This window comes from Physcomitrium patens, chromosome 3, assembly GCF_059467195.1.
Source record: "Physcomitrium patens ecotype Gransden chromosome 3, ASM5946719v1, whole genome shotgun sequence".
Classification (NCBI taxonomy): Eukaryota; Viridiplantae; Streptophyta; class Bryopsida; order Funariales; family Funariaceae; genus Physcomitrium; species Physcomitrium patens.
The window spans coordinates 19,373,510-19,517,688 of record NC_143412.1 but is presented as its reverse complement, the minus strand read 5'-3'; the positions used below and the strand labels follow the sequence as shown (position 1 = coordinate 19,517,688).

The following is a 144,179-nucleotide window of genomic DNA, read 5'->3' as shown; positions in this document are numbered from 1 at the left end:
ATCTTCTCTAGTTAGTTGTAAACCCACCTTCTGTTGTTACATCTTGTAGAAGAAGAAGCAATTTGTCTTCTAAATTCTTATCTGTAGCTTATAAAAATAACTCTAATTTTTTAACCTCCAAAAGGTACTTCTCAGATAATCGAAGTTGTCCAAATTTCTTTTCAAATTCTCTCAGCAACTCATTAGATCCCATATACTTGCTTGGTTGTTGTTCTACGCAATCAAAAAATGTTCTCTTTGATATTCTTTCAGTATCTTCATCAAAATATTTATCATGAAGACTTTCCTCAAACTTGATCCATATATTCTCATGGATTTTTTCATGAAGTTGTCTAATGCTCTCCCTTATCTCTGGTACAACTGCCAAATCAAAGGTTTCAATCATTTTATTCTCAGACACTTAATAGATTTCCATCTTACAAGTATAAATTTTGAAAAAGCCCGTAATGTTCTTACCATCAAATCTTCCAATCTTAATAATTACTCCTCTTAAAGCTTTGGTAGTTCCTTGTCATGTTGCATTTGCAGCTTGTTGATTCATAAACATTTGCATGGCTTTTAAAAAATCTTTAGCAAAATTTTGACTTCCACCACCACTTGTTTCTCTAAATCTAGAATCCACCATCTTGACTTGTAGAGAATTTAATGCCTCAAGGTGCTCTCAGTGGAAGCACCAATAATGTTAGAGAAAAGAGAGTTTGCCTTGAGAAAGCATTGGGCTTTTGGTTGATACTAAATTCTCAATTAATCATAAGATGAAAAATACTCCAAGATTATTTATAATTTTGTTTTTATTCTTTTCCATGATATTGAACATAGTAGCAATAAACATCAAATGTCAAGCCTCTAGTAATATTAAAAGTTATAGTAGTAAATAATAATTCCCGAATCTCTAGTAATAGTAAAAGTCATAGCAATAAATAATAATTACCAGACCTCTAATAATAGTAAAAATTGTAGTAATAAATAATAATTATTGGACCTCCAATAATAGTAAAAGTTGTAGCAATAAATAATAATTACCAAACTTCTAGTAATAGTAAAATCAATTAGTAATTTTCAAATCTTTTGTAATTTCCAAAACCCTTTTTGTGGTAGTAAAATCCTTGTAATACCAAAATTCCTTCAATATTGAATCCCTTTGATGCACTAAACTTTAAAATTTGATAATTCTCAATCCAACTATTAGATTGAGCTCAAATTATTTGAGAAGTAAGGCAGTACCCTTAACTCTTTTATATCCAAATTTCAATTGTCGATTCTTTACAAAACTCTAGATAACACAATTTCAATAGCACGGCCTTTACATGTTGACTTATAAACACCTATATACTAATTTTGTGATTTTTTACAAATCCAACACTCAAATGACATGAAATTTTTTTTGTGTAGCTTTTCAATATTATAACAACACCTTTGATAAGTTTGAGCCAAATTTCATTCAAAAATGCTCAAAAAAAATGGCTCAAAACAGAACCATCAACAATTCGGTTTACTTACTTCCTTAATTTGCAAGCTCTTACTTCAACCAGCTATTTCTTCCTCACTTCAGATCTGATTTCATCATATCTTGCACAATAGTTGAAGTCTTTCAAGTCAACTTTCCAACTCCACCTTCCGATTCTGAAATGCCTTTCTACAACTCTTTGTATGCTTGAAAGACTGATAGTTAGTAAACAATTCTCACCCTAACTTCAAACAACTTTAACTTCTTCATACAAAACTCAAATAACAAACTTTATACACCAAAATTATAGCCCAAAATATAAGCTTTTTAAATCTCTCCTCTAAACCCTCGAATGCTCCCGAAGAAGTGGCCTCTCCTTCGGTTATCTCTCAGACATCGCCTTAAAGCTCATTGGTCATGACCTATAACCAATGAGAATGAAGATCTTCTTATCCTTGCCTTATCTATCCATGTAGATGGCCTAAAGCCACAATACTGTAATATCAATATCCATATCTTTCTACATCTTCCATATTAAATAACCCTAATACTTCTACTTTTACTTATAAAACTTATACAAGTTATTTAAGATTTCTATAAACTATGAAATTCTATAGAAAATAACTCATTATTTTTTAAGGTCATTATTAAATAACATCAATATAATAACCACTATTTTTACACTATGAATAAATTACAATATGACATCGCATGTAATAGCTTGAGTAATAAATTATTCTAAAGATTCTACTTTTGTCATTGTTAATAACAAATCTTTGGCACTATCCTTTAATCCAGATCAAAATTGGTTGATAATGGCCTTGTCGTTCCAGTCCATGTCGCAAGTAAGGTTTTGGAATTTGGCAGCATATATAAGTACTGATCATGATTTTTACCGTAGAGATAAAAGCTTGCTCTCTACTACTTGTTCTCAATCACTTTCTTTGAATGTGGCCATAAACACTTTTAGGAATGAATTCTAATCATGGAGGAGTCGTGAATCTTTTTTTATTAAAGGTGTAAACCAAAAGAGAACATTTTTTGATAGTAGTGCGCCGATGAATCTGGCTTGGATAAATCCATCAAGATATTAGAAAGGGTGCAACCTTAGATAGAGCTTGACTTATTGCAAACATCCTCAAAATTTTGATCTTGTTCCATCAAACTTCTCAGGCATACTAATCCTTGTCCTTGTCATACTTGTAGAAGCAAAACTCCTTGGATTTTGTTGTGACATTCATCTATTAGCTTCTTTCAACTGCACAACTTCTTACTGCAGACTCTCAACTTCTTCCATAGGTGTAGGCATAGTACTTCCATGATTCACATTAAAAATATGTGAGATTTTTACTCTTAGAGTATTGACAAGCTCGTGAAGATCTACCATAGTTGCAAATCTATTCTCACTTCCATTGAAAGTAGCATCCATAATCTTTCTTTCCATAGACAATTCAAACGAATTCTAAAGTTAAATTATAGGAGGGTAATCTACAACCTCTATAAACAAATTCTACAAAGAGGCATAATCCACTCTCTTTAAGGAAAAGATCAATGTTAGAAAATAAATTTTTTTGTTTAAAGGTGGATAGTCTGTAACCTTAAAAATACAACAATAGAAGTAGAATAATCCACTCACTTCTAAAACAACATAGAAATAATATGTTAGCACTATTATCAAATTATCAAGGACATAAATCTCAAAAAAAGAGAATTATCAATACACTCTTCTATCACTAAAGAGAACTAAAAAGTCACTCAAAAGGTGATGTAATATTAAGTAGAATGGCTATTGCCAAAAATAAAAAGATTAGGAAGATCTTGAAATAAGATTAAGACTAGAAAGGCATTGACAAGAGTGAAGAAGGCTTCACTCTTGCCTCCATATATACTATCTAACTAAGAGCTACATAGTGATGTCCTATAGGATCTCCAACATGTGTTGACTTTGCTAGTCATATGTCTTATTTTGCAAGGCAAGTTATCTATGTATGCGCCACATAGTTGGCTTGTTCCACAAGCTACTACACAAAGATAACTTGTTCCAAAGCTATCAATAAATGGTTAGATTTTTGGCTAAGTTTCTAACCTATAAACACATCTCAAGTCAAAATCACATCTATGAAGCTTCTAGAAAGCTTCTCTAGAAGACTTTATAAAATTATTCTATATTTATCTACTTCTATCTAATCATATAAGTAACTATTGAAATAAATGTATATGTTTGTGATACCTTGATAATTTGACAAAAGTACGAACTTATTATTTTTGTCTTGTTTTAGAAGTGAATAGATTACCCCACTTCTATTGTTGTGTTTTGAAGGTCAAAAATTACCTACCTTTAAGAAAACTATTTAATTTTTTAATACCAATTTTTTTCCTTAAAGAGAGCGGATTATTGTTCTTTATAGAAATTTTCATTTTATATTAGAAGTTATAGATTACCTCTTCTAATTTGACTTCTACATTTGTTAAGTTTTTTGAAAGGAAAGGAAAAATCATGTAAATTATACTTGGTAGAAGAAAGAATAGATTTGTAACTATTGTAAATCTTCATGAACTTATCAATATTCTTAGAATGGAAATTTTACGCATCATTAGTGTCAACCATAAAAACACTAATCCTACAAGTATAGAAGAAGTTTAAAATCTACAGGAAGAAGTTGTATAGTTGAAGGAAGCAAGTAGATCAACTTTACAACCAAATCTAAGAAGTTTTGATCCTACAAGTATAATAAGACACATAATATTATACCCTATAAGTTTGATGGAACGAGATTAAATTTTTTAGGATTTTTGCAACAAATTAAGCTCTATTTAAGGTTGTATCTCTTCTAATATCCTAATGAATTTACTTGAGTCGAATTTATAACTATAATTTAATCTCAAAATACTCTTTTTTAATTTGTATTATTAATGGAAAAAGATTCATGGCTCTTTTATAATTTGAATTCATTTCTAGAAGCATTTATGACTATATTTGGAGATAATAATTGAAAAAGTAGCAAAGACTAAGCTCTTATCTTTAAGATATGGATTACAATTGACTACCATATATGCTCCTTAATTTCAAAACTTCACTTGCAATATAAAATAGAATGACAAAGTTCTAATCAATAAATTTTGATATATATTGAATGATAATGTCAAAGATTTGTTATTAAAAATACTAAAAATAAAATCTTCAAAATAATTTATTACTTAAGCCATTATATGTAATAATCAATTATTTGAAAGGCATCAAAAATAAAGACTTGGTTGCAGAAGAACAAGCCAAGTAATGATGGCAGCTCTCAAGTTTTTAGAATCTTATTTATCAAGGCTAAAACCAATAGAAATTGATATGATACATTTTAAACTCTTCATTGAGCAAGAAAAGACTTGACATTGTTAAGAAGGTTTGTACTTATATTGTAGAAAAACTAAGCATACTACTCACCATTATCTAAAGAAGCAATGTAATTACAAAATAAAGAGCACAATTATCAAAGAAGACAATATAACAAAAAATGAGTTTTTTCAACTACAATAAGAATCATGTGATTGTAATCATATGAAACACCTCATAAAGGTCTTATTTTCTCTTTAGATCCCTCACCTTGTTTAATAATATATATCTATTATAAATCTTAAAATCTTAAAATATTTCCATTATTAGATTCAAGAGCCTCATTTTATTTTATAGACAAAGATTTTGTCGAGAAACAAGAAATATTTTTAGTCAAAAAAACTAAATCCCTCCATGTAGAAGTCATAGATGATTGTTCATTGTTTTTTGGAGACATTATTCATGAAACTATTCTTTTAGATGTAGTAATTAAAGATCATAATGTTATAGTAATATTTAATACAATAAAAACTCCTTGCAATCTAATTATTTTAGGATTATTGTAGTTAAAAAATATAATCCTCAGATAGATTGGATTTTTTGTAATCTTAATTTTTCTTATAATTTAATCCAAAATTTTGATAGTGAAGTAGAAATAAATAAGTCTAATATATTCAAATTCTTATTAATAGATATAAGAACTTTCATGCATGCAACAAAAGAAGGGCCATCTTTTGCTATATATGCTGCATTCATTTTTGATGGTGGAAAGATGTTAAGTAGTGTTCTTAGCCAATATTAAGATTTCTACGATGTTTTTGAAAAAAAAATATAAATATTATTTTAAAGCATTGATCCTATGATTATTCAATTAATCTACAAGAAAGAGTTCAACCACCATTCAAACCAATCTACACCTTATTACAAAATAAGTTGATTGTATTAAAAAAATACATTAACAAGAACTTGGCTAATAACTTCATATGTCACTCATAATCTCCAACATGAACTCTTATCTTATTTGTGAAGAAAAAAGATGGATCTTTGTAGATGTGCATAGACTATCGAGGGCATAATAAGATCACTATCAAGAATAAGTATATACTATCTTTGATTTTAAGACTTCTTGACCAACTCAATCAAGCAAAGATGTATACAAAAATAGATCTAAAAGAAGCATACAACTTGGTCTGCATTAAAAAAGAAGATGAATAAAAGAATGTTTTTCAATTAAGTATGGATATTTTAAATATAATGTCATGCATTTTGGAGTTATGAATGCACCAATTACTTTTTAATATCTCATGAATGATGTCTATTGTAAGTTTCTTGATGATTTTGTTATTTGTTATTTAGATAATATTTTAATCTATTCTAAGAATATAAAAGAATATAAACTTCATATTTTTTATGTGTTACAAAAACTTAGAGATAAAAGATTATATACCAAGATGGAAAAATATTCATAGCAAATAGAAGCAAATGATAAGCTCTACTTAGTTACTTTTCATATTATGAAATTTTTAGTAAGTGAAATTATCTACAAAATCCACAATAAAGTGCTTCTTATAATTATGAATTCATTTCAAGAATCGCATCATTATCTAGAAGACGCTTCTAGTCTAATTATTATATACACAAATTACAAGAACCTCAAGTACTTCATATTGGCACATGTTTTGAATCATTGCAAAGGCTATTGGAGTATGTCTTTATGAAGATTTGATTTGAAGATCACCAACAGATCCAAAAAAAATAACAAGGTATATTAGATGCCCTTTTTAGAGATTCTTATCTTATACCAAAAGAAGAAGATGTAGCTTTTGATAAATAAAGAACAATTCCCTTGAAGCTAAAGCATTTTCATCTTTGAGCAATAAAATCAACATTAATTGTTGATTCAATCTTTATCAAGCAAATTCAATCAAATATGTCTTTTGATCCTCTTATTCATGATATCAAGAGTAATTCTTTTAAGTCTCATAATAATTTTAAGTTCAAATTTAAGAATAATTAACTCTATTTTGAGGGACGTTTATATATTTTAGAAAGCAAAGCATAATTATGTATTCTTTAAGTTTGTCATGATTTTTTAGTAGCATGATATTTTGGATATAATAGGACTTTGAAGCTAATATCTAGAGATTTTTGGTGGCCTCAAATGTAGAAGGTAGTCAAAAAATTTGTACAATCATATAATATTTGTTTAAGATCCAAAACTCCTCGTCATCAACTTTATATAGCATTTTCAGCCATTATCTATTTTGAAATAACTATGGCCTTTTATTTCTATGGATTTTATTATGGATCTTTCAATCTTAGGTTCATATGATTCTATATTTTTAATATTAGATTTTTTTATTTATATGGCACATTTTGTACTATATATAGAATCTATCATAAGTGAAGAAATAGCTAAGCTTTTTTTTGACAATATCTATTGTTTTCATAGATTGCTTAAAGATATTATCATGGATAGAGGGATTTAATTCATATGAAGATTTTAGAGAACCCTTTTTAAGATATTAAAAATAGATATAAAGCTTTCTTTGGCTTTTCATCCTCAAATTGATAAGCAAATAAAATGGATGAATTAAGTTTTGAAGTAGTATTTGAGGTGTACCATCAATTATCATTAAGATGATTGAGCAACTCTTTTGCCATTAGCAAAATTTACTTAGAATAATTTGATACATTCTTCTATTTAATAAACACCTATTTTTGCTAATTATGATTATCATCTACAATTTAATACTTTTGACTTTTCAAAAATTGATAATCTTGCAACAAAAGTTTCAACAAATCATTTTTCAAAATTACATATAACATTGAAGGTACAATTAATGGAAGCTCAAGAATAAAAGATCAATGCATATGCCTATCACAAAGAATAACCACAATTCAACGTAGGTGACAATATATGACTACTTCATTACAATATCAAGCCTACTTGTTTTTATGACAAGTTGAACTATTGCAAACTTGGATCTTTTTTTATTAGTGAATAAGTCAATCTTGTTGCTTATTGATTATATCTATTGAAATCTATGAAGATCCATCTTATATTCCATGTGTTTCTTCTTGAACCATATAAGACAATAAATATCTCGAGAAGAAGACAAATGCCATCTTCTCCTATAGAAGTACATAATAATACAGAATTTGAGGTTGAAGAAGTATTAGATTCAAGGAGGCACCAAAATAGATTAAAATATCTTATTTATTAATATGGTATAATATTTTGATTCAACTACTATGTAAAAATAATGCACATATATATCTAATATATAATTTATTATATAATATATTAAAAGCCATATTATTAGATTTTAGTTGATTTCAAAATAAAATTAGATTACAAATTTGAAGTGGTTAATTTAAAGAGACTATTATTGAGGTTGATTTTATATTGATAATAGTTTTACATATTTAGAGCTACCTTTACTAAGCATTCGTGACTCTTGAAAGTTTGTTTTGTTTATTTTATTTGATGTTTATGACATATATTATATAGATCTTGTAAAAAGAAGAATTGAAGAGGAATTTTGGTAGCAAAAAGAGTACTTAAGATATCCATATAGATAAATGGAGATGGATGATAAAAATCTCTATTCATATTGGCCAATATTCATATCTAATAGACTTCAAGGTGATTGCCTAAGCACTTATTAGGGATTAGAATTACTCTTTTGAAACCATTTCAACTTAAGAAGCTAGAATCAAAGAGTTTTGGTTTTTGGCTATGATTTTGGTAAAAAAATTATATGATTTGGAGTTTTTATGAAAGAAATATAGACACTCAAAATAAAGGTATTGATTTTGTATCTACTATCATTATTTTAGACATAATATAGGCACATAAAAAGCAATAAAAGATTAGCAATTAAGATTGAAAAGAAGAATTTTTCAACTATACTTTTTATATTTTTTTTGATGAATTCTATGCTAAATTGAAGGAGTTATAGGAAGTTGAAATCAGCACATGTAATTTAAAAGTAATAAGTGATTCGATTTATTAGTAGTTGTGTTTTGAGCTATATCTTGAGCAATTTGAAAAGATTTTGACTAAAAATCTCAAAAATATGCATTATCATGTTTTTCAACTTTATATACAAATTTTGTGGCATTTGGATTTTGGATTTTTGAGATATAGAAAAAATAGTACTTGGGTGCTTATAAATTAGGGCTTAAAATACCTGCTAGGGTTTCTAAGATATCAGACGATCTATAGTAGATTTATAGTTTATTTTTTTTGTGGTAAAGCTTAATGATAAATTCTACATTATTAAAAAATTTGAGAAAAATTGAATGGTTGAATCAAGAGATATAAATTTCTAAAATCTAGAAAAAAAAAATCCTTTGTAAGAAAAAAGTATTTTAAAAAGTTTTGTTATAATTTAGATATTTTATATAAATTAAAGGAATTTTTGAGATCCAAGACTATATATATATATATATATATATATATATATATGTATTAAAAATAGAAATATAGAGCTATGGCAAAATAATGATATAAAGATGGATTTTTGTTAGAAGATTATGGATTTTCTTTAAGCTTATGGAAAATCAAACTTACTAGCAAATTGGTAGTTATAATTTGGTAAAACAAAAGATATTATGGTATTTTTAGATGTTTTAAAAAGCCTTACGTATAAAGCTTCTTAAATATAAAAGGATTTTATCAATAAAATATATTTTAATACTATTATATTTATTTGGTATTTATAATAAGAATACATTATTTATTAAAACTTATCCAATAAATTAAAGCTAAATTCTCAGCAATTAGATATCTAGTATATTTTTAAATAGAAAATCATGCCATATAACAATGTTGTTGTATTATAAATACTTATAATATATAAAAATTAGTTAAAATATATAATATTTTAATAAATCTAGATGTAAGTTAGAAAAGGTTAATAGATTAAATTAAAAGGAGTTGATATAAGAAACTTTACTTTGTTTTTTTTTTACTTGTTTTGATTTTGGCATTAAAAAAAATATAGGACCTAAATATTTGATATGAAGCCTTAGAAGAAGGTGGAAGCCTAAAGATAAAAATCTAAACTAATAGGATACTAATTGGGAGGGATGAAAGCAAGGCATGGTCGAATGAAGGCAAGAAATGGAGAACTTCATCTCTATTGGTCAAATACCATGTCCAATGTGCTTTGAGGAGGCTACCTATGACCTTAACAAAGATTTCTATAACTTTAAAGAAGGCATTTGGAAATTAAAAGCTAGATTTGTAAAGTTTAGAATTTGAACTACAATTTGTGAACAAAAATTAGAGGATTTGGAGTCATGATAAAGAAGATATAGCCATTTGAAGTTAAGATGTTAATTTAAGAGATACTGTTATTCTTTTACAGATATGAGGAGTTGTACGGCAGTTTTTGAAGATTAGAAGAAGTAATTAGAATAGAAATTTCAAGGCCTACATTTTTCATGAAAATTTTTTTGCTTTTGATGTTTATATGAAGGGGTTATAAGGAGTTGAAGGCAATGCTTCCAAAACAAAGGTAGTAAGTGAGTGATTTTATTTATAACAATAATTGGAGCCATAACATGAGTTTTCAGACGAATTTTTGGCTCATTTTTTTTGGAAAATATTATGTTTTATGTTAAAAAGCTATATATATGAATTTCGTAGCATTTGAGCTTATATTTTGTGAGATATGAAGAAAGTTGTACATAGGTCTATAAAGTTAAGGGTTTAAATTGACTATTAGGATTTTCAAGATATCTCAAGATCCACATCAAATTTATAGTTGAAATTTATTGTAAAAATTAATACAAATATATTAGTACTTCATCTAAAATTTGAATTTGTTTGAAGAGTCGGATTAAGAGATATGAGGTGTTGAAGTTTAGAAAAATTTCCACATAAGGATATATAAGGTTTTAGAGGATTCTATCATATTTTGGATGTTGTTGGTTACTTGAGGCTTATGTATTTGGTGTAATTGGTCAAAAAGGGAAATTTTAAATATAAACTTGGTCTTTCTTATATCAAGACTTGATTGAGTAATTAGTGACAGCGAAAAGCCCAGTGCTTTCTTGAAACAAATTCTTTCTACCCTGACAACGGATATAATATTCATGAACATACATAAGAACCAATAAAGAATTTTGTAAATACAATAAAAAAGGTTGTATTTTTTCATCAATAATATGCATAAAATTTAAGATGAAGAATAAAAAATCTTTTTTTTAAAAGAAATAAGATCTAGAAAAGATATCATTCTACATTCTATTCTTATTTGGTATTTTTGTACATTTGTGGCACTAAGGAGATGGAAAATCAACAACTAATGGATTGAACTCAAGAACTATTACTTATTGACTTATTAACTAAAATATTGTAATTGTCACAACCTTCAAAACAACATAATTGAGATGAAGATCTTCAAGAAAAATACATCTTTCTTTGAATAGATGGCAAGATATAAGGTGTTTGGTATCACGACCTTAGAAGAGACTCTTGATGTTTGGTGATTTTATTAGAGGTCAGAAAAACTCCTCATGTAGTTCCAAATGTTGTATTTGAAGAGATTTATGAAGGCTTCAAAAACAATCAAAAAAGAGAGTGGTCTTCTGGCCTTAATATACAATAGTATGAATGGCTAAGAAGACCTATCAACCATCTTTGAAAAAAACAAATATCAGAGTATGAGGCAAACATAATTTTTCATATCTTAGATTTCAACATATGATGACTATTCTTTATAGAATTTGTCTCTAAAAGAAGAAATAATATCATGAAAAAACATATTTATTCTAATATTTATCAATATGATTAAATAGAAGCATATAAAAGTAAATTTATTTCATAATATTTTCTATACAAGCTTCTTAGAAGGTTTATAGATACTGCTTTGATTTTACATATGTTTGTAGTTGATTGATAAGTTAAAAACTTGGTCAATAAATTAACTATATATTGATAGCTTGTAGAACAAGCTAACTATGTGGTGCACATATAAAAAACTTGCCTTGCAAGTTAAGATATGTGTCTTACAAAGTCAATATGTTTTAGAGGTCCTACATAATACCACCACATAGTTCTTAATTAAGAATATATATAGAAGTAAGAGTGAAGCCTTCTTCACTCTTGTTAATGCCTTTCTAGTCTTTAGTCTTATTTCAAGATTTTTTTGTCTTTTTGTCTTTGGCAATAGTCATTCTAATTTAATATTATATCATTTTTGAGTGATTTTTTAGTCTTTTCAAGTGACATGTGAGTGTATTAACATTTTAATTTTTTGAGGTTTATATTGATAATTTTGGACTTCATCAATATGTAATTACCACTCTTTATAAAACTTGTCTTTAAAAGAAATGATAATGTTATGGATATAACTAATACTTATGAATATTCAAATAGGAAGAGTTAAGTAGAAATTATTAAAAGTAGATAAATTTAATAATATCTTATAGAGAAGCTTTATAGATGTAGATTTGACTTTATTCATATTTATAGATGATTAATAGGTTGAAAACTTAGCCAACAAGTTGGCCACGTGGCACAAATATAGAAAACTTATCTTAAAAGTTAAATATATATTTTTTAAGTTAGGCCATGTTAGAAGTCCTATAAAACATTGTCACATAGCTCTTACTTAGATATTATATATAAAAAAGCAAGAGTGAGGCTTTTTTTTTACTCTTGTCAACTCTTTTATTGTTCTTAGTTTTATTTTAAGAGTCTTTAGTCTTATTATATTTGATAATAGCTATTCTAATTTTAATCTTATACTATTGTCAAGGACATAATCTTTAAAGAACTAAAAGGTCAATAAACTCTTGTGTCACTCAAAAAGATTGAAAGATCATTCAAAGATGATATAGTATTAAACTAGCATGGCTATTGCCAAAGTCAAAAAGTCTTGAAAGTCTTAAAACAAGACTAATGACTAGAAAGGCATTGACAAGAATGAAGAAGGCTTCACTCTTGCCTCCATGTATACTCTTAATTAGGAGATACATGGCAATGTCCTATAGGACCTCCAAAACATGTTGACTTTGTAAGATATGTATCTTAACTTACAAGGCAAGTTTTCTGTATGTCTGCCACATAATTAGCTTGTTCTATAAGCTACCAACATATGGTTAATTTTTTGAGCAAGTTTCTAACTTATTAATCAACTACAAAGATATATAAAGTCAAAACAATATCTATGAAGCTTCTAAAAAGCTTCTCTAAAAAATATTATGAAATAAATTTACTTCTATTTAATCATATAGAAAAATATTGGAATAAATATGTATGCCCATGATAACTATCTTTGAATAAATATATATTCTTTTCTAGTGACTCAAGAGTGTATTGATTCTTTCATTACTTGTAATTCATGTCCTTGATAGCCATTGAGAACTCCAATCTCTAACACATCCATCTTTTCTCTTGTTCATGTATGCTTCTCTGTTCCTATATTTTCAAGTTCTTCTATTCCTTCGTTTACATGTTTTTTTATTTTATATTTTTGATATTTTGTAGTTTTTATATCCTATGATTTTCATGTTTTTTATTTCATTTATTCAATGGTTCTCATGTTTTCTTATTTCCAAATTTGTTTCTACATTCTTTTAATTCTTTAACTTTTCTCTTTCATTGCCAATTAGAAAGCTTTTTTTCTCTTTGTATTATACCTCAGTTGTCTTATATAATAGATAGATTGTTAAAATCGTCATAGTAGCAAATGTATCCTTAATTTATTATATTTTTTAATACAAAATAAGTGCTTATAATCAAGAAAACTACAAATCATATTTTAAAAATATAAACATATTTATATTTATCTATGCTTTGAAAAAAATGATTTTAAAATTATATATGTTTTAAAATAAGAATTAATAAAAGATATTCTAGAAATAACTAATAAAAAATATTAATAAATTATAAAAGTATAATATTTATATAAAACAAAAAATTATAATTATTCATTATTAAATAGTTTATAAATAAATAATAATATATAAAATACATTAAAAATCTATTTATTATAAAAGACAAAAAATATATATAACATAAATTTATGTTATTTTAAAAGAAAAAATAAGTATTTTGAAACATATGTAAATAAAATTGATATATAATATAATTGATAAAAATAAGTTTAAATAAAAAATATATAATTGCTTATAAAATAAATCTAAGTATAAAATAAAATTTTATATTAAAAAATTATTAAATTAAACCATTGATTTACCATTAAAGAATCTTATAAGAATAAATTTTGATTTATAATCTAGATAAAAATAGCATAATAACAAGATTCAATAATATTATTAATATAATAATACATGTGAATAATGACAAGAGTGATGAATAGCAACAACAACAAAAAACAACAATAGCAACAAAGCAATAGATGCTATGAATACTAATATTGCAATTATTATATACTAAATAATAAAAAAATAAAAAACACGTTTTTTTATATATTTTTAAGAATTAGAAATGTTTGTATTAGATTAGGATTTGGAAATTCTAGCTACTAATTTATAATTAGATTTAACTATAATATTATTGTGCCTATTAATCAACTTATTTAATATGAACATTTTAGAAGACATCCATATATAAAACACAATTTGCAAAACAAGAGAAAATGATGATTTTTCAAAGCACTTTGGTTCGACCACAACTAAATTATTTTTATAAACTAAAATAATTGAGAACAATGTTTTAAAGACAATTCAAATTTATTTAATTCCTTAAACAAGCTAAAATCCAAGTAATTTTTTTTTTTTTGTAGTAAAAGAAGTATACTTAATATTTATTTAAAATAATAGAAAAATATTTTGAATTGAAACATTATAATTAACATCTTTAAATTTATATATATATATATATATATATATATACACATATATAATTTATATAATATAAATTACAAATAAAAATCACCTTATTAAAAGTGGTATGAATTGGCTTGGTTTTTGTGTTTAGGATTTGATCTTTTTCAGTACAATGGATTCAGTTCCTGGATAGGATAACTACTCATCCACAAGCTCTAAATTCTCAAACCTTTAACCTCAAAACCCTAAATATGAACTACACCGAGCATAGTGAGGGCTCACTAAGCTGATTTTGACGGAAATCGACGAGGGTTCTAACCTCAGAGCCAGAGAAATTCTCATTGTCACCGAAAGCCGAAGCGTAAGTGTTATTGATTCCTGAGATCTTGCATGTAGCTGCCCTTGCGCATTGCAAGCCTCTTCCATGAAGTAGATGAATCCACCATTGAACCCACAAGGGAAAAGGAAAAACAATGGAATCTTGTATCCACCGATGCAAACCTGCGTGTTAACTTGTTGAATTAGGAGCACTAATCACGATTCGCAACGTCCAATTGCTTCGATAAAAAAAGGCAAGGGGGACACAGCCGACAGGTGGGTCCTCTCTTCAGGAATAAACAGTACCGGTATCATGCATAAAGTTCATGTTTTGCAAGGAACATAGTTGAATGTCTGATATGACGATGTTAGAGGTTTTTTCTCGCAACTGGGTTTGGCGGGTGGTCAGTATTAACCTCGAGGCACATAGCTCCTCATCTGTGACCATTGTGCATTGTGGCCTATAAAGGTCGCTGCAGTCTTGAGACCTTGCAAGTTCACAAAAGCTGGCACTATGGCACCGAAGTCAGCAACGAAAAAAAAAGCAAAAAAGGTAGCTCACTGCCCTTACTTTTTATTATGTGTCAGACCCTCACATCTGAGAGCAATGGAAAGATCCAATTCCTGTTGCAATTTTTTCTTTGAGTTGCCCCTTTCCAGTGGATGTTGAACAGCAATTGCATAGCTAATAACTGACCTAATTTTTAGTCTTGCCGTAAAAGAAAAGAAGCAAAGCCCAGTCAAATGGATTTTGGACCATTCATTTTTGTTGGTTCATGTTCCATTTTGGAGTACATGTGTCTTGTATGACCTTTTGGTTGACATTAGCTCGGTCTGAATGTAATTGTTGGGTACGACATTTGTTACAGAAGCCCCTCACAGAGGAGGAGAAGAAGGCAAAAGCCGACTTCGATGCACTCAAGGTAAACTTCTCTACCTCGTTCACTTTTTACTTCATTTTTTGTGAAGATCTGGTTGCTGCATCCTCTCCATCCTCCATTTTTTTTTGTTTATAAAACATTTCTGTTACGGATTGCATTTACTTCTGTTGCACATGATTCAATGTTTACAAGGAATATTTTGCATACTAGGGCACTCCTCCTAATAAGCTCCACCCAATTAATCACAGGCTGTAGAAATGAGGAAGAAAGCTATAAGGGATCGCAAATCGGCATTCAAGAATGCTATGGTATGTATTTGCGTTTGAGAGGTTACGATAATGTGTTCAGCAATGCATGTGTTTTTGATAACGTCTGCAATCAGAAGTCATATCCATGTCTTCAATCACTGATGATGTTGACCTTCAGATTGACGAGGAGAAACTCTCAGTGAAGAGTATGCTGGAAATTCACAAAAAGTGGAGGAGCATCTTGCGCATTGCCAAGATTAAGGAGCAGCGCGATGACATTGATTGGTTGACTAAGAACCACGTGCGCCAGGTGGGGCTGTGAACAACCTTTTTTGTTACTAATTCGAATGCGTTACCGATAATATAGATTTAGTACTCAACTTACAAGTGAAAGCAGGTCAATAAATATCTTCATAAAAGAGGTAAGATCCCACATGTGTCATGACTATTTTCATGCTGTGACTTTTGCAGATGGAATTGAAGGATCATATAATAGGGTTGTACCGGGAGCAATTATATGAATCGGAAGCACAACGGCGTAGTGCTCAAATTAAGCACTTGTCAATGCTTGATGCTTCGATTGATATCCATTACTTGCGCACTGCGGTGATTCCACTAATCCTCAATTCTTACATCTCTTCGTCAATCTGAAGGTCGACATCATTAGTTATTAACATATTGTCGTGAATCTGAGAGAATAACTACTTCTCAACATCCCTGCTCTTTTTCTTGATTCGATTTTCTTAGTTTCGATACAAATTAATTGCAGTGCAATATTCTGAGATGTTATTGTAGAAGATGGAAGAGGAATTTCAAGAGCAGGTTAAGAACCTGGAGGACTCCTTCATGACCGAGAGGAAGCTCATGACAACAAATTTTTCGAATGAGAAAAAGGTAGTCACAAACGCTTCCACAGCGAATTTCTATGTGAGGAATCTGTTCACTCACATCTGAAGAATCACATGTATTGTATTGGGGTAAATGCAGGAACTCAAAGACGTAATTCTAGCAATGAAAGTTCAAGCTGAAGAATCGATTTATGACAGAAGACAAGTATATGAGGCAACTCGAGAAGAACTCAAGGCGAGTTTGAATTGCTTGTTGTAGTTTGCATTTTTTCGAGATCAACACTAACATCGTGCTTATAAAGAGTTCTCGTCTTTCTTTTGGAGTAATCCTGAATCAAAACAAGTTTATCAGAATTCATAAAAGATTGAACTTGTTTTGATGCAGAACAAAGATATTGAAGAATTTAACATGCTAAAAATCACTCTTGAGCTTGGAGTAGAGGAGATAGAACGGCGGATTGAGCGGACTCATAAGGTCCTAAACAGAACTTTCTATCTTAGAAGTATTGTACATTACAAATCTTTTGAGCAGTTGCGCTTTGGTAAGCAAGGTGTCTGTATGACTTTATAGTAGACTCCAATTCAATAAAAGCTTTTTGTTGTTTCCATGACAAACGGGAACAGTCATACCTAGCTAATACAGAAGCGACAACCATTTCGTTCAAGAATTTGGTTGCCAAGGATATCGTAAAGTCGCACCTCATTGAGCGTCGGATGCGCACTCTCATCAACTTGCATGAAAACATTTCATATTGGCGGGTCCGCATGGTAATTCAAGGGTAGGTGGGTTCACGCTACCCCTAAACTCTGACACCATTTCATGTGAAAATTCAATCGTACGGATGAATAATTTGTTATCATCATTGCTGGAGTGTCGATGGTGATTGTGCGAAATGGCTGGTATGGATAGGAAAGAATTTAATAAGGTGAACCAGAAGATGAAGGACGAAAAAGAATGCTTGCTGAATCACTATACCGCTTTGAAGCGTCTTTTGGGTAGAATTAAACATCATGAGCGTGATAATCTCAAGGTACTCAATCATCACGACATTGTCAAAACTTGCCAGAAGAGATGGGAAGCATCTTAGCTATAATGTGAGCATAAGTATAATAAAGCATGACCCAAATATTGCATTCCACGGCCGTTGACAGATTGTCACTGCAGGAAGTTTCTAGGAATGTTTCAGACGCGAAGAACCATCTGATGGACAAGTTGGTGGTCGCTCAACGGGTTCTTCACTTGGCTAAACGGGCGAACAAAGTAAATCTCAGAACCTTCTCTAAATTTCAAGTCTATATCTGAACGATCTTCTTTAAATGTTGCCTTGAACAATTTCCACCTGTGGTACCTAAATACATTTCTACCAACTTATCATCAAAACAGATTCTAGAGTTAATCAAATGCTGGACCTTTTATGAACACAGCTAAGGGCTTGACAACCATTGGATTTTTTGGTAAGCAGCTTGAAACAGAGCATGAGAAGATCTTTCCATTCGAGCCATTGCATTGTTTTAATATTCCCACAGTACCTGGTCTGGTCCTGGATCGAGAGCTGGCTGAAGACGAGAGTAAGGTCCTGCATTCCTATCCAACTTCATTAACGTCTATCGAGTATTTGCCACAGAGAATTCAGGGCTTAATTTGGTCTCGAGAGGTGGGACGAAATATATCATAAAAACATTGCAAATTCTTCCCAATGTGAATCCAAAATCGTTGATTTATTTGTGTTACCTTGTGTATGCAGCAACCAAAAAGTCGGAGGCAAAAATGTTGGGGCATTCAGTGGCCTTGCTAGTGCCAACCCAGTTTCAAGTCGAGCCAAAACCCCCAGAAGTAATAAATGGCAAGAATCCTTTCCACTGGGGAACGTATGCTCTCGATGAAAACGGCAATGAAGTGGAAGAAAGTCACTATATGGCCAACTTTAACAAACGCTTTAACAAGGTGCAATTGCATAACCATAACTTCATATCGTTCCTATCAGAGGCGCTATCTGATTCAAATCTCCTTTTGAGATTTCAATTCCCGCGGTTTGAACACGAGATGACACATGTTAGTTCTGTTTCTTGACGTTAACTGAACACGAAAATCTGGCCTGGTAATGCTTGGTGAATCTGACATATGACAAGAAAAGTGCAACAGGTTAAGCTTGACTTACTGACCATTCAGACGGAAAGGAATAGACTAAGCGAGGAGAATTCAAAGCTTATTAATGGCTTGCAAAAGTATATGGATAGCCAAATTATGCCCAAGTGACTGAGGAGACAACGGAGTACTTTGGTGGTTAGTTATCTCTTCCCTAATGGCATCATGTATATATATATATATATAATTCTAACTTTATGTGCTTCATGATGACTCAGATCCACCAAATAAGAGTTAACAATGAGAAGATAAATTTGGTGATACTCCATGCTACTTACTGAAGAAAAATTGACTACATTTTGGAGCAGATCATATAGAAGAAACCACAATTGCTTCAACTAACCGCTGCTTCATGGTGTGGATCTCCACCGATGAAGAAGCCGCCATCGAGCTAAAGAAGAATGCTAATGTCTATAGAAGAGCTCCTACTTTAATTTATCTTACAAATCAATTCTTTATAGTCCATACATCATAAAATTCACTTCCTTATTTAATTTCCAATTCCTTGATTTATTTATTTATTTTATTATTATAATTATAGAGAAAAAAATATACATTGATTATTGTTGCATATCTCACACAATTTTTAAAAATATTAAAATCCTTTGTACTCTTCTTGAAGTAAGTGTCAAGGATAAAAACATGATAAACATAAATAAATAAATAAGTGAGATTTCTCTCAAAGAAAGATGACTAAATAGAAATGATTTGATATGTATATTAAGAAAGAAATTGGAATGGTTATTGCCAAAAGCCAAGAAAATTACAGACCCTTGAAACTAGATTGGAAGCAAGAAAGGAGTTGATAAGACTGAAGAAGGCTTCATTCTTGTCTCTATATATACTATCTAATTAGAAAGCTACTATCAAGCTTCATCAAACTAAGTTAAAGCAGCATCTATCAAGCTTTTAGGAAGCTTCCATATCAAATATTATAGAAGCAACTTATTTTTATCTATTTTTATTTACTTCTACCTATTTATATATATAATTATTGGTTTACATGCATATGTCCATGACATTACTCCTTTTCTAGGGATGAGTTCTACGAGGAGTGGTCATCATATGTTGAGGAAATATATGATGCAACGAATTGTATTCGCCACATATTCTAATCTTTGTTCTCTTCAAAGATGATTGATAGGACCTTTCAACAATTGGTAGTGTCCTAGAGTAGGGCGGGAAGACCACCCAATTATTTGATCATTGTTGAGGCCTTCATAACTTCCTTCAAATAAAACATTTGGAATACCATCAGAAGTTGTTCCTACCTCTAGTAAAATCACTAAACATCAGGGGTCCCTTCTAAGGTCTTGATATCAAACACGTTATATTTCACCATCTATTCGAGGAAGAACATGGCATTCTTGAAGATCTTCATCTCAATTGCGTCGTCTTGAAGGTTGAGACAATCGTAATGTCTCGTTCGACAGGTCAACAAACAAAGGTTCTTAAGTCAAATCTATTGGTTGTTGGTTCTCCATTTCCTCAACGTCACAACTACAAAGAAGCTACAAACAAGGATTGAAAGTAGAATGTTATCTTGCTTAGAACTTGTTTCTTTTATAAGGAAGGTTTTCATCTTGATTTTGATGGATGTCGTCAATGAAAAGCCTCCACTGCCTTTGTTACATTTGTAAGATTCTTTACTGGCTCCCATGTGCCAATGGACAAGATATTCTAATTTATTTTGACGCTGCCTTGAATCTAAGAATTCTTTCACTTCAAACTCTTCATTATTGTCCACTTTTATAGAAGGAGGTCGAGTTTATCTTCTTCTTGGTATGTCCACTGTCTTGTATGGTTTAAGAAGAGACACATAGAATATTAGATGGATTTTCATTGATTTAGGTAAATGTAAACGAAATACAACTAGATTCATTTGTGCAGAAATAGAAAATAGTCCAAGCCTTCGATAGTCCAACTTGTCACAAAGATGAGTGGTCTTGATATTGTGACAAAGTAACCATACTTTATTACCCATGTGGAATGGTAGTTATTCCTTTCGATAGACATCTGCATTGACCTTTTGTTGTTCTTGAGCTTCTTTTAACTGTGCCTTCATTGTTGCATGTAGCTCAGACAAATGAATTGCCAAATCTTTTGCAGCATGATTATCAACTATTGAAAAGTCAAAAGTATCAAGTCGTGGATGATAATTATAATTGACAAAGAAAGATGTTTGTTTTGTAGAAGAATGTATCGTGTTATTATAAGCAAACTCTGCCAATGGAAAAAGAGTTGTCCAATCATCTTATTGGTAGTAAATGATACATCTTAAATACTGCCCTAAAACTTGATTAACGCGCTCTATTTGTCCATCAGTTTGAGGATGGAATGTCAAAGATAGTTTTATATCCACTTTTAGAATCTTGAAAAGAATCCGCCAAAATCTTGATACAAATTGAATTCCCTTATCTAATATAATATCCTTGGATAATCCATAATAACAATAGATATTGCCAAGAAAGATCTTAGTTGTTTCTTCACATGTGATAGATTTTGTACATGGTACAAAATATGCCATTTTGGTTAAACGATCTACTATCACAAATATAGAGTCATAAGAACTTGAGATTAGAAGATCTATGATGAAATCCATAGAAACAGAAGACCATGGTTGTTCTCGAATGGATAATGGCTGAAAAAGTCCATAAGATCGATGACAAGGAGTTTTTGATCTCGAGCAAACATCAAAAGATTGTACAAAATCTTTGACTGTTTTCTACATTTAAGGCCACAAAAAGTCCCTAGATATTAGTTCCAAAGTTTTATTGTAGCCAAAATGTCCTCCTGCTACAAAGCTATGACAAGCATGAAGAACACGTAATCGAGCTTCACCTTCTGGAACATATAGGCGTCTCTCAAAATATAGTAGATTCTTCTTGAATAAGTATTATAATTCAAACTTGAAAGTATCATGAGACTTTGAAGGATTTTCCTTAATATCATGAATAAGAGGATCAAAAGACATACTTGATTGAACCTGCTTAATGAAAGTTGAATCAATAGTTAGTGTTGATTTCATTGCTCGAAGATAAAGATGCTCTAGCTTCAAGAGAAATGTCTGTTGTTGATCGAAAGCAGCATCTCTTTCCTTTGGTACAAGGTAAGATCGTCTAGAGAGTGCATCTAACAAACCTTGTTGTTATCGTGGTCGATAAGTGATCTTGAATTCAAATCTTGACAAAGACATATTCCAATGGGCTTGGTGACGATTTAAAACAAGTGTTGACATAAAATATTCAACGTTCTTGTGATCCGTATATACTGTGACTGGGCTAGAGGTACCTTCTAGATAATAGTGCCATTCTTCAAATGAATCCTTGATTGCAAGAAGTTCATTGTCATAAAACTTGTAGTTGATCTCGGCTGCTGAAAATTTTTTGGAATAAAAAGCTATTGGATGAAGTTTATCATTTGTTCCCATTTGTGACAATACGACACCCAAAGCAAAGTCTGATGCATCTGTTTTCATAAAAAATGGCTTAAAAAAATTGATGCGATACAAGATTGGTGCAGAAACAAAAGCTACCTTCAAAGCTTCAAATACTACTTCAACTTCTTGATTCTATTGAAGTTTGTTTTTACAAGTCAAACATGTAAGTGGAGCTGCAACTTGAGAGAAGTCTTAATGAACTTCCAATAGTAGTTAGCAAATCCCAAAATGCATTAGACATCTCTTATCATTTTTGAAATCTTTCAATCTATAATAATTTGAACTTTCTTAGGATCCATCATAAGTCCATCATTTGAAATGATGTATCCTAAGAAGTCGACTTGGGTAGTATAAAATACACACTTTTCTATCTTAGCATAGAGTCTTCCATCTTTTAATTTTTGTAATACATGACGAACATGAAGTTTATGTTCTTCTATGTTCTTAGAATAGATTAAGATATTGTTTGAGTAACAAACAACAAAATCATCTAAAAACTTCTAAAAGACATCATTCATTAAATGTTGGAATGCTGCTGGTGCATTTGTAAGTCCAAAAGGCATGATGTTGTATTCGAAATGTCCATACTTTGTTCAAAATGTAGTCTTCCATTCATCTCTTTCTTTGATGCGTACCAGATTGTATGCTCATCGTAGATCTATTTTTGTATAGATCTTAACTTGATTCAACTGATCAAGAAGTCCAGATATCAAAGGTAGCAAGTATCTATTTTTGATAGTGATTTTGTTGAGTCCTTGATAATCGACACACATCTGCATTGATCCGTCTTTTTTCTTCACAAATAAAATTAGAGCTCTTGCTAGAGATTTGGAATAGCATATGAAGTTCTTAGATAGATTCTCTTCAATATACTCCTTAAATTCAGCCAACTTATTTTAAGATAAATTGAAGATTGATCCAAATGGCGGTTGTGCTCATTCTTGAAGATCAATTGAACAGTTATAAGAACGATGTTTTGAAAGAGTATCCGCATTTTTTTTCTCAAATATATCTTAAAAATCTTGATGTTTGCTTGGAATGCCACTTGAAGTCTTTCTACTAATAGAAACAGGTGTGGCATAAATGACACAAGGTGATCTTTCTTTTGCAGCATGCAAGAAAGCTCTTGCATCTACAAATATAGGTTTAATTATACTAGACTTATGACTTTCTATTTAATTAATTACACTCTTAGTTATACTTTCAGAAAAATCAAGACTACAAGAAGTCTAATCTATTTTAGGATTATATTTTTTTAGCCATGATAAATCTAAAATGATTGGAATAGAAGGAGATCTAATGATATTAAATATTATAAAGCTACTATAACCAATAATTGCTATTTCTATAGGAAGGGTTTCATGGGTAACATCTCGTGAAGACAACGGATGACCATCTATGACTTTTACATAAATATATTTAGTTTTCTTTACTAAAAATATGCTATGTCTTTTAGCAAATTTTTCATCTAAGAAACATGCTGAGGCTCCTGAATCTAGCAAGGCAAAGGCTTTGAGATGTTTATGTCCTAAAATAATATTTATCGTAAAACATGGAGAGGATTCTGAAGAGAGGATAGGACCTTCACTAGGCGTTGTACAAGGTTCCTACCGCACGGTCTCTATTGTAGCTGGACAAATTCGTTTTCTGACATGCTATCTTTTTTTATCACCATACTCCTCATTTTATGGTTGTGTCGCTTCTTTGGACAATGTTGAGCATTATGCTTAGGTTTTCTACAATATAAGTAGAATCCTCGTTGACGATGATGAGTCTTTTCTTGCTTAGTAAGAAATTTGAAACGTACTGCATCAATTTACATATCCTCTACTTCCAAATGTATGTGTTGAAGAGGTGTTGGTATTGCCATTGAATTATAGTAACGTTGAGGTCCACATGTACGGTTCTTAGATCCGAATCCAAAAAGGTGATTGTCATATTTCATAACAAAATCAATTGCTTGAGTGAATGTTTGAGGATCAGGTAAGTTGAGCATTAATTTTTTTTTACCTCATATTGTAATCCATAGAAAAATTGGCTAATAAGTGCAGCATCATCCCACTTGATATCAATTGCAAGTTGTCAAAATTGTGAAGCATATCATGTTACTGATCGATTATTTTGTCGTAAAATACAGATCTTATTGGTTGCAATACGAATTGCATCATATTCTCCATACATGGATCAAAACTCTACCAAAAAAGCCTCTAGATTATCTAATATTGGATCTCATTGTTCAAAAAAAGGTAAAAACTACGATAGTACTGAACCTAAAAGTAGTGTACCAATGAATCTAATTTGCGATCTTGGAGTTGGATAGCTTTGGGATTGAAGTTCAATCGTAAGTTACACTTGATTGATAAATCCTCAAAACTTGGATCTGGTGCCATGAAACTTCTCGGGTAAGGTAATTCTTGGTTCTCCAACACTGGAAGGGCATTCTTCCATAGGAGAAGGGACATGATTTGGTGGAGATATTGAAGCAGCTCCAATCATTTCTATATCTTCACTTCCTGTCAATCTTCTTGCTCTTTATGGTGGTAAACTGAGTTGATGCATCGCAAGCATTAACTCCCTCAATTTCTCTTGTATTTGTATCAATGCATTCTTCATTTCAGTAAGTTTTGCCATGATAACACTTAGAAAAGAAAAGATGTCTAATATTGCTCAAAATAAATAGAAGAGAGGACTTGAGAACAAAGAAAATACTAAAGATAATATCAATTTAAAAGAGGGTGATCCGCAACTTCTAATATGCTTATGTCTTATCAAGAGAAAGGGATAATCCACTTTTAAACAATATTAGACAAAGCTCTGATATTATAAGTGTACTCTTGTCAATCTGTCAAGGATAAGAACATGATAAAAATAAAAAATTAGTACGACTTCTCTCAAAGAAAGATAAAAAAGTAGAAATAACTTGATATATATATTAAGAAAGAAATTAGAATGGCTATTGCCAAAAGTCAAGAAAAGTAGAGCCCTTGAAACTAGACTGGAAGCAAGAAAGGAGTTGACAAGAGTGAAGAAGGCTTCACTCTTATCTCTATGTATACTATCTAACAAAGGACTACATGGCGACATTCTATAGGATCTCTAATATGTGTTGACTTCATAGGACACATGCCTTGACTTACAAGGCAAGTTTTTTTACATGTGAGCCACATAGTTAGCTTGGTCTTCAAGCTAACAACATGTGTGGCACATGGCCAACTTGTTGACCATGTTTCTAATCCAAAAAGTCAATTAAAGACACCTATAAAGTCAAAGCAATATCTATGAAGCTTCTAGAAGGCTTCCATAGCAAATATTATAGAATTAACTTACTTTTATCCACTTTTACTTACTTCTACCTATTTATACATGTAATTATTGGCTTACATGGATATGTCCATGATAATAAGTTGGAATGTGATTTGTTTATTGTTAAAACTAATTTTAAGCCTAAAAATTCAAAGAATAATATTACATAATTACATATTACAATGATATTATATAATTGCAAAAGGAAGATTTAATTATATTGAACTAATTACAAGGATGATTGTGAGTATTTGATTATATGTAACAAAAAGAATTATAAGTCTTATAGAATAAGTGATAAAAAAAATTATATGATAATAGATTTTAATAGAAATTTTTAAGAATATATATATATATATATATATATATAGAGAGAGAGAGAGAGAGAGAGAGGGATGATAAAGCGATTCTATTTTTTATTAAATCAATCTATATCATTGTATTTTTTCAATTTCAATCTCCATTCTGCCTATTGTGTTGTAACTCGACTATATGGTAAAAGATGATAATATGGATCTTATTATAGAAGAGTCAAGTTAAAAGATAAAATAAAAAAATATGGATAAAGGATAAGAAGGTAATAAAACTTTTAGTAGTAATGCTACCTTATTAAAAAAGTAACTTCTACTTACTTTCTAGGGCCATAAATAAAGCAAATCAAAGTAGATTGGAAAAATAAATAATATATGCATCTTTAGGAAAAAGGTAAGAGTAAATTCTAGCAAAAATTCTCCAAAAAAATTAGATATTGATACTTGGAGAGGGCCGGTTATGAACTAGGGTTGAAATCAGACCCTGAGGCACAAAACTAAGCCTCAACGACGATTCTAGGGTTTTTTGGTTGATTAAAGAATAGAATTAGAGAGCAGACTTGATAATGTTTTGATAAGTGTTGGTTTTGGGTGATTTGGATTTGTATTGAATTTATAAGAGCTTTGCAAAGTCAGGGTTTGTTTTGGATGACTTTGGATTTGTGAAATAAAATGAGAGATTTTTTTCAGAGAATTCCATAAGTTTGGCAATAGACCTACAAGTGAAATTTTTCAAATTTGTCGGTTTATATATGTGCAATATATGCTGTAAGTTGAAACTTGATTGAAAAGTTGGATTGAGGATTATTGAGGTTTTAGTGGGTTAGGATCTTGAAAAGTAGAGTTTTAGGCTTAGTGAGGATTTCTAAGATTTCTTGCAATCTATCAATTGGATTGGAATGAAAATTATGTATATGATTAATAGACTTATTTTTCTACATATGTGAGAAATTCATAATCAATTAAATTGCTTGATAAGGAGATATTGGCATTGGAAATTCAACATTCAGATTGGAGAAGGAGGCTGGCCAACATCCGAGCAAATATTAGGATTGATCTTCTTTTTGGTGAGTTTGATCTTCTTTAAAAAAAATTATACTTATTATCAACTTAATTATTAAGACGTGTCCAAATTTTGAGTTGAAATTGATAGTTCATTCATTAATTATTGAGGTTTAAATCTGCTATAGAAATTATTTGGAATTATTTAGGATTTGATTAGGATTTGATTAAGATTTATTTTGGATTTGGTTAGAATTTAATTAGGATTTTTTTAGGATTTTTTTAGGATTTGATTAGAATTTATTTAGGGTTTGGTTAAGATTTATTTAGGATTTATTTAGGATTTGTTTAGGATTTGATTAGGATTTGATTAGGATTTGATTAGGATTTATTTAAGATTTGACTAATATTTATTTAGGATTGATTAAGATTTGGTTAAAATTTGATTAGAAAATGGTTAGGATTTGATTAAGATTTTATTAGGATTTTATTAAGATTTGACTAGGATTTGGTTAGGATTTGGTTAGGATTTAGTTATGATTTGGTTAAGTTTTGATTAAGATTTGATTAGGATTTGATTAGGATTTGGTTACGATTTGGTTATGATTTGATTAGGATTTGGTTATGATTTGATTAGGATTTGGTTAGGATTTGTTTAGGATTTGATTAGGATTTGGTTAAAATTTGCTTAAGATTTGATTAGAATTTGGTTAGGATTTGTTTAAGATTTGACTAAAGTTTGGTTAAAATTTTTTTAAGATTTTATTAGAATTTGGTTAAGATTTGTTATGATTTGATTAGAATATTTTTAGGATTGATTAAGATTTGGTTAGGATTTGACTAGGATTTGATTAAGATTTGATTAGGATTTGGTTAGAATTTGATTAGGGTTTGATTAGGGTTTTATTAGAATTTGGTTAGGATTTGATTAGAATTTATTTAAGATTTAGTTAAGGTTTGACTAAGATTTAATTAAGATTTCTATTTTAATATTTTATTAAGATTTCTATTTTAGTATATTTTTGAATTCCTATATTATTTCTTTTTTATTTTTTTAAAGAATCTTTAGGAATAATTTGTGTTTCTTATATAATTCCTTTGTAATTTTGATTGAATTTGATTGATGTTTGAATTATACTTACTAAAATTTAATTGTAATTTGTTTAAGAATCTATTAGAATTGTTAGGACTTATTTTTGTAATTTTTCTTTTATCTTCCATAGACAAGTACTCAGTTGTCACAGACATACTCATGTAAGCCAATAATTATTTATATAAATAGGTAAAAATAAGTAAAAGTAGATAAAAGTAAGTTAATTCTATAGTATTTGGTATGAAAGCTTCCTAGAAGCTTCATAGACATTGCTTTGACTTTATAGGTATCTTTAATTGATTTTTTGGACTAAAAACGTGGTCAACAAGTTAGCCATGTACCACACATGTTGTTAGCTTGAAGACCAAGCTAACAATGTGACCCACATATAGAAAAACTTGCCTTGTAAATCAAGGCATGTGTCCTACAAAGTCAACACATATTAGAGGTCCTATAGAACATTGCCACGTAGACCTTAGTTAGTTAGTATATATAGAGATAAGAGTGAAGCCTTCTTCACTCTTGTTAACTCCTTTCTTGTTTCCAATCTAGTTTCAAGAGTCTTCATATTTTCTAATCTTTGGCAATAGCCATTCCAGTTTCTCTTTCAATATACATACTTATTTATTTATATTTTTTTAACTTTCTTTGAGTGAAGGCTCACTTATATGAATTTTTTTTTCATTGAGTTCTTATCCTTGACAGATTTACAAGAATACACTTATAATAGCAGAGCTTTATCTTTTCTTGATTAAGAGTAGATTACCCCTTTTTCTTAATAAGACATAAGCATATTAAGAATTGTGGATTACCCTCTTTTAAATTGATATTATTTTTAGTATTTTTTTTATTCTCAAGTCCATTCTTTTACTTGTCTTGAGCAATATTAGACATTTTTTTTTTCTAGGTGTTACTATGGCAGAGCTTGTCAAATTGAAGAGTGCAATGACACAAATGCAAGAACAACTTAGGCAATTAATGCTTGAGATGCATCAACTTAATTCACCAACAGAAGGAGGAATAAGAATAATAAAAAGTGGAGATGTAGAGATGGTCAAAGCTGCCTCAACATCTATATCCCATCATGCCCCTTCTCTCATAGTAGAACACCATTCAAATGCTAGAGAACCAAGAATTGCCTCATCCGAGAAAATTGATGGTACGAGATTAAAGTTTCAAGGATTCATCAATCAAGTACAATTGGCAATCGAACCTCAACCCCAAAGCTATCCAACTCCATGATTACAAGTCAGGTTTATTGAAACACTACTTTTCGATTTTGTACTATCATGGTTTTCATCTTTTTTTGAACGACAAGATCTAATATTAGATAATCTAGAAGCTTTCTTGGTAGAATTTCGATCTATGTATGGAGAACATGATACAGTTCGTGTTGCAACAAATAAGATCTGTATCTTGCAACAACAAAATCGATTTGTAATAACATATGCTTCATAATTTCAACAACTTACAATTGATACCAAGTAGAATGATGTTGCACTCATTAGCCAATTTTTTTATGGATTACAATATGAGTTAAAAAAATTGATGCTCAATTTATCCGATCCTCAAATATTGAGTCAAGCAATTGATTTTGCTGTAAAATGTGACAATCGACTTTTTGAATTTCGATCTGAGAGTCACATAAGTAGGCCTCAATATTATCACAATTCAATGGCAACACCTACGTCTTCGTAATACATATCTTCAAAAATAAAAGATATGCAAATCGATGCAATACGTTTCAAACTTCTTACTAAATAAGAAAAGATTTCTTGTCATCAAGAAGGATTATGTTTATATTGTAGAGAACCAAAATACATTGCTCAACATTGTCGAAAGAAACGATGCAGCCACAAAATGAGGAGTATGGTTGTCAAAGAAGACAATATGACACAAAACGAGTTTGTCCAGCTACAATAGGAACCATGCGACTGGAACCTTGCACAACATCTAATAAAGGTCCTATTCTCTCCTCAAAATCCTCTCCTTGTTTTATATTAAATATTATTTTAGGACCTAAACATTACAAAGCCTCTGTCTTGTTAGATTCAAGAGCCTCAGCATATTTCTTAGATGAAGAATTTACTAAAAGACATAACATATCTTTAGTAAAGAAAACTAAACCTGTTTATGTAGAAGTCATAGATGGTCGTCTATTGTCTTCTGGAGATATTATTCACAAAATTCTTCCTATAGAAGTAATTAATCAATGGTCATAATAGCTTTGTAGTATTTAATATCATTAGATCTCCCTCTAATCCAGTCATTTTAGGTTTATTGTGGTTAGAAAAATACAACCTTCAAATAGATTGGATTTTTTGAACTCTTACTTTCTCTAAAAGTATAACTACCAGTGTAGTTAATCAAGTAGAGAATCATAAGTCATGTCCAATTAAACCCATGTTTATAGGTACAAAAGCTTTCTTACATGCTGCTATGAAAGAATCACGATATATTATTTATGCCACATTTGTTTCTAATGGTGTAAAGACTTCACATGGCATTCCAAGTCAATATGAAGAATTTCAAGATGTATTTGAAAAAAAGAATGCGGATACACTCCTAAAACATCGTTCCTATGATTATTCAATTGACCTTCAAGAAGGAGCACAACCACCAATCAGACCAATTTACAATTTATCATAAAATGAGTTGATTGAATTCAAGGAGTATATTGAAGAAAATCTAGCCAAGAATTTCATACGCCATTCTAAATCTCTGGCAAGAGCTCCAATTCTATTTGTGAAGAAAAAAAATGGATCACTGCAGATGTATGTTGATTATCGAGGACTTAAAAAGATTACCATCAAGAAAAAGTATCTACTACTTTAAATATCTGGACTTCTTGATCAGTTGAATCAAGCTAAGATCTATACACAAATAGATCTTCGGGGAGCATACAATCTAGTATGCATCAAAGAATAAGATAATTGAAAGACTACGTTTTAAACTAGGTATAGACATTTTGAATACAACGTCATGCCTTTTGGACTTATAAATGCACCAGCAGCTTTTCAACATCTAGTGAATGATGTTTTTTGAGAGTTTCTGGACAATTTTGTGGTCTGTTATCTAGATGACAACTTGATCTATTCTAAGAATCCAGAAGAACATGAACTTCATGTTCGTCATGTGTTACAAAAATTAAGAGATGTGGGACTCTATGCCAAGATAGAAAAGTGTGTATTCCATACTACTCAAGTCGATTTCTTAGGTTACATTATTTCAAATGATGGACTTATGATGGATCCTAAGAAAGTTCAAACTATTATAGATTGGAAGATCCCAAAAACGATAAGAGATGTCCAATGCTTTTTGGGATTTTCCAACTAGAATCGAATCTTCATCAAAGACTTCTCTCGAATTACAGCTCTATTTATACGTTTGACTTGCAAAGACAAATTCCAATGGAATCAAGAAGCGAAAGTTACTTTTGAATCTTTGAAGATAGCGTTTGTTTCTGCACCAATCTTGTATCGTGTTGATTTTTCCAAAGTATTCTTTATAGAAACAAATACATCAGACTTTGTTCTAGATGCGATTTTGTCATAAATGTGAACAGATGATAAATTTCATCCAATAGCCTTTCATTCAAGAAAATTCTCAGTAGCAAAAATCAATTATGAGATCCACGACAAAAAACTTCTTGTAATTATGGATTCTTTTCAAGATTGATGTCATTATCTAGAAGGTGCTTCCAGTCCAATCACCATGTATATGGATCACAAGAACCTTGAGTATTTCATGTCAGCACGTTGACGTGTTGTAACACGAGTATACCGTGAAAATATAAAGAAAGGGGACTTTTATTAATATTCAGTTACCTCGAATATTGGAAGCAATGACCAACTCCAGTACAATTACTGAGTGGCCAGGTTCAATCACCCCGTTACAGTTAGCCGGGACATACTGAAATGCTCCGTTCGATTCTAATAATTAGAGTCAGAAGGAAGAAAAAGGACCAATTCATACGACGGGTGAGCCTGGTTCGAAGAGCCAATTGGATCCAATTTCAAGAATCCAATCCGGGTCCTCTTACCCAATAAGAGACCTGAATTGGCCGGGCAACCCAATGCAGTCTAATTACGAGAAAATCCAGGTCTTACTACGGGCCTCAGCCAATCTGACGTGAAGGACCAATTTGATCCAATTACGGGGACATCCGGGTCTTACTACTAGACTCTTAGCCAATATGAGACCTGAATTGGTCGGACGACTCAATGTGGTCCCGATTACGGGGTTTCGATTCTGTTTCAGGCTGTCCTGTTCTCTGTGCCATTTCAAGGAACGTTGTTTTCGGTAAAAAGATCTCTTAAAGGTAAAAATGGAGGAGAAAGCTCTGACGACGAGAGCCAATTTTGGATCAAGCTCTGACGATGGGAGCCAATTTTGGATCAAGCTCTGACAATGGGAGCCAATTCCGGATCCAAGACGGAGGATTGAGGAAATTCAGAATTAACGTTAAGAAATGAGAGGGCGGGGAGAATAAGTTTTTTTGGGGAATTTTTTGAAGAATCAGAGAGCTAGCTTCATGCTTTGGGCGGGAAAAAAAGATAGAGAATTGGATTTTTTCTTTCTTCATAGGATTTTGGGAAGACTGAGGCAATCATTGCTGAAGTCAGTGTTGTAATGGTGAATCGGGATTTTTAATGAAGTGGATTTGATTACTCTTGATTGTTTTGTGAAATCGAGTTACGTCTGTGACGAAGAGTTAAAAGGGTGTCTATAGGATTGAGTATGCAAAGTGAATGAAATTTATTGGATTAATCTAACAAGACAGTCAGTGGATACTAGATCGTGAGTATAAAGCGGTATCAAAGATTAATAGTTTGGGTTGTTCGGGGTTCTCTGTAACATCCAGAGACCTACCGGCTAGGGCAGAAAAGACTTTGATAAGCAATCGAAGGGCATCCGTATAGATTTATGATGTATTCTTGCAGTTGTTTGTATTTCAATAGTCAAAAACCAATAAACTGCTTGAATATTGGCGAATCTCCATACTACCTTCTACAGCCAGACGCCCGACGCGTTCTCGAGCAAGAAAGCATGTAATACGATAAAAGTGGTGAACCTGACGTGAAAGCTTGAGGTAGAAGGTATTGGATTTCGGTTGATTTTATCTTTATTTTATGAAAAACAAAAATAAAAATTTTGAAGGATTTTTGGGAGGAGTTTCTAGTGGGGATTCTTCTAAAGGACAAGGTATGCACATGGATCTGTCTATTGCTAGTATGTTTCAAGCCTTCTCATTATCAATGCAGTAACAGCAAAGCAATGATTGAAAGGAAGCTTTGGCAACCAAAGCATTACAAGCAGTGGTCAATAAAATTAATCAATTTGATGGGAGGAATATTTCAAGGTATTTAAGATGTTATGTTTGTGAAATGGAATTAAATCGGGTTTCTGAGAAGAAAATGGTTGAATTATTTGGACTTGCCACCTTACCGGAGATAAGAGAGCACATTATATCGATTACGGATTGTTATGGGAATTCATGGGAGATTTTTTCACATGCATTGAAAGACGAATATTTCTTGGAAGATGCTGATCGTGTTACTAAGAAGCTGTTTCTAGAATGGATTGAATGGCCTAATAAGAATTTGCAAGCAACAGAGCTACTAAGGGAATTTGAGAGGCAGTACTCTCAATTATCGAAGGTAGAAAAATTGACATTGGAGCCAAACAAAGTTGATCTATTTCTTCAAGCTGCTGATGGAGAATTATAAGGAAAATTAGAACTCCTTCTTGAAGACAAAGAAGAAGATAAACGATTGACAACAAAGTGGAAGAACGTTGAAGATGCAGTGGGGTTGCTTACAAAAAAAGAAAGAAGAAGGATAGGAGCATTATTCAGAAAACAGTACAAGCACCCAAAGCTCCAGTACATACAACACCACCAACAATGCCTATAGTTCAACTTTCGACATCATTATCAAAGAAAGCAGATATGGGGATGGAAGAAATTATACGAAGAATGCGAGATCTTCAAATCAAATTGGCAAGACTTGAAGAGAATACTTCTACAAACAATTCGAAGAATGTTTCAAAACAAGGATATGTACAAAGATGCATTTGGTGTGATGACGCTTCACACACTAGAAAAGATTGCAATGAATTTAATAATATGATACGGCAGGGAATTATTTGCTGGAAAGATGGGAAGATAGCATTGAAAAATAGAGAGGATCTTCTTCAAACCAATTTTGGTAAGGGAGAAATGAGAACATTGGTTCAAGATTACCTAAAAGAGCATGAATCTGTAGCATGAGAAAGTGCAAGTTATGGTGCTAGAGTAGATGATGAAATTGGTGGAAGTACGGAAACTAGTGAGTTTTGAGCTTCTGCCGTTTCTACAATGCAAGAAGGAAAATTACCTCGAGAAGCGTTATTGAGGATTGCAGCTACAATACGAGGTAGAACAGGTTGGGGGGATCCTGTTGAGTCTCTTTCAGTTCATGCATATATTGCTAAGAGCCAACATGAAGCTTAGATGGAAGAAAAGAGACGAGGAAATTTTGATGATACTAGAGAAGGAAATTCTTCTAAGAGGCAAACTCGAGGAGACAAGGCTCGAGAGGCAGCTTCACAAGAATTGCCTGTAAAGGATACCTCAGCATCATTGGGAGAAAAAACAAAGGAGACAAAAGATAAGGACAAATCAATTGCTTATAAGCTACTTTCTGACATTGAAGCGGCAATAAATTTGAAAGGGGTGTTGGAAGAATGTATATTAAATGCTAAGGTGGAATTCACATTGAAAGAAGTCTTGGGAATTGCAAAGAAGGAGTTTCATGATGTTATCATTGACAGCATTAAGCGAAAGAGGCAATTAATGGACGAAACTGGAATGAGTCATGCTATTGATGTAAAAATATATAGAGATGAAGAAGAGGTTGATATTGGTTACAAGCAACCAACAAATGAAAAGAATGGGTATAATCAACAAGTACATTTCGAAGATTCTAGTGATAAGGAAATGGAAACTTTGAATCATTATACTCGAAAGCATTGGGCAAGAGCAAGTACTGAGGTATTGGTGAAAGTAGGAGATATAGAAGAACCAATAGTTGCTTTAATCGACCATGGTTCTGAAATAAATCTCATGTCTAAAGATCTTTATAAGAAGAAAAAATAGCCAATTGATATAGAACATGGATGGGCAATTTGAGCAGCTAATAACACACGGGGCGAATTATATGGAGCTTGTCCAGATGTCAAAATTCGGATTGGAGATGTTGCGACGGAGCAACATTTCTTTGTTCAAGATAAAACGTCTTATCCGTTGATTTTAGGACAACCTTATATTATGGCAACACGGATGGAAACAAAAGTACTTAACGATGGTTCTGCTTATGCAAAGGTACGTAGCGAGGATGGGAGGAAAGCTGTACAATTTCTAACAATACCTCCTAACCATGAACGAAATCGAGATAGGTTGAGGGAGAAACCATTGCCGAAGATTGTTGAAGGATTTAAGGATTTTGGGGAGGTACCACTGTAAAGCGAGATTATGGAGGTACAAAAGAGGAGGTACTCTCGCGAGATGAAGGTGCCTTTGATGCGAGTTTTATTGGTATATTGGAGAATGGAAATATTATGTATAAGAAAGTTGATGATTTTAAAAGAAAAGAAAGAAAAAGATTATATGATATTGAAGGACAATTACGCAAGATAGGTACATTGCAAGATGATGAGAGGATTTTAGGTGTTTATGAAGAAAATGGACTGGAAGATTCATTGGAATTGATTACATCTATTGGGTTAGGGGATAATGATAAGATTTTTGAGATTCATTCGAGAGAGGTTTATACTATGCTTGAATCTTTTCAAGCACCAGAAGTCACAGTAGAGACGAGATATAAAACGGCAGACAAGAAGGTAAAGCCTGTTGCCGGACCATTACCAGAAGATTCTAAAGAACAAATGGGAGAAGCATCAAAAGAAGCAAGTTTAAGAGATCCAATGAGTATTGGACATCAGTTTACTGAAGAGACTTTTGAAGAATTGAAGATTGGTTCTGATGGTTCTTTATTGCCGGAGGAAATTACTTGCTTCAAAAAGATGTTGGCTAAACAAGGTAGATCGTTTGCCTTCAAATCTCATGAAATTGGGTGTGTGGATCCAAATATTATAACACCTATGGTTATCTTCACTGTACCGCATGTACCTTGGAATCTAAGACCGATTCCAGTACCGAGGGCACATTTACCTAAATTGGTGGAACTATTGAAAGAAAAGATAAAGATGAAAATATTAGAACCTTCATTTGCGCCGTATTCTAGTCGATGGTTTACGGTACCTAAGAAGAATGGATCACTGCGATTTATTCAAGATATGCAGCCGGTGAATGCTTTAACTGTCGGGAATGCAGGAATTGGACCTATTGTGGATGAATTTGCTGAGGCGTTTGCTGGAAGGGCGATCTATTCAATGGGTGATTTGTATTCAGGTTATGATCAATTTCAACTTGCCGAAAGAAGTAGAGATATGACAATGATGAGGACACCACTTGGATTGGTTAGAATGTGCACTCTTCCTCAAAGCACGACCAACTCAGTTGCGTATATGATGAATGGGATGAATAAGGTATTGAGAGATTTTATTCCGGAAAAGACTATGCCTTTTCTGGATGATGTTCCTATAAAAGGGTGCAGAGAAGGAGACAAGGATGAAACTTTAGATACGAGGGGGTGTCGCAGATATATTGTTGATCATATACAAGATTGTGAAAAGATTTTAACTCGGCTTGGAGAAGTTCATCTTACATTATCGGGTATGAAGTCCATATTTGGAGTGCGAGAGGTTGTAATTGTTGGACATTTATGTGGATCTTATGGAAGAAAACTAGATCCGACTAAAGTTGATGCAATTGGAAGGATGAAAGAGGATTGTGGTTCTTTAACAGAGGTTCGCAAGTTTTTGGGTGCATGTGTATTTTATCGAATCTGGATCCCTCATTTTGCTCACATAGCGGATCCATTATATGAACTGTTACGCAAGGGTTACCGATTTGAATGGAAAGAAAGGCATATTCAGGCAATGCAAAGATTGAAGAAATTATTGATGTCACCTCCAATATTGAGGAAGGTTGCTTATAAGTGCAAAAGACCAGTGATTCTTACTGTAGACGCTAGTCCAATTGCCGTTGGATGGGCTGTGGGTCAAGATGATTCGAATGGGAGTAGATTTGTAGTTCGATTTGGGGCTAAAGTTTTAAGTATTCGTCAGCGTGCATATTCGCAAGTCAAAAGAGAACTTTGGAGAGTCGTTTCGGCTATGAAAGCTGAAAAGGACTATTTGATTGGGGCAGTAGTAGTAATTGAAACAGATTGCTTGCCACTGCTTGGAATGATTATTAACTGTTCAACGCCAGATATTGCAATGTTGAGATGGATTGCTTATATTAAGTCACTAAATCTAGAATTTAAGCATATCACTGGAAAGGACAATTTAGTAGCAGACATGCTATCTCGAGCAAGATACGAGAGGAAGGACGAAATGGTTGAAGACATTGATGATGTCGGATTGAAATTCTATTCAATATCAAATCTCAACAGAGAAGACAAGCTATTTCTTGAAGAATCTTATGAAGGAGAATTATTGGATATTGGCCATTATTTGAATACCTTGTCTAAGCAGGGGAATTGGTCTACAGAAAAATTCAAACAAATAAGAAAAAAAGCATATGGATTTTTACTTCGAGATGGATTCTTATGGAAGAGACCGAAGAAAGGAATTGGGATGTCACAACGAGTGATAGGCAAAAGGGAAGAAAAACTAAAATTATTAAAGGAGTTTCATGATAGTTTATGGGCAGGGCATAGAGGAATCTGGGCTACTTTTGCTAAACTCAAGGAACGATATTGGTGGAAAAATATGTATCGAGATGTGCTCTCATTTGTAGAGTCATGCAAAATCTGTCAATCGTATTCTAATATCCAACATCGAGATGGTCTTCATCCTACGTATCCTCTGGCTATTCATTTTAAATGGGTTGTTGATTTGGTTATTATGCCGGTTGGGTTATGGCAGATGAGAAATTTGGTTTTAGCTCGTGAAGATTTATCAAATCAAGTAGAAGGAAGAGCATTGAGGACAAAATCTACAGAGGGGATTTGTAGGTTTTTGCTTGAAGATGTCATTTGCCGTTACTGGTGCGTAGGAAAAATCACTGCAGATCGTGGAGAATTAAATGCACAAGAAGCTCGTAAGTTCTATGAAAAATGTGGAGTTAAACTATCACTGACTACTGCTTATAATCCGGAAGGGAATGCAAAAAGCGAACGCGGTCACCCACCGATTGTGAAAGCATTAGTTAAAGCTTGTAATGGGAAAGTTAAAGAGTGGCCACGGCTTTTGTCATTTGCATTATGGGCTGATCGAACAACACATAGTTCGGTGACAGGATATATGCCAGTAGAACTTATGACAGGTCGAAAACCAATTATGCCGATTGAAGAAAAGGTACTTACTTGGAGTATGCTACCATGGGAAGATGGATTGACAAGAGAAGAACTTCTGACTATTAGGATTCGACAATTGGAGCAAAGAACGGAAGATGTCCAGATAGCATTGGAAAGGTTAAAAAGAGCAAGGTTACAAAATAAGGCGCGATTCGATAAGCAACATCGATTGAGACCAAAAGCAATCGAGGATGGTGACTGGGTACTTGTTTATGACAATAGTCTGGATAATCAACATAGTACTTTGCGGAAATTTTCAAAACGTTGGTTTAGACCATATGTTATAACAACTGTTTATGATAATGCGACTTACTCATTACGGGAGTTAGATGGTACAAAATTGAAAATACCAATTGCAGGGAAGCATGTAAAAATATTTAAACGAAGACACGCAGAGATGAATATGGAAGACCTTAATGAAGGTACAGAGATTCCGCAGCAAGAAGATGAAAGTGATTTGGATAATGAAGGTGACAAAGACGAACAGGACAAAGACGTAGGGGATATATTCTGAATCAAACCGCAATTGGGTAAATTGGTGCATACCGGAGGATGCACAGGTTCAGAGGGGGTGGATGTCGTGTTGTAACACGAGTATATAGTGAAAATAAAAAGAAAGGGGAATTTTATTAATATTCAGTTACCTCAAATATTGAGAGCATCGACCAACTCCAGTACAAATACTGAGTGGTCAGGTTCAGTCACTCCGTTACAGTCAGCCGGGGCATACTGAAATGCTCCGTTCGATTCCAATAACGGGAGTCAGCAGGAAGAGAAGGACCAATTCACACGATGGGTTCGAGGAGCCAATTGGATCCAATTTCGATAATCCAATCCGGGTCCTCTTATCCAATATGAGACCTGAATTGGCCGGTCAACCCAATGCAGTCTAATTACGGGAAATCCAGGTCTTACTACGGGTCTTAGCCAATCTGACGCGAGGACCAATTTGACCCAATTACGAGAACATCCAAGTTACTACAGGCATCTTTCCTTATATAAGACCTGAATTGGTCGGGCGACTCAATGTGGTCCCGATTACGGGGTTCGATTCTGTTTCAGGCTGTCCTGTTCTCTGTGCCGTTTCAGGGAACATTGTTTTCGGTAAATGGATTTCTTAAAGATAAAAACGGAGGAGAAAGCTCTGACGGCGAGAGCCAATTTTGAATCCAAGCTTAACGGTGAGAGCCAAGTTCGGATCCAAGCTTGAGGTGGGAGCCAATTCCGGATCTAAGACGGAAGATTGAAGAAATTCAGAGGATAAGGTTAGGGGGGATATAGTTTTGAAAGGGGAGGTTTTTTTTTGGGGGAGAATCAGGGGGGAGCTAGTTTTCAAGCTTTTGCAAGGTTACCAGTTCGGTTTTCATTGGAGGGTTTTGAAGAACAAGGGAATTAGAGAGAGGAGCTTCATGCTTCGGGTCGGGGAAGGAAAGACATAGAATTTGGATTTTCTTCTTCGTAGAGTTTTGGGAAGACTGAGGCAATCGCTGCTGAAGTCAGTGTTGTAATGGTGAATCAGGATTTTTAAATGAAGTGGGTTTGAATACTCTTGACTGTTTTGTAAAATCGAGTTACGTCTGTGATTGAAGGATTAAAAGGGTGTCTATAGGATTGAGTATGCGGAGTGAATGAAATTTATTGGGTTAATCTAACAGGACAGTCAGTGGATACAAGATCGTAAGTACAAAGGGGTATTGAAGATTAACAGTTTGGGTTGTTCGGGGTTCTCTGTAACGTCTAGAGACCTACCGGCTGGGACAAAAAAAAAAAAAAAAAAAGACTTCGACAAGCAGTCGAAGAGCATCCGTATAGATTTACGGTACATTATTGTAGTTGTTTATATTCCAGCAGTCAAAAACTGATAGACTGCTTGACTATCGGCGAATCTCCATACTACCTTCTACAGCCAGACGCCCGGCGCGTTCTCGAGCAGGAAAGCACGTAATACGATAGCGGTATCGAAGATTAGTAGTTTGGATTATTCAGGGTTCTCTGTAACGTCTAGAGACCTACCGGCTGGGACAAAAAGGACTTCGATAAGCAGTCGAAGGGCATCCGTATAGATTTACGGTGTATTCTTGTAATTGTTTGTATTCCAACAGTCAAAAACCGATAAACTGCTTGAATATTGGCGAATCTCCATACTACCTTCTACAGCTAGATGCTTGGCATGTTCTCGAGCAGGAAAGCACATAATACGACACCGGGTCCTCTTACCCAATATGAGACCTGAATTGGTCGGGCAACCCAATGTAATCTAATTACGAGAAAATCCAGGTCTTACTACGGGCCTCAGCCAATCTGACGCGAAATACCAATTTGATCTAATTACGGGGACATCTGGGTCTTACTACTGGACTCTTAGCCAATATGAGACCTGAATTGGTCGGGCGACTCAATGTGATCCCGATTATGGGTCTCGATTCTGTTTCACGCTGTCCTGTTCTCTATGCCGTTTCACGGAACGTTGTGTTTGGTAAAAAGATCTCTTAAAAGTAAAAATGGGGGAGATAGCTCTGGCGGCGAGAGCCAATTTCGGATCCAAGCTCTGACGGTGGGAGCCAATTCCGGATCCAAGACGGAAGATTGAAGAAATTTAGAGGATAAGGTTAGGGGAGAGAATAAGTTTTTTGGGGAGGTTTTTTTTCAGATGGGGGGTTTTTGGATCGAAAAGCTAGCTTCAAGTTCTTTTTCTAGGTCACTAGTTTGGTTACATTAGGGTTTATGGGAGGAGAGCTAGCTTCATGCTTTGGGCGGGGAAAGAAGACAAAGAATTGGGTTTTTTTTTTTCATAGGGTTTTGGGAAGATTGAGGCAATCGTTGCTGAAGTCAGTGTTGTAATGGTGAATCGAAATTTTTAATGAAGTGGGTTTGATTACTCTTGATTGTTTTGTGAAATCGAGTTACGTCTGTGATGAAGAGTTAAAAGGGTGTCTATAGGATTGAGTATGCGAAGTGAATGAAATTTATTGGGTTAATCTAACAAGACAGTTAGTGGATACTAGATCGTGAGTATAAAGCGGTATCGAAGATTAGTAGTTTGGGTTATTCAGGGTTCTCTGTAACGTCTAGAGACCTACCGGCTGAGGCAAAAAGGACTTTGATAAGCAGTCGAAGGGCATCCGTATAGATTTACGGTGTATTCTTGTAGTTGTTTGTATTCCAACAGTCAAAAACCGATAAACTGCTTGAATATTGGCGAATCTCCATACTACCTTCTACAGCCAGACGCTTGGCGTGTTCTCGAGCAGGAAAGCACATAATACGACACCGGGTCCTCTTACCCAATATGAGACCTGAATTGGTCGGGCAACCCAATGCAGTCTAATTACGAGAAAATCCAGGTCTTACTACGGGCCTCAGCCAATCTGACGCGAAGGACCAATTTGATCCAATTTCGGGAACATCTAGGTCTTACTACTGGACTCCTAGCCAATTTGAGACCTGAATTGGTCGGGCGACTCAATGTGGTCCCGATTACGAGGTTTTGATTCTATTTCAGGCTGTCTTGTTCTCTCTGCAATTTCAGGGAATATTATTTTCGGTAAAAGGATCTCTTAAAGGTAAAAATGGAGGAGAAAGCTCTGATGACGAGAGCCAATTTTGGATCAAGCTCTGACGGTGGGAGCCAATTCCGGATCCAAGATGGAAGATTGAGGAAATTCAAAATTAAGGTTAAGAAATGAGAGGGGAGGGGAGAATAAGTTTTTTTGGGGAGTTTTTTGAAGAATCACAGAGTTAGCTTCATGCTTCGGGCGGGAAAAAAAGACAGAGAATTGGGTTTTTTTTTTCTTCATAGGGTTTTGGGAAGACTGAGGCAATCGTTGCTGAAGTTAGTGTTGTAATGGTGAATCAAAATTTTTAATGAAGTGGGTTTGATTATTCTTGATTGTTTTGTGAAATCGAGTTACGTCTATGATGAAGAGTTAAAAGGATGTCTATAGGATTGAGTATGCGGAGTGAATGAAATTTATTGGGTTAATCTAACAAGACAGTCAGTGGATAGTAGATCGTGAGTATAAAGCGGTATCGAAGATTAGTAGTTTGGGTTGTTCGGGGTTCTCTGTAACGTCTAGAGACCTACCGGCTGGGACAAAAAGGACTTCGATAAGCAGTCGAAGGGCATCCGTATAGATTTACGGTGTATTCTTGCAATTGTTTATATTCCAACATTCAAAAACCGATAAACTACTTGAATATTGGCGAATCTCCATACTACCTTCTACAACCAAATGTCCAGCGCGTTCTCAAGCAGGAAAGCACGTAATACGACATTGGGTCCTCTTACCCAATATGAGACTTGAATTGGCTAGGCAACCCAATGCAGTCTAATTACGGGAAAATCCAGATCTTACTACGGGCCTCAGCCAATCTGACGTTGTCGTATGGCGTGATTTTCTATCTGGGAATACACCGGGTATCTAGCTGTAGAGAGTTTAGGTTTCTTTTATATATAATGCCTTAGCTCCCAAAAACAAACTCCTTGCTTTGTATAAAATTTCAAAATATCTTAAAATTCTTCAAAATATATTTCTTCCCGCCAAGGACCTTTTTACATCAGACTCTGAAAATTCATAAAAGCTATTCCAACCGTTCACTTGGTTACAAATTTCTACATAAGCTAGATGCTATACTTAACTTTTACCACAAAAAATTTGAACCGTAAATCTATCACCGATCGTTCGGCATCTAAGAAACCCTAGCAGGTGCACAAAACCCTAACTTACAAGCACCCGAAAACTATTTTCCTTATATCTCTTAAACCCAAGCTCCAAATCACACAAAACTTATAAAGAAAGCTTTATAACAAGGTTACACACAATCTTGGAAATTTTGAGCTAAAACCTCATCAAATTGTCTAAGATATAGCTCAAATCACAAGCACAAGTAATTCGGGCTACTTACTACCCTTAGATATCAAGCGCTGACTTCAACTGCCAATATCTCCTTCATAAAAGCTTGGAATTCGATAAACAGTATGCACAAACTGTAGCCGAAAAAGTGCTCTCTTCAAATCCGGTCGCCGATCCTCAATTGCTGTCCGTACGCGTGCGGTATGCTCAAAAGAGTGACAGTACGTCGAAAACTTACACCTTAACTTTGAGCGCCTATAACTTCTTCATATAAACCCCAAATGACACAAATTTTGCACCAAAACCATATCCAAAAACCTAAACCTTCTGACCCTAGCCTTCAAAATTCGAATGCCGCGAGAAACTAACCCTAATCCCTAATATGGCCTCGGGCAGCCTCCTCAAAGCCCATTGGTCATGATTTTTGACCAATAGGAATGGAGATTTTTATTATTTATCTCCATTCATCCATATTGGTGCCCTAATTACTCCTTTTGCTACCAAAACCCCCTTCTCCATCCCTTTTCTTATAAGATTTTTACAATGAGTCTTTTTGACACCAAATAAAAAATCCAAAAGAAGTTTTCAAAGGTCACCAATGTCTAACAAAGGTGATTCTAATTATTTAGAAGTCACTATGAACTAAACCAATCTTAAAAGCCACTATGAAAAAGAAATCAAAGTTATAAAAATTCTATAGTAACCTTTTTAAACAACCTCTTCTCAAAGTAATAATCAAATTATATCCTACAACCAACTAAAATCTACTAACATGGCTCTTACCATGTTACTTAATAAATTATATATTAAGTACATAATTACATTATTTTCATATAGTAGCCGAACCACAACACGACAACGCGAAGGACCAATTTGATCCAATTACGGGGACATCCGGATCTTACTACTGGACTCTTAGCCAATATGAGACCTGAATTGGTCGGGCGACTCAATGTGGTCCCGATTACGGGGTTTCGATTTTGTTTCAGGTTGTCCTGTTCTCTGTGCCGTTTCAGGGAACATTGTTTTCGGTAAAAAGATCTCTTAAAGGTAAAAATGGGACAGAAAGCTCTGACGACGAGAGCCAATTTCAGATCCAAGCTCTGACGGTGGGAGCCAATTCCGGATCCAAGATGGAGGATTGAAGAAATTCAGAGGATAAGGTTAGAGGAGAGAATAAGTTTTTTGGGGAGGTTTTTTTTTTAGATGGGGGGTTTTTGGATCGAAAAGCTAGCTTCAAGTTCTTTTTCAAGGTCACTAGTTTAGTTTCATTAGGGTTTGTGGGGGGAGAGCTAGCTTCATGCTTCGGGTGGGGAAAGAATACAAAGAATTGGATTTTTTTTCTTCATAGGGTTTTGAGAAGATTGAGGTAATTGTTGCCGAAGTCAATGTTGTAATGGTGAATCGAAATTTTTAATGAAGTGGGTTTGATTACTCTTGATTGTTTTGTGAAATCAAGTTACGTCTGTGATGAAGAGTTAAAAGGGTGTCTATAGGATTGAGTATGCGAAGTGAATGAAATTTATTGGGTTAATCTAACAAGACAGTTAGTGGATACTAGATCGTGAGTATAAAGCGGTATCGAAGATTAGTAGTTTGGGTTATTCAGGGTTCTCTGTAACGTCTAGAGACCTACCGGCTGGGACAAAAAGGACTTCGATAAGCAGTCGAAGGGCATCCGTATAGATTTACGGTGTATTCTTGTAGTTGTTTGTATTCCAACAGTCAAAAACCGATAAACTGCTTGAATATTGGCGAATCTCCATACTACCTTCTACAGCTAGACGTTTGGCGTGTTCTCGAGCAGGAAAGCACATAATACGATACCGGGTCCTTTTACCCAATATGAGACCTGAATTGGTCTGGCAACCCAATGCAGTCTAATTACGAGAAAATCCAGGTCTTACTACGGGCCTCAGCCAATCTGACGCGAAGGACCAATTTGATCCAATTTTGGGAACATCCGGGTCTTACTACTGGAGTCCTAGCCAATTTGAGACCTGAATTGGTCGGGCGACTCAATGTGGTCCCGATTACGGGGTTTCGATTCTGTTTCAGGCTGTCCTGTTCTTTGTGCCATTTTAGGGAACGTTGTTTTCGGTAAAAGGATCTCTTAAAGGTAAAAATGGAGGAGAAAGCTCTGACGACGAGAGCCAATTTCGGATCAAGCTCTGACGGTGGGAGCCAATTCCGGATCCAAGATGGAAGATTGAGGAAATTCAGAATTAAGGTTAAGAAATGAGAGGGGAGGGAGAATAAGTTTTTTTGGGGAGTTTTTTGAAGAATCACAGAGCTAGCTTCATGCTTCGGGCGGGAAAAAAAGACAGAGAATTGGGTTTTTTTTTTCTTCATAGGGTTTTGGGAAGACTGAGGTAATCGTTGCTGAAGTTAGTGTGGTAATGGTGAATCGGGATTTTTAATGAAGTGGATTTGATTACTCTTGATTGTTTTGTGAAATCGAGTTATATCTGTGATGAAGAGTTAAAAGGGTGTCTATAGGATTGAGTATGCGGAGTGAATGAAATTTATTGGGTTAATCTAATAAGACAGTCAGTGGATAGTAGATCGTGAGTATAAAGCGGTATCGAAGATTAGTAGTTTGGGTTGTTCGGGGTTCTCTGTAACGTCTAGAGACCTACAGGCTGAGGCAAAAAGAACTTCGACAAGTAGTCGAAGGGCATCCGTATAGATTTACGGTGTATTCTTGTAGTTGTTTGTATTCCAACAGTCAAAAACCGATAAACTGCTTGAATATTGGCGAATCTCCATACTACCTTCTACAGCCAGACGCCCGGTGCGTTCTCGAGCAGGAAAGCACGTAATACGACAACGCATATTAAATCATTGTCAAGCTCATTGGAACATGTCTTTATCAAGATTCGAGTTCATCATCACTTATTGGCAAGAAAAATAATAAGGTTTGTTTGATGCCTTGTCTAGACGTTCTTATCTTGCACCAAAAGAAGAAGATGCAGCTTTTGAGCAGTAAAGAATGGTTCTCTTGAAGCCAAAGCAATTTCATCTTCGAGCAATAAAATCAACATTGACTGTTGATTTAACTTTTCTCAAGCAAGTCCACTTAAGTATGTCTTCACACCCTCTTGTTCATGATATCAAGAATAATTCTTCTAAATCTCATGATGCCTTTAAATTCGAGTTCAAGAACAACCTATTCTATTTCGAAGGATGCCTATATGTTCCAGAACGAGAAGCACATTTACGTGTTCTTCAAGCTCGTCACGACTTTCGAACAATAGGACATTTTGAATACAATAAAACTTTGAAACCAATGTCCAAGGACTTTTGGTGGCCACAAATGTAGAAAACAGTCAAAGATTTTGTACAATCTTGTGATGTTTACTCGAGATCAAAAACTCCTCGTCATCAACCTTATAAACTATTTCAGCCATTACCCATTCCAGAACAACCATGGTCTTCTGTTTCTATGGATTTCATCATGGATCTTCCAATCTTAGGTTCTTATGACTCTATATTTGTGATAGTAGATCGTTTTACTAAGATGGCATATTTTGTACCATGTACAAAATCTATCACAGGTGAAGAAACAGCTAAGCTCTTTCTTGACAATATCAATTGCTATCATGGATTATCCAAGGATATTATATCAGATAAGGGAACTCAATTTGCATGAAGATTTTGGCAGACTCTTTTCAAGATTCTAAAAGTGGATATAAAACTATCTTTGACATTCCATCCTCAAATTGATGGACAAACGGAGCGTGTTAATCAAGTTTTAGGGTAGTATTTAAGATGTATCATTAACTACCAACAAGATTATTGGACAATTCTTTTGCCATTGACAGAGTTTGCTTACAATAACACGATACATTCTTCTACAAAATAAATACCTTTCTTTGCTAATTATGGTTATCATCCACGACTTGATACTTTTGACTTTTTAAAAGTTGATAATCTTGCTGCAAAAGATTTGGTGATTCATTTGTCATAGCTACATGCAACAATAAAGGCGCAGTTAAAAGAAGCTCAAAAACAACAAAAGGTCAATGCGGATGTCTATCGAAAGGAACAACCACCTTCCACTTGGGTGATAAGGTATGGCTACTTCATCATAATATCAAGAGCATTCATCCTTGTGAGAAGTTGGACTATCAAAGACTTGCACCATTTTCTATTTCTATACAAATCAATCCAATTGCATATCGTTTACATCTATCGGAGTCAATGAAAATCCATCCAATATTCCATGTGTCTCTTCTTGAACCATACAAGACAGTGGACATACCAAGAAGATGACAAGCTCCATCTCCTCCTACAAAAGTGGACAATGATGAAGAGTTTGAAATGGAAGAAGTTTTAGATTCAAGGCGGAGCCGAAATAAATTAGAATATCTTGTCCATTGGCGTAGATATGATATTAGTGAATGCACATGGAAGCCACTAAAGAATCTTGCAAATGCAGCAAAGGTAGTGGAGGCTTTTCATCGATGACATCCATCAAAATCTAGATGAAAAACTTCTTTATAAAAGAAATAAGATCTAGGCAAGATATCATTCTACTTTCAATCCTTGTTTATAGCTTCTTTGTAGTTGTGACACTGAAGAAATGGAGAACCAACAACAAGCAGATTTGACTTAAGAACCTTTGTTTGTTGACCAGTTGGACGGGACATTACAATTGTCACAACCTTCAAGATGATGCAATCAAAATGAAGATCTTTAAGAACGACATGTTTTTTTTTGAATACATGGCGAGATACAACGCGTTTGATATCACAACTTGGAAAAGGTCTCTCGATGTTTGGTGATTTTACTAGAGGTAGAAACAACTCCTGATGGTGTTTCAAATATTCTATTCGAAGGAAGTTATGAAGGCTTCAACAATGATCAAATAACTAGATGGTCTTCTCGCCCCGGTATGGGACACTATCAATGGTTGAGAAGCCCTATCAATCATCTTCAAAGAGAACAAAGATCAGAGTATGTGGCAAATATAATTCGTCGCATCATAGATTTCTTCAACATATAATGACCGCTCCTCGTGAAACTCGTTCCTAAAAAAGGAGGTAATATCACGGACATACTCATGTAAGCCAGTAATTACATATATAAATAGGTAGAAATAAGTAAAAATAGATAAAAGTAAGTTGATTCTATAGTATTTGGTATAAAAGCTTCCTAGAAGCTTCATAGACATTGCTTTGACTTTATAGGTGTCTTTAATTGACTTTTTGGACTAGAAACGTGGTCAACAAGTTGGCCATGTGCCACACATGTTGTTAGCTTGAAGACCAAGCTAACAATGTGGCCTATATGTAGAAAAACTTGCCTTGTAAATTAAGGCATGTGTCCTACAAAGTCAACACATATTAGATGTCCTATAGAACGTTGCCACATAGGCCCTAGTTAGATAGTATATATAGAGACAAGAGTGAAGCCTTCTTCACTCTTGTCAATTCCTTTCTTGTTTCCAGTCTAGTTTAAAGAGTCTTCATGTTTTCTAATCTTTGGCAATAGCCATTCCAGTTTCTCTTTCAATATACATACTTGTTTATTTATTTTGTTACCTTTCTTTGAGTGAAGGCTCACTTGTATGAATTATTTTTTTCATCGAGTTCTTTTCCTTGACATCGATACATTCTTAAGCCAAATGCCATGTAATACAATACCTTTCCTAGTAGTCATCTTTTTTCTTCTCCATTCCTCGCCATCTTTCTTATTTCCTTGTTCTTACCTATTGTCGCCATCTCTTTCATTTTCAGTCCATCCAACTACCATTCTTAATCTCATGTGCAGTTTCAATCCTTAATCCTCCATCCTTGTTTTAGCAATATCATTGCATGGAATTAATAGACTAATCTTATCTTGTACACACTCAACTTGAAGGTCAAGGTGGCTCTGTAAAGCTTTAGAATTTGGATCTTGCAATTGAATTAGATCAAATTCTCAAAAATTCAACTCATAGTGCCTATCAACTCAAAAGAAATATATATATATTTTTTTTTTTCACTCAAGATGATACAAGATAAAGAAAAGTAAATTTTCTATTAAAATATCCAATAAAGAATCATAAATTTCTACTTTTGAATTTTTAAGTGATTCCTATGTAGTACAAAATAAAAAAGTTGGATTCTAAATACTTGTTTAATAATACAAGAATCTGACTATAACGAGGAAGTAAATTATTAAAATAACTTTAAAAATCAATATTGCTCTCTTTTTCTCTCTCAATGGTGGCTCAAAGGAATTAGCTTGCTTATGAATCCAACATGAAACATGTCTAAATTAAACTCACATGCTTCTTTTTTGCAATCTTGTCATACCAATCATATGTCTACTAAACCAATAAAGAATCAACTGAGTATAGACAATAAGTGTTTAAAGAAAATTATTTACTAAAGTTACAAAGAAATATAGTCATAGTCCACTTAAGTGATAATGATGTGTGGAATTAGAGCTATAATGGTGTATACAATCTTGATGCATAAGCCAAGAAGAAAACAAAATTTGCCTTACAAATACAAAGCCTTTGATTAATATCTATTCCATTGCACTTGAATATATATATATATATATATATTTTAACAATTTTTTTTTAAAATATCTCTATCTATTTCATTTCAAATTTAATATGTCATAAGCAAATAAAGAGAATCAAAAGTTAATCATATTTTTTAAGTTTTAAATTTCTTTAAAGAAAATAACTAATTCTATTGATTTTTTTAAATGTATAATTTTTTTAAATGTATATTTGTATAATTTAAAATGAAATTTCTTCCAATATTTGGTCAATACTTAGCATCAATTCTAAAACTTTAAACTTGAAAAAAGATTATAAATATATTGCTTGTTATATAATATCTAACTACATAAAAATTAAGACTAATTTATAATTTTATTTTACCAAAAGTTATTTATTTTTAATGATATATTATAGTATAAATATAAATTTTTATTATTTAATGTATTTTTCTGAATATATTAAATTTTTATATATAAAAGATAAAAATTAGTAAGCTTTTATAATTGGTGAATCATAGATAATCACCATTTTTATACTAAGTCACTTAAAAATTTTAATTCTAAAAGTATACATTTATTTAATAGAAATATTTTTATATATATTTGAAATATATATAAAAATAATTTATAACAAGATTTATAAAAGAAATTAATATATAAAAAATAAAAAAATAAAAAATATTTATTAAATAAATAGATGTAATATGTAAATAATAAAATATAATACTTAGAAAAAAATATATTTTTAAAGTATTAAAAAAATATAAATTATTATAGCCATCAATTTTTTTGATGTATTAAAAAATTAAGTTTCAAAAGATGTATTTAAAAGATAACATAAATAGCATAAAAAATATTATTTTACAAAAAAGTATAATTTTTATAGAGATAAAAAAATATTATAAAAAAATTAATAATCAATAAAAATAAAAATATTATAAAAAATTTAATAAGCATATTATATAAAAATATTAAAAAATTATACATATATATATATATATATATATATATATATATATATTAAATTTTAATTTTAATTTATAGAAATATAAAATCAAATATTGAAGTTACATTGATAAGATTTTTTTTAAAGTACAATCTTATAGATGAGCTTATCTAAAAATGCAACAAGAAAAAATAATCAATAGATGTTTTTATTTTAAAAAGATATAAAATTAATAAATAAAGAAATTTTAAAAATAAATTGTAAATATAAAATAAATAATTAAATTTTTATTATGAAATATTTAAAAATATTGGCATATAAATTTTTAATTACATATATCTATATACATACATATATATATATAATTTATTTATAGAAAATAATATTTGCATAAATCTCAAAAGTTTGAGAAAATATGAATAAATAATTATGTCTAAATTAAAAAAATTTAAAGTTTAAAATCTAATAATATTTTACTTGATTTTTTTTAATGATATGATAATTATCACATAATATAATCTACTTTTATTCTAGTATCTATATTTAAATAATAATATTTTAAACTAAAATAATAAAAAAAATCATTAAAAAATTATTTGATATGGCTATTACATCTTCAATAATATTCTACTTAATTTTAAATTAAGTCTTTATTTGGTTTTTGTAGAATCTGAGTTAGAAAAATTTAAAAGAATTATATATGAAATAATATGTCAATTTTTCTATAAAAGAAAAATCATAATATCAATAAATAATTTTATTTTTTTATATTATCTTATTTTAATCAAAACTTTAGTCATACCTATATTAACTTGTATAATAATAATGTCTCATAATGTAAGAACTGATAATAATAACTATGATTGTTTGCATGTTTGAATGTATGCACATATTTATTTTTTTATAAAATTTTAATTACAATCTTACCTATAACTCATAATATTTCAATAATTCTTCTATGTATTATATGGATATAGTTTTTAGGTTGTGATTCTTTACAAAATATAATTTAATGTAAAACATTAAAATTAAAAATTAAAATCAATATGCTTAAGAGTAAAATACACTAAATATTCAATCAAATTGTATAAAAAATAGAATGTTTATTTTGCTCTCATAAGAAATGAAGCATATACAATAATATCTTTTTACATTAATATCCATTAATTCAACAACATCTATTGCATAATGATGTTTGTTCTCACCAAATTTGTTTCATAGCAGTAACTTGACATTTCTTATATGTAATATCTAATACAAATTTTACAATTTATGAAATTGTATAGCCAAGTATCTAGCAATATAAAGACCTTAATAGAATAATTGAAAGTGTGGCTTTTACTTTGAATGTACTTTGGAGCCAAATGGTGCAACAAAACAAAGATGCTTTGATCTTAAATGCCTTAGTATCTACTTTGTTGACTAAATGTATCTCCTTTGATCCTAAAGTTTTCATGACAAAATCCATTATAAAATGCTTTGATTCTAAATACTATAGTATCTACTTTAAATAGAATAGCTTTAATCTTTAATACCACAATATCTACTTTGTTGAGCAAACACAATTGTCTCAATTCTAAATCTTCTACTATAATATCTATTCTATAATATATAAAGAATTGTCATTGTAATCAAGCATTTAGTGCTATTTGCAAGAAATAAGAGACATATAATTTATCTTTAAGGTCTTTCAATATTATATATTTTAAAAAATATATAACATGAGTAATCCCAAGGAGCTTGATTATAGCATAGATGACAAAAAGCTTCTCTTTTTTTGACACATCAGCTCAAGTTCTACTTCTAAATCTTTATCATCATCTTCAATCTTCCTATTTACAGCACTTGCCAACAATTCATCATTGAACAACTATTCATCTTCCATTAAAGCTTTTGCAATAAGATCAAAAAGAGCTTCAATAGATATTGGGTCATAGACACATAGTCATAGATGCTATCTAAAAGCTCATTATTGATGTCATTTTCATCCTCATTATGTTGAATTTTTTTAAAGCAATTAGTGAACAATCTTGTTTGCTAAAAAAAATGCAATTATTCATATAGGTATAGTAATCCAATCAACTTTTATCCAAAAAATTAATATTAGCTAATCAACTATGTATAATTTTTTTATTTTTTAATTCATCTTTGTCAATTATGTTTTATAAATGAAACCCCTATTACTATTGCTTAAAAGCAAACCTTATGTCAACATTTGTTGGTTGAAGTTTTAATGTTGTATTGAAAAGGAGCAATTCCACCTCAATGTGTGATCAAGGTCTAAATCAATTGTTCTATAGAATAATGCATTCTAAAAAAAACAAAATCTTGAGATTTACAACTATTATTATTATTATTATTATTATTATTACCGTTATTATTTCAAATCTTTAAGCTACTTGCAAAATACAAGCTCAATCATCCACACCTTATTATTACTTTAATAATAAAATCTTAATTATTTATCCAACTTCTTCTTGAAGTAATAGGGCTTTATCAAGTTATCAATGATAAAAACATTCAACTTTTTATTCTGATTTGCATTTTCTATGAATGCAATTGTAACCCAAGTTTTGTCTTTCTTCACCTCCTTGATCAATTCCTATGCAATTGTATAATTAAAAGCCATCCAAAATTAAAGGCATATTTTTCCATATTAAATACATCTTTTAGAATATACTTCAAGATCTTCTCTATTAGGATAGGAAGCTATAAGGCAATAGCTCCCATACTACCTAATTCAATTTCTTCAAATGACTTGAATAATTTGAACAAGAATTGCTTTTAGAAGCAATAAAATCTCTTATTTGATAAATTCAAGAGCCTTCCTTTTCTTGTTAATGTTAAAGTATTCAAAAAGTTGGCATGTTTTTTTTCCTTTATTAGCTCTTCTATCATTACCACTTTACTTGCTTGCTGTTGGAGGATCCAATTTGCTAATATCTTTTCAATCTTAAGGAAGCAATTAATGTATTCTCTCTTATTCAATGTTATACTGGTTGCATGTTCTCAAGGCTCTCATGCTACTTTAAAATGTTGCTAGTTGTAGATTAAGATGGAGCTTTGTAGATTATTCACTTTTAAACCTTAATTAAGGAAAACAAACATTCTATTAGAAATTGTTAGACAAATCTTATGGAAATAGATTCAACAAATTTAAAAAATTCAACACATTTCTTCTAAAGAAATTTTGAACATCCATAATTAGTACAACCACATTTTATCCTCACATAATTAACAAATTAGCCCAAAATTGAAGTCAAAGCCAAAGCTGAAGAAATTCAATCCAAACCCCATACTAAGAATTCTAGACACATTCACAGGATCTATAGACACAAACTACAACTTTTACAACAACTTTTACGTTTTTGTGGACTCTATATGATTGATTGAGATTTGGCGGTCATTCAAACTACTATATTCTCCTATGATTGATTAAAACTATTTGATTGATTGAACTACAATATCAAGCTTTTAAACTCATGTTATTGCTCACCTTCCTATGTTAGCAATTACACGCTTGTATAATGATTGCATGCTTATACAATATATTGCTTCAAATAGACAGAGGTGAGAGAGTGGATGAATAAGTTAAGTGAGTTCCATGTTCTTGTTTCTTTGATTATTATGAACAGAAGTGCAAATCAAGAAGGGGTGGTAGTGGTGGTCCGCATACAGGATACACTGCATTCCTTACTACAATCACCCTGGGTGTTCATTTCAGTAACATGACACCCATCCTTACAATGACATTGGAACATTGATACCTTCAGTAATTTATTTGTCCATGCACTTCCTGTAACTCACATAGTATTATAGAAGTGAAACCAGGAAGTGTTTCTTTTAAAACATCAACCTTAAACCTGAGATTCTACAAGGCGAATAAAACCTGAATTGAAACACGATTCACAGGATCTATTACTTCGGTGGAGTAGAGACTGACTATAAACTCCATTGAGAAGAAAACTGAAAATCAATCCATTATTCTTGCGATAATTGCACTCCATAAAGTCTCACAATAAACTTATAATGCATCCAAAGGCTCGGATTTATATTCCTTCGCACGCAGAAACTCGGAAAACAAAATGGTATCAAGTCCTTATCATAGACTAAATAAGCAAATAAGGAAAAGGAAACATGGTAAAGTTCATTGAGCGGATTGTTATGTAAAGGATTCGACAAACACCCATGAAAGGATACGCAGCTTAAATTGAACCAAACCTGGAAACCTCGTTCAAATGCATTTTATCCAAGCAACCCTTAGGTTTAACGACGTGCTATTCACACTGAGCACAGATATTCTGCGTGCAAAGTCAACTCCCAAACCTCAAATCGGTTACCACCTTCCAAATTGTCCCTAGTGAACTCGTCTACATCCTCGGATTGAATGAACACTTACAGCTTGAAACTCACAGCACTCTCTTAGGAATTCAACGCCGTAACAACTGCATACCCAAAGCAAAGAGCTGTGAATCACAAAAGTTGTAATCACAATACAAAATTCTATTTTCAGTACAGTTATCAGCACATTGTGTAAGCTCTCGGAATTACAAGCACACTGACTCATTCACACTACTTATTTGAATGAACCCAGACAGTTGATTTATGATTTGATCACCTAGGAGACACTAGGAGGTAACATTACATTAGATAGCATTCCACAGGACTTATACATAAGTAAGAAACCATTCCCAACTATAGGAAAGATAATGTGTCTGCTTTTTCTGCGACTTTCAGACAGAAATTTTCGATTTTTTTGATTTGTGATAATGACCATTGGAATTTGCTGGGGACTCCTCACTGGACCTTTTTTTCGACTTCTTAACACTACTCCGCTGCACATCACTATCATTCCCGTTGCTCCCTCTATCTCCTACACTGCAAAGATTATGTTCAGTAAGCACCTCTTGAAATTCTTCCTTCACTGGAGTTCCTCCTTGTAAAATATCGCCTCGGTGTTTTTTCTTCTTCTTCTTCTTCTTCCTGCTGCTATCTGCCGGTTTCATATCCTCATCCTCGTCTTGCACAGCGCCTTCTTCTACCTTAACTACCTTCGCAGGTGTATCTAGTGACGCATGAAGTCCATTAGAAACCACCCCATCTACACTCTTACTCTTCTTCTTTTTCTTCGCAGTTTTCATGGTGTCCGAGTCGCTACCCACAGCAAACTCAGTCTTGATGTCTGAGTGCAACCCTTCCGTGTCCACGTCCATTGCCGCTCCATCCGTACCCTGTTTAAGCTTCTTCTTCTTCCGCTTCTCACTCTTCTGAGATTCTCGGGCACCGTCTACGCCATCAGTTTGCCTCGGAGTGCTTGGCAGCATTTCAGTAACAGCAGGCTTCTCCTCAAAACTCAGTCCTCCGTTGGCCAGCTCTCCTGCCTCTGCACCATCTAACTCATGTCCCAGAAGTGCCTCAAAATTAAAGGTTGTTTGATCTTCTTTCTTCGCCTTCTTCGACTTTTTCTCTTCTCTAGATTTCTTCTTAACGTCTGGAATTTTCTCAACCTGTTCGACATTAAAAAACTTAGAAGTACGCTCTGCAGTTTTCAACTCCACGTCCTCCCTAGCGTTCCCAAAATTTTCCTTTCTCCTCATCAACATCTCCTCTAAAGATTGAGAGACAGCCTCAACGTAACCTTTAGCAATTCCAACCTCCGATGCTGCCTCGCTGGACAAGAAACGGCGGAGCAGCGCCGCAGCTTTTTTTACAGAACATGGTGCAGAAGAGATCTCTGTCCCTTTCACTGGCAACGGACCCGCCATAGCGAGCCTACGTCTTAAAACCTACAAGAGCATAAAAAAAGTAAAACAAAGCAATCCAAGGGTTTAGGGTTTAGAACCCCTGAACCTCAGCATACACATCCTACAAAACCCAGAAGGAACAATGAAACTGACTCAGCAGTTCCAAGGCTTCGAAACTGAGTATCTATGCGCTGTAGCAGTGTCAGGTCTTGAGAGATGAGTCGCCAATTGTGATGCCCTAATCAAAATCTTAGAGAACAAGGTCAAGTACTCAAACACAGAAACTCGTCCAAATTCGCAAACCACGAATCCTCAAAGCCGCTTACTAAGACCTGTACACAAACAAGAGACGAAAGGAATCACCACACTCGCAATGGAGCTGGCCCGTCTTTGTTCCAAGTGGAGAAATTGCAGCCGCAATGTCCAGATCCTTGAAAGACAGCGCGAAACGAGAGAGACGAAGTTCCCATCTTGTCCATCGTGTTCCCATCATACAATAACTGGGACCTCTCTCTGTGTTAGATGAACAGATACTATGAATGAATGAATAAAAACTTAAGTACTCATTCATTATGCTTTCATTCGTCTCGAATATTCAATAAACTTCAAAATGCACAACGCATACTCATAGTTGGGCCTGTCTTCCTCCATGGAAATATAAACAAATTACACATTTTAATTTAGTCATTTTTTAGCCAAAAAAACACTTCAGAAAAATATGTATTTTTTTTATTTTTGGATAGTCCATCATTAGTGGTGAAAATGAAAACGTATACTATAACTTATATATATTTAAACATGTGCATTTTGTAAATATAGTAATTATTAATTTATTTTAAAACTTAATGAGGCATCGGATACATATGTTATGATTTAACTTCTTTTTTTTTAATTTAACTGGAATATTAACGGAGTCATGCATTCAGTGAAAAGCTAATAACATATAAACAAAAAAATATCCAATTCTTATTGTTATCATACCCTTTTTTTTTTATGGAAATCTCTTAACTTTATTTTCAAAATTGATACATTAAATGTTGCAATATTTCTAAACAGTTTAGACTAGAAGGTTTTCATATATACATATGCATGGACTAGGATATATCAAAATTTATATTCAAAAATATATTTATTCAAAAATTTCTAAAACTGTAATATCACTCGAATTTGAAAATTTTGTTGAATAAGTATTTAAAATGTCACAAAAACAAGATAAACAATTAAAATATTATATTTTATATTTTATAATTTAATAAATATCACTGTTTAATTTATTGGATATTAAATTCATTAATTAATCATGCGCAGCATCGATCTCATTGTGTGACATTCAAAACTTCAAAGTATTTTTTTAAATAAAATTTGTAGCCCAATAGTGCCTACCAAGATGCATAGCGTTGGATGGTTTAGTATTTTTCGTGGATGAAAATTTGATAATCCTGTTGAGTCGCCAGGATCATCCACAAGGTTCCAGGCTATGGCGGATTAGGGTTACGACATCTGATGCTTCGAATTGCCAGGGAGGGGGTTTCTGGATGCGTGGCTTGTTGAGCCATTGATTGTCTCCTCGAACCATCAAGGAAGCCCTTGACAACGCATACTTCCATTTCGAAGGTGGTATGCAGGAGTCTACTGAATTTGTATGCTACTCGCACATTTGAAGGCAATCGTTTGAGTAAGGTTTCGGAGAGGGTGCGATGTCTCGGCGATATGATAGTCGGACGACGATCTTCTCTCCGGAGGGTCGTCTGTACCAGGTGGAGTATGCCATGGAGGCAATCAGCAACGCCGGTGCCGCGATCGGGGTGTTGGCCAAAGATGGAGTGGTTCTCGCAGCTGAGAAGCGTGTCACTTCTAAGCTCTTGGCGACGTTGAAATCTACGGAGAAGATGTATAAGATTGACGACCATGTTGCATGTGCTGTTGCGGGTATCATGGCGGACGCTAACATTCTGATTAACACTGCGCGGCTTTCCGCGCAGAGGTATACTCTAGCTTACCAGGAGCCCATGCCGGTGGAGCAGCTGGTTCAGTCGCTGTGCGACACGAAACAGGGGTACACGCAGTTTGGAGGGCTTCGGCCTTTTGGAGTGTCGTTCCTGTTCGCAGGGTATGATAAGAATTTCGGATTTCAGCTGTATATGTCGGATCCGAGTGGTAACTACGGCGGTTGGAAGGCTGGTGCCATCGGAGCGAATAACCAAGCGGCTCAATCGATGCTGAAGCAGGACTATAAGGACGACATGAGCCGGGAGCAGGCGGTGCAATTGGCGCTGAAGGTGTTGAGCAAGACGATGGACAGCACGTCGCTGTCGGCAGAGAAGCTGGAGTTGGCCGAGATCAGTTTGAGTCCGGAGGGCGTGTTCCAATACCAGGTTTGCAGCCCGGAAAATTTGAATAAGCTGCTGTTGAAGTATGGCATCACACAAGCAGCAGAAGAGAGCAATTAACCATTGAATTCATCCTACAGCAGGTCTGCTTGGACAAAACAGCATTGATAGCCTTGAATCCTGATCAGTGTTAGATTTGATCGTAGGTCTTGCGGAATTCACATTTCGATTATGCTTGATGTACATGATTGCTCACAACTAGCTTTCGAGGCTCATTGGACATATTTCAGGGTAACGTTTTATTTTTGTAAAGTGCTACAAGTCAATTTTCTGTTAATCCTAGCAATTCAATATCCGCTCCTGCTAGATTTAAATCTCGAAATTCCTTTGGTTCCGTCAGATGAATTTTTGTAACTCCTGCTTTTCTAGCCTCAGTCTCACTGGTTGTATGGATTTAGGTTTAGTTTTATCTCTTCATAATCCTGTTAGCATGTCTGTTCTGAGCCCCTTCTGTTGGATAGCTCGAAGCCATATATCCGATTCCAAAGATTACACATATTCACAACGCAGCTGGATAACCAACGGATCAAATGGCTTCGGAGTTTGTAGTCACGGCTGCTGGTGATGGCGTCATTGCTTCGTTTTTGTCCGGTCATTGTGTATGAATTTGTTTTATGTCTCGTCTGTTGTGCCAAGTCTAGGCAGATTTCTATTAATGTTGAACACGTAGTAGCAGAAATAGCCGCTCGGTAGCAGCAAATTTTTGGAGTTGACTGCTACGCTATGCTTGTAGTTCATGAAAATGTAGCTGCATATTTAGTGTTGAGTTACAGTGAATTCTAGGAGTTCTATGTGTTGCCTGGTGGTCACATCTGGAACTACATTATTTGAATAATTTCTCTCAACAATGGCAAGTTGGGGACCTGCTACAGACTAAAGGTTTTAATTGAAACTTGGTTTGTCAGTTGTTCACCTTGTGTGGGTTTTGGACCTGTCGACCTGCATTCTCTTAAAAATGTGCATTTCCCTGTGTGGATCTATCCTGCTCTTTGATTGTCATGGTTTGGTATTGACATTAGGATACATGGAACATGTAATGGTGCACATATATGTAGTTTTCCGACTTGCTGGAAGTTGGTATATGCATTTACCAATTGAACCTAACTTCTCTGTGATCTTCTGTTGTAAAGGTAGTGCAGACATGTAGCATGTAAATCTAAGTTAAAATGCAAACGTTGTGTAATTATTGTACGTACTGCCTGCTGACTTACTGAAAAGTGTCTGGCTATTTGCCATGAATTCCACATCAATATGACCTTGTTTGTTTGTATGCATCTTTGTGATGTGAATGGTACCAATCCACTTTGGCCACCACTCAAATGTTAAATGCAAGTGTAGCAGTGGGCCAAGACCTTACACAGGTAGCCCTCAACTGTCATCGAAGTAAAGCATTTGATATGTGTGTGACTACTTGCAGCACAACACCCTCGTCTCTTTCCCAAATAAAATTTTTCCTACTCTTATCAACCAAACATCGATGGAACAATTTTTTTTTTTTTTTTTTTTTTTTTTTTTTTTTTTCTGTTGCTATGATTCAGCCTCCTGGTTACTCAGTCAAGATTTACACAGAATGCTCAGCTTGCACAACTTGATATTTTACAATAGAAAAGCTAGAATCACTCTGCCGCCAAAGACTGGTCATCTAGTAACATGGCGATAAAGGACCATCGAACTCAAAACCCATGTCCCAGTTCGAACGTGGAAATGATGCACTTGTGAGACGGAAACAGAATTCACAACATGAAGTTTTGAGTGGACTTATGAGAAATTGAGCAGGCACGCTCGCACAGTTCAAAACTGGCAAGATAAGGGAATGAATGGGGATGGTGGACAAGGCGACAGTTCCGCCTGGAATCCCAGGGCTCAGAGGGGAGGGGGCTTGTGGGGGCAGTAGTTGAGTTGGGCTGCTGTGTCTGGCATTGAGGCTCTCTTTGGGGCTCTCACAACAACTGGGCTTCCTCGTCCTCCCATGTCCTCATCCTCCTCTTCCTCCTCTGCTTCTTCTTCATCTTCTTCTTCTTCTTCTGCGCTTCCTCCATTTGCTTGCATGCTCACGCGCGGGTGGATCCACCCTCATTGAAGCTTCAGCCTGATCTAAGGTGCCACATCTCTTGTGCATCTACATTTTCCTTCTGTGTTATGTTTAGAATTTCTGTGTGGCTGGGGTTTTGTCTTGGACTGAGATCTTCGATTCGTGGCTACGCCTGTTTTTTCAGCGAGTCCCCCTCTTGCAACAGGAAGAGTAGGCGCGACTGAAATTTTCGATATGGATGCAGATGTGAAGAATATCTATGTGTTTTGGAAGTGTTTATGGTTTAAGGATTTGGACCTTGCAGGAGTTTATTTGGTTTCGTTTTGCGTCTTCGTTTTCAGTAGGTGGTTCGGATCTGGCCTTTGATCGTGGATTTCTTTTGATCAGAGTGGATGGCATCGGTCCCGTAGTTTTTCCCTGTTCTGAATGATGCTTTTTTTTTCGTTAGGTTTTGGAAAGTGGGGATTCTTCTTCTGGAAGGTCTATAGGTCGCGTTGTAGAGGCCCAACAATGGCGCACAAGGCCGACGATGAGTATGACTATCTCTTCAAAGTAGTGTTGATAGGAGACTCAGGCGTCGGAAAGTCTAACCTTCTTTCCAGATTTACACGCAATGAGTTCTGCCTGGAGTCGAAATCCACTATCGGTGTGGAGTTTGCTACTCGTTCCATTCAGGTATTTTCCCGCTCTCTTCGTAATATTTTGAATTCCAATTTATGAGACCGGTTAATTGGTGATGAGAATACGTTTCAAAGATTGCTCGATTTATGATAATGAAGTGAAGGTCCTTAATTTCCTCTTACACTTGGCATAGTGACTTCGAAAGCATTAAAGTGCACTTTAAATAGTGCTGAAGGTTTTCTTATGATATATATACAGATAATCTCACGCAAAATCATCTGTCCACCCATTAATGTCACACAAGTCGATGAAAGCCCTAAGCTACTGCCTCGGTAACCTGGGACAGTAACGAATCAAAGACGTGAAGACAGTCTATTTTCATTTTGGAAAGGTTTTACTGCTCGGTCGTAGCATAATCTCATATAGTAAATGATTATGTCGTGGGTTACAATGATTATTCATCGTAATATTCTTTTAATTTTTAGGATTATATGTACAATCGCGCCCACAAGTCATGTAAATTTCAGCTCGTTTTATTGTGTGATTATTCTCCATTCGTATGTGCGATTTGGATCTGTGCTCCTCGCACGAGATCATCAAATGTTTATGTTCGTGATCAATTGTGCACCATCAGTAATATGGGTTGCGCGGCATAATGTATTTTGCTGTTGACTCTGCTTTGAGTTCCGGCCTTCTGACATGACATTACTTGAGGAAGGTCGTTTTCATGCAACTCAGAATCTTGTAGTTGAAGTAGCAATGCAACCTCATACGTGCTAAAACCTTTGAAGAGCTGCCAAGTTTTCGTTTTGTTCTACTTTTGAGCTCTGTACTCTAACCCCAGCATTAATCTTATATAATATGGTAGTATGGAATCTGTTTCGAACGAGAAACCCTTATTCTGGAGCTTACTGTGTGTGCCAAATACCTAGGTTGATGGGAAGACTATCAAAGCACAAATTTGGGATACAGCAGGGCAGGAAAGGTACAGAGCGATCACGAGTGCTTATTACAGAGGAGCTGTGGGGGCTTTGCTTGTATATGACATCACAAAGCATGTGACTTATGAGAATGTCGAGAGGTGGTTGAAGGAGCTGAGGGATCATGCTGACTCGAACATTGTGATCATGCTGGTGGGCAACAAATCAGACCTCAGGCACCTCAGAGGAGTGTCACTTGATGACGCTCAATCATTTGCAGAGAAAGAAGGTCTATCCTTTATTGAGACATCGGCTTTGGAGTCGACCAATGTTGAGAAGGCATTTCAGAGGATTTTGACAGAGATTTATCGAATTGTGAGCAAGAAAGCGTTGGCATCAGAAGAGAACGCTACTGAAGGCCCTGGACAGGGAACCAACATTGTTCCACTTGACAGCAATTCTCCAGACTTGAAGAAGAAAGGGTGTTGCGGAGATTAGAACCTAAGGGTTCTACTCGTTGATTGTCATTCATCGACAGGGTGTGGATTGACACTTGAAGTTGTCTTATGCAGTGCTTTTTCCTCGCTCTACCGGCTTTGATCCCCATATTGTAGCGATGAGTATTTTTTTTTTTTTGTTGTCAGAAGAAATTGAAGTGTCTTTTATCTTTGGGTAAGGTGCACTAGTTACGATCATCAATGATTGACTCCTTTGTATTAATTGAAGGGTGTCAGTGCGACTATTACATTGATACAGTTAGAAGGGACGTACATTTACCTTTTTTCTAGATTCATAGCGGACTGGCCAAGCGGTTAGTCTCTGCAGCTAAGTCAGCCAGCTGCCATAATTTGAGAGTGTGGAGGTGTCAGATTTGCATTCCGCACGACTCTCAAAATGTTGTGTAGAACATATATTACATTGTTTAACAGGCTGTTTGGCATGGCCCGTCTGGTTTCATACAAGACGTCGTCTATGATCACGAGTTATGTTCTTTCTGTATCTAACAGCCTTTTAAAAAGAGCTCAGGTTATCGATTTTATTTGGTTTCTGCAGAGCGTGTTTGTTGTAGATATGAGAAGCTATCCTTCATTTAAGTCGATATGCATATCAAATTCATTCTGACAACTGGTTTCGACTTTTCTTTTCTTTTCTTTCCTTCGTAGATATTAATAACTGCGTATTTGACAATGTCTTTGCTAATTACGTCATATTTATTCTTTGAAATCAATTCACACAACCAGGGTAAATAAAACAAGAGCTCCATTTGGACATAAATTTGTCTGCATCCAATGTATTAAGTTTTCTTCTTTCTAAACACAGACCAGTGGGAAGCTCTAAATACGCATGAACCACGTCCTTTTTGACTTCAATGTTCTACATTCTGCACAAAGCGTGCTAATTTCCATGATTTCATTTCTTTTTCTCACACCCTTCTTTTCAGCAAAATATTCACTTACGATGTTTTTGTACTCGTGTCATCTTGTTGAAAATCGAATACAAGAACATACACAAAGTATAATGTTGTTTGTCATAAATCAGTTATACCACATATTTTCGGGCCACTTTACAAAATCAGCTGTTATAAAAGCGATTCGCACAATTTTTTTACATTTACTGACACATATCAGCGTAAATAAATAGTCGCTAAAGTTATGAAGACACTTAATCCAATAATATCACACCATAGACCAAAAATTTAAAATAATTAGAAACTATGATGTTACGAAACGAAGATTTGCATGTAAAAATGAAATGCTTTCTTAGTGTTTCAGAAGCCTTCTCTTTTTTCGAGGGGTTGATAAGCAAGAATCCAAGTTTGGTATCGATCGGGTTGTGCTAGTCTCAAGCAAGACTTTCGTATTCGCGAACACAGTCTTCGCGTCATCACTCTGCGCCATCAAAAGTTCGCTAACGTTATTTAGGTGACTAATCGCAGAACCCACCACAGACAAACAGGAGTCGCTCAAAGATAGATCCCTCCCCCTGCAGGTGCCACGTTTGGCGCCGAGGTGGCTTGGTGTGAGGAAAAACACCTAGTTCCCTCACCTTTCCACACAATAGGGTGGAGGGGAGGTGTGGAGGAGAGGTGTGGAGGGGAGGTGGGTGCTGGGTTTGTGTGTATCGGAAGGAAGGCTGTCGTACTGGTTTTGGTCTCCCGGAGATTCTATCGCGGCGGCCATAGCCTCCAATCCTCGATCGCCAGCCCACATGTCCATCGCGTAACCCAAGGTGCGCCCACCTTCAGGGGGGAGTTAGGATCCGTCAACCAGGTCAGCACTTCTTTTCAGGGCCCAGTTTTGTGATACACTTTTTGGTCTTGGGACTCATATGCGCACAAGTTCAGTGCACTGATCATGCAGTTCACAGGATCTGTCAAATTCTAGCGCAGCGCGTAGCAGCCTTCAGAAGATCCCCGTGACATGCACGGAACAATGCGTGTGGAAATCAGCATGCAAATGAACGATAAACAAGGATTTGTTCCGATCAGCGCAATCCTCCGTGGAATGCAACGCAAGTGGTCATTGTGAAGCATATGACAAAATAAAAATGAAAATAAAAGGTTGAATCGTCGTGTAATCCATCCATTCTTCATTTCATTCTTCAATTCATTCATCATTCCCATTCACACCGTATACATTTTACAACTAAAAATCCAAGCGACTGCAGAAACATCGTATACCCATTGTCAATGTTATCCATTACTTCTGCGTGGTTAATGTTTTAAGAAGGTAATCTTTCCTGGCTCTACGAATCCAGCATGGGACAAACTGTTACGGTATTACTAGTCACTCGGTTAGATATGGGAATATCTTATTCTGACTTCAGTTTAAGCTGTAGAGAACTGGGAATGACATTCCAGACCAATTGTAAGCCCAGCCCTCCTGACAAGACGGATCGTTTTTGTCTGTTGTTAGGGGGGAGGGTATCCACGCCAGCAGGGCTATGGATTCAATGAGCCGCCACCAGTGCCTAATAGCCTTTAGATCATCGGAAGACCTTTCATCGCGAAGGGTTCAAATTCCAACTTTCTTAACCAGATTGACTTTTGGGTATGGAGCCGGTGACGGTAAATTCATCCCAGCTGCAATCGACGATCGTGCACTGGACGAAACGAGGTTCGCACCGCGCTACAGTCTACAACAACCCCAAATTCAGCCACGGTGTATGATGATTCAAAACGAATCATAAATCTCACTGCAATCGTAGACCTCGTGGAAAAGAGTTTCACGAATTACGTCTATCATTTTTGACCCACCAACTCTTTCAGAGTAGAGATCTGCCCAAAACGTGCATTGTAGTCGGAAAAGTGTATATCGATTATAACTCGACGGCGAAATAGTTTATTCGTTAATATTTTAGGTGTATGAAGAAGTGATTGGGAGACGGAGGCCTGTGGTGGGCCGTTCCTCATGTTTTCCCAATCGTCACACTACCGATGGGGAGGAGACAACCAAGTGGTGAAGGGAACTGCAGGAGGTAAGTAACGGGTATTGCCGGGTAGCGAGGCCCACCGGAGCATGGCAACTCGCAAATCATGGCTTCCACAATGGTTGGGGTCGGCCCCCAAAAGAGTAACCCTCCGCCATTGCCTGCCTCCCGACCTCCCGCCACGCGCGCCCCACTTTCCTTCCACCGCACCTTACGTGTCTAGCCTCGCTCCCTACATCACCCGATATGGGTATGCATCTAAAGCGCCGATCCACCATTCTTTCCTTCGCCATCGAATTGCGTATTGCACATTACTTCCTGATTACGAATCCTGTGGAGTTGGCTGTCTTTGTACACCAAGTCAGCTATTCGACGATCGTGCATTCGTGTTGTGGGACTCTGGAAACGACCAAGAGAAAAAAAGGTGCTGCTGCGTGCGAAACAGGTTTACGTTTGATGTGAGACCCTTCGGAGCTGGAAGCGAAAATAGGAACTTGCTTCGCCGTGGACTGCCGTTGTTAAAAAAGCGATCGGCCTGCAGTGGGGAGATATTAATATTGCGCGTTGATTGCACTGCGTGGGAAATAGAGTTGCAGAGTTCAAGTAGTGAGAGCGGAGTTTCTTTTTTCAATCCTGTGGGTCTTGGAGTTCTCCTTTATCAACCTGTCTCCGTATTCTTGTTTGAAGTAATCCGGTTTGTGAGCTTCTTGATTGCTGCAAACCCCACATACAGGCGTGGCAAAAAGTTCGTGTGCCAAGAATTGATTCAGGGAAGATTCACGTATCGATCGGTGTAGAAGCTTGGACTTGAGGAAGTTTCAAAGCCATGGCTACTTGCGGTTTGTTCCAGCCACCGATCACAGCAGGAGTTGCCAGCCAAAGTCTTCTGAGGGTACAGAATGCAAGTTCTGCTCCCCTACCGTGTCCAAGCTCCGCTTTGGTCTCTTCGGCTTCTCACCTGAAGATTGCGGCAGCGGCCATGTGCAGCAGCGCCTCCATCAAGAAGCAAGGATGCGGGCACAAAGATATAAATTCTCAATTCTGGAACATGGAGAGCCGACTAGGCCTTCTTGCGAGGACCAATGTTCTGGAGGTGGCGCACCGGTCTGGATCTCCTAATCCTGTGGTGAGATCTCGCATCTTGTCATGCTGATGGCAGATTGAGGAGTTATCATCAGGTTCTGCCGTGACCGAGGGCGTCTCAGGTCGCATGCCATGCACGTTTTCGTAGCGGCACACAGTAGTCGTTGTATTGTACAGTCATGCAACCGTCACAGGAAACATTTGCAAACGAGTTTCCCATATGATATCCATTCAGGATCTCATGCGATGTTTTTGCATGGATTTCTGTCCGTCTTGCTTCAAGTGGAGTGCACCACGTGCGCTTTTCATACCAAGTCCGCTACGAAAAGTTTAAAGGACCGGGCACATCACTCAACAGCCGCAAAGTAACTGATCAATCTTGAAAACAACTTATTCTTAACGTAGAGAGATTCGTATGAAATCTTGAAGGGCCTCCCTCTTGCGATGAGCAGCATAACGGTTGTCGGAGCGGCATTTTACAGATATGTGTCACGTTGGAGGTTTTCTGAAATTCTCCTGTGCAAATAACCCTTGTCATGGCTAGGTGTCCACCGAATGAACAACCTTCAGTCCTGTCGGCACTCATCCTGTTGAGGAATGCACTCATGGGTTCAACGTGATATCCTTAATCGGAATTCAACTCATCGTTTGCAGAAGCAGTATCATGGGATTAAGTAGTGATCAGCTTGTGTCTCGGCTGAAGTATAAATAGGACGATGACAACAAGTGCAACATTCAGAACTGGTTGATGTATGCCATATTTCGATTCATGGTGGAGTGTGCAAGCAGCAGCCCCTAACCATTGTGCACCTCCTGCTGCAGTATGTCGTTTTGTCGCTAGCGGATCTTAAAAGTAGTTTTTTACGCACTCGGGGTTTTGCTTAACAATACATCTTATGTAGTGCTCCCACACAAGGTTGAATTACCGTCATAACGTGCTGACCACCCGCTGGTTCATGGCTTTGCAGACAGCTAGGTTATTCGGTCCATCAATATTCGAGGCTGCTAAGTTAAAGGTTCTTCTGCAAGGAGCTGCCAAGAAACACCCTGAAGAGTTACCAAGGGTGTACACCCTGACACACAGTGATGTCACTTCGAAGATAACCTTAGCCATTTCCCGTGAGATAAATAAGGCACAGGTACATTACTGTCTGCTCATGTATCTCGAGCGTTATTCAATTCTATGATTGAAATCGTGCTGTTCTGGAAATAAACAATTCTTCTTGTACACGTTGGTGACTTTTTACTGTTCCTTCAGAGAGGTTGTGTTAGATGTAAGGTCGTTGATCACAAAGCACTTCAATCATTTTGAGCACCAGTTATGAGATTTTCTTTATTTCCAAGATTTATGCTTAAGATCCATCTCCGTGTTGGGGCAGTTGAAAGGATGGTACAGTAAATTACAGAGAGACGAAGTTGTGGCGGAATGGAGGAAAGTGCAGGGAAAAATGTCACTTCACGTACACTGCCACATAAGCGGCGGTAACGTATTGCACAACTTGATTGCAAACTTGCGCTTCTACATCTTCCGTAAGGAGCTACCGGTGGTTAGTGCTCTGCACTACACTTTGTAACAGTTCGCGACAATCTCATTTTGGTTATGCTTATTTACATTTGAATGCTGCATTATTCGCGATAATCGACAGGGATGGGTATAACAGACGCCCTTTCGGCCTGAACTCATCGGACATATGTGGACTCTGCAGGTTTTGGAAGCATTCAGGCATGGTGATGAAGAACTTTTAAAGGAATACCCAGGTAAATTCCCTCAGCGATTCGCTGCTTACAATGATTCTCCCTCATGTCCCAACCTACCAGAGCTTGCTATTTTGCATGTTGCTACTGGCCAGGTAGAAAAATCATGCTCTAATACCTGAATGAAGATATCCCATGGACATTTAAAGCCACGTGAAGACTCTAAATCCTGAATTCGTTTCAAAGGCGTTCCCCAATTGGTTCCATGCACGAACATAGGTTGTGAATTTTTTCCATCTACAGTCCACCGGTACGAGCTCAGGGGTGTGTGCTATCACATCGAGAGAAACCAGGAATAACATACCTGAATATCTTACCTTAAATAATGCATTCTTGCAGATCTTGATAACTCTTTAGTGTGGGTGTACTTCCACTCCAATGTCAATGAGTACAACCGCCTGGAATGTTGGGGTCCACTTGCTGAGGCTGCAAAGGTGAATTTTACTGTTATTCGATTTAATGTTCAATGTCCTTTTCAATCTTTTTAGACCTTGCGGGATGCATTAATGTTTAGAAACACACTAAGCTCGCCAAAACGAAAAATCCTGCAGGGTGAAGATGAGGCGAAAGAAGTTATACATCATGCTATGGAGGAGATTGAAAAGAAGTGGCCTAAGCAGCTGTGGCCAGGCAAAACCTGCGAAGCGCCCTGTGATTGCTGCTCCCGACATGGGACCTTGATACCAGTACCAAAGACATTCGAGTTGCTTCAAATGCAAGAGGAACAAAAGCGTTCGACATAGCTCCACTGTGGAGCTATTTTCACTCCTATTTTGTCGAACAGCATCATTCCGCAACAATGTGGCAGTGTACCTACGAACCACGACAACGTGAAAAGCCATAGCACAGATATTTGTCGATATTCATCAATGGAGGTGGTAAGGGTGGAGCCTATCCATTTAGATCACCATCGACGGTCAATTTCCACATGGTGGCTTCGATGATTGGACATCTACTAAAAACTGTACATATACAACGACCAACCTGCGCTTCGCTTTAGCGAGGCGGCCACGATAAAAAAGAACTGGGTGGTTAGATTGGCAGTCATACTTTTATCCTTTGTAGTTACTTGTTCGAGGCTCCGAAGTCCTGGAGTCCTGGGTTTCCATTCGTGATGGCCGCTGCGAAATCTGAGATTACACGACAGTGGAGGACAATCATTGTACAAAGTTTAGATACCACTCTATTTCAAGATTGATGGAACTTACAATGTCCACAAGGCATAATTGTGAAACACAAAGACGATTGTTCTACTATGTGATGATTTGATTACTACCATTGTGCATTAAAATCCTTGCTTCATTCTAGACCTACGATGCTATCAATGGGAGTTAACCAATTGTCCAAAGAAGGTGTTCCGTCACAGATCATCAAATGAAATAAAGTGATCCAAGTGAACAGTTGTGGAGTTCGTTTGTGCGATGGATCTAATAACTACTCACGTAACGTTGCATGTGATTCATTTCGTGCATACTACATCGATAAAACCAAATAGAGTAAGGCACTGACCAACGAGTAGTCGAAGGTAGTTCTTTCCCGCGCCTGAAATGTTCTCGAAGGTCTGCAGATTAAAATTTAACTCCCACCATGATCACAACTCTTACATCAAGCACCCGGCGAACCTGAGCAAGCTCGTCATAGAGAAATCACGAAGTAAGTGTACTCTGCTTAACTTCCACTGGTCTGGATACTGATTCAGAGATTTTAGACAACTAATTAAGGGCGACGTGGTATGGATCACATCACTCCTACAACGTTCCTCAGGCACGGCTGATCGTCTTCAAGATTAAGTGAGTTTAAACCCAGTGCGATGACAATCCCTCCGTGCTTCTGCGCAATGAGCTCAATTCGCATAAACTTCTGCGGCATATGTCCCTCTTGGACATGAAATGAGAGAATTATATACGTGGCTGCAGTTCCAAGCTACTCGTCCCCCACGTAGTATCAGTAACGCAAGAGATCTGGGAACATACTCTGCAGGGAACCAAATGCTCAACCCCTTCTGATTATCTCCATTACATTTGCGGTTACATCTCAACTATTGAAATTCGGTGAGAAGTGACTCGCAGCAGCGGTGGCTGTTCCAGCTGCTACCATCTGTTTCAGTGTAAAACTTAGAGGATCTTCACTTACAGGGATTCTAACCAAGTCGCAATTTCAGTACCGATTATTGCCATATCTAGACTATTATGAACGAGAAGTGTGGACCAAGGGCATCACAAATGCATCGTGAACCTGGTCTAAAAATGTAGGGATGGTCCGAAACAACTGAAGCTGCGTGATTCCAACATCTCACAACTCACAAACTAGAGACGCTGCTTTTCTCATCGTGCTAACCAACTCTTACTGTCCCAGTTCAACAAGTCCTGATATCGTCGCACCTTCAGGACGAGCACGTACCCATCCTAGCTTAACCCACACGCCGTGGTGGACAGAGAGACCAGCAAAAACACAACCCCGACCAATCACTACGCTACGAATTGTTACAGATCGCCACAGTCTGGTACTATCCACAGTATCGAGATCTACAAGCCGACTTCTATCCAAAAACTCTGACGATTCAACCCATCGGTGAAGAAGCATGAACAATCAATAGCAAGATCCATTAGAGGCCCACGAGGGTAAGTGACTGTCGAGGGTTCTAGTGGAGATGAGTGCCTGTGCCGCTCAGACGGGCAACAGACCCAAACCAGACGAGAAGACAGGCCACAGAAAAATTGCAGAATTCATGGGTAGAATCAAAAGGGAAGAGAATGCTGATAACAGGCGATGCTGGGGCGGAAATTCATTGGTTCACGAGGATTACCACGATTCTCGCTGGCCAGTCAGATGTCGATCTCAGCCTCTCGAGATTCGGGCACCAGTCGCCGCGCCGGAATGCCACATCAAGCTTTAAAAAACATTCGTGGATGATTCACTCCGTCTTCAAACTTCGCCATCCTACAAATTCTCACCCAGCCCTTGTTTGCATTTTCATGACACAAGCAACTCCGCCATGCTTTACACCAACGCTTGACACCAGATCAATGGGTCTCGTTGCAAGTTCCACACCGACAACATGCGATCAGACTTTCACGCTTTAACTTTCACCGAGAACATGGTTTTTTGTTTTGTATTTTGAGAGGTGGATTATTGGTTGGATACCATGCAGTTTACTTTTTCCTTCACACTACAAGTGCACTTTGAAAATCGGTGGGGTGCAATTGGAAACTGTGCACAAGTTTGTCTCATTCAGGTGACCAACAATCACTTCATTTTGTGAAAAAGGGTGGTGAGTGCTTAATCCTAAACCCAATGGTCTCCACCACATGGTTGATCCAATATGCTTGCTCCATCAAGAAGTCTAACTGACAATGGATTTTGTTTGGAATGATTTTAAATTACTCAACTAAATCAAGTTGCACCAAAAATTATCTTGTATATAGGGTTGGTGGTTCAAAATACCAGTCCTTCTTCATAGATAGCACATAAATGTAACTTTTGTTGTATACAGAAAAAATTAAAATATTAAACAAAACAAGTAAAGATGGATTAAATGTAGGAGAGTATATTTTTTTTTAAAAAGTATATGTAATGTATATTCTATACATTATATTGTTGCATAATATTTATTTACAAAGATTTCATCACTTCTCACAAATATATGATTTGTTGGGAATGTACATATTGTTAGCCAATTGATATAATAGAAGGTATTGGATCTTACAAATAAAATAGAATATTACATTTGTAAAATTAATTAAGGAAACAACATATGTCTTATCCAAACATCACATCTAATTTGGAGGAGAGAGAAGTTAATTTTTTTTCATTCTTTTTTATTTAAGATAAATATTTTTTGTAACCTTTAAAAAAGGAGGAATAAAGATGCCCTCTCTCTATCTTTTTTTATTTAGGTTTTTAAATAATTTTTTTTAAGTATGATAATTTTCAAGTATTCTTTTATGACTTTGAGATTCTAGTTACATAATTGATTTGTAAATTCATCTGAAGATATTTCTGTATTAAATTTTATTTATTATTTAGTCTTTTGAACTATATAAATATGTGTTTACATATTTGACTAACTAACATTTTAGTAATTATATTATAATGAATTGTAGTATAATATATTTTAGAAAACTATAAATTTTCGCAATTTTTAATACTTTAAAACTTTAATTAAAATTAAAGCAATATCATAAATAATATTTATATTTGACTTTTAATTTTTTTTATTTTGTGTGTTTTAAATACGTATTTATTTATTTATTCATTTATGGAAATGAAATCTAAAAAATCTTATTTGATTAAGATCTTTTATAAGTTTTTATAAAGATGTATAATTTTTTTCATTGATATTATCATTAGTGACTATTCTATTTTATCATATCTAATTTACAAAATATATATAATAGTAAAGATATTTAAAAACAATTGAAATTGGAATCTTTTTAATGTTTAATATATTTGAAAATTGCACAATAAATCATAAAAAGAATACACATGTATATAGGAAAATGTTGAAATAACCCACCATATCCTAGGTAATAAAGTCAGTTAGAATGAGAGCTAGAAACAAGGGGGAAGGGAGGGGGGATTTTTGGGGATGGGGATAAAATGAGCATGGATTAAGCAGATAAAGATGAGGGCCATGATTGTAATGATGGTTATGATAGGGTAGATTGATTTAATAAATGGATGGGTCACTTTAATATTTATCCATAAATATATATATATATATATATATATATACTTGTTATTTATTTTCTTATTTATTTATTTACAAATTTTGATAGATTTTTTATATAATTAAAAATAGTTATCATTAAATATTATTTATTAACAATTTAAACGGTTGTCTTTCAATGCTCTAAAAGAATAATATCAATGCATTGTCTTTTTTTATTAGTTTATGCTAAAATAATTCTTTATTTTATTTTAATTTTTTGTTTACCTACATCACTGCAAAATCAGATAATTTTTATATGATTTTCATATCACAAGTATTCTTTTTAAAACCACTTGCTTTACTATATATATATATATATATATATGTATTGTTTTTTTATTTTTTTAATTTATAAATTCATCTTAAATTCCTTCTTGACATTAAAAATATATATATTTTATATACAAATTAAAAACTGGATTAAATCATGTTACATTCAGATCATAACATTTGTTACACATTGATAATTCTTAATGTATTACATGCACACAATGCTAGGACCTATTTGATGTTCAAATATAACAAATATATGTACATTAATTTTTTAAATTTTACACACTGATTCTAAGATCACTTATACTGGAGAACAAGGTAGGAGCACCTTCTAAATAGCAATATCTTTTGTTAGCAAAGTTATAAAATTTAATTTGTTTAAATTTCCTATTTTTAAGAATGTGGAAGTTATCAATAATAAAGGCTCAATTCTAGCGTCAATGATCTATACTTTTTCATTTTAAAAACTGATCTACATGAATACAAGATAAAAACACACACACACACATGTTTTGTAATTTTATTGTTATTATGATATTACTTGATTTTTAAGATCAATCTGTGGCTATCTTATTATAAAAGTAGACAAAGTATCTCCTACGTAATATTAGACAAATAATTAGTTTCGAAATTGGTGTAGGAGATACTTTGTCTACTTTTATATTAGTCTTCGACAACATGAAACTCATCTACAACTTTTCGAATGAATGTGGAGACAAACCGGGACTGAAGCCATAACTCAGTGTCAGACAAATGTGTCAACCAGAATGTCGGCAGCTACGTACCTGGACACAGGGGACTCCGTCGATACAGATATAGATTTGCAGCAAAAAATGAAAAAAAAAAAATAAATAAAATGACGCTATCGCATGAAGACTCAAATCACGTTTCACAAGTATAATATGTTAAAACCCTGTCAGTATTAAAGAAGACATTATCTCTTACAGAATGTTGAAAGATAAATACAGACTATTCCATTTTTTTTGAAGTACTAAGGGATAAAAGACGGATACATGCTCATGATAGCCAGACAACAGGAGAACAGTCTATAGTTACCCTCTCATTTCATTCTACAAAAGCCATGACAAAGATGACAAGAACATGTGAATGTGTGTGTGTGTGTTACTTATATGTACCATTCACAGTATACCCTCACAAAATGACTTTCAGACCGGAGTACAACCACACTAAACTTTCCGACGTCCCCTAAACGTCATTACGTATATAGTTGCTACAAAAAGTTTTTGAGACCTGACGAATTTTAATTCCCACTATGCACATTACAGATGAAGCTCATTCCTTGGGAGCTTGAACGATGCTGACTCATATGTACAAAGTAGTTATAGAAATTCTACAGCAGCGCAACTTCTCTGTTGAAGATCCAACTGAAGCTCCCTGTCTTTGGACCCTTTTTCACCTTCGCTTGAGCGCGTTCATCCAGTCTTCTGATTCGAGGGGGCAGTGAGCACACATACTGTTGCGCAGCCTCGCCTTCACTGGAAAGTCCTTTGACATGAGCAACATCCCACCTCTTCACCAAGTGCTCCATGATGTCCGCGTAATCCCGAGCAGTGTACACGCCCGTTCTTTGAGCCACCAGTGAGAAGTCGTCGAACAGGTGCTCGTTCTCACCATCGTACATCAGATGCGCCGGCATTGATATCTTCTTCCTCATCATGTCGGCAAATGCTAGCATTGCGCCGTCTGGGTCCAGCTCGAACAGCTTCTCAACGATCTTCGTGTAGGCATTCTCGTGCCTCCTTTCGTCTGCGGCAATGATTCCACAAATCGTCGCAAGCTTTCCATCACCATATTCCTTCGCATGACGGGCAGTGTTACCGTGCGAAATGAAAGTTGCCCTCTCCTGGAACGAGGTATACACGAAACCCAGGTAGGGATTGTTCTCTGTCTGGGGATCCTGCAGAGCCAAACAGGCATCAACGTTAAACCCCGAACACCAATGCCAATGCTAGTACAATCCACTTGGCGTTCAACCCCTCCACACATCACACCCCGACCAAAGCAGTAAGTATTCATGGACCCCTTCCAAACTCTCATGCATTCAGTGTGTCCGTGTGTTAGTGTCTCTCTTAGGTCAAGCCTGCTGTGTGGCAAATGTTCTTCGAACTTCCGTACGCAATTTAATTTGCGTAGATACAGTAGCTGGCAGACACATTCAGCGAGCATCATAATTTTTTAGGGTGAAAACATGGCTTCTTACCATCCCAGATCCAATCAAGTACTGAATTGTCTTCTCGATTTGTCTCATGTCCACTCGCCCTGTCAAGTACAAGTACTTGTTCAGCAGGTCTCCGTGACGGTTCTCTTCGGCGGTCCACGCACGAGTCCACACACCCCAAGGAGTCGGGCTGGCGCCCGTTTCGTCCCGGCTTCCATCGAGTGTGTTCAACATTGTCTGGTACGTGGGTAGAGCCTCCTCAGTGATCATGTCGCCAACCAGACACACCAAATAGTCATCAGGCAAGCATGCAGACCTCTCCCGGAGCTCCCGGACCTGGTCCAAGAAATCCTCTGCAGACGGTTCTGGGAGAAAATCCTGTGGCTGCCAGCACTTTTCCACGGGCTTTAAGTAAGGTAGAATAGTCTCAGACGCCCAGCCTTCAAGGGATTTGAATAATTCCAGCTTCTCTGGCGTGATAGAGTGCATAATTTTGGAATGCTTCTCCAATGGTTGCTTACTGACATTAAGTCCCCTGCAACCAAGACAGTGGTATTTACGTAAGAGTTCATCCACTTCATTGAATGTATCTATGAATTTGAGGTCTTTGAAGGAGGCATATAAATCCAGGCCCATCTTCACCCCTATATAAGAGGTGAACCAGTAACGCGGGGACTTAACAATGCCTCTCCAACTGCAGTGGTGTACGCAGTGCCTAAAATAGGTCAGCCCGCCATCCACTCAAAACATCACCTACATAGCATAATGTGCATGACTGAGGAGGCATTAAGCTACAGGAATCCGTTGTGAAGATTCAGGACCTTGTCAATGCATTCTAATTGATTACGGCCCCTTAGAGAATGAAATTGCCGACGTACTAATTGTCCCGGAATTTGAAATCGCGATATGCACAAGAGACATTGCGCGTGCGTGCACGTTCACAAGGGGCCCTTGATGTTGAACAATAATCACTTGTAATGCAAGATGATCTCTAGTTATACCAAATCTCAGCACAAGAACTTCAAGAAACACTGCGTTCGCTTCCGTAGACAATGCCACTGCCGACTTACTTGGATTTTGGAGGAAGTGTCGCAGTCATATACACTTTCAATCCAGCAGCCCTTCGGGTCGAAGTGGACCCGGCATTGCCAGTGCTATGGTTTAAGGCGCTAATTCTGGTCGCGCCTTGGAAAGCTGCAGGCATAGCCATTGCTGGAATGGCTTGTCACTCCGAAGCGACGCGATTGAAATCAGCTAGATTCAACCTGCATATTTTCCATTGCTATGATTCATTACAAACCAGACCTCTCAGAAACCACATAATATAAGTAATAACTCCCGACACTTATCTAGCCTGTACAAAGAAAATAAACAAAAACAAAAAAAATTAACAGGGAACTCAAACACTCGCTCTCATAAGACGCACGAAACTAAATTATCAAATGCCATCTCTCTCTCTCTCTCTCTCTCTCTCTCTCCCCCTGACACAAACATACACTCGTCTGAGACCATATTGAGTAATATCTTCAGAACTAGGAAAAACAGAAAAAGAAAAAAAGAAAAGATAAAAACGGGTTGCTCAGAAGAACAATTGATTCTAAAAAATCTCCACTGTGAGCAGAAAGGAGTCTGCAGGGGAACGGTGGGTCCACTATTCTCCATGAAAGCCCCTCCGATTTCGGCACGGACTCGAACGGTTCACAAACATTTAAAAAAGAAAAAAAGCAAAAAAACGAAAAACACTCATGGCCGAATCCCCCGACACACAGCCACAGACGACTTACTTGGATGCAGCAGCAGCAGCCCGACCTCGGAGATCCAGCAAGCAATTTCTACCTCGCGAGGGGCTGCATATAAGAATTCAAGCTAAATCGGGTGGCAACAAAGGAGCGCACATCAAAGGATGCAAACAGACAATGGCGACGTCAATGAGCCGCTAGACAATGGCTCTGCGAGCTGCATAAATCCCCCTCCTCCTCCGCCTCTTCCTCCCTCTAGCTGCTGACGCGTCGACGAGACCGAGGCAGTAGCTTCGTCTCCGAAGCGATGCAGCCCCGAGGCCCGCACGCAGGTTCGGTCCCGTCGTGGGAATGAACGATGAAGAGATTCCGACCATTGCTTCTGTTTCCGAGCCTCCAAGTAGAGTTTGAGCCGTTGTCTTAAACTAGCTCTTCTTCTTCCTCTTCCACTTCGCAGAGAGGAGTCTGGGCCTGCTCTCTCTCTCTGTATGTCTCACACCTGGTCGGCTGTGAGTGCTTTAGAGCCCTGGGGCCAACCCCAAAACCCCCAAAAATCTCAACCCTCTCCTCTCTACCTCTGGATTTTATGATATTTCAATACTGTATTCTGTAGTAGACCTGGCAGTGGCAGTAACATTGGCTGGCACCCTCCTCCATGCTACGCACTTCCCAACTGTAGTCCCCAACTTCGCTGCTCCATGAAAGCTCATGCACTCTTTTGTCATGCATATTTAGTAAACTCCCACTTCGCCCTGATGATTGACGCCTCCCGACGCATAATTTATTAACTCCCACTTTGAGTGTGTGCGTGTGTGTGCATAGGTTCTATCAGTCACGAGGGCATCACAAGAGCAAGTTGCATCCAGCCACAAGATGATGTTCTGAGTACTCAGCATTGGGCTGTGCTTCATGCCACATCAGCAATTTTCTCGTAGGTCTCGTGAATGAGTAGTTGACACGTGGTAGAGGTGCATGAGAAGCCATGTAGGTGTGGGGGAAACCTGGGTGTCTTGTGAGGTTTGGTTTGGTTTGGTTGGGAGGTTCCATGAAAGGAAAGGGAAGGAAAAGGGGGGGGGGTGCTGGCTCTCCATTGATGATGGGACTAACTTATTGGAAGGGTGCTGTACCCTTGGAAAAAGCTTTCCATTTGATAAAGATGCATTTTGATGGAAACTTGTCTTTGATATCGACTTAGTCACCTTCAACACCCCCTTCATATTAAACACCCTTCATACTAAGTTGCCATGTATCGATGAACGGCCGGATGGGTGGAAGGCTTAATAAATGGGTGAATGAATGAGCTGGTGTATGCAGTGATGAATGTATTGATGGATGAACTAATGGATGGATGGATTGTGTCTTGGAAACGAATGAGAATTGGGGGTTCCTAGTGGATGATTCTGGAAAATTCTGGCAAACCATGCTAATGGGACCAGGCTTTAGGCTTTGGAATCATCTACAAATGAACAAGAAGATGAGCCCCTTCATCTCTGAAATGAGTTTCATATACTTTTCCAACTTTTAATAAATGTGTAATAAACCATTCTTATTTATGTATAAGAATGGTTTATTTCTTGTAGCATTAGGGCATTTTGATTTGGATTTAATTTTTGTTATTTTGAATTAGCTCAACAGTTCTTCAAGGTACACAGATCTACACTGAAAAAGTATGTGCACAAACCTAATATACCTTCATAAACTAAATTCCAATCATCTCCATTAAATGGATGAAAAGAAAATAAAAAAAATAAAATTATTGAGGGCATAAATGAATTGATACTTCCCATGCAAACAAAAAGCCATGTTATTCTGTTCGTCATTATAAAAGTGGATGTTGTTGTTTTATGATTTGATGGATTTTATTTATTTATTTATTTTTTCCCCCTCCCAAGCAGTCACAGCCTGTTGAAGCTTGTATAGTTTAATTTATTTCTAGCCTGCTACTTATTGGATACAGCGACAATGGTGTCAACCATTGGTTATAAACTGACCTCCATAATATGACTTGGTTCTTATACCAATTCTTTTTAATATGTGTAAAAACATTAAAAAAAAAACACTCAAATTTTTAGAAGTTATGTAGTAAAGCTACTTACAACTTTAAAGACAAAACATCATTAAAAGGATTTCAAATAAACATGACGTGTAAAATAAATAAATATATATATATATATATATATATATTTGGAATGCATTTGATAACTATAATGTTAACATGATTTATAATTCAATTCAATATTGATTTTTTAAAATCAAAATTGGCTTGATAAACAAGTAGTTGCATTCAAAATATAAAATAGAAATATTATAATATTTCCTATAAAAATTAAAAAAAGAACATATCTATTATACAAAACAACTCAGGGGAGACAAAACAGCCTTTTGATTTGCTGCATGCCTCATTGTTTTCATGATAAATGAAGCAAAAGTAATTTCCATGTAGTGATTTGCAAGGCTCCTAACTTTGTTAACTCTTTATTCTCTTTGAGTTAGTCAACAACAATAACGTTGATGTGTGGGAGGAGAAGCATAGGAATCTATGGGAGTTAGCATGGAAATCCATTGGAATTAGGCAAAGTGAAAAGTATTTGTATTATTGTTGTAAAAACACTATTGAGGCTTATTTATGAGTATTTTCTCTGGTGGTAGTAGCTGAACAAAATGTAGATAAATAGGGATATGAAAACAAGGGTATGGTTATCACATGATGTTTATGTGGTTGACCTCTCATTTGACTAGTTCAATTTTTTTCAGTTTATTTGTTGCTATGGACTGAAGTCTTTTTTTTTTTTTTTTTTTTTTTTTTTTTTTTGCATCTAGATCTTGTAGGATCTTACAAAAATAAATTTTCATGTCTTCACATAAATTTGTCTAGCATGTATAGTATGTGATTGTCTAAACATTTCATGTATATCAATGGAATTTGTTAAATTTAGATCAAGATCTTTTTCATGCTCTATGAAGACATTTTTGCTCTGTTTTGCAACATTTGACATAAGTTGTGGCTGCCTTCTCAACTTTCAAACTTGCATAAGCACAGCAATGATAATGTTACTCTTTGTGAGGACAATGTTGCTTGAAATATACCATGTGGCTACTGAATCCAACATTATTAAGTGATGGAGCAGATTGCCTTTTTCCATCAATCTATTCTAGTAATTTTAATAATGATTAATAATTTATTAGTAATTTAATTAAAAATTATTACTAAATATTACTAAATAATTAATAAAAATTATCAACTAATAAAAATAATAATTTATTATTAAATATTTTAAAATAATATTAATATTAAATAATAATTTATTAATACATTACTAATAAAATTCAATTAAAGCATATATTTATAATATTTATATTTTATTACTAACTAAATAATTTGATATTTATTATTAAACTTATTATCAATCATTAGATAATTATTTTTATAATAATATTAAAATTAATAATTAATAATTAGTGAATTAAATTTAATAATAATTAATAAATTACCAACACAATTATACATATAATTTTTAGTAATTAGCAAATTATTTGCAAATTATTTTGTACTATACAAAATATTAATACTCAATGTAAGAATTTGGACAGTTGGAAAAAAATGATTTATAGGATTGCAACTTTGTAGGATTTCAACTTTGTCTTTAATAGATGATGATCTAGAATTAACACCATTGTCGTGATGTAACATGACTAATAGGTGAAAGAGTGTGGAAAGTTTACATTATAGAAGATCTTAGTTCAAAATATTATAGTAAATTATCTCAGAAATATAGATAATAGTTAAAAGGGTAGTAAAACTAAAAGGTATTAATATTATTTTTTACAAAATGGACTTCTATTTACTTTGTAAGATCATAAATAAGGCAAAAAAAAGTAAAATAGAAAATTAAATAATATAAGCATGTGTGGAAGGGAGTTAAGAGTAGATTTTAGCAAAATTTACCTCAAGAAACCAAGAATTGATATTCAAAGAGGATTGGTTGTCAACATAGGTTGAAATTAGATCCCAAGGCACAAAACCACACACCTATGGCGACTCTAGGATTCTTTTGGAGATTAGAGAGTGGAAATTGATAGTAGACTTAATATGGTTTCTATGAGCATTGGTTTTGTATGATTTGGATTTGTAATAACTTTATAAGAGCCTTTCAAAGTCAAGATTGTTTTGAATAACTCGGATTTTTGTGAAATAAAATAAGATTGAGATTTTGGACAATTCCAAGAGTTTCATAGTTGATCTACAAATGAAATTTTGTAGGTTAGTAGTTATAGTTATGCTTAATATGTGTTGTGAATTTTAGCTTGATCTAATAGTTGAATTAAAGGTTATTGAGGTTTAAGTGGGTCAAGGTCTCAAAAAGTAGAATTTTAGATCTAGTAAGGATTTTTAAGATTTCTTGAAATCTACTAGTTGGATTAGAAAGAAAGTTATATGTATGGATAATAGAATTATTTTTTTATATATATAAAATTTTTGAGATCAATTAAATGGTGCAAAAGAAAGATGTTAACACTGGAAGATTACTATTAAGGTTGGAAAAGAGGCTAGCCAATATTTGAGTAGATTTTAGGATTTTTCTTCTATTTGATAAGTACGATTCTATTCAAATTTGTTGTACATATTTGTAACTAAGGGATTGAAAAATGTATAAAATTTTAAACAAGATCAATGATGTCATGTTGTAAAATGGCTAATAGATGAAAGAGTGAAGAAAATATTATATTTTTGAAGATCTTATTTCAAATATATTATAACAAATTATCTTGAAAAATTAGATAATAGTCAAGGGATAGAAAAATTAAAAGTAATCATATTGCCTTTTTATAAAATAGGCTTTTACTGACTTTGTAGGACCACAAATACAGCAAAATAAGATAGATAAGAAAAATAAATGATATAAACACCTTTGAAAAGAAGTTAAGAGTAGTTTTTATCAAAAATTATCTAAAAAAACTAGATATTGATACTTGGAGAGGGTTGGTTATTAACCACAGTCAAAATCAGACCTTGAAGCACAAAATTGAGCTCCGATGACAATTCTAGGATTCTTTGGCAGATTGAAGAGTTGAATTAGAGAGCAAACTTGATAGAGTATTGATAGGCATTGATGTGGGGTGATTTGGATTTGTATTAATTTTGTAAGAGCTTTGCAAAGTTAGGATTTGTTTTGGGTGACTTTGAATTTGTGAAATAAAAAAAAAGATACCTTTTAGAGAATTTTATAAGTTTGGCAATAGATCCACAAGTGAAATATTGAAGATTTGTGGATTTATATGTGTTCAATATATGTTGTGAGTTTGAGCTTGTTCAAAGACTTGGATCGAGGATTATTGAGGTTTAAGTGAGTTGGAGTCTCAAAAAGTAAAGTTTTAGGTCAAATAAAGATTTCTAAGATTTCTTGCAATCTATTAGTTGGATTGGAGTAAAAATTAAGTGTATGGATAGTAGACTTATTTTCCTACATAAATAAAAAATTTAAAATCAATTGAATGGTTTAATAAAGAGATATTAGTACTAGAAATTCAACATTTAGATTGAAGAAGGAAGCCAAGCAACATCTAGGCAAGTATTAGGATTGATCTTTTTTTTGGTATGTTTAATCTTCTTCAATTTTTTTTTGCTTTTTTTTCAACTTAAATTTTAAGAAGTGTGCAAATTTTGAGTTAAAACTAATAGTTCATTTATTAGTTATTAAGGTTTAAATTTGCTGTAGGAATTACTTGGAATTATTTAGACTTTGGTTAGGATATGTTTAGGAATCGATTAGGATTTGATTAAGGTTTGTTTAGGTTTTATTTCGGATTTGGTAAGAATTTGATTAGGATTTGATTAAGGTTTGTTTAGGATTTGATTAAGATTTATTTAGGATTTTATTGAAGTTTGGTTAGGATTTGTCGAGGATTTAAATAGAATTTGTTTAAGATTTGGTTAAGGTTTATTTAGAATTTGATTAGGATTTGGTTAGAATTTGATTAGAATTTGTTCAATATTTGAGTAAGGTTTCTTTAGGATTTGATTAGGATTTTTTTATGATTTAGTTTGTATTTATTTAGGATTTATTTAGAATTTGGTTAGAATTTGTTTAGAACTTATTTAAGATTTGTTTAGGATTTGTTTAGGATTTGACTAGGATTTGTTTAGGATTTGTTTAGGATTTGACTAGGATTTATTTAGGATTTGGTTAGGATTTATTTAGGATTTGATTAGGGTTTTTTTAGGATTTGGGTAAATTTTTTTAGAATTTGATTAGAATTTGGTTAAAGTTTGTTTAAGGTTTGTTTAAGATTTGTTAGGATTTGACTAGAATTTATTTAGGATTTGTTTAGGATTTGACAAGGATTTGATTAGAATTTGATTAAATTTTGATTAAGTTTTAATTAAGATTTTTATTTTAGTATATTTTTAAATTTTTATGTTATTTCTTTATGATTCTTCAAAAGATCTCTAGGAATACTTTGTATTTCTAATATAATTTTTTTTAAAAATTTATTGAATTTGACTGATGTTTTATCATATTTGCTAATATTTAATTATAATTTATTTAAAAATATATTAGAGTTATTAGGAATTATTGCAATTTTCCTTTTATCATCTAGAATAAGGTGCCTAGTGTATTTTCAAAGCAAACGCCACATAATAGGACAACAATTCAATTAAAAGATATTGAGGTTCTAAACTACATTAATATTTGATTTAGGGTTTAGTTTTTATTAGGGTCTAATTTAGGATTTAAGATTTGTCTAGGTTTTGATTTAGAATTTAAGATTTGGTTAAGTTTTGATTTAGGATTTAGGATTTGGTTTAAGATTTAGGATTTAGTTAAGGTTTGGTTCAGGATTTAAGGTTTGATTAAGATTTTATTAAGATTATATTAGGATTTGATTAAGGTTTAGAATTTGACTAGAATTTGATCAAGGTTTGATTTAAGATTTAAGATTTGATTAGGATTTGATTTAGGATTTAAGATTTGGTTTAGGATTTAAAATTTGGTTAGGATTTGATTTAAGGTTTAGGATTTGTGTAAGGGACATAGTCCTTAGAACCTTCTAGAGACAAGTTTCTAGAACCTTCTAGAGACAAGCTTCTAGAACCTCTAGAGACAAGCTTCTAGAACCTTCTAGAAGCAAGTCTCTGGAACCTTCTAGAAACTTCTTAGTTAGTAGAAGATGTTAGGGACATAGTCCTTAGAACCTTCTAGAGATAAGTTTCTAGAACCTTCTAGAAGCAAGTCTCTGGAACCTTCTAGAAGCTTCTTAGTTAGTAGAAGTTGTTTGAGAAGCTTCCTAAATAGGAGTATATATTGGAATCAAGGCTGAAGAGTTCTTCAGTCTCGACAACACATCTCTTGGAGCTCTAGCTCACCTCTCTAGTGTTGTTCTTGTATTCATCTGATTAATCTAGTTCTTGCCAGTTCTTCTTGAACTTCTTGGTAGATATCAAGTCTGTATTCTGTGTCCGTGACAGTTTGTCGAGACTACACTCACCTCAGATATCAGAGCTAGTTTCTTCTTTGTTAGAGTGTGGATTACTCCTCTGCTTGAAAGTGTACTAGCACTTTAGAGGTTGCGGATTACCCTCCTCTAAACTGATAATTCTTTTGTTACAATATTGGAGTCTTATTCTTCTTGGAGAGAGTGGACTACCCCTTTTCTTGAAGCTCTTAAGGCATTTTAGAGGTTGCGGAGTACCCTCCTCTAAACCAATATTGTCTTCTTGTAGAGTCATTTCTGTCCTTCACTTAGAATGGTCGGGGGCCAAGACATTAGTATGACGGAAAGTTCAGAGTCCAAGTTAGATGCTATCATGAATGCCCTCGCTACGTTATCACAAAGAACTACAGAGATTGAAGGAGTTGTGGCAAGGCTTCATAATGATGGAGCATCTGGGATGGCACAATCTAGGTTGCATCAGCCTCAAACTTCTACACTTGGAGAAGCAACTTTGCCTCAGGTTCGACAAGCACCGCTGGTTCTACAACATAAGGAACCCCGAGTTAGCCTTCCGGACAAGTTCGATGGTACACGTTCCAAGTTTTGAGGATTCATCAACCAAATCAAGTTGATAACAGTTTTACAGCCCGAACGCTATTCAACGGAGGAGTCACGTGTTGGGCTTGTTGGAACCTTACTTACAAGACAAGCTCTATCATGGTTTGCTCCTTTGTTTGAGAAACGATCGTCCATACTAAACAACTTTGAAACCTTTTTGGAGGCATTTGCACAAGCATTTGGTGAACACGACAAGGTTCGATGGGCTACAACAAAGATCTGGTCACTACGACAAGGGATGCGTTCTATATCAGTCTATGCATCGGACTTCAGGCAATTAGCATGCGACATCAATTGGGATGAAGAAGCGTTGATGAGTCAATTCTATTGGGATTTAAGGGACGATGTGAAGGATTTGCTATTAACTCTTCCTGATCCGCAAACGCTCAACGAAGCTATTAGCCAAGCTGTGAAGTGCGATAACCGCCTATTCCAACGTCGCCAAGATCAACGTTCAAGACAACATACGGTTCACCACACCCCAATTATGTCGGCAAGCAGCGTGAATTCACATTCAGAGGTAGAAGACATGCAAATTGATGCGGTACGTGTCAAATCTCTTACTCTAGAAGAAAAAAAGCGGCGTATGGAGGAAGGTCTATGCTTGTATTGTGGTGAAGAAGGCCACAAAGTTGGAAACTATCCCAAGAAGCATAATCGACGTATTATCAAGACTAGGGGTGTATTTATTCATGAAAACGAAGATGCCCAGCCACAATAGGAACCGTGCGGCTGGACAGTGAAATATCGCAACAACAACCAGGTTCCTTTCTTTCCGCTCAACCTGCCCTTTGTTTTACAATCCCTTTGCTTATTGGCCCTCAGAAACTGAGAACCTTAGCATTATTAGATTCAGGAGCATCTGTTTGTTTCTTAGACGAAGAATTTGTAAGGCGTCATAAGATCCTTTTAGTACAAAAATCCAAACCTGTTCACGTTGACGTCATAGATGGACGACTTTTATTGTCAGGTAGTGTCACCTATAAATCAAAACCTATAGAAGTGACGTTTAAGGACCATAGTAGTCATATTATTTTCAATATTATTAGAATCCCATCAAATCCTGTTATTTTTGGTCTTTCTTGGTTGAAAAAGCATAACCCATCCATAGATTGGAAGTTGCGGAAGATGACCTTTCTCACAAAACCATCAAAGAGCAAGCCTAGTAGAAAACCCCGAATAGAGAAATCCTTATTTATTGGAGCAAGAGCGTTTATAAGATTGTCCAAGGGAGGCACACCGTTTATCATTTATGCGGCTCCAACTACCGGGGAGAAGATCTCGACAGCAAGTATATTAGAGTAATATAAGGATTTTAAAGACGTGTTTCAAAAGAAAAATGCCGACATGCTACCGAAACACAGACCATATGATTGCGCCATAGACTTACAAGAAGGAGCATAACCGCCTTTTGGCCTAATCTACAATCTATCGCAGATGGAGTTGACGGAGTTGCGGAAGTACATCGACGAGAATCTAGCCAAGAACTTCATCCGTCATTCAAAATCATCAGTTGGAGCACCCATCTTATTTGTGAAGAAGAAAGATGGCTCGTTGCGAATGTGCATGGACTATCGAGGCCTCAACAAGGTAACAAAGAAGAATCATTATCCGTTACCCTTGATTTTTGGTCTCTTAGAACAACTTGGACGTGCAAGGATCTTTACAAAAATTGATCTAAGAGGAGCTTACAACCTCGTACGAATCAAAGAACGAGATGAGTGGAAGATAGCGTTTCGTACAAGGTATGGCCATTTTGAATATAATGTCATGCCCTTTGGTCTTACCAATGCTCTAGTAGTCTTTCAACATATGATGAATGACATTTTCCGAGAGTACCTTGACGATTTTGTTGTCATCTATTTAGATGATATTTTGATATTCTCCAAAAATGAGGAAGAGCATGAAAAACACGTTCGTTTGGTATTAGAGAAACTACGCGAGCGACGACTATATGCCAAGTTGGAGAAGTGTTTATTTCACCAAATAGAGATGGAGTTTCTGGGGTTGGTTGCGACTACGAAAGGCTTGAAGATGGACCCCAAGAAGGTGGAAGCAATTGTATCTTGGGAGGTTCCGAAGACGGTTAGAGATGTACAATGCTTTCTTAGTTTTGCCAACTTCTATCGGATCTTTATCAAGAATTACTCTCAAGTTGCTGCTCCTCTCATTTGGTTGACATGCAAGGATAAGCTGGAATGGGGACCTCTAGTAGAGAAGGCGTTTCAAAACTTGAAGACCGCATTTACTACGGCTCCAATCTTGGTACATCCAAACTTTACAAAGGCCTTCTATTTAGAAACTGATACTTCGGATTTTGCTTTGGGAGCTGTACTTTCACAAATGGGAGAAGACAAGAAGCTCCATCCGGTTGCATTCTATTCTCAAAAGTTTTCTGCTGCTAAAATCAATTATGAGATCCACGATAAGGAACTTCTTGCTATAGTGGATTCTTTCCAAGAATGGCATCACTTTCTTGAAGGAGCTCCACATCCAGTGACCGTATACATAGATCACAAGAATTTGGAGTATTTCATGTCGGCTCGAGTTTTAAATCGACGTCAAGCTCGATGGAGTATGTTGCTATCTAGGTTCGATTTTATTATCACTTATCGACCTGGAAAGCAGCAAGGACTATCTGATGCCTTATCGAGGAGATCGTATCTTGTACCAAAGGCTGAAGAAGCAGCGTTTGATCAACAATGTACGACATTGTTGAAGCCAGAGCAATTTCAGCTTTGCGCTACTATTATGCCAATTGATGCTGACTTCCTGAATCAGGTACGTACCGTAACCATTGAAGATTCAGTAGCCATTGATATTAAGCAGCGTGCCAATGACGACAAGTTCAAGGTGGAGGGAGATCTTTTATACTTTGAAGAGCGGTTATATATCCCAAAAGGACCAGCACGACTCCGAGTTCTTCAATCTCGCCACGATTTTCCAGCTGCGGGACATTTTGGATTCAACAAGACCTTGGAGCTTATTTCTCGAGATTTTTGGTGGCCCCAAATGTGGAAGGATGTGAAAGATTTTGTCATCTCCTGCGACATCTGTTCAAGATCCAAGAATCCTCGGCATCGCCTGTATGGACTCCTACAGCTATTGCCGATTCCACGTCGACCATGGTCTTCAATTTCCATGGACTTCATCACGGACCTCCCATCATCGAACTCATTTGACAACATCTTTGTCGTGGTAGATCGGCTTACAAAAATAGCACACTTTGTCCCTTGCAAGAAGGCATCGTCTAGTGAAGTCACAGCAAGACTCTTTCTCGATAATGTGTATCGATATCATGGACTACCAGATGATATCGTATCAGATCGAGGAACCCAGTTCGCATCGAAGTTTTGGAGATCTCTCTTTGAGATACTGAAGGTGGATATCAAGCTTTCTTTGGCTTTTCATCCTCAAACTGATGGTCAAACGGAACGCGTGAACCAAGTTTTGGAACAATACTTATGATGCTGCATCAACTATCAGCAAGACGATTGGACCACATATCTGCCGCTAGTCGATTTTGCATATAACAACACCCTCCATGCGTCGACTCAATACACACCATTCTTTTCCAACTATGGGTATCATCCAAAGCTTGATTTATTGAGTCCATCAACAAATAACAATCCAGCAGCTGAAGGATTTGCGAAACAACTATCAGAGCTTCAAAATACGTTGAAGCTTCAATTACAATCCGCTCAAGAATCCTACAAGGCATCTGCAGATAGATTTCGGAATTAAGCACCTACTTTCAAAATTGGAGATAAAGCATGGCTTCTTCGACGGAATATCAAGACCAAGCGACCATGTGATAAGTTGGACTATCGAAGATTGGGACCATTTAACATCCAAAAGTAAATCAATCCAGTGGCGTATCGTCTGGAATTACCGGCTTCTATGAAGGTACATCCAATCTTTCATGTTTCTTTGTTGGAGCCTTATCGAGAGTCATCTTTTCCTGGAAGAGTGCAATGTCCGCCACCTAGTATTGAGATCAAGAACCACGAGGAATACGAGGTTGAAAAGGTGCTGGATTCTCGGCAAAGGTGGAGCAAGTTGGAGTATCTTGTTCATTGGTGCGGCTACGACATTAATGAGCGAACGTCGGAGCCAGCTGAAAATTTCACCAATGCGCCGCAAAAGGTACAAGAGTTTTATCAACAACATCGTCATAAACCTAAGCCGATTCGACAATAGCTTCTTTCTGAAGCTTGCTCACCTAAGAATATAAGAAAGGGAGAGAGCACCACCAAAATTCGTAGTTGATGTAGTTATTTTTTCCAAGATAAAATAGAATTTTTTCAGTAGCCATAGTTTGGTCTTCTGATAAGGATAGCCAAGAGATAGATACTATGCCAGTCAGATTATCTCAACCAATTAGTTCACGAAGGCGACCCCGAGATGAAGAACCACCTACACCACGACGACGATGGAGGATACCAAATAACCGATTACTGGTAATTGTATTTGAGTCTGAGCTTGCTTACGATGGTCAATCAGAAGGCATATTTGCAGGACAATTTCACAATGAAGACACGGAAGTTCATGCTTGGTCAGAAGTTGAAGGAGTGGGCCACTACCATTGGCTTCAAGGGCCGATAAACCACTTACCTCGTGAACAACAGTTGGAGTTCATAGTAGACGTTATGCGACAGATCTTCATTTTCTTGCGTTGGTACTGATTGACAACAACATTGCTTCTCAGAGACCTCGAAGCTAAAAGAGGGGGGTGATGTTAGGGACATAGTCCTTAGAACCTTCTAGAGACAAGTTTCTAGAACCTTCTAGAGACAGGCTTCTAGAACCTTCTAGAGACAGGCTTCTAAAACCTTCTAGAAGCAAGTCTCTGGAACCTTCTAGAAGCTTCTTAGTTGATAGAAGATGTTAGGGACATAGTCCTTAGAACCTTCTAGAGGTAAGTTTCTAGAACCTTCTAGAAGCAAGTCTCTGGAACCTTCTAGAAGCTTCTTAGTTAGTAGAAGTTGCTTGAGAAGATTTCTAAATAGGAGTATATATTGGAATCGAGGCTGAAGAGTTCTTCATTCTCGACAATACATCTCTTAGAGCTCTAGCTCACCTCTCTGGTGTTGTTCTTGTATTCATTTGATTAATCTAGTTCTTGCCAATTCTTCTTGAACTTCTTGATAGATATCAAATCTGTATTCTGTGTCCGTGACAATTTGATTATAATTTGATTAGGATTTGATTTAGGATTTAGAATTTGATTAGGGTTTGATTTAGGATTTAAAGTTTGGTTAGGATTTGATTAGAATTTGGTTAGGATTTGGTTTAAGATTTAAAATTTGATTAGAATTTGATTAGGATTTAGTTTAGAATTTAGAATTTGATTAGGATTTGATTTAGGATTTAGGATATGATTAGGATTTGGTTTAAAGTTTAGGATTTGTTTAGTATTTGCTCTAAAATTTGAGATTTGTACAGGATTTGATTTAAGATTTACGATTTGTTTAAAATTTGATTTAAGGTTAAGGATTTTATTAGGGTTGAATTTAGGATTTAGGATTCATCTAGGATTTAGGATTCATGTAGGATTTAGGATTCATGTAGGATTTAGGATTCATTTAGGATTTGGTTTAGAGTTTAAGATTTACATAGAATTTAGTTTAGGATTTAATATTTGTATAGGATTTGATTGAAGTCCATTAGGGTTTTAATTAAGATTAAATTAGAATTGATTGAGATTTATTTAAGATATATTATCATTATTTTAATATTTTTAGAGCTTCTTAAAGGTTTTTTTAAAGTTTTATTGTGATTTATCTTTCAACTCTTTTAAGATTTTTTATTATTTCTTTTATAATTTCTTTTATAATTTTTTTTATAATTTCTTTTATAATTTCTTTTATAATTTCTTTAAGGTTTCTTTTGAATTTGATTAAAGCTTGTTTAGCATTTTTAAGATTTAATTAGAATTTATTTAGTATTCTATTAGAATTAGGATTTTTTTATTGTAATTTCCATTCTACCTTCCACTTGTAGGTACTTAGTGCACTTTCAAGCAATAGTTCATGTAATACGATACCATATATATATATATATATATATATATATATATATATATGTATTATAGAATTGGAAAAATCAAGGAGTCTTAGTTCTATAAACCCTTTTCATAGACATATGTAATTATCTTAATAAGAAGAGCTAGATAGAAGATAAATATAAGTAGATTTAATAATAGCTTGTGGTGAAGTTTTTTAGAAACTACATGGATATAGATTTGACTTCATATGTGTTTCTAGTTGATTAATAGATTAAAAATTTGGCCAAAAGTTAGTCACATATTCCATTTGTTAATAGCTTACAGTACAAGCTGACAATGTGGTGCATATATAAAAAACTTATCTTATAAGTTAGACACATATCTCACAAGTTAGATAAGTGTTGGAGGTCTATGAACTCTCAATTATACTCCAAAATATATATTTTTTTATTTTCCTATTTTATGATAATTAGGCATGTTAGATTAGGATTTAAATAAGTGAAATCTAATTTTATAGAATTTTTAGGATTACAATCCTCGATGGTATAAATTATAGCCTAATTCCTTGAATTAAATTAGTTAGGACTAAAGTAATAAGAGTTAGAAAATTAGAATAGCAACTTAATTAATTTAATAATTTAGAGGTTGTTAGTCATTACCATGAAGGTTGATTAAAAGCCTATGAGTAAACCTATAATCATTTACATGATTTAGGAGTTGGAATTATAATTCTCTAAAGGATTTAGGAAAGTTAGCAATGATAGTTTTGAGTTTTCTTCCAAATTTGACAAATTCAAGCAGCATGGTGGTTCTTCTAATTAATGGGAGTCTTTTTAATGCAATGGTGGTACGAGATTTACTCCGTGGAATGAAAGAAACAAGATCAACACCCTCTCTTTCAAAATACAAGTAAAGCAATGAAATTCTCATTTTGAAGAATTTTACAAAAAATTGCCAAGATCCTTGTAAGTAAAAACTTCCATGAAAATTATTATTGAGTATGAATTGAGGCATGTGAATAGTCGATCTTAGCTTAAAAAGGTGTTTTGAATATAATGGTGAAGTTAGATTTACCAAAAAAATTGTTTTCTTGACCACTTACAAGAGCCATTAGCCTTGATAACAAGATTGGCTCTTAGATGAATGAAGGCCATAGATCTAGATTAGGAATCTTAAAAATCAAGGATGGAGATATAGCCACCCTTCTATGAGCCTCAACTCAATTGTATAAGAGAGGCTTGGTTTCCCAAGCCCTCTCTCTCTCTTCTTTTGGATGAAGGCTGAAGCCATGTCAAAATTTTGCCAAAATCCTAATCTTAATTTTATTTAGATTTTAAATCTCATTATGAACCTTGTGATTGTGTGTGTATGGATTTTGAATTGTGAAGGATGGTCATTAAGTTTTAAAATATGTTTCATTGAGGTAGATAGCTCCTCAACCTTCTAAATATCCTAAGGGTTTTAAAGGCCTCGGATTTTCCTTAATCAGTCACTTAGTTTCTTTTTTTTCGATGTGAAATTCTAAAATTTTTGTAGTTTTTTTTGTTAGCTTTTTGACAAGATAAGACTTGATTGATTTGGAATAAGAAGGAATTTTTGGTGAATTTTTGAGTTTGAGGGAGTTGATTGTCTTTGCAGTTTGAATCAATCAATTTTGGAAAGATATTTCTCAGTGCTTGATAATTGGTTTTATTTAAAATTTTGGGAGAATCAAGATTTATAAGATAAGCTTTAAAAAGCATAAGTTTTGTTGGATTTGAAGATAATCTGAATTTTTAGTGAATTTCTAAGTGAAGAGGGTTGGTCGCCATGGCAATTTGGATCACTCAACTTCAAAGGAGGAATTTTCACGACTAGATTATTAGATTGCAACAAGAATTATTGGATTAGGAGCGTTTTTAAGTTAACCTTGCAACAAGCTAAGAACCATTCAAATCAAAGCTGATTACATATTTTGGCAAATTTTGGAGTAGAAGGAGATTGCTACCTTCAATCCTTGCATGTTGTCAAGGTACCTTTGCTTTCACCTTTCTTACTTTATTTTTACTATCACCTTCATAGTGACTTGTAATTTCCACATTTCATTGTTTAGATAATAAATTTTAAGTTTAATTTTTAACCTTTAATATTCTTACTTTAAATTTTAATTTTTTAATTTAATTTTAACTTTAATTTTTTAATTAATTTTTTAATTTAATTTTTAATTCAAACTTAATTTTTTATTTTTATAGTCAATTAATAGTAAAAACTTAGTTAATTATTTTTATTATATTTGCATAGTAAATTTTATTTAACATTTAAATTTAATGTCAATAACCATTACTTGGAAGGCGTTAATTTGAATTAAACTACAAACATCCTCATTTAAATTAACTCAAAAATTTCACAATTGAGAGTCCCTCCATTCGACGCCCTGAATCTGTTGTATGGCATCAATTTAATGAGTGGTGAATTTGGGTTCACAAGGTCTTATAGAATATCAACTTGTAGCTTGTGGTTAATATGTATGGAGGCAAGAATGAAGCCTTCTTCACTCTTCTCAATGCCTTTTTTGTTATTAGTTTTTTTTAAAGAGATTCTAATTTTCTTGTCTTTCATAATAGTCATTTTAATTTAATATTATACAATCATTGAATAATTATCTTATCTTTTTGTGTAAAATACATAAATCTCTAAAAAAAAAACCTCAATATATTCTTAAGTTATTAAAAAAGACTAGAAAATCACTCAAAGATGATAATATATTGAAGTAGAATGGCTAAGGCCAAAGATAAGAAGACTAAAAAATCTTAACAAATTACTAAAGATTAGAAATGTATTGTCAAGAGTAAAGAAGGCTTCACTCTTGCCTCTATATATATTTTCTAACTAATAGCTATGTTGTGATACTCTATAGGACCTCAAACATGTGTTCACTTTCTAAATACATGTCTTAACTTACAAGATAAATTATCTGTATATATATGCCATATAATTAATTTGTTTCATAAGCTATTAACATGTGTGATACATGGCTAACTTGTTGACTAAGTTTCTAATCTATCAATTAACTACAAATATATGTAAAATCAAAGCAATGTCTATACAACTTCTAAAAAAATTTTCTAAAAGATATTATGAAATTAATATATTTTAATCTATTTCTATTTAATTATATAGATAATTATTGAAATAAATATGTATATCCATGCCATTATCTCCCCTTTTAGAAATAATTTCTAAAAAGAGCAGTCATCATACATTAAAAAAAATCCGAGATATGATAAATTATATTTTCCACATAATCTGATCTTTGTTTTCTTCAAAAATAATTGATAGATCCTTTTTTAGCCATCAATAGTCTTTTATACTAAGGCAAGAAAATCACCTTGTTATTTGATTGTTATTAGAGCCTTCATAATTTCTTTTAAATAAAATATTTAGAATATTGTTAAAAATCATTTTTACTTTTAATAAAATTATTAAACATCAAGAATCTCTTCTAACATTGTGATATCAAACACGTTATATCTCACCATCTATTTGAAGAAAGATATGTTGTTCTTAAAAATCTTCATCTTAATTATATCATCTTGAAAGTTGTGACAATCATAATGTCTTGTTTGATAAATCACCAAACAATAATTTTTAAATTGAATTTATTGATTGTTGATTTTCCATCTCCTTATTGCCACAAATATACAAAAGCTACAAATAAGAGTAGAATGGAGAATGTTATTTTTTTTTTTTTTTTTATCTTGTTTCTTTTATAGCAAAGATTTGATTTTCTTCATCTTGATTTTGATGGATGTCATCAACAAAAAGCCTTAATTCTCTTTGTTGTATTTGCAAGATTCTTTATTGGTTCCTATATATATTTACTAATAACACATCCATAGTAATGAACAAGATATTTGAATCTATTTGGTGTCACCTTAAATCTAAGATTTCTTTCACTTCAAACTCTTGATTATTATCTAGTTCTAAAGAATAAGGTGGCATTTGTTTTCTTTCCAAGATATTCATTGTCTTATATGGTTCAAGAAGAGATATGTAGAATACATGATGGATCTTGATAAATTCTAGAGATTATATAAATATAATCAATAAGCAATAGGATTGATTTTTTTACAAATAAAAAAAAGTCTAAGCTTATGATAGTCCAACTTGTAATAAAGACAAATAGTCTTGATATTGTGATAAAGTAACCATATCTTATTACTTACATTGAATTATAATTTTTTCTTAAAATAAGCATCTGCATTGATCTTTTATTATTCTTAAGCTTCTTTTTATTGCACCTTAATTATTGCATGTAGCTCTAGAAAATTATTTGTTAAATCTTCAGCCATAGGATTATTAACTTTTGAAAAATTTAAATTATCAAATTATAGATGATAACCATAATTAGCAAAGAAAGATGTTTGTCAAGTAGAAGAATGTACCAAATTATTATATGCAATCTTTGTCAATGGAAAAAGAATTATCAAATAATTTTGATGGTAATTGATGGTACATCTTAAATATTATTTTAGAACTTGTTTCACCTATTCAATTTATCCATTGATTTGATAATAAAAATCTAAAGAAAGATTTGTATCTACTTTTAAAATCTTAAAAAGAATTCTCTAAAATCTTGATATAAATTGAATCTTCATACCCAATATAATATCTTTGGTTAATCTATGATAGTGATAAATATTGTCAAAAAAAATCTTAGTCATTTCTTCACATATAACAAATTTTGTATTTAGTACAAAATGTACCATCTTGATAAAATGATCTACTATCATGAACATAGAATCATACAAACTTAGGATTGAAAGATCTAAGATAAAATCTATGGAAATAGAAAAACCATTGTTGTTTTGAAATAGGTAATGGTTAAAGAAATCCATAAGGTTAATGATAAGAAGTTTTTGATTTTGAATAAATATCATATGATTGTATAAAATATTTGACTACTTTCAATATTTGAAGCCACTAAAAATCTTTAGATATTAGTTCCAAAGTCATGTTTCATCCAAAATGTCTACTACTAAAAAGTCATAATAAGCTTGAAGAACACATAATCATGATTTACCTTTTGGAATGTATAATTTTCTTTTGAAATAGAATAGATTATTTTTGAATTTGAATTTAGAAGAATAATGAAACTTAAAAAATATTATTCTTAATATCATGAATAAGAAGATTAGAAGACATATTCTATTGAATTTACTTGAAAAAAATTGAATCAATAGTCAATGTTGATTTTATTGCTTAAAGATGAAAATGCTTTGACTTCAAGAAAATTATTTTTTATTAATTAAAAGATATATTTTTTTCTTTTAATAGAAGATAAGAATATTTAAAATGGATGTTTGGAAAAATTTATTATTTTTTTGGATTTATAAGTGAATTTGAAATCAAAATATAATAAAGAAATGCTCCAATAGGTTTGGCAATGATTCAAAATATGTACCAATATGAAATATTTAAGGTTCTTAAAATTTGTATATGTAGTGATTGGATTTGAAGCACCTTCAAGATGATGATGCCATTCTTGTAATAAATCCATTATTGCAAAAAATTCTTTGTTGTGGATCTCATAGCTCATTTTGATTGCTAAAAATTTCTTAGAATAAAAAACTATTACATAGAGCTTGTCAAGTGCTCTTATTTGTGACAAAATAACATCCATAAAAAGTTTGATGCATCCATTTTCATGAAGAATGCCTTAAAAAAATCAATAGAATATAAAATTGATGCAAAAATTAATATTATCTTAAAGACTTCAAAAGATGCTCCATCTTCATTATTCCACTCAAGTTTGTCTTTATATGTTAGACATATAAGAAGAATTGCAACTTGAAAAAAATCCTTGATGAAGATCTTATAATAATTGGCACATCCAATAAAACATTATATATATCTTTGATTGTTTTTGAAATCTTTCAATTGATGATAGTTTAGATTTTCTTAAGATCCATCATAAGACCATTGTTTGAAATGATGTATCTTAAGAAGTCATCTTGAATAATATGAAATGTACACTTTTTCATCTTAGCATATAATCCTACATCTCTTAGTTTTTGTAACATATAAAAAATATGAACTTTATGCTCTTTTGTATTTTTACAATAGATTAAGATATTTTTTAAATAATTAATGATAAAATCATCAAAAAAACTCATAAAAAACATCAATAATTAGATGTTGAAAAGCAGTTGATATATTTGTGAATCTAAAAGGCATGGCATTATATTTCAAATGTCTATACTTGGTTAAAAATATAATTTTGTATTCATATCTTTCTTCAATGCATATCAAATTATATATTTATTGTAGATCTATTTTTGAATAGATCTTTGTTTGATTTAATTAATCAAGAAGTCTTAAAAATGAAAATAGAATATATGTATTCTTGATGGTGATCTTGTTGAATCCTCAATAGTCTACATACATCCATTGTTATGTTGTAACATGACTATATGGTGAAAGATAATAATATGGATCTTATTATAGAAGAGTCAAGTTAAAAGATAAAGTAGAAAAATATGGATAAAAGATAGGAAGATAGTAAAGCTTTTAGTAGTAATGTTGCTCTTTTAGAAAAATAGCTTCTACTTACTTTATAGGGCCAAAAATAAGGCAAAATAAGGTAGATTGGAAAAATAAATAATATAGACATCTTTAGAAAGAAATTAAGAGTAAATTTTAGCAAAAATTACCTAAAAAAACTAGAGATTGATATCCAAAGAGGGTCGGTTACGAACTTGGGTTGAAAATAGACCCCAATATATAAAACCGAGTCTTGATGACAATTCGGAGATTCTTTTGTAAATTGAAGAATAGGATTTGATAGCAGACTAAATAAGGTTTTTATGAGTATTAGTTTTGTATGATTTGGATTTGTAATGACTTTGTAAAGGCTTTACAAAATTAAGTTTGTTTTGGATGACTTGGGTTTTGGTGAAATAAAATAGGATTGATATTTTGGACAATTTTGAGAGTTTTGTAATAAATCTACAAGTGAAATTTTGTGGATTAATGGCTAAAATTTTGATTAATATGTATTATAAATTTTAGCTTGATCTAATGGTTGAATTAAAGATTATTGAGGTTTAAGTGGGTCAAGGTCTCTGAAAGTAGAATTTTAGGTTTAGTAAAGGTTTTTAAGATTTCTTGCAATTTACTAGTTGGATTGGAGTGAAGTTTATATGTGAAGATAGTAGACTTGTTTTCTTATATATATGAAAATTTTAAAATCAATTAAACAATGAAAAAAAGAGATATTGGCTTTGGGAGATTGGCATCAAGGTTAGAAAAGGAGGCAAGCCAATACCTAAGCATATTTTTAAGATTATCGTCTATTTGGTAATTCTGATATTTTTTCAATTTTTTTGTACTTGCTGTCAACTTAATTATTAAGAAGTGTTCAAATTTTGAATTAAAATGAATGGTTAATTTATTAATTATTGAGGTTTATATTTGTTGTAGAAATTACTTGGGATTGCTTATGGCTTGATTTAAGGTTTAGAATTTGATTAGGATTTGATTTAGGGTTCAAGATTTGATTAGAATTTTATTTAGGATTTAGAATTTGATTAGGATTTGATTAGAATTTGGTTTAGGATTTAATATTTGATTAGGATTTGGTTAGGATTTGGTTTAAGATTTAAGATTTGATTAGGGTTTGGTTTAGAGTTTAGGATTTGATTTTCAATTTAAGATTTGGTTAGGAATTGATTTAGGGATTATGATTTATTTAGGATTTATTTAGGATTTATTTAGGATTTAAGATTTAGTTAATTTTTGGCCTAAAGTTTGATTGAAGTTCAATAGGATTTTAACTAGGATTTAATTAAGATTGAATTGAGATTTATTTGAGATATATTTATGATTATTTTAATATTTTTTAAAGATTTTTTTATTATTTCTTTGTAATTCTTTTAAGATTTCTTTGAATTAATTAAAGCTTGCTTAGAATTATTATGGTCTAATTAGATTTTAGTTAGTATTTTATTAGAGTTAGGATTTTTTTGTTGTAATTTCCATTCTACCTTCTATAGCTAAGTACCCGAAGCATTTTCAACCAAGACTTCACGTATTACAACACCATAAATATCTATTTATTTTTCTTCACAAATAAGATAGGAGCCTTAGTTGAAGATTTAGAATGACATATGAAGATCTAAGCCAAATTATCATTGATATATTCTTTGATAACAACCAATTTGTTTTGTGATAGGCTATAGATTGATTCAAATGATGGTTGAGTTCTTTCTTGAAGATTGATAGAACAATCATTAAAATAATGCCATAGAAGAATATTTATATATATATTTTTAAAAACATCTTAATAATCTTGGTATTGGCTTAGAATGCTACTTGAAATCTTATCTTCATTAATAATATGTGTGGCATATATAGCAAAAGTTCACACTTTTTTTGCAATATGCATAAAAGTTCTCCTATTTATTCATAATAATTTGGATGTATCAGTCTTATGGATTTTTACTTACTTTGCAAAATGTTGGACTAAACTATGGAAAAAATTAAGTTTATACAAAATCTAGTCTTTTTAAAAATTATACTACTCTAGCAAAAATAATCCTAAAATAATTAGATTAAAAGAAGATCTAATTACATTAAACATTACTTAATTATTATAAATACTAGTTTTTAATTTTAAAGGACCATTTTTATATATAACATCTCCAAAAGACAAAAAATAACCACCTATTACTTCTACATGTACAAGTTTGGTTTTCTTAAGTAACAATATATCTTATTTTTGACAAAGTCTTTGTCTATAAAATAGGCTGAGGCTCTTGAATCTAATTAGGCTAAGACTTTGTGATTTTTTGGTTCTAAATATACGTCTATTATAAAATAAGGTAAAGAGTTTAAAGAGAAAATAGCACCTTTAATAGGAATTATGTAAAATTTCAGTCGTAAGGTTCTTATTGTAGCTAAAATAACTTGTTTTTTAACACATCGTCATCTTTGGCAACCATTCTCTTCATTTTGTGATTGTATTGCTTCTCTAGACAATGTTGAGCAATGTGCTTGGATTCTCCATTATATAGGCATAAACCTTATTTACAACGATAAGTTTTTTTTTGCTTAATAAGAGGTTTAAAAAATACCATGTTAATTTGCATAGGTTCCAACCTAGACAAGCAAGCTTTTAAAAACTTAGAAAGTATTATTATAGCTTCACTTATACTTCTTCAATTAAATCTTTATTCATGATATCTTTCAAAGAATTGATTGTTGCATGCAATGGCTTCAATAATAAATTATTCTAATAAATTTTCTTTTGGTATTATCAATAATAAATCTTTGATATTATCTTTTAATCCATATCAAAATTGATTGACAAGGACTTTATCATTTCAATCCACATTGCAAGCAAGATTTTAGAATTTAGTAGTATATGTAATGGCTGAACGTGATTCTTGTCATAGCAATACAAGCTTGGTCTCTGCTACTTTTTTTTTATCATTTTTTCTAAATGTAGTCATAAATACTTCCGAGAATAAATTCAAATGATAGAGTAGTTATGAATCTTTTTTCATAAAAAATATAAACTAAAAGATAGCATTTTCCAATAAAAATATACCTATGAATCCAACTTGAGTAAATTCATTAGAGTATTAAGAAAGATTCAACTTTAAATAGAACTTAATCTATTATAAAAATCCTTAAAATTTTGATTTTGTTCCATCAAACTACTTGGGCATACTAATCCTTGCCTCTCTTATGTTTATAGAAGTAAGACTTTCTGAGTTTGGTTTTATGGCTCATCTACTTGCTTCCTTCAACTGCATAATTTTTTGATATTGATTTTGGATTTCTTTCATAGGTACAAGAATAAGACATCTATGATTCATGTTAGAAATATGTATCATGGACATACACATTTAAATCAATAATTATCTATATGATTAAATGAAAATAAATAAAAATAAATTAATTCCATAATATCTTCCATAGAAGCATTTTAGAAGCTTTATAAATGATGTTTTGACTTTATAGGTGTCTATAATTGACTTTTTAGGTTAAAAACGTGGTCAATAAGTTGGCCATGTGCCATATATGTTGTGTAATAGGATTTAGATAAGATAATTATACAAATAGTTAGAACCATAGAAGTTTCTAGAATTAGAATTAGGTTAGTAGACCAGATAGGATCCACCATAGAACATTCTAAAAAGAATTTAGGGTGGTTATTTAAATGGAGCCTAGTATAGAACCTTTAAAAAAAAAATTAAAGTAGTTAACTAGGTAGAATCCACTACCTAAGAATATTCTAGAAAGTCCAAGGTAGTAGGATAAGATATGAATAGGATTAGCCAACGCCTTTTGGAGCATTCAATCAAGTATGGCTTTAGATCCTTTTTCTTAATAAAGTTTGATTTAGCATCTTTCTGTTCAAATTAATTCTATTTTGTTTCTGTTTGCTCAATTTTATCTTTTATATCATATTTTGTTTAGTTCTATTTAATTTTGTTTTAGTTTTTTTTGTCCTATTTTGTAATGAGACTTTATATTACTGTAAATTAGAGGGATCTTAGATTTTTGAGATAATTTAGTCCTATTTTATATTGGTAACTTGAAAAATAAACTAATTATATGGCCTATACATAGAAAACTTGTCTTATAAGCTAAAGCATATATCTTGCAAAGTCAACATATATTAGAGATCCTATAGAACATTGCCATGTAGCTCCTAATTAGATTATATATATAGAAGTTAGACTGAAGCCTTCTTCACTCTTCTCAATTGCTTTCTTACTTCTAGGCTAGATTTCAAAGTCTCTAGTTTCCTTGTCTTTTAGCAATAGTCATTCATCTTTCTTTTTAATATATAAACTATTTTATTTTAATTTTTTTTCTTTTGACATAGATTTTTTAAGTTTATGTATCTTCTTCTAATTCATGTCCTTGACAAATTGACAAGAATATACTAAAAATATTAGAGTTTTATCTTTTTTTAATTAAAAATAGATTATTTTTTTTTCTCTTGATAAAACATAAGCATATTAGAAGTTGCAAATTACTATCTTTTAAATTAATATTATTCTCAATATCTTCTTTGTTCTTAAGTCTTTTCTTTTGCTTATCTTGAGTAATATTAGATATTTATTTTTTAAGTATTATTGTGATAGAGCTTGTTGAAATGAAGAATGCAATGGCTTAAATACAAGAGCAATTAAAAAAATTAATGTTTACAATGTATCAATTCAGTCTACCACCATAAGAAGTAATAAGAATGGCAGAAAGTGAAGTTATAGATATGATTGGAGCTCTTTAATCATCTAAATCAAATCATGTCTCTTTTCCTATGATAGAGCATTCTTTTGGTACTAAAGAACAAAGAATTACCATGTTTGAGAAGTTTGATGGCATAAGATCCAAGTTTTGAAGAGTTATCAATCAAATACAACTTATAATTGAAATTCAACTCCAAAGCTATTCAACTGTAGGATCATAATTTAGATTCATTGGTATACTTCTTTGAGGTTCAACATTATTATGGTTTTCATCTTTTTTTGAATGAAAAAATCTAATACTAGATAATTTAGAGGCTTTTTTGGCAGAGTTTCAATCCATATATGGAAAACATGATGCAACTCGTGTTGCAACCAATAAGATTCATCTTTTGCAACAAGGCAATCAATCCGTAACATTATATGCTTCACAATTTTGATAACTTGCAAGTCATATCAAGTAGAATGATGTTGTACTTACTAGCTAATTTTTCTATGGATTACAATATAATGTAAAGAAATTGATGATTCAACTTATCTGATCCTCAAACATTGAGTCAAACAATTGAATTTGCTGAAAAGTGTGACAATTGATTTTTTGAATTTCAATCTAAGAGTCGGACAAGTAGGTCTCAATATTACGATAATTCAATGGAAATACCAATGCCTCTTCAATATATACATTTAAAAGTAGAGGATATGCAAATTGATGCGGTATGTTTCAAACCTCTTATTGAGTAAGAAAAGATTCATCATTGTCATGAAGGATTATACTTATATTGTAGAGAATCTAAGCACACTACTCAACGTTTTTTAATGAAGTGATGCAATTATAAAATGAGGAGTACAAATAACAAAGAAAATAATATATCAACAAATGAATTTATCCAACTATAATAGGGACTATGCGGGTGGAACTTTGTATAATACCTAATAAAGGTCATATTTTTTCTTTAGAATCCTCTCTTTTTTCTATATTAAATATTATTTTAGAACCTAAATATTACAAAGTCTTTACCTTGTAAGATTCAAGAACCTCAACATATTTCTTAGATGAAGAATTTGCTAAAAGACTTACCATATCTTTAATAAAGAAAACTAAACTTGTTCATGTAGAAGTCTTAGATGGTCATCCGTTGTCTTTAGGAGTTGTTACTCACAAAATCTCTCCTATAAAAGTAATAACCAATCGTCATAATAATTTTGTGGTATTTAATAACATTAGATCTTCCTATAATCTAATCATTTTAAGCTTATCATGATTAAAAAAATACAACCCTTGAATAAATTAGATTTTTCATACTCTTGACTTTTCTAAAAGTATAACTAAGAATATAATTAATCAAGTAAAAAATCGCAAGTCTAGTACAATTAAATTTATATTTGTAGGTACAAAAGCTTTCTTGTATGCTACAAAAGAAGGATCGTCTTGCATCATTTATGCCACACCTATTTCTAATAGTGCAAAGGCTTCAAATGGTGATCCAAGCCAATATTAAGAATATTTAGATGTATTTGAAAAAAAGAATGCGATGTCGGGGTAGAGAGAGTTTGCCTCAAGAAAGCACTGGACTCCTAGCTGTCACTAACTATTCAATCAAGCTTTAAAATAAGGGAGGCCCTTAGTTTATAAATAAAATTCTCCTTTTGGAGAAATTACACCAAATACATAAGCCTCAAGTAACCAACAACACCTAAAATATGATAAAATCCTCTAAATCCTTGTATATCCTTATGTGAAAATTTTTCCCAACTTTAATACCTCATAACTCTTGATCCGACCATCCAAAATTACTCAAATTTTATATTAAGTAGTAATATATTTTTATCAACTTTCACAACAAATTTCAACTACAAAATCATTACGGATCTTGAGATACCTTGAAAACACTAACAGTAGTTTCAAATCTTAATTTTTATATATCCACGTGCAATTTTCTTCATATCTCGTAAAATAAACATCTAAATTCTACAAATTTTGTATGTATAGTTTTTTAACACAATTATCTACCTTGTCCAAAAGATTTGAGCTAAAAATTCTTCTAAAAACTCGAGTTATGGCTCCAACCATTACTATAAATAAAACCGCTCACTTACTACCTTTGATTTAGAAGCATCACTTTCAACTCCTTATATCTCTTTTTTATTAACTCTAAAAGCAAAAATTCTTTTATAAAAAATATAGACCTTAAAATCGCTGTTTTAGCTACATCTTTCAATCTTCAAAATTTACCATACAATTCTTTGTATTTACAAAAGAATAACAGTATATTTTGAATTAATATCTTAATTTCTAATGTCTGTAACTTCTTCACTCTAACTCCAAATCCTCTAATTTTTATATACAAATTGTAGTCTAAATCCTAAACTTTACAATCTTGGATTCTAATTTTCAAATGCTCTCTTTGAAGTTGCCAAAACCCTTGTTAAGGTAGTGGGCAGCCTCCTCAAAGCCTCTTTAAAGCCCATTGGACATGGTATTCGACCAATAGGGATGAAGTTCTCTATTCCTTGTCTTCATCCAACCATGCCTTCCTTTCATCTCTCCCAATTAGCCTCCTACTAGTTTAGATTTTCATTCTTATGCTTCCATCTTTTTCCAAGGCTTCATACTAAACATTTATGTCCTATATATTTATGTATATATTTTTTAAATACCATAATCAAAATAAATAAATTCAAAATAAAGTTTCTTAGATCCACTCTCTTTAAATTAATCTATTAATTATTCTAACACACATTAAGACTTATGAACATATTAATTTTTACATACTTTAAGCATTTACAATATGACAGCGGACTCTCTTCTAAAACATTGTCCTCATGACTGCTCAATTCACCTTTAAGAAGGAGCACAACTACTATTTGGATCAATCTATAATTTGTTACAAAATAATTTGGTTAAACTCAAGGAATATATTGAAGAAAATCTAACCAAGAACTTCATACGCCATTCCAAATCTCCAATAAGAGCCTCAATTCTATTTGTGAAGAAAAAAGATAGATCATTGCCGATTGTGTTGATTATTGAAGATTCAACAAAATTATCATAAAAAACAAGTATCCACTACCTTTAATATCTAGACTTTTTGATCAATTGAATCAAGTCAAGATGTATACAAAAAAAAGATGAATGGAAGACTATATTTTGAACTATGTATAGACATTTCAAATATAATATCATGCCTTTTAGACTTACAAATATATCAGTAGCTTTCCAATATCTTAAAAATGATGTTTTTTGAGAGTTTTTTGATGATTTTGTTATCTATTATCTAAATGACATCTTGATCTATTCTAAGAATTTAGAAGAACATGAACTTTATATTTGTTGTGTGTTACAAAAATTAAGAGATGTGAGACTCTATGCCAAAGTAGAAAAGTATGTATTCCACACTACTCAAGTTAATTCTTTAAATTATATCATTTCAAATTATAGACTTATGATGGATTCTAAGAAAGTTTAAACTATTATGAATTGAAAGATCTCAAAAATATTACAAGATGTCTAATATTTTTTTGGGATTTATTAACTACTATGAGATCTTCATTAAGAACTTATCTCGAATTGTAGCTTCACTTATACATTTGACTTGTAAAGACAAACTTTAGTGGAATCAAGAAGTCGAAGCAATATTTGAAGCTTTAAAAATAACCTTTATTTTTCCACCAATCTTATATTGTGTTGACTTCTCCAAGACATTCTTTATAAAAACAAATGCATTGGACTTTGCTTTGAGTGTCATATTACCACAAATGGAAATAAATGATAAACTTCACTTAGTAGCTTTTCATTCCAAGAAATTTTTAGCAATCAAGATTAACTATGAGATCCATAATAAAAACCTTCTTGTAATTATGGATTCTTTTTAAGAATTACATCCTTATCTAGAAAGCACTTTTAGTCTAAACACCATCTACACGGATTACAAGAATCTCAAGTATTTCATATCAACTTGTATTTTGAATCATCACTAGGCTTGTTGGAACATGTCTTTGTGAAGATTTGAATTCAATATCACTTATTGGCTAGGAAAACAATAAGATTTGTTTGATGTCCTTTTTAAATATTTTTAACTTGTATTTAAAGAAAAAGATGTAATTTTTTATCAACAAAGGATAATTTTATTGAAACCAAAATAATTTCATCTTTGAGCAGTGAAATCAACATTAATTATTGATTCAACTTTTTTCAAACAAATTCAATAAAGTATATCCTTTGATCCTCTTATTCATGATATTAAGAATACTTATTTTAAGTCTTGTAATGCTTCTAAATTCAAGTTCAAGAAAAATCTACTTAATTTTGAAAGATGTCTATATGTGCCAAAAGAAGAAGCACGTTTACATATTTTTCAAGCACATCACAACTTTCCAATGACATGACATTTTGGATACAATAAGATTTTGGAGCTAATATCTAGAGATTTTTAGTAGTTACAAATGTGGAAGGCAATAAAAGACTTTGTTTAATTATAAAAACATTTGTTCAAGGTTAAAAAGTCCTCGTTATTGATCTTATGGACTTCTTCAACTATTACTTATTTTAGAACAACCATGATCTTCTATTTCTATAGTTTTTATTATGGATCTTTTAGTCTCACGTTTGTATGATTCTATATTCATGACAGTAGATTGTTTTACTAAAATGGTACATTTTGTACTATGCACAAAATCTATCACTAGTAAAGAAACTATCAAATTTTTCTTTAACAATATCTATTGATATCATGGATTACCAAAAGATATTATATCAGATAGGAGGATTCAATTTGTATTAAGTTTTTGGATAACTCTTTTTAAGATTCTAAAGGTAGGCATAAAGCTTTTTTTGGCCTTTCATCCTCAAATTGATGGACAGACATAGCACGTAAACTAAGATTTTGAGTAATATTTAAGGTATACCATCAATTAACAATAAGACAATTGGAGAACCATCTAACCATTGACAGAGTTTACTAATAATAATATAATACATTCTTCTACATAATAAATATCTTTTTTTGTCAATTATGGTTACTATCTATGACTTGATACTTTTGACTTTTCAAAAATTGATAATCTTATGGCAGAAGGTTTGGCAAATTATTTGTCTAAACTACATATAACAATAAAGGTGCAATTAAAGAAAGCTCAAGAATGACAAAAGATCATGGCAGATGCCTATCAAAATGAACAACCACAATTCAATGTAGGTGACAAGATATGATTACTATGTTATAATATCAAGACTACTTGTCTATGTGATAAGTTGGACTATCGTAGCCTTGGACCTTTATTTATATATAGACAAATCAATCTAATTACTTATCAATTACATCTATCGCAATCAATGAAGATCCATTATGTCTTCTACATGTCTCTTTTTGAACCATACAAGATTGTGAATATACATAAAAGAAGACAAGTCTCACTTTCTCCTATAGAAGTAGACAATAATGAAGAGTTCGAAGTAGAAGAAGTTTTAGACTCAAGGCAGCGTTGAAATAAATTAAAATATCTTGTCCATTAACATAAATATGATATTAATGAATGCACATGGAAGCCAGTAAAGAATCTTGCAAATACAACAAAGAGAGTGGAGGCTTTTTATTAATGACATCTATCAAAATCAAGATGAAGAATAATAAGTTTTTGCTATAAAAAAAATAAGGTCCAAAGAAGATTGCATTCTACCTTCTATCTTTGTTTGTGGTTTCTATGTATTTGTGACACTAATGAAATGGAGAACCAACAACCAATGGATTCAATTCAAGAGCCTTCATTTACTAACTTGCTTGATAAGACATTAAAATTATCACAACCTTCAAGTCAATGTAATCGAGATGAAGATCTTCAAGAATGACATATTCTTCTTCAAATAGATGGTAAGATACAACGTGTTTGGTATCACGACCTTGGAAAGAACTCCCAATATTTGGTGATTTTATTAAGAATAAGAACAACTCTTGACAGTGTTCCAAATATTTTATTTGAAGGAAGTTATGAAGGCTTCAACAATAATCAAATAACTGAGTCGTTTTCTTACCTTGATATGGGACACTATTAATGGTTGAGAGGCCCTATCAACCATCTTCAAAAAGAACAAAGATTAGAGTATATAGCAAATACAATTTGCCATATCTTGGATTTCCTCAACATATGATGATTGCTCCTTGTGGAACTTGTCTCTAAAAAGAGGAGTAATGTCATAGACATACACATGTAAACCAATAATTATCTATATGATTAAATAAAAATAAATAAAAATAGGTTAATTCCATAATATCTTTTGTAGAAACTCTTTAGAAGCTTCATAGATGTTACTTTGACTTTGTAGGTGTCTATAATTGACTTTTTAGATTAGAAACGTGGTCAACAAGTTGACCATGTACCACACATATTGGTAGTTTGAAGAACAAGCTAACTATGTAGCCACCACATAAAAAACTTACCTTGTAAGTTAAGGCATGTGTCTTACAAAGTCAACAACATATTAAAGGTCCTATAGAACATTGTCATATAGTTCTTAATTAAATAGTATATATAGAGGCAAGAGTGAAGCTTTCTTCTCTCTTAACAACTCCTTTCTTGCTTCTAATTTAGATTTAAGAGTCTCTAATTTTCCTGTCTTTTGGCATTAATCATTTCAGTTTCTTTTTAATGTGCATACTACTTTATTGTTATTTTGTCATTTTTCTTTTGACATAGATTTTCTAGGTTTATGCATCTTCTTCCAATTCATGTCTTTGACAATATATAAAATTTTTACTCTTATAGCATTGAAAAGCTTATGAAGTTTTGCAATACTTGCAAATCTATTCTCACTTCTCTTAAGAGTAGCATCTATAATCTTTCCTTCCATAGACAAATCAAACAAATTCAAAAAATTAAATTAGAAGAGGATAATCTACAATCTCTAATATCAAATGAAAATTTTAACAAAGAGAAATAATCTACTCTTTCTAAGAAAAAAAACAGTGTTAAAAAACTAAATTGTATAAAGGTGGGTAGTTTTCAACCTTCAAAATACAACAACATAAGTGGACCAAGTTTAGAATTTAGGATTTAAGGTTTATAGATTTATGCATACTAAAGTTGATTTCTAATATGTTTAGTAGCAAAAAATAAAAATAAAATGTTAACTTTTATAAGTTATCTTTAATTATTTGATGATATGTTTGGTTGCAACTACTTTTAAACAATGAGATTTAAAGGTATATCTTCTAAATATTTCTTATTTATATAAAAAGATACATTTTTGAATTATAACTTGATTGAATAAAATGTTTAAATGTTATTAATAAGAGTAGTAAATCAACATATAATACTATGAATTTGATCATATGTATTTTACATAATATTTTGTATATCTTATAATTTTGAAGATTGTATGTATATTCTAAGAATTAAAAGAACTAATAAAAAATCAATTTAGTAGTATACCTATTATAGAATATTTAAGGTGTTGAACCTTATATTAACCAATCATATTGATAATTCACACTAGAACATGTTTATCAAATCAATTTTTTATTGCTGAATTTTCTTAGAAATATTTATTATAAAAATAATAATGATAATAATAATAACAAACAATAATTATGTATAAGATGTGTTATATGTTATTAAATATTAACTTTGATTATGTTTAACATTCACCATTACTTCTATCTAACATGTTTGTAACATGTTTAAATTATTAATCTTAAAATAATATAGAATTTCATATTTTATCATCCAATTTTATTGTATGATATAACATAATTGTTATCTTTCAATGTTATGTTTATTCATAAAAATATATATACACATACATATTCATATATAATGGCATTGTTAACTAAGTCTTCAAAATATTGTTTTTTGTTTTTCGTTTTTTTTAAATATTATTTTTGTGCAATCAAACTTATGTAAATATAAACTCTTTAACATCTTCATACTTACATCACTCTATAATTTAAACGAATCCAATTTCACATGTTTGCATTTGATGCAAATTATTGAATGCCAAAATGGGCCTTTTATATACATACACATGTACACACATAAATATGAAATTCATGAAGGAAGGTCAACATTTATCATCTTTGGGGTTACTTTCGGAGTCCTGAAACTTTCTTCAAAAGCAGCAATCCAATTAATTTAAAAAATACAATTTCAACCTCCAAATCCTTTCACCACAACAGTATCAATACCTTGCAGTAAAAAATCATTTCATACAAGTTTTTTGACCACATGTCAAATGATTGCAAGAACTCTGCATGTTACCATTCGCACCATGGTCATACTTCCCTTCGTTAAACTAGGCAAATGAAGCAATCCTTAGATAAATAGTCTTCACATTAAGGACAAGATTCACTTCACAAGCCCGCGTCTCAGACCTTAAGGTGAGGAAACAAGAGCGCCAACAATACCAGTCCGACTCTCCTACGTTAATAGGCCTAAAAAAGTTAGAATAGCTGTAATATCATTCTAAGCAGTTCTGCTGGGTTCAAATACAGCTCAAATTCTGCTGGTGCAAGTTGGTTCTAAATTCACTTACAGTAATGAACTTGAAGGTTAAGTTATGGTTTCGACAAAAAGTGTCAATAAGAAATTTCATCTGGTCATATCTTGACTGGAGCTGCACATAATAATAAACCCCTTGGACAAAACCTTGAAAATGTAGAAGCATTAAAGCAATCACCATGATAACTACCCTTTTGACATTGATGCAAGACGTTCTCAATCTCAAAAAACTTACGAGATCAGAGCTTCTGAAAACGTAGGTCGGAAAAACTAATAGATCTAATATCGTAGTGGAAATCCTGCCTGTCTGTATCTGCTTCAGGGGCTTCGTGTTGACAGGTAAACTTGGAACCATGCAAAAGCATTCGCCATGGCGAAGCTCCACACAGAATAATTTATAATTCCTCATCATGCAGCGAATTTTGATTACATTCTGCAAGTGAATCTCAATATCCCGAGATGTTTACAAAATAAGAGATTCTGTGGAGAGTTTCAGAACGTGACAGTCGAGATTCCTCAGATTCACCTGCATCATGCGCATTTTACATGTTAGAAATTTTTCCGTTCATAGGTACGAAAACTTTTCTATTATAAGTAAGATTCATGGGCTTACTAGTACAGCTGTGCTCGTTTTGTGAAATTCGGGGATGCAAACCAGCCGCACTTTCTGTGCTGAAGGTCCTGAAGAAATGCTCACATTGAAGGCATCAATATTATCAAATGTACACCTTATCACCAGCATAAGAAGAAGAGTAAAAAATTAACAACGTTATAATGTATGAGTTGGAGATGATCTACTCTGAACGATCAATCAAGAGGGACTCGAAAGAGGTGTGCCCTAGACGATCTACAAATGATGCCACAAGGTGCATGTACACTTACCGGTAAGCAGCCGAGATGCATAATGAGGCTGATTACCGCAAAAGTACACGTGGGGACAAGTCTCCAAGATAAATGGATCTCTATCTATAAAAGGATAACATCCTGTTCGAGCATGCACCATGCACAACATTTGCATTCAGTCCCAGAAGCAAAAGAATATATTACAATAAGATGCATTGCAACTGACTACATTGAACAACCAAGAATTGGATGTTGCAACAGACCAAGGGTATCAGGAGCTGTAGGTGCAAGATGACGCCACATTAGCGTTCGTTCCATAAAGTCTAAACGGTCTTCGGCCTCTGAATACTTGCTCAAGTCGTCAATATTCTGACCTGATGTTCCTAGAAACCTGCTTATCGACGTCAAAAAGTTTTAAAAGTTTTAAAAAAAAACCTTTCCAGTTTGCTCATAAAAGCAATTAGTTATCACTATGAAGTTTTTTTTTTATTCATTTCAGTTTTACATTTATTTCTGTCAGATCTATTTAAATTGATCGAAATCGAATGAGTCCAGCGATGTAAACAAATCTTCGGGAAATTGAGTTCGATAGTGTTAAACTATCTAACTAAATGGATTCTTTATCTTCGCTTTGTTGACTCAAGTTTGCATCAGAAAGTCCAACAGAACAAATCGATAAGTATGTACAACCAGGGGAAAAGAAATTAAAAATTAAAAACAAGTACAGTGTGTTCTGTAAGACCAACATAGTCAACAAAGCGAAGGCTTGAAATGGGACCACTAATTCTGATAGAAACTCACAAAACATCATCAAGCTCGAATTGGTGGGGATTGGTAGCTGAAACGAAAGTGTTGTACATGGTAGCGCCCGGAAATAAACACTTGTGAAGTGGCTGGTGCACGGTAAAAAAAAAATGTAAGTACAAACTCTGAAGATTTACTGCAATCATGCAGTTATGCAAGGACACGTCAAAATAGGTAATGTGAGTAATCAACAAAGTAAACTAGAAGAAACTTAGCGAATAAAAATTGAAGCATGATAATGTGACTTCAAAAATTGGCTAAAGTGTAAATTAAAGACTAAAAATCACCTTACTGTCTTAGAGGCACAGTGGACTAGAGACATGCTTAACTTGGACCAACCTGCTGTGGAAGAGAAAAATTGGCTGGATCATTTGCTCCAGGCATAATGTCCACTGGCATGGCTGCTGAAATCTGATGTTACGTGGCCGATGGTGACTGTGAGAGATATAATCAACAGAGAGTCGATGGAACTTGTTTTAAATCAAGAATGTGACAACAATTAACCGTAAAAAATGAATAAATAAACTCAGAATAACTCCTGGTCATAAGCAGTACTCAATGGATATGTCGATATTAATTACTACGGATTTTCAACTGATAGGATTCTGTACCATTCTGAGTAATAGTCAAAGACCCCAATACCTGAGTCAGAGCTAAATCAAGTTCCTTGACTGGTTCGACAAGCTTGCTTTGGTTTTTTGCCGACATTGGCTGTACGACACACATGTTGCTTCTCAGTGAGATTCAATTTTGATTCTACTTGCCACTGCAGTTCAAGTTGAAGCGCAAAAACGACAGAAGAGAAGGAAGGTGCAGAATTAAACTGTGCGCGAAAAGCCCCTTACAAGTCAGGGCTTGAATTCAGGTTTTAGGTACACATTAAATTCCTCTTAGTGGCTTAAGAAGGTAGAGCAGTCAAAACATGAAATCTATCAGCTGTGTATTCTGCATCAATGGAGTACATAGCAAGTAGAGAAGACATGTACGCACCTGTCCATTAGATATACTGGTCTGCAAGTCGAGGGAACCACCAGCAATGACCATGCGTACTATCTGTGAACTTAAACTTTGTTCCTGAAATGGCAGTCATCATGTCACTTCTATGTTAACAGGTCTTGCAATCCCAAGCATGAGATAGGTTATCGTACCACAATCACTGGTATCCTTAAATGATACAGTACAACGAATAACCTGTCAGTTTAATGGCACTACCTCTGATGCATGCTAAACAGCTGCAGTGTTTACGGTGACTCCAGGAACAATCATCAGAACTCAGAAATGAGAAACTCAAATTGGACGCAGAAATAAACCTGCACTTCCCCGAGATGGCCAGTTAAGTGATCCACAAGGAGCTGCAGATCAAGCGGATTTGTACCATGACCGCCAATTTTCAGCCCAGATACAAACAGAACGAATTTGTCGACATCTGTTAGCATTATAAAAAATAAAAAAATGATCATCATTCTTATTCAATAGATCAGATATAACGTTTTGAAAAGTAACTGAATGTAATCCTAACCCTAATTAGGAAAACGTTTAACAGATAGCACCGTAACCAAAAATATATGTAATATGAGCGTTTAGGGTTAATTTTCTGTCACAATTACAGCTGGTTGTCAAGTTCAACTAAGGTGTATTCCACAACCACCACGGTGACATGTTGATCGACCAACCTGAATTCTTCAAGGGCTTCTGCGGCGGCAGGCCAGCCACCATGACATCTTCCACAAAGAATTCACCATCTTTCTCCTCTCGACCAACGATAGCCACAACAACCCCTATTATAGAAGTGAGAGAGCAAGTTAAAATTCAACACTCTCTTGAGTTGTCGACTGCAACAAGAAGCTTCATAATATTGCTTATAACTGATTCTTGACTCTTACTAATAAAGAATTCATTGAAAAAAATAAAATAGAAAACGAAGGTTTACTAGACATACCGGTCACGTACATTGAAGACAAAACAGCACTTCCCGTCAACTTCACACGCCCACTCTCATCTTCAAGGATTAAATAGTCGTCTTTGTGCGTGAACTTATTGGGAGATGCTAGAGGCACCACGGATCTCTGCACAGAAGCCGACAAATTTGCATGAAGAGATGCAAGAAGAGCGAACCATACAAAAAATAATATTCTCACTGTCCATGCGATTCGCTTGACAAAATCATCTCAGCCGTCTAGTAGCAAAAACACATACCACGAATTGATTAGCTGCTTCCTCTCACCTCTTTAGAATATTCATCAAGAACAGAAGGTTTCAGCTGCATTTGCTTGTAAAGTGTCCCTATGACGACGCAAGCTTTGTCCTCCTCCAAAGCTAGAATGTTGCACACTGCACAGAACATGTAGGTTTGAAAGCGAGAAAACTTTCCCAATCTCAATGAAAATCAAAACATACGAAATCGATTCAGGAAGGACAACAGACACAAGGTCGCACACCTGGAAGAGAGGGCCACCGTTCCTGGATGCAGGGGGTAAGGTGTTGCCGAATCGTAACAATGCGGATAAAATACAACTGACTGTATTGCTGGCCTTTGTAGCGCTGCATACTGAGCCCGTATTTTTGGTCCTGAAGGGCACCAGAACAAAGCAAGAAATGCAACAATTGGCATAAGGTGATTGTCGAGAAGAGTGAGCGAGACTCTGTCAGAATACAAAAAATAATACTCACCTGAGAGACGTAAGGAGCGTGAAGTCGAGGAATGGTCGCGGGATCCATGTCTGTGTCCATGGCTGCCATGTAACTCACCAGGCTATGGAGTCGGCGATCAGAAACGCATACCAAAAACAAAAAAACAGAAAAAAAATAAAATAAAATAACAAAGGGCACACAGAGGCGGGCGCGAGAGAGAAAACTCGAAATCACGCGGGACGTAGACTCTCAAACGCAACCCCACACTGAGCGCGCCTCGCACCTGGAGCTCAGCACACACAGTATTTTCTCTTTCTACTCTGTACAGAACTCTGTATAGTTAGTTTTGTACTATATATAGTTGTGTGTTATATGATCAATATTTTGTCTGGTGTTCTATGATCAATATAGACGACTTTTATATTGTAACCACTGTTTTCATATGTTTGGTTACTCTAGAGAGTTCTTGGAGATAGATTAGAGGTGCACCATGGCGATTTTTGCAATGGTTTAACACTTAAATATTCAAGGTATAAAACACCAAAAGTGGTGAATTTTACTTCTTTCTGTTCTTTAAAACGTGTTTTACAGTGACAACTGAAACAATATTAATATCAATTATTGGTCAATTTTAGAAATGAAGATAATTAATAGTATTCAACATAAACTTTGTAATCATTTTCTTTGGAATATTAATTATAACTGCCCAATTTTGAGATAACTGATCATACTTTTAATACTATAAAAATATTATAATGTAAAAAATGTGTGATGTTTTTTATATAATTTCAAGATTCTTTATTTAAAAATACTAAATATTTAATATATTTTTGACTATCAATTATAGGTATAAATATAAAGTCATCAAATTATCTTATAAATGAATAAAGCGATTTTTATATTTTATGAAATATATACCTATATATATATATATATATATATATATATATATATATATAACTAAGTATGATAACATGGTATAAAGTTTTAAAAAATAAAAAATAAAAAATTTAATAATTTTTTGTGTATATTTAATATTTATTTATAATTATTTTTTTAAAAAAAATAGCATGTCTATTTAAAGAACTATCATATGAAATATATATTAGATATAAAATTTAGATTGCCACAAATTTTAAAGAGTTCAAGTTGAAATAAAAGATCTTTAAGAAATCTTCTTTTTAAATATAAAAATGTTAGAAAATACATTTGACACATTAGAAAAGATTTTTAGTATTTGGTAATATTTGTGGTAATAGATGGTATACTTGATTGAATTTTAAATATCTCATTAAAAAATAAACATAAAATTATCAATCATTATTGAATGATTAGATAGTCTTTTACAAATATAAATCGAAGCATACATTAAATTTTGTAATAAATATTTGATATATCTCTAATTTTATTACTTTATGAAGAAATTTAGAATATTATTATTTATTATGAAACTTATTTTTAGAAGGGATGATATTGTCTTATATATCTATGTCACTTTAATAAAAAATAATAATAATACTTAAAATATATAAAATAAAATAAAATTTCTTTAAGAAAATTTATTTTAGTTTTTTAGATGAAAGTTTAAAGAAATACTTAAGAAGTACTTGTAGAAGTTTCTTATAACTATAATTCTTACTTTGCATCCTTTTTAGTCTTAAATTTGTTTTTGATATATTTATTATATAAAATAGCTCAAGGCAAATAAACTAAAAGAGAAAAAAATTATCTCTAATTTTTTGCATCTATTAATATTTTCATCAAAAGTAAAGTAAAAGTTAAGTTTTTAGGACCTTAATAAAAAAAACTAGTTTAATATTGATTGTATCAAAAGATTATATACAAATGTATGATATTGAAAATAATGCAAGCTTAAAACAAAATCTTGCACATCAAGTACTCACAATTTGATGGTTATGGTATTGGTGCTATTGCTTGTGTTAGTTGACACCTTAATGCTTATGTAACTTGAAGAATGGTATTAAATATAATGTTTAAATTTAACCAAATGTATGATATTTTTTATTTATATTTGATATTGAGTTTATTTTTTTATATTATTACTATTAAGTTGATATTTATGGAAACATATCACTTGGATTTTATTACTTATTTCTTTGTAATTTTATTTTATTATTTATAAAAAATAATTATTATTCTATTATTTTTTGATTGAATAGAGAGTAAATAATTTGGTTAGAATAAAGATTTATCTAACTTCTATTATTAATGGTTATTAAGTATGTTTTTTTTACCATGAATAGTTTATCTTGTTGCATTATGATTTTATAATATTAATAGTTAAAATTGACGTAGAATTATTTTTTTTAGCTAATATATCTATTTGACTATATATTTATCTCAGTTTTACTTGTAACATTAAAAAATTCATGTTTTGTATTAGATTTGGAAATAATGCTAACAACATTTTGAACAATTGAGTTTCCATGCTTTGCTAGCTTACTATGCATGATACTTGCAAGTGCATTGTAGAGAAGCTTGTTACTAAGGTATTATCTTTACAATTATCATTCATGGTTGAAAAGGTTTTGATGTCCATCTAGAGGATTTACTTGCATAAAGTCTATCTACGTAAAGATAACTTTTAATTCTATTAGTTCAATTAATTTAAAGCATTAGTAAAAATACTAATTTATTTTATTTTGATTTATTTTGAGAATAATACTTTTAAGCATCTTTCTAATGTTTTCTATGTCCATCATTTGCAACCATGACTAACTGCAAACTATGCACTATTTATGTAAAGATAAATTCTACTTCTCAATCCAAATTACAAGATGGTTTTAATCAAGAGTTACTTGTAATTAGTAGTATAAAGTGAAAGAAGCATATAAAAAGAAAAAAATAATAAAAAAACAAAAAATAAGTGAAATAAATGAAATCAAATAATTACATAATCTAAAATTAAGTTACAATTTGTTTACTAAATTTGCATCTAATAATAAGTAGAAAGTAAAAAATATTAAATATTTTTTTAAATTAATTTTATTTATCTTTTTAATGATGTAAAAAAATTATAAATCCAAGTTATTATGAATAAATTATTAAGATATAAAGCTAAAAAGTAAATAAATAAAAAATTAAATAAAAATATTTTACCTCAAAGATAACTTGGCTATAAATCAAGAATTCAAGCCTCACCAAGGTTCAAATATAGTGTATTTAGGTTGCTTAGAGAAGACACAAGGCTTTAGTCTAATCTTCCTAACTACATTTAAGGTGTGACAATCCAAGTGGGACTTATGTACCTTTGTTCTTATAAGTACTAGATTAGCTACTAGTCTTCTTATTTTCTACTAATAAAATATAACTTTTTGTATTTTTAAATTCACCATAGTATTCAAAAATATCCATTAGCTTAAGAACCTTGTATGACCTTCAAATCTTATTCCATTGCTTTGTAATAGCTCTTAAAGTGGTAAAAATTTAATTTTATTGAAATCTTAAAAAAAAAATCTAAAAAAATCTTAAAATTTCTAAATAAAATTTAAATAAATTTTTTAAAAATTATAATATTTTTTAAATAATCATATCATATTAAAGCCAAAATTTCCTACCTTGGTGATTTTTTGTAGTAATAAAATCAATTTAAATCAACTAAAATATTCAACTATAATTGATACTCAATAATAAGTAAAAATTCTAAATCAACTAAGTTAATTGCTTCCAAGACTTACTAAAATTCTATTTTTATAAATTTTTCTTTAATAAAACTTTTATATCTTATAAACATTATTAAGTTCTAATAAATACTTAAATCATTAAAAAGACTCTTTAATATTAATATTTATATATTTAAGTAATTAAAACCTATATTTTTAAGAATTCTACCAATTAAGATCTATTAATGGGACTCATTGCTTTTAGTTTACAATCCTTGACAATCTTATATTCTATCTCTTTAAAATTGAGTATGATGTTTTATAGCTTACATCAATCTATATTGATTACATATTTGCAATATCATCAAGGCTAATAAGAAGTTTTATACTACTATTTTGATTTCAAAATGAAAGCACAAACATACTAATGATAACGCAAATTCTTATATAACAATTCAATGCTCATGAATGACCTTGAGATGTATAGAAAGAATTATATGATATTATATTTAGATAAAGTAATATGTATGAAATTATTTGATAAGGTTGAAAAAAAAGATAGCATACAAGCTCATGTACATACATGAATAGAGAAGGCACAAAGCTAGAAAAGTGATGATGGTTACAAAAAAGGTAATAAAGCACTTTAAATCATGGCGCATCTTCTTTTTTATTTCTAGTGTTATTAAATCAACTAATAAACTACATCCCTACATAAACAATGCACGTTTATTGAGAGGGCATGACCTTCTTGATATATTTTTTTTAATATTATAAATATTCTTGTAAATAAATTTATAATTTATAAATATTATTTAAAATAGAATAAAAAATTAATTATTATTATCATTATAATATTTAATTGTAATATCAAAAAAAATTTAATTTAAAAATTCTAAAAAAACAGTAGTAGTACATTCAAGAAGAGAAGGCTTTGTTGAAGACGTTCAATAAAAAAACTAAAACACTAGTATATCTTATTACTTAAAATGACTACAAATAGTTTTTCAAAGAAAGAGTAGCTAAAATTTGATTAATGGTGGTACGGCATTTGAAAATTAAAAATCCAAATGAAGTTTGAAATGAAAGAAATATAAAATCTAGTTTTTAGAATTAAAAAAAGCTAATTTTAAATATAAAATTAGATACTATAATATCATATCTATTAAATCAAATAAAAAAAATTACATGGAAGAAAAGAGATCATAGTATTTTTAGAACAATTTGGAATTGTGATGAAAATATAATTTTTTTCTATATAGGAGCATGTAGAATTATCAACAAAGCTTAGCTTGCTCTTAAAAACATATATTCAGCAAGTAACATTATCACTCAAGTTCATCTTGAAAGAAAATTTTATTATACAAAAAATAAAATCTAAAAAATCCAAGATATAATAGTTATGTAATTACAAAATGCTACTTCAATAATGCCACTCTGTAAGAATGATAATACTCCTAAAAATGGACATAATTACTCTCTTAAAATCCATGCCATTTCAATGTGAAATTGTAATTCAAATATTACAAATCACCAAATTATAACTTTGTCTAACCTTATTGTAATTCTACTTCAAAGAAAAACTGCCATGAAAGGTTTTTCTTTCAAATCACAAGTTCTTTTTACTAGTTGCAAAAATAAAAGTAAGTGAAAACCAAGATTTATACAAAAATCAAGTAAAATATACAAAAAATTAAAAATATATTTTTTTTTTGGTTAATGAAAAAATCTTTTGCTTCACAAATACTCTTTATGTTTGTAATTTATATAAAAATTTACTCTCCATTTGTAAATGTGGTCAACAAGGTGGCGGCCTTTTAATTAAAAATTAAACCTATTATTTATTAAATTATCATAGTAATTTCTTTGCAAACTATCTTTTAAAAGATAATCTATATTTATTTGATAAGACAATTAATCCATCTTTTTATCTGGTTGCTTAGACCTATAGTAACTTATATCTAGCAACAATTCAATTGAATTTATATGAATTTTTTCTAGCAATAAAAGTCTTGCATCTTTTATCCCATTATATTATATTCATCTATCTTCTTGGCTTCATTTAAGTCTAATCATGTGACTTGGTTTTTAGTAAATTTTTCTATCTTATCAGCTAGGCCCTCTAATTATTACCACTACAATCAATACTATTGCTACCACAATTGCCACCACAATCTATGCCACCCTCCTTACAAATACTATTATTGATGCCAAGGACGTTGTCGTACTGTAAATGCTTATAATATGTAAAAATTAGTTAGAACATACTATATGTTAATAAATCTAGATGTGTGTTAGAGTGGCTAGTAGATTAAATTAAAAAGAGTTGATATAAGAAACTTTACTTTGTTTCATTACTTTTTTTGATTTTTACATTAAAAAAAAAATATATATATATATATATATATATATATAGGACCTAAATATTTTGTATGAAGCCTTAGAAGAAGGTAGAAGAGTGAGGATGAAAATCTAAACTAGTAGGAGGCTAATTGGGAGGGATGAAAGTAAGGTATGGTCAAATGAAGGCAAGGAATGGGGAACTTCATCCCTATTGGTCGAATACCATGCCCAATGGGCTTTGAGGAGGCTGCCTGCGACCTTTAGAAGGATTTTGGCGACTTCAAAGATGAAATTCGGAGATTACAAGCTAGGATTGTAAAGTTTAGGGTTTGGAGTACAATTTGTATACAAATATTAGAGGATTTGGAGCTAGGATGAAGAAGTTATAGCCGTTTGAAGTTAAGGTGTTTATTTAAGACATACTGTTATTCTTTTGAGGATACGAGGAGTTTTACAGCAGCTTTTGAAGATCGGAAGGTGCAATTGGAACAACGATTTCAAGGTCTACATCTTTCATGAAAGAATTATTGCTTTTAGAGTTTATATAAAGGAGTTGTAAGGAGTTGAAGGCGGCGCTTTCAAATCAAAAGCAGTAAGTAAGTGGGTTTATTTGTAGTAATGGTTGGAGCCATAACTTGAATTTTCGGACAAATTTTTGGTTCAAACTTTTTGGAGAATGTAAAATTTTGTATTAAAAAGTTATATATACAAATTTCATGGCATTTGAGCTTATATTTTGTGAGATATGAAGAAAATTGCACACGGATATATAAAGACAAGGGTTTGAAGTGACTGTTAGGGTTTTCAAGATATCTCAAGATCTGCAATGAATTTGCAGTTGAAAATTGTTGTAGAAGTTAATAAGAATACATCAGTACTTCACGTGAAATTTGAGTTTGTTTGGACAGTCGGATTAGGAGATATGAAGTATTAAAGTTTGGAAAAATCTCCACATAAGAATAAATAAGGTTTAGAAGATTTTATCATATTTTGGAAGTTTTGGGTTACTTGAAGATTGTGTATTTGGTGTAATTACTCAAAAAGGGAAAACTTATATATAAACTTAGGGCTTCTCTTATTTTCAAGCTTGGTTGAATAATTAGTGATAGCCAAAAGCCCAGCGTTTTCTTGAGGCGAACTCTCTCTACCCCGACAACATTGTCACCAAGGCTACAATTATGAAAACAACTATTGTCAAGTCGACTACACTTAAATCTATGGCCATAGTATTTTGTGCTATTTCTATTGTTGATCCTAGTCTTTCAATTATTACTACCAATGCTGACATCTAAACTATCGCAATTTGTTACTTTGGCAAATGTCATTGCCATTGTGAAACTAATTGCCACATTGGTTGCTAGACCTTCATTACCTACCACAAAATCTTCTAATTGCTTTGGCGTGTATATTTCTTTCTAATTATAAAACCATTATCTACTTGAAATTCCAATGCCTTCTTTCAAATATTACAAATCTTTATATGAGTATACTTTTATAATCCAATATTTAAATCAATTTGAAAAAATTATCACACCTTTAGCATCATCAACTCTAATGTATAATTGTTCAATGCCTTAATCAATTTGCTCAATATAAGGGCATTATGGAATTGCCACTCAAACACGTTTTTCAACATATATATTTGACTTTTTTATATGACAAATAAACCTTCACCAAATTTCTCAAATCTACCACTTTTCAAGCCACTCAAAAATTTAAACTCATCCATTCTAATTTAAATGGGAGAATTTTTCCACCTATATTTTTTGGCTTTGAGTATACAATATATGCTTCATAAAGCATACCTTTCCAAATCATATAAAGAAGAAGTGGTTACATGTGCCACTTATCTTTAAAATTAATATTCCACCAAAGCCATTACTTGCCGAAGGACTTCATTTGAGCTATGGCACAATCGCAAATGGAATATATATTATATCTTTGTATCTTTGGGAGCTAATTTTTTGCAAAGATTTTAGATATATTTTATATAAAATTTGATTCTAAAATAAGTGAATGCATCTTCTTAGGCTATAACTCTATTAATAAAAGATATAAACTTCAAAATATCAATACTAACACTATGATTGTTTCATGCAATAATATTTTTCATTAAAAACCTCAAATTCTTTTGCCTACAATAATCAACAATCAATCTCTTTCTACCATAACAATGGTCCTAATTTTCCACATTCATGGAACAACTCCAATATAATCAGACTAGATATCCAACTTCTCTCTTATCATTGATCTCATTCTTGCTCAATAATCTACATCAACAATTGGTAGTCCTTGCATCCGACTTCTATTACCTTTATCAATGTCTAATACATCTTAGTTCTCATATATCGATTGTAGCGCCACTAATTAAGTTTGAATCAAGGCCAATGATCTCATCTTAGTTCTCCTCTTTTAACTTTAGTGTCACTAGCTGATTTTAAATTAGAGCCAATGATCTCATCTTAACTTAGATCTATGCTCCACTCTTCTTGCAATTAGCACCCTATCTTAAATGTTTACTCTAAACTTGAGTTCATATTTCATATTGATCTTTATGTTTACCACCAACAAGCCTAACTCCTTCATCTTTTTGCCATTATTATAGATCCATCTATCCTCTTTAGATCTATAAGAATAATCATGATAAAGATGACGCATCTATTTTCCACTCATTTTGGCTAATCCCATGTCTATTGTGGCCATATTTGCTAATCTTTCTTTTTTAGCCAACTACAAATCTATTACGGCCTTGTTTATTAGTCCCATCTTTTCAACCATTCCCATTGCCAACATCAACATATCTTCCTTGCAGCCATTTCACACTCTACGATACATATCTACATGCACTACAAAAGAGTTTTTTTCTCTATGCAATCCAATGGAGAATTATAACTTAGATTTATTGTATGCTTGTTTCAATCTACAACACCATCTTCTTAAAGCTACTTAATAGAAATATGCCATCATCAATGAATTCAATTTTCATGTTGTCAATAAGATAAGGATATTTATTAAACTCTCTTATTATTGTTGATTAATCATGTGCAAATGGATTTTAAAAATAAAACTCAAAAGCACCAATGAAGTTGATAGATTTAAGGCTTACCGTATAGCTCATAATTTCAATCAAATTCATGTGCTTGATTATATTAATGCTTTATCTTTAATAATGCATATTTAATATATTTACTTCAACTTAGCACTTTTTATTCAACTTAACCTTTACATTTATCAAATGGATGTATAAACAATTTTTTTCAATACCTCATTCTAAGAAAAAATCTACATAGCCATCATTAATGGTATTCAATGACCATATCCTAGTCTTGTTTGTCATCTACAAAAGAGACTCTATGGCCTTAAATATTCTCCATGCAAATAATTTCATATGATTGATGTTTTCTTAGCTACACTTAGATTCATCAATTCTATTATCAATTAAAATATGTACTATCTTTGCCAAGAAATCGATTTTTCTATACTTACTTTATATATAAATAATATCATGATTGCAAGTAATAGTTTTTTTTTTTTTTTTTTTTTTTTTTTTCTAATTAATGAAAATTCAACTCTAATTTCAATTTAGGTTATTCAACTTTAATAAATTCTATCATATCTTAAGCATCAAATTCATGTGATGTAATATGATTGGCTATATATTTTACAAGATTTGAATGTCAAACAAAAAGTATTAAAATTTGGATTTTTTGAATCACGTCTCGTTTCAACTCTACTTGCATCTAGCTTCAAATTTTTTGCTACTAATTGTCCTTCAATACCAAGTTCTATTTCTATTTTTTTTGTATTTTCATATTTCAATGTTGTTGGAAGTCTCAAGTGCACTAACATTTGCATTGAATCCAACATCACATTTTTAATAAGTATACTAGCACAATACATATATAATCTAGAAAAAAACATGTTGAAGCATGTAAATAATTATTTTGCTATATTTTTAATATTTTTAATTATATTTTGGACTATCGACACATCCCAAAATCTCTTCAACCTTTCTTTGGCTTTAGCGATGCTAATTAGGTTGATAAAGTGGACAAGTACCACTCAACTTTTGGATATTTTCTTTTTTCTTTTTCAAAAGGTAGTTAGTTGGTGCTCTACAATATAATAATCTAATATTCATTCTAATATAAAAGCCAAATATATGGCCAAAGCTACTATTTCTTTCAAATCCATTTGATAATATCATCTTCTTTACAACCTTTGGCAAGATAAAACTTAAAAAATTACCATCATCATTCATTACAATAATCAATTTTTTCTTGTACTAGTGGATAAAACAAAGTTTCATTTTTATACTAAGTACATTGTCATATGCTATCACTTTATTTGACAATTCATAATTCAACAAAAAATTAAATTTGACCATTGCCCTATTAATAATATATAAGCCAATTTATTTACAAAATCTTTGTTAAGTCCAAAACTTGTCCTTTATCTTTTATTGATTGACGTGCTTAGACGAATTATTGATCTATATTGCAATTTTCTTACAAAGGCATCTTAGATCAATAAGCAAACTCGACCACTGCAAAAACAACACATTCTTATTGACAACAGTTGTGCCTTTGCAAAAATGACACATCTTTATTGAAAAGGCATGACTATCTTTATACATCACTCTCTCAACATTATAAATGTTCTTATAAATAAATTTATAATTAATAAAATAAAAATATTATTTAAAATATAATTCAAAATTAATTATTATTATCATTATTGAATTCTATTAAATATTATAATATTATTAGTCTTAATTGTGCTTGTATCTTTTTCCATATAGGGATGGTTTACAACACTCTAATAGATTAGTTGGTTTTTTGATGCAACAAATTTATAACATAGTAATTGGCAACATTCTTTGTATGTTTCTTTATAGAGAGATGAACCATATCAAGTAGCTAGTTTCATTTCTTTGAAAATAATGCTATTGCAATATCAAAAGTAAAAACATATTCAGATAACTTAGATGCCAATTAATTAGATAAGATTTGAATTGATTCATCAATTTTTTTGCTTTATACTTTGTCATTATTGTTCAAATGTCTACTATTATTTCTGTTATTGTTTACTAAATGACTTTAATCAAAAAGATAGAAATTAATAATATATGAATTATATCATCACATTTTGATATTGTGATTTGTTTTTTTTATATATATATATATATATATATATATATATATATATATAAATTATATTTTCAATGTAAAACTTAATTATTTCTTTTATAATCTTTTATTATTGATTTTTATTGCTTTATCTTTATAGATTGTATCCTTGGGCTTACTAAAAGGATATATGGATTTTCAACTATTATGGTAATAACTAGGTAGAGCAAAACATACTAGTTTTTTCAAGAATTTTTGAAAAGATATTATTAAAAATCTATTTTGACTTAATTCTTATTTATAATTTATAGTCACGTCATATATGTATATATATAAGTTTTTATTGAAGAAATTATTGAGCCTATATTGTGTACAATAAACCTTAATTGAGCTTATGAAATTCCATGTGATGTAGGATTTATGCAATCCAAGCAAAATTTTCATAGTATATCTAAGTTCTTTAATTGTTCTTCAACTACATTGCTGTTTTGATTTTGCTACTACAATACAAGGATTTAGTACTAAAAAGAGACTATCAAATTATAGAAACTAAACTTTTAAATTTTATTTATTTATTTATTTTATTTTTCATTGATGGTGCATTGTTTTAACTTAAACCACAATAATGACTTTATCAATTATATTAACAAGGATAGTTGTCCAATAGAGAGGAGATTCATTACAACGAATTCAAAAAAGATATCTTGCATACTTATCACTATACTATGTTATTTTTTTTTATATAGAAAATTTAGATGGCATTAACAAATGAATCTTAGAGATAGAATGCCAATGAAGATGGAAATAAAAATATGTAAATTTCATGTATTATTCAAATGAAATTTTATTCATATCAACTTTTTTTATAATATAATAAGTACTTTACTATCTAAAATTGGTTGAGATACTTTAGTATGAATCAAGATAAGTTATATGCAAATGTATATCAAGGACTACCAAATATTTTTGGAGATGTACAAATTCAAAAAATTGACATGCAAAATCTAATGAAGAAGTTAATTGTTTCATTCTCTCATATTAGAAGTATAAAAAATCTATTCGAAATTTTTAAAGATTCTATGGCAATTACTTGATATTTTTAACATCTAAATATATTTTATACAATAACTACAAATCTTTGGTAGACAAAAATATCAAGTGCACTCCTTCTAGGATAAAAGTTTAAGGATTGTCCCAATTAGGTGGTATGAGTATTTAAATTAAAGTATTGTGTATTGATTGAAGATGTTTATAAATATTATATTTTAAAACATGCACTTATAAGAGTGTATAATATTAAGTTTTAAAAGCAAGGTCTTTTATATATATTCTTTTAATTCTTTTTTGAATAAAAAAGATAAATAAAAAATTTGGTCAATATTGATAAGATTTTTTGTGTGGATTTTTAAAAATAAATAAATAAAGATCTATTATTATTTGAGACAATTAATACTCACATGGTTCATTGTCTATGTGGACCTTGAAATATACAAGTTCTATGCATGATGGATAAAATATGCTAAAAATATTATTTAAAAGAATATTAAAAAATAACATTAATGGATGGTAATGGCTATTTCCAATATCATAGAATGAATGATGGGAGAACTTTTAAGGTAAGAAATCATATTATAGACAATTAAAATATTGTTTCATACAATCTTATTCTTAATAGAAGGTATAACTGACATATCAACATTGATATTTGTACTTTATTTTGTGCTATGAATTATATTCACAAATATATCTATAGAGAGCATAATTGTATAACAATACAAATTAAAAATGAGGAAGATGAAGTCAAGCAATATATTAATGCATATTATATTAGAGCTCCAAAGGTAATATGGTATTTATTTGAAATAAAAATGAATGAAGAAGTTTCAAATGTGGTTCAATCGTTATTATATCTTCTTAAAATATATCAAATAATTTTTTATTCAAATAATGATGCAATTGAAGTCTTAAGATAGATGTCATGTAATAATATAGCTATTAGGTGAAATAAAAGAATAATTTTTTACTTTAGATGAGCTTAAATGAAAATATTTTAGCAAATTATCTTAGAAATATAAATAATAGACAAGAAAGTAGTAAAAATTAATAAGTGCTAATATTTCTTTCTTTTAGACGAGACTTATATTTATTTTATAGAAGCATAAATGAGCTAAATCAAAATAAATAAGATATATAATTAATATAGATATATTTAGGAAGAAATTAAAAATAGATTTTTAAAAAAATAACTCAAAATACTAAATATTGATATATGTAGAAGATTGGTTATGAACATAGGTTGAAATCAAACCGTGAGGTACAAATCTATGCACCTACAATGTCATTAGGATTCTTTTTTTAATTGAAGAGTGGAATTTGGGAGCGGGCTTGTAAAAAGATTTTTAAGAGTTAATTTTATATGATTTGAAGATATATTGAGGTTTTGAGAGCTTTCCAAACTGAGAGATGTATTATGTGGATTTGGATTTTATGAAATAAATAGACATTCTCAAATTTGATAATTTTGAAAATTTTGCAATACATTTATGGATGAAAATTTGTCACTTAATTAGTATGGTATTAAAATTAGTATGGCATTATGGATGAAAATTTGTCACTTAATTTGTCAATTAATTTGTCAATTAATTTATGGATGAAAATTTGTCACTTAATTTGTCACTTAATTTGTCACTTAATTAGTATGACTAATTTTTGAAGACATGTGAGATTTTATATCAATCAACTGCTTAGATTGAAGGTTATAAAAGTTTTTGTATTAGTAATTATTAAGATTTCAAATAGCTATAGTAATTTATTAAGATTTATTTAGGATTTTCTTGAGATATTTAAGATCTAATTAGGATTTGATTATGATTTAGAATTTGATTAGGATTTAATTAAAAATTGATTAAGATTGATTTAGGATTTTATTAAGATTTGGTGTAGGATTAAGATTTAGGATTTGATTAGGATTTGACTAGGATTTGATTGAAGTTTGTTTTAGGATTTAGTTAAGATTTCATTAGGATTTTATTAGAGTTTGGTCTAAGATTAGGATTTGGGATTTCATTAAGATTTGTTAGAATTTAAAAGAATGTGTTAAAGATTCAATTTGGATTTTTATTTTTAGTCTTTTTAAAGATTTCTTTGATATTTCTTTAGGATTTCTTTATTATATATATTCTTTTCAGATTATTTTTTATTTTTGATTTTTTTCATGCAAGTTCTTTGAAACTTCTTTTGAGATTTAATTAAAAATTGATGGAATTATTATAATTTAATTAGAATTTTTTTAGAATTCTATTAAAATTATTGTGATCTTCTTATTGCAAGTTCTATTTTATCTTCTATAGTTAGTTGTCCAATGTATTTTCAAGCAAATTTTACAAAACACAACATTATGGAGAGTGGCAAAAAACAACTTTGACAACATTTTTTGAAATGTATGAATCTATAGAGATTTCTTTGCAATACATGTATGAAGAGCTTCCATAACATTTTGTATGAAATAAGACCTCAAAGATGTGGACAATAAGACAACATGGATTTGCAATTGGAAGGTTATATTTTGCTAATCCTATTGTGGGAGAAAGATTATATCTTCAACTTCTTTTAATAATAGTATATAGACCATATTCATATGTAAATTCAAGTATTATAAATAAAATATTATAACCAAATTTTAAAAGGGTATGCTTGGAAATGGAATTGTTGGAGGATGATAAAGAATAGAATCAATGCTTAAAAAAAGTTTTATAATAAACAAGAAAGCCTCATAATCAAACTTAGAGAAATCAACATAATCAAATGTTTAATATTCTAAAGAGTTTTAAATTATCTTCTTATGCTTCAATTATTAATATAAATAAAAAAATATATTTATTTGCATATATACATTTTAAATATATTATTAAATATAAAAAATCAAATTTTAATTAAATTTTTTGATTTTTTCAATTAATTAAATACAAATAAATTCTTTAGAATAATATGGATTAGATGTTCAGGCTTTTATACTCATATTATATAAATATTAAAAAAAATCTACAAGTTTCTCACTTTTAAGAAGTTAAGTTAAAAGCAATTTACAACTTAATCTCTAAAAATTAAGAACCTTAACAATAAAATTATGTATTTTGTGTTTTACATTTAACCTTGTGTTTTATGTTTTATATTTAATCTGAAAATTCTCACCAATGCTTTCAAATAAAATTATTTTTGGCATTTTAGGTTTCTATGGCAACAAACTATCTTGTTCTATATTTTTCTACCAAGATATTACACATCCAAAGTCATATTTTAAAGTTTAAGTGACCTTTTTGACAAAATGAGTATTTTTTAAAGGGCTATAAACAACATATTTAAACTCACCAAAAAAAAAGGGAAAAAAATGAAATCAACATAATAATTAATAAGTTTTTTTTTTTTTCATTTAATTGTAAAACATGACCAAACATTTTTTATTTTTATTTTTTATGAATCTTACCCAAATCACCATTCCAATCAACCACCATCCACCTAGTATAAGCCCCCAACAGCGTTAGCCCTCAACGTTTTGAGCCACATCAAGAGGGGGCTTTCTAAAAATGTAAGATTACCACCGTAACCTTTGAAGTTCCAAAGAGCAAATGAAGGTGAGAGTGAGAGAGCGAGAGAGAGAGAGAGCCTGGGAGCTGCCAAGTGTCGAACTTACAATCCTGAATAGAGTCCCCGGTTTACACGCGGCCGTAAGGCTGGGCAACACGTAAAGGGTTTGCCACGCCTCGCTGTGTGGCCGTGGCCTGGCCCCTTCACACCCCACCCTATATCCGTCGCCCATTCCTACATAACTTTGTCCTGCGTCCCTGTTACCCCCATTGTTGTTTGTCTTCCTTCTCCTCTTCGATCTCTCAGGTATCCCACTCCATCTGCGGTGTCGTGATTTCATGTTCCGTGGTTAGGTATTTTAGCTGAGAAGTGTTTGTGTGTTTTTAGCAGGAATTCTGAAGGTGGGTTGGATATGGGACGGCTTTAGAAGACCAGTTTCTAGTTTTCAGTGTAGTGCTGGGTGCAAGAGACTTTGGGGTTGTGGGTGTTCGAGTGTGTGCGGTAATGGGTTTGATTACGTTTCTGATTTGCGGTCTTGAAGTTGGTAAATTTGGATACTCTTGAGATCGAGTTAAGAAGCGATAGTCGGTTGGGAAGTGTATATTCGCAAGTGTAGGTGGAGCGGTTAACCTTTGAGCTTTGCATTGTTGTTTGTTTGTGAAGTGGGATTGGGAATTGGATATTATGTTTTGAGTTAACTAAGATTGAGGCGATCTGGAATTGCAGACCTTCAGGATGTCAAGGGCTCACGTGAATGCTTCCTTCGAACCTGCCCATGTTGACTTTTTGGTCGACTTGGGTCACCCTATGTTGAACCGTGTTGTTGACGGATTCGTTAAGGTTGGTGGAGTTGGAGCTTTACATGCTGCTTCTCAAGATGCCTCCCGATTCTTGTTACAAGGTATTGGCTGTATTCTTCTCATGTATGTGGTTACCTGCCTGTCTAGCTCATACTTTTTGCAGTGTATGCACATAGTTGCGTCCTCAGCTTCCACCTTGGGTGTGGACGTCGGTAATGGGGATGGTTTCACCTTATTTTTACCTTGAGCTGTAAAAGGCTGTTTTTTGACTGAGGTTTGTCATGTACAGAGGAAACCAACAAGAAGTCGCTGGAGATGTCTGTACAACGTATGGGCAAGGAGGCAGTGCAGTGGGGACTCGTTGCCGGAGTCTACACCGGCATGACATACGGGATGCAAGAGGCTCGTGGTGTCCATGACTGGGTACAAACACGTCTCTAGTTATGCTTAGCTTTTGGCCCATAATTAGACGTGTATGTGTTTTTCCTTACTAATGTTTACAGTGGAATGTTAAGTTCCCTCGGCAACATGTCTACATTGGTCCTTTGAACTACATGATAATTTTGCCTTACTTGGTGCAGAAAAACGCATTGTTGGGAGGAGCCTTGACTGGAGCTGCATTATCCTTGACTGAGGCTAACCCCCGCAGTGACCGAATCGTACGTGGAGCTATTACTGGTGGTGCCATTGCCACCGCTGCTGAGTTCTTGCGTAGCCTTACCTAGACTTTAGTTTGTGTATAACCGATGCACATCCTCAATTAGTTCGGTACACTTACACCTCTGATATATCTTTGTCTTAAAATCCCCAATGATCATCCGCACAATGTGGTATGTGTCAATGTGAAATGTAGACACTTGTGAGTTGAAGAGGGAGGACTTGTGCATTGTCAAATAATACAACTCTGACCTTGTGCATATGAAAAGAGGTCTGAGTGTATTGCAGTTCATCCTTGTGTACATGGCAGGCGTAGTAAAGCTTGTGCCTAACTGTTGGCATTTTTATGAAATTCGGAATTCAATCAAAAGCTCTTCTTCTCTCGCATCTACTTCTCAGCTAGTTCGAGTTTTCTACAGGGTATTGATGTCTAGGAACTGTCATACTGTCGCACCTGAAAACGAAGCTCACATGTGAATTCCCAAGTACTCAAAAATACTACTTGTTGAATATTTAGCAGTTTGTTTTTGATGAGACTATTCGGCAACTGCCCTTATTTTGCAATTCTGCTCGAGCTGTCCACAGCTTGTAGCGCGGCTCCATTACTGCGTTGATAGAAATTACGGTGATGAAACAATTGGGGTAGGCACGAAGGACACATTACATTGAATCGAATTGATCAAGCTAGCCTGCCCAGCACGAACGTTATAAGCTGGAGCTAAATACAACCTACCTGAATATTCATTACATTAACTTCTTACTAACCCTTATAACTTCTTAGTTTTGAAGATATGAACTATTAACGAATTTTAAAAATTGTGGAATTGATCGATATACTATAAATGTGAGAAGCTTCACTTTATCTCACATAATAACAAAAAGTTGCTTAGGTCCTGCCATGAGGAAGAGGTCGCTGGAAAGATGCATCCACTTGTAGACATTTGCATTCCCACTTGTCTTGCATGCCACGTCTGTAGGAACATTCTGTGCAGTCGATAAAGGAGGTGGCTGACGAGGCAGACTCTATCTTCACCATCCGACACATGTTGCATTTGGCCAATAAAACGGATAGTATAGTGATAGTTCAGCTGCTTTTTGTGCCAAGTTGTCGACACCTATTTGCCTTAACAGCACCAGATAGGATTGGAATATTCCTGTTCTGTGCACATCGGGATATGACGCTCCCGCTGCAATTTCATTGAATGATTCCTAAACCAGAAGCCAATTCAGGAGTGTATCACTTTACATGTGCACACTTATCCCCAACAACGACGAGTTCTATTTTCAACACACTGCAATGATAGAGCTCTATTGAAAGCGCGCGATATTTTTTTCCACAAATACCTTGATGTGAATCAGCATATGCTTCACTTGTGTGTGGTTTTGAGAGTCGAACTCCAGGGACGCGAAAAGTGTTTCTGCGAATTGCAGTCTGGATGACTCTTCAACAAATCCTACAAAGTGATTGTACTTCTAGTCGTTTAGGTCACCTCCCAAATCGCCTTCGGCGTTATCGACCAAGTGCACTACGTTTCGAAAACTGATTGATGACTTGTTTTCCTTCTAGAGAAGTTCTGCCGAACTCCGGATCTCGCAAGCAGGGCAAGTGACCGAGATCAGCAGGCCAGGTTTTAGGATTAGGATTCCCACAGGGGGAAGAGGTACATCCAGCATGGGTCAAGATTGTTCATTCCAAGATGATGCCAAGTCATAGGGTTTCTACAGAAAGACAAGCTACATCCAACTTGGGTCAAGATTGTTCATATTAAATTGATACCAAGTTTTGACATCATAATGTTGTGGATTGTAATTATCCCACAAAATTTTAACAATTTTTTTTTCAATATTTTTCATGTTTTGTAAGAGTGTTATTGCCATTTTGTGACAAAAATTTAGAAGAATTTCTTGTAATTTGAAAGAATCTCTTGTACTATTAAATTAATTCATAATATGTAAAAAATTAACTTATATATATATATATATATATTTTAAAAATCTGTAATAATTTGCCAAGTTCCAAATTCTAACTACTTTTTAAAAGACAATTTGAAATAGCTTTAGTTTTCATTTTTTAGAATTCTAAGTTGTGTTTGTCTTATTAATGTATTTTTAATTTGATTGGTATTGTATTGCTTTATTAATTCAAAAAAAATCTTTATACATCTTATTATATTATTATTTGTATTTGAAACAAACTAAGGACAAAAAAATGTATTGACAAGACTAAAGAAGGCTTAATCTTTGCTTCTATATATACCATCTAACTAAGAACTATGTGACATTCTAAGATATTTGACACATGTCCAATTTTTGAAACATGTGTCTAATTTGCAAGGCAAGTTTCCAATATGTGTGCCACATGGCCAACTTGTACCACAAGTGGGCAATATGTGCAATATAAGGCAAACTTATAAAACAAGTGGCCAACATGTACAACATGTAGCAAACTTATTAGCCAAATTTTCAATTCATCAATTACCTATAAAGATTTGTAAAATCAAATTCATGTCTGAAGTTTCTAAAAAGCTTATCTACGAGATACTATCAAATTACATACTTTTTTATACTTCTACCTAATTCCTTTTATCTCAATAATTACTACTTTTGACATGTATATTCATGACATATATTTTTAGTTTAATTTTATTATATACAAAGTTTTATAAAGAAATTTTAATGTATAGATTTATTATTAATATAAAAATACTACTAGTATTATTTTATAAATATGAATATAAATATATAAAATTAAAATATTTTTTATTAATAAAGATATATAGATAAAAATTAAATAAATAATAATTCAGACGTTTGATTTAATACATCAATAAAGTATTAAAATTATAAATTAACTATCAAAAAAATTAAATTTTATAAAAAAATATTAAAAATTTATTTTTTCAATTTAAAAAAGAAGCTTTAATATATAATAATAATTTTGAATAAATAAAATATTTTAAAATATTATCTTTAATTTATAATAAATAAAAAAATTATTTATTGTCATTGATATCATCAACACCATTAATTACCTAAATAAAAAGAATTATGCGGAAATAAACAAAAATAAATAAATTTGATAATATCTTGCAGATTTGTCTTTATATATGTTTATAGATGATTGATAGGTTGTAAATTTGGCTAAAACATTGGCCATATAACATACATATAAGAAACTTAGTTTAAATGTTAGATATAAATTCTACAAGTTGGATATGTATAGAAGTCCTAAAGAATGTTGTGTCATGAACTTATATATTTACTCCAAAGATTACTTGTATGATTAAGTAGAAGTAAGTAAAAGTAGGTTAATTTTATAATATCTTCTAGAGAAGCTTTCTAAAAGCTTTATATAAAACATTAAATTGACTTACTTGGATATTTAGTATAAAAAATGCACTTGTTGTGCATAAAATCACAGGTTAAGTAAGTTAGTAGTAGAATTTTTAGGAAAAATAGAAAACAAATTACTTATAGCCAATATGCAGTCTTTGGTAGAATTTGTTAAGATAAATTTTTATGGTAGATATGTTTTTGGTATCTAATATTAGATGATGGTCTAATAAAAATAGTCTTATAGTTAAAAGAAAAAAATTATTAATAGTTCTTAATATATATATATATATATATATATATATATATAAAATTAAAAAATAAAAGTAAAAATAAAAATAAAACCAAAAGAATAGAAAGAAAAATAGAGTAGAATAGAGAAGAAAGAAAAAAAAAAAAACAAGAAAAGAGAAAGAAATCAAGATAGAAGAAAAGAAAAGAATATATATATATATATATATATATAGAATAAAAATAGAAGGGTGATCAAGAAAAAAAAAGGTTGTTTTTGAATGGTAGCAGCTTCCTTGCCGATAAGATTCTGGATTGTTCTGAATCTAATCCTTTTTTTTTTTTTTTTTTTTTTTTTTTCCATTTTTTGTGTTTGTAAGAGATGCACCTCCAAGTGTGTGGATCTGTTATTTTTTCTTATGGTTTTTCAAGGATGTATTGCTGCAGCATTGCAGAAAAAAGATCAAAGTTGTTGTTGGACCTCATGTTTTTTTCTTTTTATTTTTTCTTTAAGTAATTGCTCGTTTTGGTGACTGCAACACAGTTAAGATTAAGGCGGCTAATATGATTTATCATGGTGGTTGGTTTTCTTTTCCTTCATACTCACTTTGATTTAGAATTTTTGTTGGAAGAGGTGCAGATGGAGTTTTGGAGTTATTAGAGAGTTGGCCTAATAGAATCAAGGCATTATCCACATTAAAATGTGGCCTCATTTTTCATCTTCTTTCTTTTGGTTTTTGGTTTTCTTCAATATTTTTATCAGCGTGGATGTTCCTTCATTAAGAAAATTTGTTGTGTATTGTTTTCACATTTTTATTGACTATATGTAGTATTTGCTTCTTTTCTTAAGTTGTAGAGCTCTTAGAATGTTCTAAAGCAATGATTCATGTTTTTTTGTTATCAACTTGTTGTTGTGGCAATGTTGTGAGCTGGTGTGAAGTCTCTCTTAAGCAAGGGGTGCAATAATTTTGTGTTTTATTACTAATGATTCTATAAAAATTGTCATATATATATATATATATATATATATATATGTGTGTGTGTGTGTGTTTATGTGTGTGTGTTTATGTGTGTGTGTATGTATAAATTATTTTTCTTGGTTTTTTCCTCATATTCCAAGTTCTACATTCAACATCGTATTTTGGATTTTTCTTAAGCATGGTAGTGGTAGAAGCCATTATTATAGCTTTATAACCAAGTGTTCAGATTATTAAGTTTGTTTGATTAGTAGACCTATTGCTTTGGTATGATACTCTAGATAGCACCATTTTTTTATTTTTTATTTTTTTATTTTATTTTTACTATTGCTTTTATAACAATTGTTGTCATCACAGTGTCGTGTTGTGGTTCCGCTACTATATAAAAATAATGTAATTATGTACTTAATATATAATTCATTAAGTAACATGGTGAGAGTCATGTTAGTAGATTTTAGTTGGTTGTAGAATATAATTTGATTATTACTTTAAGAAGAGGTTGTTTAAAAAGATTACTATAGAATTTGTATAACTTTAATTTCCTTTTGATAGTCACTTTAAAGATTGGTTTTGGTTGATAATAACTTCTAAATATTTAGAGTCACCTTTGCTAGACATTGGTGACATTTGAAAACTTATTTTGGTTCTTTTATTTGATATTTAGAGCATAAATTATGAAAATCTTATAAGAAAAAGGATTGAAGAAGGGTTTTGGTAGCAAAGGGAGTAATTAGGGTACCAATATAGATGAATGGAGATGAATGATGAAAATCTCCATTCCTATTGGTCAAAAATCATGACCAATGGGCTTTGAGGAGGCTGCCTGAGGCCATATTATAGATTAGGATTAGTTTTTGGAGCCATTCGAGCTTTGAAGGCTAGATGCAGCAAGTTTAAATTTTTGGCTATGGTTTTGGTGCAAGTTTTGTATGGTTTGGAATTTATATGAAGGAGATACAAGCACTCAAAGTTAAGGTGTTGATTTGGGAGCTACTGTCACTTTTTTTGGCATAACGCACGCGTACGGATAGAAATTGAGGATCGGCAATTGTGACTAGAGAGAGCACTTTTGCGGCTACACTTTTTACATACTGCTTAGTGGATTCTAAGTTGAACTGAAGGAGTTATTAGATTTTGAAGTCAGCGCATGCAATCTAAGGGTAGTAAGTGACCCGATTTACTAGTGGTTGTCTCTTGAGCTATATCTTGAGCAATTTGATAAGGTTTTGGCTCAAAATTTCAGGAAATATGTAATTTCATGTAAGTAAATTTTATAAATTAGTTTTATGATATTTGAGTATTGGGTTCTTGAGATATTAAGAAAATAGTGCTCGGATACTTGTAAATTAGGGTTTAGAGTGTTTTCTAGGATTTCTTAGATGTCAAAAGATCGGAAGTGAATTTGCGGTTGATTTTTTTTAGGTAAAAATTAAGGGTGAATTCTACCTATCCTATAAATTTGTAACAAACTAAACGGCTAGATCAAGAGTTATGAATTTCTAAAGTTCGGGAAGAGAAAATCCTTCACAGAAAAAATATGTTTTGAAGGGATTTTATTATATTTTGAGTTTTATGCAAAATAAAGGAGTTTTGGAAGCTAAGATAAGATTCATATAAAGGTTTAAGCTACACTCTCTACAACTAGATACCCAGTGTATTCTCAGATAGCAAATCACGCCATATGACAATGATGTAATAGATTAGTATTGTTATTGTTGATTTGAATGATATTATTTATTACTAAAATCATAAAAATTCTTGTTCTTCCTTTTCTTTGAGTGAATAATGCATTGACATCAAGCAGATGCAATTAGTTGGTAGATGATTTCTTGTGTGGATATTTGATGGTCAAATTAGGCCTGACATTCTTCTATGACTTAATAAATTATATTTCTTAAGATTATAGTTTGATGCGGCTTGAGTTCAAAGGTAAGTTGGTAATTTTTTTGATCAAGTCATATTGATAGCATTGTTGTATTATGTGAAATCTTGCTTGAGAATGCATTGAGCACATGACTGTGGAAGGTAAAAGAAAATTACAACAATAAGTCTTAACAATTCTAATAGAAATATAATTAAAGATTAACAAATATAATCAAATATTGATCATGCTCAATTAAATTTTCAAAGGAATTATAAAAGAAATATAAAGAAATCCTACAAAACTTCTAAAGAAATCAAAAATAAATAATAAAAAAATCCTAAAGAAATCTATAAGAACCTTAAAAAAATCCTTAAGAATTTCAAAAAAATTCTAAATCTTAATCCGATCTTAATTACATCCTAAATCCTAAATAAATCCTAATTAAATCCTAAATTTTTAATCAAATCCTAAATCAAATCTTAATCAGCTTTAAAATAAATGCTAATCAAAACCTAAGCAATTCAAATCAATCCTAATAGAAACCTAACAAATTCAAATCAATCCTAAGAAAATTTTAAAATCTCAATATCTATTGATTAAACCATTGATCTTATTTAAAATTTAACACGCCTCTCAATCTCTTAATTTACAATAAGAACAATAAATTTGAAAAAAAAATCAAACTTACAAAATGGGAGAAAAACGTCAAAATCCACTTGGGTGTTAGTAGACTTCCATCTTTGATCTTAATGTTGATTTTTTTAATAATAATAATTCTTTATTGAACCATTAAATTACTCTCAAATTTTACAAACGTATTGGAAGTCAAATCAAATATTAACAATAATAAATATCACCTTAATTCAATTAGGAAATTGTTGCATATTTTAAATAACCTTATAAGATCTAAAAATCCAATTTTTGAGATCTTAATCCACCTTTGAATTTCAATAATCTCTAATCCAACCATCCAATTAAATCTCAAATTCACAACATACATTTGGCACAACTATATTCACAATTCCACAAAATTTTAATTATAGATCTACTATAAAAATCATGAAATTGCTCAAATTGTAGATTATATTTTATTTTATAAAATCCAAAGTCACCTAAAATATTCTTGACTTTGCAAAGCTCTTGCAAATACATTACAAACTCAAATTACTTGAAATCAATGCTTCAAAAAACCATATAAAGTGCTCTTAGAAATACTACTCTTTGATTTGTAAAACAAATCTTGGTATCATTATAGGTATGTGGTTTTATTCTTCAAGGTTTGATTTCAATCCAAATTGACAACTAATACTTTTTGAGTATCAATTTTTATTTTCTTAAGATAATTTTTACTAAAATAAATTCTTAATTCCTTCTTACATATGCTTATATTCTTTATTTTTTTAATCTATATTTTTTTTTTATTTATGGCTCTACAAAATAAGTAAAAGTCTATTTTATAAAAAAAATAACATTTTTACTTTTAATTTATTATATTTTGACTATTATCTATATTTCTAAGATAGTTTGCTACAATATTTTGAAATAAGATCTTCTAAAATATAATATTTTTTTCACTTTTTCACATATCAGCTATATTACATCATGACAACATTAAGATTGTGTCTTAGACTTGGAGTGTGGAGCTACAAGGATAAGTCAATAAGTGCTTGAGAGCACTTTATGCTTGTCATTCTTCTATTTGCTTGTTGACAGTACTATCAATATAATAAGATATGGTACCAATATAACTTCAACAAATTGAGAGGCCATACATTTTTTTAACAAGTATTGCCATAGGTAGAAATTATCAACTAGCTCATGGAATACACATTGTCTTATGTTGAGATGTTTTGATGATAAATCCAAAATCTAAGTTGATCTAGTGCTAGAAATAATTATTGCCTTAGTAGAATTAAAATCAGCTACTTGTAGTATCCTTCTATGTAGGTTGTAGTTTGTAAGCATAATTAAAAATTCAGCAAGAAAATACTCTTGAATTGGTAATTTTTACAATTAATTTAGCAAGTAGAACCTCAATATTAAGATCACATTTTTATTAGCACTCGACTCATGAGAATTAGCCATTCTTCTTAATTATTATATACACAAGGAATTGCATAGTAATAAAAGGTATATACAAAGAATAGTTTTTGATCTTCTCAATAACAATTAAATTGGAGAAGATAATATATAATAACCTCCAATCCAATTACTATTGGGACATTTGTATCAACTTTTGAGTTGGCAGCTAAATAACATTAGTGTAGTTTTTTGGATGTTTTTTCACAATTTGTAAGTTGTATTGGACTAAATTTTTTTAAGCATATAGAAGTCTTATAATGGTATTTTTGTGCAAAATTTTGTACCAAGTGGATAGTCAAATTAGAAATTACAACTTACTAAAGCTCATTGACTAGGATTAAGACTTACAATTAAAAATCAAAATTACGTAATTATGAAAGCAATAAGGCAATTGGAGTTTGTGTATAATTAACGTTACCTAAAAGAATATTTTTGAATACTTTGTATTGATTTTAAGAAATTTTGAATTTAAATTCGAATTAATTTTTTTTTATATAGATGAAACCTATTAGGATTTCTTAGATACTTATAAAATATAACTTCATCTTCTATAGTCAGGTGCTAAATGCATTTCCAAACAAAACAACATATACTATGACAATGTAGGTGATTTAAGGAAGTTAAGAGTAATTTGATTAGGATTTAAATAAAAAATAAAATTTCTAAGAATTAAATAGTCAATTTATTTATTGTGAACTAGAATAAACTTCCAACAAATGGAGGTTTATTCTAATTTAGATTTCTTAGATGTGGTTTTGACTTTATATATATTTGTAACTAATTGATAGATTAAAAATTTAGTCAAGAAATTAACCAAGTGTCATACTTGTTGGTAGCTTGTGAAACAAGCTAATTAGATGGCGCCTATATAAAAAACTTGCCTTATAAGTTAAGATACATATCTTGTAAAGTTAACACATATTAAAGGACTTATAAAATACTACTACATAGCTCTTAGTTAAATAGTATATATGGAAGTAAGAATAAAGCTTATTTCACTCTTGTTAATGTATTTCTTATTTTTAGTCTCATTTCAAGAGTTTATATTCTTTTTATCTTTAACAATAGCCATTCTAGTTTAATATTATACTATCTTTGACTGATTTTTTAATCTTTTTGAGTGATACAAGGATGTATTGATGATTTAGTTCTTAGAGATTTATGTTCTTTATAGTTTAATAAAAATATAAAATTATTATTCTTGTTTGGTTTTAGAAGTGAGTGGATTATTCTACTTCTATTGTTATATTTTGAAGGTTGCAAACTATTCATCTTTAAACAAATAATTTAATCTTCTAATATTGATTTTTTAAAGAAAAAAAGAAAATCACCTCTCTTTGTCAAAATTTTCATTTGATATTAGAAAGTATGGATTATGCTCATCTATTTTAATTTTTCAATTGGTTTGAATTATCTATAGAAGAAAAAATCATGGATGCTATTTTTAGTAGAAGTAAGCATAGATATGCAACTATTCAATATCTTTAAAAGCTTGTCAACACTCTTAAGATAAAAGTTTTATACATCACTAATATTAACTTTAAAAGATCTATTTTTACACATATAGAAGAAATCCAATTCTATACCAAGAAGTTGTACAATTGAAAGAAGCAAGTAGATCAGCATTACAACCAAATTCAGAAAGTTTTGCTTTTACAAGTACAAGAAATGCAAGGATTAGTATGCTTCAGAAGTTTAATGGTACAAGATCAAAATTTCAAAGATTTTTGCAATAAATTAAGCTCTATATAAAATTGAAAATTTTCCAATACTCCAATGGATTTATTCAAGTTGGTTTTATAGGCACATTTCTATCTAAAAGTGTTCTCTTTTAGTTTGCCTCTTTGATGAAAAAAGATTCACAACTTTTCTATGATTTGAATTCATTCTTAAAAGTATTTATGGCTCTATTTGGAAAAAGTAATCACAAAAGGATAAGAAGGATTAAGCTCATATTTCTTTGGCAAAGATTATGCTCAGCTCTTATATGTACTATTGAATTATAAAATCTTACTTGTGATATATATTGGAATAGAAAAGTCCTTATCAATTAGTTTCAACATGGATTAAAAGATAATGCTAAAGATTTATTGTTGATAATATTGAGAATAGATTCATTAAAATAAATTATTGCTCAAGCCATTATATATAATAATCAATTCTTTAAAAGATGCCAAGAATAAAGATTTGGTTGAAAGAAGTACAAGTCAAGTCATAGCAATATTTTTTAAGTTTTTAGAAGCTTATCCAAGCCACATCCTATACAAATTGACATAGTACATTTTAAACCTCTTATTAAGCATAAAAAGATATGCCATTGCTAAAAAAATCTATGCATGTATTGTTGAGAATCCAAGCATACTACTCAATATTATCCAAGGAAGTAATGCAATCACAAAATAAAGAGCTTGGTTGCCAAAGAGGACAATGTATCATAAGGTGAGTTTTTTCAACTACAATAGAGATTGTACAACTTGAATCTTGTATAATTTCAACTAAAAGTTTTATTCTTTCTTCAAATTCTTTATCTTATTTTACAATAGAAGTTTATTTAGGACCAAAAAATTACAAAGTCTTAGCCTTATTAGATTCAAGAGCCTCAATCTGTTTTATAAACAAAGACTTTGTCAAAAAATAAGATATATCTTTACTTGAAAAAACCAAACGTATACATAT

At 32.4% G+C, this 144,179-nt stretch overlaps 8 protein-coding genes and 1 long non-coding RNA gene across 14 annotated transcripts; 5 read left to right on the top strand and 4 right to left on the bottom strand.

The window, feature by feature from the left end:
* Positions 1–14,732: 14,732 nt before the first annotated feature.
* Positions 14,733–19,584, top strand: LOC112279777 (dynein regulatory complex subunit 2). Of its 3 annotated transcripts, XM_024514446.3 has the most exons (16): positions 14,733–15,176; positions 15,370–15,453; positions 15,770–15,823; positions 16,030–16,089; positions 16,208–16,339; positions 16,501–16,635; positions 16,825–16,923; positions 17,017–17,112; positions 17,263–17,352; positions 17,502–17,656; positions 17,788–17,908; positions 18,043–18,138; positions 18,341–18,446; positions 18,623–18,822; positions 19,021–19,161; positions 19,332–19,584. In XM_024514446.3, exons 2-15 carry the CDS (start codon positions 15,415–15,417, stop codon positions 19,132–19,134), a joined length of 1,497 nt encoding a protein of 498 aa, XP_024370214.1. In that variant the 5' UTR covers positions 14,733–15,176; positions 15,370–15,414; the 3' UTR covers positions 19,135–19,161; positions 19,332–19,584. The 3 variants fall into 3 exon arrangements, with proteins under 3 accessions (XP_024370214.1, XP_073388713.1, XP_073388715.1); XM_073532612.2 differs by having other exon boundaries at positions 19,021–19,584; XM_073532614.2 differs by lacking the exons at positions 19,021–19,161; positions 19,332–19,584 and having other exon boundaries at positions 14,734–15,176; positions 18,341–18,451; positions 18,623–18,811.
* Positions 19,585–55,059: 35,475 nt separating this feature from the next.
* Positions 55,060–57,133, bottom strand: LOC112280714 (uncharacterized). Its single transcript, XM_024516537.3, has 2 exons — positions 55,842–57,133; positions 55,060–55,382 (listed from the first exon to the last, which is right to left on the bottom strand). Exons 1-2 carry the CDS (start codon positions 56,700–56,702, stop codon positions 55,368–55,370), a joined length of 876 nt encoding a protein of 291 aa, XP_024372305.1. The 5' UTR covers positions 56,703–57,133; the 3' UTR covers positions 55,060–55,367.
* A 1,047-nt stretch (positions 57,134–58,180) lies between these two features.
* Positions 58,181–59,393, top strand: LOC112279760 (proteasome subunit alpha type-4). The gene has a single exon (XM_024514429.3). The coding sequence runs from the start codon at positions 58,379–58,381 to the stop codon at positions 59,129–59,131; it is 753 nt and encodes a 250-aa protein (XP_024370197.1). The 5' UTR covers positions 58,181–58,378; the 3' UTR covers positions 59,132–59,393.
* A 1,493-nt stretch (positions 59,394–60,886) lies between these two features.
* LOC112279761 (ras-related protein YPTC6) lies at positions 60,887–63,681 on the top strand. Of its 3 annotated transcripts, none has more exons than XM_024514431.3 (3): positions 60,887–61,170; positions 61,552–61,778; positions 62,657–63,681. In XM_024514431.3, the coding sequence occupies exons 2-3, from the start codon at positions 61,614–61,616 to the stop codon at positions 63,140–63,142; spliced, it is 651 nt and encodes a 216-aa protein (XP_024370199.1). In that variant the 5' UTR covers positions 60,887–61,170; positions 61,552–61,613; the 3' UTR covers positions 63,143–63,681. The 3 variants fall into 3 exon arrangements, with proteins under 3 accessions (XP_024370199.1, XP_024370198.1, XP_090105269.1); XM_024514430.3 differs by having other exon boundaries at positions 61,005–61,170; positions 61,348–61,778; XM_090249143.1 differs by having other exon boundaries at positions 61,030–61,170; positions 61,288–61,778.
* Positions 63,682–66,681: 3,000 nt separating this feature from the next.
* Positions 66,682–70,218, top strand: LOC112279759 (protein STAY-GREEN homolog, chloroplastic). Its single transcript, XM_024514427.3, has 6 exons — positions 66,682–67,199; positions 68,125–68,295; positions 68,536–68,703; positions 68,863–68,914; positions 69,251–69,345; positions 69,463–70,218. The coding sequence occupies exons 1-6, from the start codon at positions 66,900–66,902 to the stop codon at positions 69,652–69,654; spliced, it is 978 nt and encodes a 325-aa protein (XP_024370195.1). The 5' UTR covers positions 66,682–66,899; the 3' UTR covers positions 69,655–70,218.
* Positions 69,333–71,608, bottom strand: LOC112279762 (uncharacterized). The gene is made up of 3 exons (XR_016502243.1): positions 70,421–71,608; positions 69,962–70,041; positions 69,333–69,724 (listed from the first exon to the last, which is right to left on the bottom strand). It is a non-coding gene; the product is annotated as an uncharacterized LOC112279762 (long non-coding RNA).
* Positions 71,609–74,795: 3,187 nt separating this feature from the next.
* Positions 74,796–77,996, bottom strand: LOC112280634 (stearoyl-[acyl-carrier-protein] 9-desaturase, chloroplastic). 2 transcript variants are annotated; one of them, XM_024516321.3, is made up of 4 exons: positions 77,859–77,996; positions 77,145–77,356; positions 76,117–76,609; positions 74,796–75,813 (listed from the first exon to the last, which is right to left on the bottom strand). In XM_024516321.3, exons 2-4 carry the CDS (start codon positions 77,282–77,284, stop codon positions 75,247–75,249), a joined length of 1,200 nt encoding a protein of 399 aa, XP_024372089.1. In that variant the 5' UTR covers positions 77,285–77,356; positions 77,859–77,996; the 3' UTR covers positions 74,796–75,246. The 2 variants fall into 2 exon arrangements, with proteins under 2 accessions (XP_024372089.1, XP_024372088.1); XM_024516320.3 differs by having other exon boundaries at positions 77,145–77,339.
* A 33,420-nt stretch (positions 77,997–111,416) lies between these two features.
* Positions 111,417–116,177, bottom strand: LOC112279428 (DNA polymerase delta small subunit). Its single transcript, XM_024513844.3, has 14 exons — positions 115,920–116,177; positions 115,688–115,817; positions 115,474–115,580; positions 115,189–115,315; positions 114,923–115,027; positions 114,560–114,675; positions 114,240–114,323; positions 113,892–113,960; positions 113,589–113,660; positions 113,247–113,338; positions 112,709–112,836; positions 112,485–112,586; positions 112,216–112,283; positions 111,417–112,128 (listed from the first exon to the last, which is right to left on the bottom strand). Exons 1-14 carry the CDS (start codon positions 115,986–115,988, stop codon positions 112,066–112,068), a joined length of 1,332 nt encoding a protein of 443 aa, XP_024369612.1. The 5' UTR covers positions 115,989–116,177; the 3' UTR covers positions 111,417–112,065.
* A 15,640-nt stretch (positions 116,178–131,817) lies between these two features.
* On the top strand, positions 131,818–133,403 carry LOC112280612 (outer envelope pore protein 16, chloroplastic). Its single transcript, XM_024516274.3, has 4 exons — positions 131,818–131,865; positions 132,286–132,460; positions 132,649–132,782; positions 132,941–133,403. The coding sequence occupies exons 2-4, from the start codon at positions 132,295–132,297 to the stop codon at positions 133,082–133,084; spliced, it is 444 nt and encodes a 147-aa protein (XP_024372042.1). The 5' UTR covers positions 131,818–131,865; positions 132,286–132,294; the 3' UTR covers positions 133,085–133,403.
* The last annotated feature ends 10,776 nt before the right edge of the window (positions 133,404–144,179 follow it).

Coding starts and splice junctions, on each gene's coding strand:
- LOC112279428 (XM_024513844.3), bottom strand. CDS start 115,988: ATGGCAGCCATGGACACAGACATGGATCCCGCGACCATTCCTCGACTT. Junction 114,324..114,559: donor GCCATCTCGGGGAAGTGCAG/GTTTATTTCTGC, acceptor CTGCCATTTCAG/GAACAAAGTTTAAGTTCACA. Junction 112,587..112,708: donor TACAGCTCCTGATACCCTTG/GTCTGTTGCAAC, acceptor ATGCTCGAACAG/GATGTTATCCTTTTATAGAT.
- LOC112279760 (XM_024514429.3), top strand. CDS start 58,379: ATGTCTCGGCGATATGATAGTCGGACGACGATCTTCTCTCCGGAGGGT.
- LOC112280612 (XM_024516274.3), top strand. CDS start 132,295: ATGTCAAGGGCTCACGTGAATGCTTCCTTCGAACCTGCCCATGTTGAC. Junction 132,461..132,648: donor CTCCCGATTCTTGTTACAAG/GTATTGGCTGTA, acceptor TGTCATGTACAG/AGGAAACCAACAAGAAGTCG. Junction 132,783..132,940: donor CTCGTGGTGTCCATGACTGG/GTACAAACACGT, acceptor TACTTGGTGCAG/AAAAACGCATTGTTGGGAGG.
- LOC112280714 (XM_024516537.3), bottom strand. CDS start 56,702: ATGGCGGGTCCGTTGCCAGTGAAAGGGACAGAGATCTCTTCTGCACCA.
- LOC112279759 (XM_024514427.3), top strand. CDS start 66,900: ATGGCTACTTGCGGTTTGTTCCAGCCACCGATCACAGCAGGAGTTGCC. Junction 67,200..68,124: donor CTGGATCTCCTAATCCTGTG/GTGAGATCTCGC, acceptor ATGGCTTTGCAG/ACAGCTAGGTTATTCGGTCC. Junction 69,346..69,462: donor CACTTGCTGAGGCTGCAAAG/GTGAATTTTACT, acceptor AAAATCCTGCAG/GGTGAAGATGAGGCGAAAGA.
- LOC112280634 (XM_024516321.3), bottom strand. CDS start 77,284: ATGGCTATGCCTGCAGCTTTCCAAGGCGCGACCAGAATTAGCGCCTTA. Junction 76,610..77,144: donor ACACTTCCTCCAAAATCCAA/GTAAGTCGGCAG, acceptor TCTTGGTTGCAG/GGGACTTAATGTCAGTAAGC. Junction 75,814..76,116: donor ACTTGATTGGATCTGGGATG/GTAAGAAGCCAT, acceptor TTGGCTCTGCAG/GATCCCCAGACAGAGAACAA.
- LOC112279777 (XM_024514446.3), top strand. CDS start 15,415: ATGGCACCGAAGTCAGCAACGAAAAAAAAAGCAAAAAAG. Junction 15,824..16,029: donor CCGACTTCGATGCACTCAAG/GTAAACTTCTCT, acceptor AATTAATCACAG/GCTGTAGAAATGAGGAAGAA. Junction 17,909..18,042: donor ATGAGCGTGATAATCTCAAG/GTACTCAATCAT, acceptor TTGTCACTGCAG/GAAGTTTCTAGGAATGTTTC.
- LOC112279761 (XM_024514430.3), top strand. CDS start 61,530: ATGATGCTTTTTTTTTCGTTAGGTTTTGGAAAGTGGGGATTCTTCTTC. Junction 61,779..62,656: donor TTGCTACTCGTTCCATTCAG/GTATTTTCCCGC, acceptor CCAAATACCTAG/GTTGATGGGAAGACTATCAA.